This window comes from Triturus cristatus, chromosome 8 (assembly GCF_964204655.1).
Source record: "Triturus cristatus chromosome 8, aTriCri1.1, whole genome shotgun sequence".
Taxonomy (NCBI): domain Eukaryota; kingdom Metazoa; phylum Chordata; class Amphibia; order Caudata; family Salamandridae; genus Triturus; species Triturus cristatus.
Window position 1 is genome coordinate 147,282,262 of NC_140591.1, and position 144,179 is coordinate 147,426,440.

Sequence of the window (144,179 nt, forward strand, 5' to 3'; positions counted from 1 at the left end):
TTGATGCTCTCAAAGGAGAATTCTTTACCTGCCAAAAAAGTTTGCAATCTTAAAGCACTGTCTTGCCACAGAGGGTCTTAAAATTCTTAAACATATTCTGAAAGATTTGGTATTAACTTTGGAAGGCGAAGATGATGGAACAAATCACAAATATGCTTCAGACATCAAATCATTAGATACATGTTTCAAGTCATGTAAGAATGTCACATTCGAGTAACATAAGTAACATAAGTGCTTTCCACATTCAAAGGAGGCACTACATATTCTAGTGGTATCTTGTGAGTAAAATAGTTTAGAAGAACAAATGTGGGGAAAAACAACAATAAAAAAGTGCAGGAAGCTCTGTTAGCTAAACCTGAGTTAACATTACAAAAATCCCTGGACTTTGCAACTAGAATTAAAAGCACTACATTTTACGTGGAACAAGTGTTTTTATCGGATTCTAAGTCTTAACCACAACCTCAAGGGGTGTTATCTGTCAAAAGTAAATTTAAAAAAACAAGGAGAAGAACGATTTCTGAAAGACCAACAGAGCTGACATGAGATCTACATTTAAACGATTAGAGTGCTATCGATGTGTCAGCCCCTCACATCTTGGAAATGCTAAAGTTTGTCCAGCTGTGGATTAGACTTGTGCCAAATACAGGAAAAAAGGACACTTTGCAAGAGTGGACAGATTGTCTGGGAAGTCTTCTTCTGGCAAAGTGCACAGAATGGAATCTAACGAACTGGAGGATAGGGACACTACATGTAGCGAGGAAGATGACGTCTTCGCTATTACTAAAACTGATGTTCAGTCTCATAGAGAGGAAGTATATTGTGTAACCTTAAAAGGGACTAGAAGACCTTTTTGTGTTTTGAGCATAAATGGGGTAGATGTTAAGGTTATGGGGTCTCCTTTCACACTTGTGAGAGAATGTGGAAAGAACACTTTGAAGGTCTAGGAGTAGTGTTGAAGTGTTCCCCCTTCACCCTGTGGGTTATGGTGGTAAATCCATTGAGATCTTAGGTGAATTTGATGGGAATGTAACTTTCAGAGGCAATAAATCTTCTGCAATTGTGTATATGGCAAAAGACGAAGCATGTCTGCTAGGATGGAATATTTCGGAATCCTACTGGATCCCAATAATCCTGAGCAGGTTATATTAAAGAAGGATAATGTACAGGTGTCAGCTGTGCAAGAGATAGCATGGGAACAGTTATACCCTGAAGTGTTTAAAGACAAACTGGGTATATTTAGATGATTCAAGCATAAATAAAAATGAATGAAGGAGCTCAACCATGAGTTCATACAGTGTACATAGTTCTGTTGGCTTTACGTGCTGAGTTGAAAACAGAACTGGACAAACTGTGCAAAAATGATGTGAATTGTCCAAATGGGCTGCTGCTATTGTTCTGGCCAGGAAAACCAACGGTGCTCTACGCATGTGTGTAGATTTTTGTGTGACCTCAATGAACAGATTTGGGTTAATCAACATTCTTTGCCTAATATCACAGAAATGCTCTCCACGTTCAAGGGAGGAACAGAATTTAGTTTACTGGATATAACATCGGCATACCACCAAATCAATTTGCACCCAGAGTCTAGGCATTATACAGTGTTCATCACTCCGGAAAGACTGTTCCAGTTCAAACGCATAACCTTCAGACTTGCTTCGGCATTTTTCCAGACAAGGGTGGAAAGCATGTTAGGGGACATGGCCAGAGTGATGGCCTTCCAAGATGATGCTTTGGTTTATGGTGAGAACCAGGAACAGCACGATGAAAGAGTATGTCATGTTTTGTCCATTTCAAAGAGCAAGGATGTGACCCTCAGCCCAGAAAAATGCAGGACGAGCATTTTCTCTATAGAATATTTGGGGTATAAACTATCAGCAAAGGGAGTGGAACCAAAATCAGTTTGGTAAAGGCTATAGAGGATTTTTGAACACCAGAGAATAAAGATCAATTGAGGTCATTCATGGATTTAATTGAATTTTACTCATGATTCTTACCAAACTGTGTTGAGAAGACTTTTGAGATGAGGAATCTCCTGAAAAAGAAGTCTAGATTTGTCTGGTCTTTGAATGTACCAAGGAGTTCAACTGTATCAAATAGGAAATAGCGCATGCCATACCTCTAAAGTCTGCTGATACAAGGGTTCAAACCGTGATTATGACTGTTTCCAGTCAAAAAGGCCTGGGGCAGTACTCATGCAACGTAGAGAGGGGAAGGATGAGGTAGTGGCATTTGCCTCCAGAAGTCTGAGGGGGGCTGAAGCAACTTATTCAGTCATAGAGCGTGAAGCTCTAGCCTGTTGGTGGGGCATAGTTCATTCTAAGTCTTATTTGTGGGGTTCGAAATTCATTGTACGAGTTGATCATCAATCATTATTACATTTGATTACCACGAAGGGTGAAGAACGCCAAATGGTTCAACAGGCTTCAGGCACACAACTTCAAAATTGAATATGTTTGAGGGAAGAGAAATGTATTAGCTGATTGTCCCTCCAGGTTGCACGGTGATAGTAAGGATGAATTGGAAGAGAACACATTGGCGGAAGATACTGAGTTTGTGTGCAGTGTAGAGAGCCATTCTGAGGGTGCCATATCTGAACAAGAGTGGAGAAATGCGAGCGAATCAGATCAGAAAATCAAGGATGTTATGTACAGTGTAAGTCTCGGTTGGTCTAAGTGGGATAGTGAGTGTGACATAGGAACTAGATATAAGCATGTTTTCGAGGAACGCTCCATAATTAATGGTTTATTGTTTCGTGCCTCTTCTCTTGTAGTTCCAGAAGCCATGAGGTGCAAAGTGCTTTCCCTGGCTCACGAAGGTGACATTGGCATGAGTGCCCTGAAAAGGAGGATCAGAGAGAACTTTTGGTGGCCTGGGTTGGACAAAAGTGTAGAGCATTTTGTAGAGACGGCATGAATTGTGCCATAAGCGATAAGTCACAGGTGACAGTGCGTAGTCAGGTGGAAGCTATTGAAATGTCTAAAAGAGTATGAGCCAAGGTGGCTATCAACATCTTTGGTAAGATGGTGTTGTCAGGTGGTGTTCAAGAGTATGGCATAGTAGTCTTAGATTATTACAGACATTGGCCGGAGATTACGTTTTTGAGGGCTCCCAATTCCACCAGTGTAATAAAGTTCCTAGAGCCTGTATTTTCTCGGGAGGGAATTCCTGATTAAATTGTGTCTGACAATGGTTGCCAATTCGTGTTGGTGCAATTCAGAGTTTTTATTTTTTATATTTATTAAACAGTTGTGATAATACGGTGGTGGGCCACAATGCCACAAAGCAATAGCAAACAATTGTAAAGACTCCTGACCAATAGCACAAATACAACCATTTTCTCTGCATAGCATTAGGGAGTTATAAAATCAGTGTCCAATTCTGCTCTCCGCAAATCGATTGAAGGGGATATACATAATTCACCACGGGACTTGTTACATTTAGCCCATTTGTGATCCCATTTCGCGGGGCAACCTCTATGTTTAAACACATCTTTTTCTGCAAGCATCGCGTTGTCCATATCATTAGCCCATTTTTGGTACTTAGGCAAATCACCAACCCCCAGTCCCTGTGCTATGTTTCTCTTAGCAAGGACAAACCCCAACGATGCCCACGTGCGTTCAGTTTGGGTCAGGTCCGTGGCCTCCCACACAGTTAGTAAACACAGTCGCGGGGAATGGGCAACATGTTTCCCACTTACTCTCACAAGTGTAGAGATAATTTTCCCCCAATGTGCTTGGACCTTTGGACACTCCCAGATCGTGTGATAAAATGTACCTTCAGCTGTACACCCTCTAAGGCACTCAGGGTCCGGCTTCCCATCTTGACCAGCACACTTGCAGGCAGGTAAGTTCTATGTAGTACTACAAGCTGAATGAGTCGCAGTCTCATTGGTATAGCAACCTCCCTGGGGGAGGAAAGGGCTTCCTGCCAGTCATCATCCTTTGGATACCCAAGGTCCGACTCCCACAACTGCCGGAGACGCACCAAGGGGTCTGGTCTGTTGTTGATTAATTTACGGTATGTGAGCAATATAGCTTCGCATGTCAGGGATCTGTTGAAAGTCGATCTTCTAGTGGGGAGGCTTCGGGTAGAGCCTCACCCCCGGTCATGACAGTGGTTAGTGCATGGCGGATTTGCAGGTTGCGAAACGTCTCAGACTCAGCTAGCTGGTACTCTGCCTGTAAATCTGCAAATGGGACCATCTTGTTTCTCTTCCACAGGTCACCAACAGATGAAATACCAATCAAGTCCCACTTATCAAAGTCCGGACATCTACTCAACGTACCAAGTTGCTCGCATTCCCACAGGGGAGTGAGCAGTGTCAATTTCTTGTGCCACCCCAGTGCTTTTGTTGCACGGTGCCAAAGTGCCACTCTATGGGCCGTGGGTCCAGTGAGGCGCTGTCGTTTGGGATTGGAATAGAGTGCCCGTTGATACCCCCCCTGGGCCATTACCCATCTATCTGTGCGGTACGCCGCCTCAGACGGCGAGGCAAAGACCCACTGGTTGACCACCGCAAGCTGGGAGGCCCAATAGTATTGTTTTGAGTCAGGCAACGCTATTCCTCTGTCATACCACCCCCATGTCAATTTATGTATCGCGATGCGCGGGTTCTTCCCATCCCATAGAGGGGTTCTAATCTCGCTCTCCACGCTGACAAAATAGGAGTCTGGGACCCTATGGGGGGTGTTTTGTAGCACATATAAGAAGCAAGGTAGCACCAGCATTTTGAACAATGCTGCCCTGCCGAGCAGAGTAAGGGGCAGCGACCGCCAGTGGAGCACATCGTTGTATAGTCTAGCCAATGGAGCCTTAAGATTAATCTCATAAAACTGGGCTCGGTGTTGAGTAACGAAGATGCTAAGATAGCGGAATCCCTCGTTGCCACAGTAATGTTGGTGATCTTGGGTATCCTCGGCACTGGGCCCTGAAGCATGAACAGAACAGACGTTGTCCAGTTCATAGTGTATACAGAGTGGGCACTAAAAATTGCAAAGATGTGTAGGATCCGATGGATCGAGGTTAATGGAGCAGCTATGTACAACAAAACATCGTCTGCATAGAGGGAAATGCGGTCTTCATGTTGATCCGTCCATTTGAGCCCCCTGATCATGGGGTCACCCCAAGTCGCCAGAGGCTCCAGTAAGAGGTCGAATATGAGGGGTGACAGGGGGCAGCCCTGTCTAGTTCCCCTCTCCAGGCGGAAAAGTCGAGAGGTATGCTGATTAATAACTACTTGGGCTGTTGGGTCTGTATATGGTAGCTGAACCCATTTTCTAAAATGTGGGCCAAATCCCATACTCCCGAGGAGGGCAAATAGGTAAGGCCACTCGATGGTATCAAACGCCATTTTTGCGTCCAAGGACAGCAGCGCAGCATCTTCTAGGATAGTGTGGGTTCTCCCTAACACCCCATGCAATCTTCTAAGCCTTAGAGCTGTGTTATGGCCGGGCATAAATCCCGATTGGTCAGGGTGCACTAGTTTACATATGACAGGGATCAAGCGATTAGCCAGTACCTTGGCGAGGATCTTAACTTCGGCGGTCAGCAATGAAATTGGGCGATACGATTCACATCTCGTCACTGGTTTGCCAGGCTTATGGATGATGACCACTGACGCCAACATCAAGTCATGGGGCAGGGACCCTGTTTGGTAACTCTCTAGATACATGGCCCAAAGAGCTGGTGTTATCTTTGAGGTGACCAATTTGAACAGTTCTATAGGGAGTCCACTGGGGCCCATGGCTTTACCCGATTTAATACCTCGGATGGCGGTCACTAATTCCTCCTCCATAATGCACCCCTCCAAGGACTCGCTATCGTCGGGGGTGAGGGTGGCAACCGGGATAGTGGCCAGCAGGCCGCTGGAATTTTGCAGTGTGGTGCAGGTGGTGGAGGAGTATATGGAGGTGAAATGGGAGGCGAAGGCCTCAGCAATGTGTTGTGGGTCGGTCACCACGTCTCCCGCATCAGTCTCAATATGGGCACCCATCTCTGTGAGGTTTCTCACTTCTCTAGCCATGCAAGCTGTTAGAACCGGCAGTCTCTAGTTGGCAGAGGTATACACTTCTGACAAATAGGGACCAACCAACTCTAGTCAGGGAAAGGGGATTACACACTCAGATAACCCCTGCTACCCCCTTGGTAGCTTGGCAGAGCAGACAGGCTTATCTCAGAGGCAGTGTGTTAAGCATTTATGACCACATACAGTAATAAAGTGAATACACTACAGATGGACACGACTCCGAAGTTATTATAAAAATAGTATTTTTATATAAGGCTTAGCACAAGACCAAATAACGACAAAAATATACCACAGTCTTAATAAATACTCTTTGGAAGGAAAAATAATAGTTCAAGTAAGGTTTCTTCTTGGCAAATAGTTGTTTAGCAAAGTATTCTTCTGAGCACAGTTCTTTGGCAACAATGTAACCCCCACAGGAGTCACACGACGTCGAGTCTACAAGATTCCCAAGGTTCGGTGTCGACCGCAAGGAGCGCTACGTCGAGCCTGGAGTTGCAACAGACCCCACAAGTAGAGTACCTTGAGAAACGAAGAAAACGATGATCCACGGCGTCGAGATGTCGGCGTCGATCGTGCCTCGGAGTCGGGTCAATCCGCAGCGGCGTCGAGGGATGTCGGGCCGGAGCAGCGCTCACGGCGTCGAGAAGGGCGTCGAGTCGATGCGATCAGCAGCGGCGTTGGGACGGCGTCGCTTGGAGGTGGAGCCGATACTCACTCCTCACTGGCGTCGATACCGGCGTCGAGACGGGGTCACTTGGAGCCGGGGCCGATACCCACTGCTCACTGGCGTTGCCGCTGGCGTCGATCGGCCCGGCGGCCGGCGTCGAAGGCTCGGGACACTGGAGCCGTTACTCTGGATTCGGCGGCGTCGGCGGCGCCGAGACTGCAGATTTTCCCTTGTGTACTGGAAACAACACTTTCCAGCAATTCAGCAGATGGTGAAGTCGTTTGGCCCTGTGACTTCAACAGGAGACTGGCACTCTTCCAGCCCTTGGAGATTTCCTAGCAAGTGTTCAGAGAGTACACACCAAGTTCCTCTCTCCTTGTTCCTTGGCAAAAATAAAGAAGCAGCTTTCAGGTTCCTCCACAGCAAAACAGCACTCTGGCAGAAAGGGGAGGCAAGTCCTTAGATCAGCAGGCTTCTTGTCCTTGGTACAGGTTTCCTTGTCAGAAGTGATCTGAGTTCTTGGTTCAGGGGTCCTTCTCTTATACCCCATTTCTCCTTTGTTCCCTTTGTCCAAACAGGGAAATTCCCACCATCTCAGGTTTGTTGTGGGTGTTGCCAGGCAGAGGCACCTGGCCTATTCACTGAGCAGGGCAGAGTCCTCAGCCGCCCAGCAGGAGGCGGAGCCAGTATTGTCACTGGCAGGAGCAGGGCTATCAGTCGCCCAGCAGGAGGTGGAGCCAGTATTGTGTCAGGCAGGGCAGGCTACTCTTCCCTCACTCTATGTGTAAACGCCCCATTCACCCCACACTGACTCATTCAGACCTCTGGAGCCACCCAGCCCCTGACACACACACCAAACCAGCAGAGACCGGTAGATAGTTGGACAAGAAAATAGCCACTTTCTAAAAGTGCTATTTTCAAACATAGAATGTAAAAACCATCCATCCTAAAGGGTGTGTTATTAAATTCTGAGTTCAGGGATACTAAACTCGACTTGCTACCATGCTCCCTGAGTCAGATAGATTATAATGGAGTTAATAATCAGTCTGCCCAGTCTGGCCTATTGGAGGCAGGTAGCCCTTCAATAGTGAAAAATGAAAATGGCTGTAATTCACTATTAGGTCATGCCACACACATCAGGGCATGACCTACCTTTTACCAACAATGCACCCTGCCCTAGGGCCTACCATAGAGGTGTCTGAAATGTGGCAAAGTGAAGGTTTAGAGACTGGCAAGTAGGTTTCCTTACCAAGTCGACATGGCAGTCAGGGACTGCACGCAGGCGCTGCGGTGGCAGGCCTGAGACACATTTTACACGCTGCTTCTGTGGGTGGCACAACCAGTGCTGCAAGCCCACCAGCAGCAGTTAACTTACACGCCCTTGGCACACGCAGTGCACTAGACTAGGGTCTGAACAGTAAGTCAACCAAGCCAATCATGGTAACACCAATCAATGTAACAATTTAACATAGGGAGCACTTGCACTGTGGCACTGATCAGCAGTGGCACAGTGCCCAAAGCAATAATCCAGTAAAAACATCGTAAACAGAGGAGGCAAACAGAAAAAAATGGAGGAGAGACTCATGCCAATGATGCCAGGTCTAACACAAGCAATTTCCCAGTTGTGTCCCCTAACTCGTATATCTTGTGGAGACTAGCTTTCTGTTTAGAACTAGCAGCCTCCATTGCTAATTGTCGGTAGTCTTGTCGTTTGACACTGAGAGTATGTGTGAGCTGTTCATCGTCACTGATCGCCACCCCCTCCTCCAACCACCGAATCTCGAGTTCCAGGGCTTCCATTCGTGCCTTCAGTTCCTTCTTGTGTCCCGCCGTCAATGAGAGTGCCTGACGCTTGATCACCGCCCTGAAAGCCCCCACAAAATCTGACGGGATTGGACTGTGTGTGCGTTTTCAGTGAAGTAGTGATCCACCCCCTTCAGAAGGGCACTCCTAACATGTGGGATCTTCAGACTCCATGGATTAATGGAGAGGGTGAGACGGTGGTACTCCTAGGGCAGAGTCAGCTGGATCAGAACAGGAAAATGGTCAAAAATGCCGCGGGCCAGAGACTTGGCTTCAGTAAAATAAGGAAGGTCGTCAGTGTGCATGAGCAAGTGGTCAATTCTAGATTGACAGCCATGGGCACCAGAGTTAAAGGTAAAGTTCCGCGCCAAGGGGTGAAAATGGTGCCAGAGATCAACGAGGCCGAAAGCCAAGAGAAAGTCCATCAGGGTAGAGGTACGATATGGATCTTGTCGAGGGGGACGCCGGTCGACCCGGCCATCCACCGCTAGGTTAAAATCTACTCACACCACCAGAATGCCGACTGGGAGGTTGAGCAGGAGTTTACCCAAGTCAGCCAGCATGTTTTTTTTGAAGCGCCGTAGGAACATAGAGAGAAAGCAAATTGAGGGGTTTCCCCTCCCATGTCCCAGCAATTGCAGTAAATCTACCCTGGCTGTCGCTCCATGTATTGTTGATTAAGAATGGGCATATCTTGCGAATAAGAATGCCTGTCCCCCTAGAGCTAGATTTGAAACCTGCGTGTGCCACCAGCCTGTAGCCCCATCCATCAAGGGCCTTATAAGTGATACCGATTAGATGTGTCTCCCCAATAGTGCAATGTCTGGAGCCTGCTTCTTCAGATATTGGAGCAACACCCCCCTCTTCAATTTATCCCCCAACCCACTGACGTTCCATGTGATAATACGGAGTGACCTCGTCATGGCAGGATCAGACATGGTGTGTATACGTGGATATGGCCGTAGCCCTCCCGTGCCCAGTCAAGAAATAGTGGTATAGGGAATCGGCCGGCCCTGAATGTGTATGCATAAATATAATTTCTTGTGCCACTGTGTGCAACTAAGCAACAATAAAAGCTAAATAAACAAGTCCCTCCTCCCCCAAAATACCCCCCTCCATGCCTCCCTGCATGACAGGCTCTGAACCTTCCACCACCTCAAACTTGCAGAGTGCTTATCGCTCACCCCTGAGATTATCGGGAACGTGATCCAACCCCACTCCCTGGGGCACCAGTTCAATCTAAAGCATTAACCCCTATCATGTTCATTGAGCAATAAACTGGATCATAACAAAATGCAGATAACAAGGAAACAACGATATCCCGCAACAGGTGGCGGTTACGTCGCTGGAGCTGCTGGCAATGGCGTCAAATAACCACACAGTACTGATGTGGAGTAGTTCCGTAAGAGGTCGACCAGTTCCTCCAAGGACCCCGTGGTATTGGCCTTGTCGACTGGATACCACCGTTTCAGTCCTTCACTCTGCCTGCCGTTGTTCCGGTGTTGCCTTCGCCACGGCATTGCCCTCCGATGAGGACCCTGGCTGGCGCCCGATCCACCCTTATTCCCAGTGCCTCGGTTTGCTTTGTGGTTCTGCTTACCAACCGTGCGCCAGCCGTCAAGCCAATCCCATGCCTCTTCAGGATTGGTGAAGGACCAATTTTTCCCTTTGGACTCAACGAGCAGTTTTGCCAGAAACAGCATGGCGTATTTGATTTCCTGGTCACGCAGGACGCGTTTCACCTCCTGGAAGCTACAGCGTTGCTTCTGCTCTCTCAATGTGAAAACATTGGGAAAAGGGTGATTCTGTTGTTGTCAAGGGTGATCGGTGGGGCCACTCTCGCTGTTTGGAGTATTATGTCCCTGTCTTGGAAGTTGAACACCTTTGCTAGGATAGGACTAGGCGGTGCTACGGGCCTGGGCCTTCCGCCCGGCACCCTGTGCACCCTTTCAATGGAGAAGTACTTGGGCAGACCTTTAGGTTGAAGATGTTGCAGCACCAGGTCTTCTATAAACACGTCTGCCGCTTGCCCCTCCGCTCGTTCCGGCACTTCCAGTATGCGGACATTATTTCGGCACATTCGGCCTTCATAGTCGTCGAGGTGATGTTCTAACATGTCCTGGTTGACTTGGAGATCCGCAACTTGGTGTTTGAGGAGATCCGTATCCGTCGCCAGATCCTTGGTTGTGGATTCCACCTCTTGGATGCGCTCGGGCATCTTCAGGGAGACCTATGAGGCGACGGTGTCATTCCGGCCCTCCAAGGAAGTGCGTACTGTCGTTATGGCTGTTAAAATGTCCTGTAGTGTGGGGTCTGGCTGGTCTCCCTTCGACTTTGGATTGGTCTGTGCCTCCTCTTGGCCCCTCTGCCATGCATATTTATCTAACTTCGCTTGAAACGCACTACGACCACCGCGGCAGCTCGCCATGATGCAGTCCGTGCGCCGCGAAGTAGCAAAAACAGAGCTTGGGCCCCGCTGGATATTCGCCACCACCTGCGTAAGGGACAAGTCCCTATCCAGCCTGTTGGGTTGCACCAGTTTGACCTGCGCCACTCCAGTCTGCACTTAATCCAGAGAGTGGAGGGGGAGCACAGACCTGATGTGACTGTCACTTTTTCACCATTGGATGTCGCCTACTGGCAGACCGTGGCCATGTTGATGGTGTTGGCAAAGTTCAGTGTCTCTGGGAGGGCATTGCTGCGACTCGAACACGCAGTCTTTGTGCCTACTGCCCGCCACATTTGCTTCTGAGTCTTTAGCGGGTCGGGGGCCTGCAGAGCGCGTTATGTAGGCGGTAGTCAGGTCCCTGGAGTTGCGGGGCTGGAGATCCGCCAGAACAGGTGAGGGAAATGCTGGATGGTGCGCCTCCCCTTAGGCACTCGTCAATGCGTTGTGCCTGCGCATCCGGTTTATGTAGTCCAGCAATTGAGGGCCCGTAGGGCGCACCCTCCCTCTGTCCGGTTGTAGCTCTCCAGGGGTTGCAAGGGCAGAGAACTCACCGGGCTTGATTCGGCTGGGTGCTTGATGCTGTGCGACCCCCCCGGAAAAGCGCTGGTCAAGGGTCCGTACCGCCGCCGCGGTTTCAGTGTGTGCAAATGGCCAGAGGCCTACGAGGCATGCCTCACGTCGTCTGTGACTGCAGCCCAGGTCCGGCCAGGAAACCACCGCCAGCACTCATCGGATGCGGATGGCGTTCGGTGCAGCAATCTGCCACCCTGCGGGGATGAACTGGTCTTTGTTACGTCAATTTTTGTTTGGGGCAAATCTATTAATTGTGGATTTTGCGGGAGTGGTGCGACGGAGCAGAACTACCGTGCGGCCATTTCCCTCGGCAGTTGGCCACGCCCCCAATTCGAAGAGTTTATGAAGTTCATGGGTATAAGAAATACAAAAACATCTCTTTATCAGCCAAGAAGCAATGGCCTCGTTGAGAGGTTCAATAGAGTCATCAAGGAGAATCTACAACTTGCCAAGGCTTCTCGGCTATTTCTGACGCCGATGACACCCAGATTATTGTTTCGGTGACAGGCTCGCCAGCTGACACTGTTGCACAGTTTCATACCTGTCTTCGTCAGGTCGGTGATTGGATAGCCACCAATTGTTTGAAACTAAACTCCAGTAAGACCGAGATCTTACTCTTTGGTGCCCATACTAATTTCTGGTCCCCTGCTTTGTGGCCTCTGGAGCTGGGCCCGTTACCAATCCCTGCTAACAAGGTGAAAAATTTGGGAGTCACTTTTGACTCTAAGCTTTCCTTTGAAAGCCACGTTAACCAGGTCACGTCCCTTTCCTTCTATACATTAAAGCTTTTGAGAAGGATTCTCACATTCATTCCGGTTGAGCTGCGGAAATTAGTGGTCTCAGCTCTTGTTCTATCTAGAGTTGACTACTGTAATGGGCTATTCATCAACCTTCGAAAGAAGTGCCTATCCAAATTGCAGGTGGTGCAAAACGCTGCTGCACGTCTCTTGCTGAACATTCCAAGACATAAATCTGTCTCACCGGCGCTCAAATATTTACACTGGCTGCCAGTGAAGAGACGGATCGAGTTCAAGGCTCTTTGCATTGCTTTTAAGGCCACGCAGGACATAGGGCCTGGATTTTTTAAACAGAATCTACAGCTTTATATTCCTGCTCGCCAGCTTCGCTCATTTCATGCCATAATCTGATTGTTCCCAAGTTCAAAAAGTGTTCCTGGGGTGGAAGGAGCTTTCTGGTCGGCACAACCAAACTGTGGAACACTCTTCCACTGAGGCTGAAACAAGAAACTCAATTGTTGGCCTTCAGGAAGGCATTGAAGACTTGGCTGTTTAATCTTTGAGGTGTTTCCGAACCGTCCAGTGAGTCCTGTTTGATGAGCTAGCGCCTTGACACCTTCGGGTGAATGTTTCGCGCTCTATAAATTCCCATTTCATTTCATTCATTTCAAGGCAAGTGGTTTAAGCTGAAAATTAAAGTTGAGAGGAAATGTGGGCTGTGCGCACCACAGCCAATACTGATATAGGGGTGTCTCTGTTCATGTTATTGAGAGGACGGGTGCTGACTACCAGAATGTTGAGAAAGTGGACAGGTAACTTTAGGGTTCCCGAGGTGAAAATCAGAGATGTGAACAAGAAAAGGCTGCAAGCATAAGATAAATAATTCCAGGTTCAACATGAACGTAATGTCAGGAAGCTGAAACTGAGTGTTGGTGAACTTGTGAGAGTGAAGTGTTCAAGAATAGTAACTAAAGGGGTATCTAGATTCTCTGGTCCTAAAACGGTGGTGAAAGTGAGGAAGAGTGGATTATGGCAAATGGTGGAACAATTGTAAGATTGCAGTGTCTCGTTGGAATGGCAAGGATGTATGTCAGGGAAAGGAGAGTAATGTGTGTTTGGTGGAGAAAGGAAGTGTGGTAGGAAATGGAGCAAAGTGTTGGCATTCACTATCGTCCAGAGTAACAACATTACCCAGCAAATTCTAGGATTATATGCTGTAATGTCAATGTCCAATTATTTCTACTTCTGACTGTAGGTGTTCATTATAGATTTGTATGATAGTTTTCATGTAACTATATCTTTTTTTTCTTTTCCATTTTTCAGGATTGTTGTGTTTTATTGTTCCATATTATTTAAATTTTTACCGTAAAGGACAAAGATGTGTTGGGTCTCTGCTCTCATTTTCTTCTGCCATGAAATGTTGTAAGGGTTGTGTGCCATGAGACATGTATTGTGTGGGGAATCTATTCTAGAATGGGGCTTGGGGAAGCAGTTGAACCGGGACTTGGGCGAGTGGTGGTGATCATATTTCTCTCCTACTGATACTCAAAAAATCTTGGACTAACCTTTGGTGTTGCATCTTAATAGGCCACATGTATCAATATTAGGAATAGTGAGGACCTAATTGCAATTTTCTGTGAATCGCAATTAGGTAATCGCTATTTAGTAGTATTATTTGGTAACCAAGTACCATCAAAGTGCACAAATATAAAAACATTACAAAAGGTATATCATAAAAACCATTTCATCACATGCCATTGCACAATTCATTAAGAACAACAATAATCATCTACTTTGGCCATTACTAATGTGCAAACGGGAGCAACAATCAGACAAAACTGCGTGCACATCAAGCAATAAATAAATAGAAAAAACATAAAGACTATCTTTCAGCAGTATATGTAAAAACAATATAAATAAGATAAAAACAGTAATTATTTTTATTTTTATTTTATCTAGTCATGTGTGGGCACAGTCAATAGTCTCCCACGTTTATGCCATACCACCAGTAAACATTTGCTGGAGTGGTGTTGCTATTACTAATGTATGAAACTCCATGAGTTTCATTTACCGATTCCTAGGGGGTCGCAAACCGACCTACCTCATTAATAATAATAAGGTCGGTCGTAATTTGCGACCCATTATAAATTACTAAAATCACGGAGATGGAGGGTCCATGGGACTGCTGTCAGTTCTTAAAAAATGTTTGTACTACCATTCACAAAGGGACCCCTTCCCATTTGCGAATGGGTACCACCAACTTGAAGTTGGTGGTAAAGTGCAAATGTTTTGCAACCGCATTCGGTCGCAAAACTGTTTTACATGTCCCTTTCTAACCCCAAATCGCAAACCCTATTTGTGATTTGGTAATAGGTTACTTAATTGCAAATAAGGTTTGGAACACAGGAAAAGCCATGTTTCCAGTCGCAAACGGCCCGATACTGTGACCGTTAATCTTCCAGCCTCTAAAATGTTGTATTTGATCTTATGTAACTGGTACTCGTGTAAAGAGCTGCAATACCTTTGTATCAAGTTCGCACTATTTAAACCTGCAAAAAAAAACATCTCACTGGGCTGGTTTCACTCTAGTCTAGTCCTGTGAATTCTCAATCAACAAGGAATTTCCATTGAAATGGCTTCTGACAATGTTTACTCGATTAAAGCCAATATGGATGCTTTAGTTATTACAGGGTATTATTAATAAAACCATCACCGAGGTCAGCGACCTGCAGGGTGTCAAATTTAAAGTTAAAGCTACTGCAAAGTATACACTGCAGACACGTCTCAGGGCTGGTGAAATTACACTGCAGAGACACTCCAGCGGATTGCTAAATATCACATACTCGTTCTGGACCTCTCTGAGGCAGGGTAATTTAGCAGATACGGACTTCTCCATGGCAGAATACCGTAGCAGAGACTGATATAGACGCATCGCTTGGTCAAAGCATCAGAGCACATTCTAGATTCAATTCTGACAGAATACTATAATAGAGGCATGATAGAAAACAGTATCAGAAAATAGACAGACCAGATAGAAGAAACTGTGGGTCGCAGTGTTATAGAGAGATAGACTCTACATTTACCTGTCTGACCCAGAGAAATTTAGCAGAGACGGACACCAGAGAGACCTCTCTGGAACACAATAGTGTAGGAGAGATCAACAAAAGCCAAAACTCAGTGGTGTAGAGCTGCCTTGCAGAGAGTGACACTAGAGAGATGGAGTTGAAGCAATGTCCCCTGCCATGAGCACACACTAGAGCCAAGTCACTGGGACTAAAAAGTCAAGACACCACAACAAACCTCTCAATCAAAGTACCACACAGACTTTCCAGCTAACCCTCTTGCTCTCAGCGTGTTCAAAAGCCGGACCAGGGTGAGTTTTATGTTTTTAAAGTATCTCTCCAAGCAGGCTGGCCCTGCGTCATCTCTCCTTTTTACATGTTAACTGATGCATGTATTTTACGGATGAATGACGTTACAACGCGTGCTGTTACAACGCGTGCTGTTACAACGAAACTTTTACAACGCAAGTGGATTTACAACGCTATGCCATTACAACGCAAGTCTTTACATCGACTTGCGCTAGATGGCGTGCTAACATTAGAAAAGTGTAATTTACTATTCCAACTCCAGTCCACTTAACAGTAGGGAAGGTGTTGGGATAGTAAACTACACTATTTGAATTGTTAGCACGCCATCTAGCGCAAGTCGATGTAAATACTTGCGTTGTAATGGCATGCGTTGTAAATCCACTTGCGTTGTAAAAGTTTAGTTGTAATGGTAGTGCGTTGTAAAAGTTGCGTTGTAAAGGTTGTTTACCGTATTTTACTCTTCTAAAGCATGACTTGTGGTCCCAGTGGTTGGGAGGCACGGGTTCTTGGGCGGTAGGGTCTCCAGAGGTTGGCAGCCTCTTGTGTGCACTGCAGCAGACGCCTGCTGAACAGCATGGTTCACAAAAACATTCCTTCTTTTCCAAGTGTCATCGGAGGTTTTCTTTGAAGACAGCAGATGCTGAATCTCCTCTCCCTTTGCATCCTTCACTCCAGGCTGTCCAGTGAGCTAGACCAGAGTCCGGCACATTCCTGCACCCAGCCTAAGAAGTGAACAGAAGTCCTCCTCTTTATGAATAAGCACTTTCAAGAGTGTTGCACATGTTTGGTGATTATTTCTAGACTTTCCCCACAGCACAACATTTTGTGTCATGTTCCTCACTACTTTGAAATAGCTGCATTTTCTGCTCGCAGTATAGTGGCGCTCAAAGTGTCACACACAAGGCTTGAGATGTCACACATGAGGACACTGAAAACGTAGAAATGTTACACATAAGTGCACTGAAAACTTGTCAGCTGTATACTGTAAGGTGGGTGTAGGGAAAGAGAAGCATGTTCATCTAGTGGCTGAATTGCACAATATGAAAACAGAAAACCAGGGATCAATCCGGGCTTCCCCACTTGACCAAACTGTGTGATCCTAGGCAATTGTTTTGTTTCACTTTCTCTCCCTCTTATTTATTATGACATAAAAGAGAGCCTTGAAATACATGACTTTAGGATATGCATTGTACGAAACATTATTTTATGTTTGATTTAGTAAACTATAATGTCTATGTATAATAACCCAGGCCACCCAGAGGTTTTATATGACAACTGACTTGCCTCTTAGTTCACTATTGGCATTGTTGTCAGGGCGACTGGAAGCATGAATGTTTCTAAACTCATGGTTGAAAACTATCACATTAAAACAAATATTTCTCAATGCACTGACATAATCTGATGTACTAAACGGTTCTGCATGTTAATGAAATACACTTTTTCAATTCTGATGAGACTTTATCATATTTTTACACGTTTGTTGCAAAGTCTCTTTAACAAGCATTGGCAAAGCTAATATGCCTAGTCTATTCAATATCTATTGACATTGACAATGTTTTTTAGCCATGTTGTAAAGCAGCACAGCTACTGTGCAGAATGGCTAAAGTAAAAAAAAAAGTGATATGATTCGGCCAATGCTGGCTGCTTTATAGCCCTTTTTAGGTCTCGCCTGACCCAGCGCATGCGCTGGTCTGGCAAGACTTTTTGAGAGGGCTCCAAAAAGTGCTACCATGGCCAGCCTAGAGCTACAGTGCATGTGCGTGGGCGCGCGCGCCGCGCTTGATTGCGATTACTTTCACTTTCGCGGCCGCTTTGATGTTTGATCGCGATCACTTTCACTTTCGCGGTCACACGGCTGCTTGGCATAGCCAATAGGTCTCGCTTTTGGGACCTTATAAGTATTTAGTTATGCAACTGTTGCATGGCTAAACACTTATAAGCTCCCAAAGGCGAGACCTATTGGCTATGCCAATGCTTGTTGTTTATCACTTTGGTACACCAAGTAACAATCAGCTGATGGATACGATAGACTGTTTGGCATACGTGTTAAGCAGACTTCTCTGGACAAATCAATTCAATGACAATTAATTGGGAGAATGTCTACGTCCTGGGCAGCCTTCCAGGTTGTGCCACTAAAAGACATTTGTAATGCCGCAGCCTGGCCCTTGCCAACTACTCGAATGTAATTCTCTCTGACTACAGGTTGCATCTGGGGGTCCAAAGTCTGACACTTTTAGTTACAGGGTTTTTCTGCATTAAATGACTAATTAACTTCATATTTGTTACTTTCATAATAAAACACTGGGTGTACAATTATGTAAGACTTTTACGCTGTTTTCTTGGAATTACTGCTCTATATATCTGTATAAAATGAGGATACCTTGTGTAAATCCTCATTAGTTAAGTACAGGAATCAGAAAGACAGAGGAGGATGTAATGCTTGGATTACCTACCGGTCATCACCATTATTCAGTGTCGTAGACTTTCTCATAACAGTACTACATACACACTTTTCCTACCAGTTATTAATTTTATACAGCTATAATATTTATCAGTTTTACTTGTTACTTAAGTTATAAAGAGTTTGATTATAACATGCAATTAGGTCCCTACTTATGGCAATGATAAAGGAGGTTCCACTGGTAAAGCATTCTTCTAAGTTCTTTTTCTGTTTTTAGGGAATGAACATGGTCTATGTACTGAGGCAGAGGCCTCATTAGTTAAGGACTGTGATGAAGAAGACTAAGACTCAGAGTAATGCAGATTACCAGTGAGTAATGAGAACATATTCTCATCCAGTTAGGTTTGTACAACATGTCTGCATTCACCCTTCACGTATCTTTTCCTGCAAACACCAATTAATCCAGTCATACGCTTATTCAACTATTAATTTATGTACTCATCTATCCCACCATACACTGACAACCAAATACATTTTCTGTGTACTTAATCACCCAGTTATCCAGCAAGTCATTGACACCTTTTCACATTCACCCACCCACACAAAATTTCCAAACATTGGAAAAGCACTTTTACTTATACATAACATTGTGGGCAAGTGTGCAGATCGCTTATTTATGACATTTCTACAGTTTCAGTGTGCGTATGAGTTACATTCTACTGACAAATATGTGATACTTTGAGTGCCACTTCCTCGTGAGAAAATCAAACCAATAACTAGCATTTGGGTACCTATTTGTGAGATACTAAGGTCTGTGGTGTGGTAGTAAAACAGTACTCAGACTGGATCACTGACATAGATTTCTTTAAGGGTTTACGATTATTGTTGAGAACTTCATCTGGACCACTCTGTCTGAGTCTGTGCTGCAGTCATGGAGCGCTGGCTGGGCTTCCACTGTATCACTGCTCTCTCAGTGGAGAGAGGACTGAGCTATGCCCAGACCTGGTTTCCATGACAACCACAGTCAACTCTTTTCTGGGCCAGTTTTATACTCCCTGGGGCACATTAAAAGATTAATCAGACAAGCTCTGGCTTTACACATTCTGACCTGAGTTGAAAGTATCTCAAGCACTGAAGAGGAGCTAAATATGCATGACATTGCTTTTTAGTGCGGTGATGCAGGAACACCCGCTAAAATGCCTTAGACTAACCCTGGGTGCATGGCCCTTGGTAGGGCTGCTAATAGAAAGTGATGATGACAATACTTGCAATTAAATGGGTTAGACTAACCCCAAATGAATGGCACTTGGCAGAGCTGTTAGAAATTGATAATGAAAAGTAGCGGCAAAATAACTGGATACAAAGTTTTTATCTGGGTCTATGGGTTCTGAACATTCAGATGGCTCTGATGGCCAGTGGTGCACTAGAAGATAATACTATTAATGAAAGTTTGACTACAGTGATTACCTTCTGCTTTCATCTGTCGGGCCCTTAACCCATAGAACCAGGGAAATACCTTGGATCTGGTTAATTGTGATGACATTCCACTATTGCTCGCTTTTGCACATTTACACCCACATGTTAGATAGGAAAATGTCCTCATGAAAGTCATTAAGTTGCAGGACTTAATAAATGGCTAAAACATGTTGATGTTAGTGTGTGGGAAATATTGATGTTCCAGTAAATCTCAAGATTTTAGTTTTAAATCTTACCGGGGACCCCTTGAATAAAGGTCCTTTGAGGGCCTCTCTAGGCAATTTGGTAAAGAATATATATATAATGATATGTAAGAGCTCCCAGATCTTGGTGAGCCCAGCCAGACTTTGTATAACCCTGACATTTGGGGAGAAGCTGATGATGAACCCCACAATAAGTGCTCCTGAGCAGCTAACTTTGGAACTGGGGAACCAGGTTTGAGTCCCAAAGTCACCGCAATATCCTGTGATACTGGGCAAATCACTTAATCTTACTGTTGCTACAGAAAAATCTGACCTTGTATAATGTCATCTGGTGCTCATGTAAAATGCTCTTATTCTTAATGGTCTAGTTTGTGCTATATGAAAAAGCTGCAAAAATGTAAAATGATCTGGGTCCTTTCCAAAAAATAATTGGCTATGCTAGCTTTTTTTTAGGTTTAAACCTATAATTACTGATAAAGCACCACCGAAACAGAAACAGCCATTATCAGTGTAAACATATAAACCCTGGTAAGCACTTGCACAACCACAAATTTCAATGCCTTTTAAAGAAAGGAAAGTGGGAGAGATTTAGTAATTTTTACTTCTTTCTGAAGGAGCCAACACAATGTAACTTTGTTATACAATGCAGCAGCAAGAAAGACGGGTCTAGTTTAGTTTTGCTGTTTAGGGATGTCATAAAAATACTGTTTCTTCCTTTTGTTTCTTCAAGTTGTGTGTGCTTGGATTAAAGGCACACTGGTTACAAGCACATTTTAGTTCTCCTTTAGTTAATCTTGGCCAATATGACCTACCTGATTTAACCACATACACAAAATGGGTAAAACTCTTTGATTCACCAACCACATTTTCTAGCAAGACCGTATTCATAGCAGGTCACCGGCTAAACACACCAGGCTTTAAACATTCAATTCAGGGTGTAGTGACAGGTACCTCTGAAAAGACTGCTCATAGCATAGAAGAGAAAACATGATACAAGACTTTCAACATACCAACAAAATTCATAGTGGCAAGGTGGCACAATGCTGTGCGTGATACCTCCAGCTAATACCAACTTTTTATCCAACTGCATTTTACTGATGGGGATTGTGAGCCCATAGTTACAATGTTAACAGAAAAAGTTCAAGTCCCAGAATACAATTTGATGTCTGTTAGAAAGTCAGGACTGACTTCAAGTATGATACTTGCCATGAGGATACTTGGTAGCTATGAACAACAGCACCACCTTCATGTAGCCATTCAAAAGGTGCAGAAAAGCAGTTGTGTGAAGCATCACATTTCAGATGCCGTATAATGAAGGGGTACAAATTAATCTGCTGTAATTCAAAATGTAAAAGGTTTCACAGGGCTGAAAACCCCTACAATGTCACAATATTCAGTCAGGAGTAGATAAATTAACCTCGAACTGTGACCAGGAATTTATTTATTAAAACATTTGAATATACCAATCTTACTTTTCAAATCCATTACTATTCATTTAAAACCGGACAGAGTACTGACAGAGAGAGTTTGAGTGGTAATGGAATGTGAGAGAGATGTGAGTGAGGGTGAGAGTACAAAACACAGTCTAACATAAATCCATTGGACACACTACCAATGGGAAGACACAAGATTCCCTGCATTACTTCTTCTTTATAGAACAAAAAATCATAATAACAATCACTGCAAAAGCATGTTTTGCAAATACTGGAAAAAAAAGTGTTTTTGTTGTTTTTTAGGTCTCGGCTGGCGTAGGCTGCGCAGACATGCGCAGTCTCGCTGGCGAGATTTAGTGTTAGCAGGGTATTTTCAGTAAGGGTTTTAAGCCACGCCATTGGCTGTCGTCACCATTTATGCTAAACGGTGGACAGCCATTGGAACAGAGGTGTCTATGACGTTTTTGCTTTGCTTTTCGAGCCGTCCCATTTGGACAGACTCGTTTGCTTTACTTTTGCCGTAAAAGCATTTGTCTATCGTTTTGTTGCGATGTTGATGGCCACCATTTCGCGGAATGTATGTTGCCTCGGTTTTTAATGCTGTACAGGGTATTAAGACTGTTGGTCCTTAAAAAAGTGTGTTGACCTTGGTGAACAAGGTACATTTTCTTGTGCACACAGTTCTCGCGATTTAAAATAAAATTATCAAATGATTTTAACTGGTGGCTGCAACTAAACTGTACCTGCGAAAGATGCAAACAAAATCCTGTTGTTTGGACGGAATTGTCCGGATAAACTGTGGAACTCGTCACGCGCAGGAACTAAACGCAACCAAAGTTCGTATATTACTGCAACTGCTGACAAATCCTGGAATCGGATAATTAACTCGCATAAACATTTTACAATTGGCGCGCAACGAGACTTCGTTTCCCTAAACTATTAAATCAAGCTATTCCATTAAATTCGTCAGTTAAGCTACAGCCTCGAAATGAACGCAGCCCAGTTATTTTCGAAGCACCCGTTTATTTTACTAAATTGATATTTTAAATAAGTATTCATTTCTACAAGCTGAGGGCAGTTTACTTAAACATGTACGATAATTGGGTGGCTTCTTGCAATATTGAATTTTGTATTAGCTTAGGTCTCGGCTGGCGTAGGCTGCGCAGACATGCGCAGTCTCGCTTGCGAGATTTACTGTTAGCAGGGTATTTTCAGTAAGGGGCTTTAAGCCACGTCCCTCTGTTCCATTGGCTGTCGTCACCGTTTATGCTAAACGGTGGACAGCCATTGGAACAGAGGTGTCTATGACGTTTTTGCTTTGCTTTTCGAGCCGTCCCATTTGACAGACTCGTTTGCTTTACTTTTGCCATAAAAGCATTTGTCTATCATTTTGTTGCGATGTTGATGGCCACCATTTCGCGGAATGTATGTTGCCTCGGTTTTTAAAGCTGTACAGGGTATTAAGACTGTTGGTCCTTAAAAAAGTGTGTTGACCTTGGTGAACAAGGTACATTTTCTTGCGCACACAGCCTCTCGCGATTTAAAATAAAATTATCAAATGATTTTAACTGGCGGCTGCAACTGAACTGTACCTGCGAAAGATGCGAACAAAATCCTGTTGTTTGGACGGAATTGTCCGGATAAACTGTGGAACTCGTCACGCGCAGGGACTAAACGCAACCAAAGTTCGTATATTACTGCAACTGCTGACAAATCCTGGAATCGGACAATTAACTCGCATAAGCATTTTACAATTGGCGCGCAACGAGACTTTGTTTCCCTAAACTATTAAATCAAGTTATTCCATTAAATTCATCAGTTAAACTACAGCCTCGAAATGAACGCAGCCCAGTTATTTTCGAAGCAGCCGTTTATTTTACTAAATTGATATTTTAAATAAGTATTCATTTCTACAAGCTGAGGGCAGTTTACTTAAACATGTACGATAATTGTGTGGTTTCTTGCAATATTGAATTTTGTATTAGCAAATGTATCAATTGATGTTCTGTGGCGCTTCTAAATTAACAGTGGCTTGTACAATTCGACAGTTAAAGCCACGGTGGAAACGATTATACATGTTTTCATAAATATATATTTTTACAGTTATGTTAAACTTTGAGATCTTCTCCGGGCGAGTTCAGCGTCGCGACCAACTTCTTTTTATAAATGGTTTAAATGGTTTTGATTATATGTTGCCCTGCGCCTTGGTGTCTGTCCTGGCAGAAAGCTGCGTAGACTTCAGGACTTCACCTTATTCAAACTGTTTCTCGGTTCGAAGTCGAACCTTCGCTTTCGTGACCTTTGCGCCTCGCTACATTGATTGGGAAGCTGGAAACAGGTCACCGTGCAGGAGCAGCGGCTTCACGCGGTATTTTTAACAATACTTGTTTATTTTGAAAATGCGTTCCAGGACACAAGAAATCACCATCCCCTTTAGATAAAGCTTGGCGTTTCCTGGCGTTCGAGGACGGGCGGCAGAGAAGTAACAGGACTCTGTCTTTCCCTTCTTGCCCAGAGAAGAAACATACAGTGTCCACTTCTGCTCTGCCGCTTCAGCTGCCCCACCCCACTATTTCCTTCTTTCCTCTCTTTCTGTCTAGCAGTTCTTCTCTTACTGAAAACCGAGTCTTCAAGACGGGGTTTTCACTCTCTTTCCTCTCCCTTCTTTTATTTGCTGCCCCGTGAAATGGATCCAAAAAAGAAAATAATTTTTGCTGGAAATGTCGAATTTTAATTCCAAAGTGCAGCATCTGGAATAAAAGGTTAAACATATGAAAAATAAACTAAATAAAGTAAGACAGAGTGGTAGCAAACTGGCCAGATTGATTTTATTCACACCCAAACACATTAGCGCCACTTTGGGACATTCTGTGATTAGAAGCATATCCCACTTTGTGAATGTGTTTTAATGTCAATAACTCATTATAATCTTAAGTAATCATGTGTATCCATTGGTTGATTAAACTGGGCAGTGAAATGCCAAACAAATACTAGAAATTGGGATGTTTGCACATTCTGGCCACGCCCCTGGCTCCGCCCACTGATCCAATCCTTGGGTTATTCCCGCCCTCTGATTCTCCGCCCACAGTTCCCCTACTTTTTTTCCCCCACTTCGACCACTGCTTGTACAATCCCCCAAAAAATGTTAATGCCGGACCTCGCTGCCGCGTGAGCAGTCCACCTCACCCGTCTGGTGGCTGGTGCAAGTGCATGGAGGTGTCTGCTCCAGCCATCAGGCAGATTGTCCGGGGTAGAGGAAGTCCCAGTTCTGGCTTCAAGGCTTCCCCATTAGTGACGTCCTGCAGCGTCAGTGGTGCAGGTAGCTCTGGGCACTTTAGGCTCGAGCCATTCAGGGCACGAGGCTACCCGTCTATCAGGCTTTCCCCTCACCCTCTCCCATCTCGTGACAGGTAGATAGGGTCTAGAGCCTCACTGACCGCCACCCTACCTTGTAACTTGATGGGAGAGAGTGAGGGGAAAAATCACGAAACTGAAAGCTGGAGGCTACGGATCACTGCGCAGACTCCAGCACTCATTTCCTGCTTCAAGTGCTCCAGGAGGGAGGGAACAGCGTTCCAGCAGCAAAGCTCTACCCAACAGCTGAAACGGACTAGTGCAGATTGCTGAAGGCAAGGCAAACAAGCATTTGCAGTGCAATAGGTCTCGCAAGGCTAGCAGTAACTGCGCCTCTTTTACTGCCAGCCTTGCTTCTCGTAAGCAAAGACTATAAGTGCAAAGTGTGTGTTTACGCACCGCTTATAGGTTTTCAAAACACATAAATGAAAGGCACTGTCATTTACAATACCAATAGCTCAAACGTATGCAAAGGTGTAGGAGAGTAGGGTCTGCTATCCTATGGTCACCCCAAATTTTTGCTTTTTGCTTCACTGGTTTTTGACATATTGAGGCTGTGGGCCTGCCAATCAGACCCCCAGCCTGCTGTTCTCTCTACTAAATTTACACTATGCACCCTAGGTGCATAACCAATTGGAAGTGGATCACCCTGTGAGCCCCTGTACCAGTGTACACTAGGTGCCCAGGGCATTGGTGTATCTAAGGCCTGCCAGGGGCTGAAGCATGTATTATGCCACCCCAGGCTTGGCCTAACAAATTTGACACAACTGGCTGATCACTCAGCTGGGGTAAGTTGGTGTAACCACCTCTTACTTAGGTGTAGTATACCTATACCTAACCTTAAATGGGACACCTGGTAACCTATAAGTCACTCCTATGGCAGGCCTTAACAATCCTGAAGGCAGAGTGCTTGGTTCCATGTGAGATGGTGCTCTGGCATGAGCTGAGCCTGTCTGCAGTGGTCGGAACAACTTCCTTCTACTGTTTCCAGATATCGTCATACCATATACTCTTAAGTGCATTATGAACCTCGCGGTTAAATGCTATCTTTGGTTTGGCTTTATCAAAACATGTCGAGTAAGGTGTCATACGAATTGGAATACTAACCCCTCGCCAATTCTGGCGACGGGGTTAGCATTCCACCCTTCTAGAGGGACACGACATGTACAGTACCTGAAACCCAGGTAAAATCAGACATAGCCTCAGCTCCACAAAATGGATGCTGCCACCACAGACACAAGTCTGCCCTCCTGTTGCTGGGAGTCCTTCCAGCTTGGGAGGTGTGGACAAAGGGTTTCCTGCCAGGGGAGGTGCATGCACCACCCCAGACAGGATTTTGTGTATTGGTCAGGTAGGGCTTGAAAGAAACCAGACATGCCTGAGGCTCACAAGGAGCCTCGGTGCATATGCCAGTTCAATCCGGTCCTGGGGCACACCAGTCCCGGGCCTGGGGCGAGCTGGACAAAGGATTGGGGGTGTAACCACCCCCCTTCCTGGTCCCACCCTTAGGGAGGGACCTAGCAGGTAGTCCGGCCCCTAGAATCCGCTTAAAGGTAGGAGCTGTGTCCTAAGACTTCAGACATCCTGGAATCAACTTGAAACTAAGAAGAAGACGGGAACTTCGACGCTCTGCCGCACAGAGGACTGAAGCCAATCTCCCCTGTGGTCAGGGAGTGACCACCTTGCTAACGCAAGCACCATCCAGCGAATCAACGTCTGCTTTGCCGCCGCCTCCCGCCGGAGCCTGAGCCCAGAGACTGACAAGACCTGGACCTCCAGACCTCTCACCGCCCGATCCACAGTCCCTGAGAAGAGGAGACCCGTGGAGGCACCGAGACACGTGGAGCCAGCCATCTTGAAAAGACCACGACAAGCTGCAAGCGCAACAACCGAGGCTCCCTCCAATTTGTGCTTTGGGATCTGAGAAGCCCAACACCCGAGCAGCATCTGCACCAAAGGTGAGCCCTCCAGCATCTCCACGATCTGCGTGGGGCCCTTCTGCATTTTGCCACTCGACGCGCCTAACCGGTTGCTGGCCCGCTGGCTAGTGGCCATCTTGGCGTCGAACTTCAAGAAATACACCACTGGTCTGGTTGCTCCAGACTGGCCCTTGCTCCCCTCCAAAGGAGCAGTCCCTCTGACCTTGCTGGTCAGAACCATCAGCTTATTTCGTTTTCCACAACAATTGCTTTTGCCAAGGCTTGTTTGCTTCGACCAAGTCGCCGACACCGCCGACAGCGAGAACCTGCGTGGGACAGCTCGTGAACCGACTCCTGGATGTCGTCGACCTTCAGGGACCACGTGGCTGCAGAGACAAGCTACACCTTTCTTCCTGTTTGCACCCGACATCGCCTGGTACCCACCTGGTGCCACGCTGGTCACTGGCTAGTGACTGTGAACACTGTCCCCTCTGCTTACAGGTCTTCAACATCTCTGATCCACCCTTGGATCCACCGCATCTCTTCCGGACCGACCGCCTGCAGCATCTTTGTCTACAGGCTCCATTGAACAGATAGAAGAAACCCGACGCACTTCGACGCCTATGCACCCGCTTCCTGTGGGTGAGGTAAAGCTGGCACTCCGGTGCCCAAGTGTAGAGTATCATCTCTAGTGTCTGTGTTTCCAATCTTAAGTTCATAGTCCATCCGGAAGATTCCTTTTGCAGTAACTTTGTACTTTTTACGCACCCATTGAAAACCTATGGGAGCTCGCGTGTGACTATTTGCTCTGCACACGCAACCCGTGGACCTCCTGGTCACTAACTGAAGTTAGCTCCTTGTAGGCCCAGCGATTCTAGAGGCCCTAGGCCTTTTCCCTTTTCTGTTCGTGGTACTTATACCACTATTTTAGTATATGGTTTGAGCGGCCACCAGGGCCTATCCATATAAAGTGCAACTTCTGTGTATTCTACTGTAATCTTGTTTGACGATTTGTGCTCCTGTGCTCATAAAGAGACTAGGGGTTACTTTGAGAAATAAATACATATATATTTTGAATATATATCTGTGTGGTGTCCTTTCATTGGTATAAAAGGGGGTTACATTTGGTAAAACAGCCTGCTTAACACGCTTCACGAGTTTAGCCTCAAAGACTGCTTAGCCTACGCTACCACTAGGGCAGCTAGTCCGAAAAGGTTGACTTACAACCACACCATAAGGGTTGCTTGGCATGGTACAAGGTGGTCACTTTAACTAGTGAACATCATATACCAGGCCAACTTCTCACATTGGTGAGCAGCGGTTGGATTTGAGCTTGCTGTGTTTTACCATTGTAATCTCTTGGCTACCAATTGAAAGATCACATAGGTACCTGTAGGTACATATAAAACAAGATTAGATATACTTAAGTTCTACTGAACTTAGTTGTTGTAGAGCAAAGGGAGTAGCACACCCTGACTACAACTACTAGATAGGTTTAGTAGGTAAACCCAAGTGTAGGTAGATTGCAACACATCCACCCACACTTAAGAGCAATGGCTGGGGCAGAGGGGTCCAATGTACCCATCTCTGTTGAGAGTGACCCCAAGAGGGCACCATCCATCTTTGCTACCCTTAATCAGAATGAGCTCAGGCATTTGGCAACTCTTAGAGGCCTTAAACAGCCCAAGAACCCTACCTCTGCTGAGCTCAGAGAACTCTTACAAAATGATGAAAATCAGAAAGAGCTCGAGAAAGCTTCCCAGTTAGTACCCTTAGGGACAGGAACAGGAGGCCCCCCTTCTGAAGATGCCACTGAGGTACCCCTTTCCAATAGCCATCCCTTAGATGAGCACCATACTACAGAGGAGGAAAGTGATGGGGATACAGATGTGAGTGAGGATGAAGGGAGAACTAGCCCAGTGCCAAGTGTTATACTTGGCCCAGCTAAACTAAGGCTATTGGGGACTGACAATGGGATCCTCCCATTGAATCTCCCCAGTGGACTTAACCAGGGGTCGGGGAGGCAAAGGAATCCCACAGGTGAATCCAATGCTTCTCATGCCTCTAGAGGCTCTCAAGGTCACTCCAGGAGAAGGATGACCACCCCTCAGAGGAGGGAACATGAGGCCAGAATGCAAGAAGCCCAGCTGAGGATCAGGAAGCAGGAGCTAGAAGTAGCCCTGATGGAAGAGAAACTGAGCAAGGCTAGGCAGCATAAAGAGAGTGGGTCTATACCCACTGGTGGCAGCATTGTCCCTAAGGACAAAGATAGGGTCTTTGATAATAGGAACCTGTCTAAGGTTGTGCCCCCCTACAAAAGTGGGGATGACATCCACAAATGGATAACTGCTCTTGAGAGAGCCTGCAAAGTACAGCAGGTTCCTGAAGACCAGTGGGCAGCAATCCTCTGGCTCTCCTTTGAAGGAAGAGGCAGAGACAGACTCCTCACTGTTAGAGAAGAGGATGTCAGAAATTACAGAGTCCTGAAGAGTGTCCTAGTTGATGGGTTAGGCTTAACCACTGAACAGTACAGGTTAATGTTCAGAGACACCCAAAAGACACAGACTCAGGACTGGTCTGAATACATTGAATGTGCCACTAAGGCTTTGGAGGGTTGGTTGCTGGGAAGTAAGGTATCTGATTTTACAGGATTGTATAATTTGATGATGAGAGAACAGATTTTAAATAACTGTCAAAACCAGCAACTGCATCAACACTTGGTTGACTCTGATCTGACCTCTCCCCAAGAATTGGGAAAGAAGGCAGACAAATGGGTCAGAACCAGGGTTAAGCAAAAGAACCAGAACCAGGGCCAAGGGGGTGATCAGAAGAAAACAGACCAAAAGGGTGGAGATCAGAAACCTAAAGACCAGAAGTCTTCAACAGGGCCCCAAACTACTGCTAAGGAGGGTGGGTCCCAACAGTCCAAAAAGAAGAAAGAAGGTCAAAAGAAACCCTGGTGCAATCATTGCAAAAATACAACTCACTGGACTAGTGATTGCAAAAAGGGTGGAGCCCCCAACACTGTTGCCCCTAAGGCACCTGCTCCCAGTACTACTGTTAGCAGTGTTGGTCCCCAGACAAAGGGTGTAGTGGGAATCACTATGGGAACTGAAGGAGATTCTGACTTAGACAGAACCCTGACACAGGCAGTCCTGATCTGTGATGGGGACATTGATTTGTCCCTGACTGTGAGCCCCAGTAACCTGGGCAAGTACAGACAGACTCCTTTAATTAATGAAAAAGTGGCTCAAGCCTACAGGGACACATGTGCCAGTGTCACTATGGTGACACCAGGCTTTGTGGACCCTGGACAGTACATACCAGGTGAGAATTACCTGGTGACCAATGCCAGCAATGCCACTACTTCACATAGTGTGGCAATTGTTAACTTCTCATGGGGAGGGGTAACTGGCCTCAAAAGGGTTGTGGTTAGTGCAGACCTCCCAGTAGAATGTTTGTTGGGCAATGACCTAGAGAGTTCTCTATGGTCTGAAGTGGAGTACAGGACACATGCAGAGATGTTAGGTATATCACCACATGTCCTTGCTGTGACCAGGTCACAGGCCAAAAAGTGCCTTCCTGAACCTCAGGTCTTGGATCCTGGAACAATGGACCAAGCACCTACCAAGAAGAAGAACAGGAGGGTCAAGGCTGTGCCTTCCCCCCTGCCTCAGAGTGATGATCAACCTTCCCAGGAAGCTGATCTAGAGAACCCTGAAGGAACTGTCCCTGAAGAGCTTGAACCTGATCAGGTTGAGTTTCTGGGGACAGGGGGACCTTCAAGGGCTGACTTGAGGCAGGCTCAGTTATCCTGTCCCTCTCTTGAACCCCTCAGACAGCTGATGCTGCTGAGGCTGCTGGGAATGCTCAAGGTACCCATAAAGTGTATTGGGATGATGGGCTCCTTTATTCAGAGGCTAGAGACCCCAAGCCTGGTGCTACCAGGAGGTTGGTTATACCTCTGCAATTTAGGGGCTTCCTTCTTACCTTGGCCCATGATATTCCTTTAGCAGGACACTTAGGCCAGAACAAGACTTGGGACAGGCTTGTCCCTCACTTTCACTGGCCTCACATGAATGAAGATACAAAGGAGTTTTGTCGCTCCTGTGTGACCTGCCAAGCCAGTGGCAAATCAGGTGGCACAACAAAGGCCCCCCTAATACCACTACCTGTGGTGGGGGTCCCCTTTGAAAGAGTGGGAATAGACATAGTGGGTCCCATGGATCCTCCCACTGCATCTGGGCACAGATTTATACTGGTGGTAGTGGATCATGCCACCAGGTATCCAGAGGCAATTCCCCTTAGGACCACTACAGCACCTGTTGTGGTCAGGGCCCTGCTGGGAGTATTCTCCAGAGTGGGGTTTCCTAAGGAGATAGTATCTGACAGAGGTACCAACTTCATGTCAGGATACTTGACAGCTATGTGGAAGGAATGTGGTGTCAACTACAAGTTCACCACTCCTTATCACCCACAATGCAATGGGCTTGTTGAGAGATTCAACAAGACCCTAAAGGGTATGATCAAAGGATTACCTGAAAAGCTCAGGCGAAGATGGGACATCCTTCTACCCTGCCTTCTGTTTGCTTACAGAGAGGTCCCACAAAAGGGGGTTGGCTACAGCCCCTTTGAATTGTTGTTTGGGCACCCTGTAAGAGGCCCACTGTGTTTAGTGAAGGAAGGATGGGAGTTACCTCTCAAAAAGCCTAAGCAAGACATAGTGGACTATGTACTTGGTCTCCGCTCCAGGATGGCTGAGTATATGGAGAAGGCATCCAAAAACCTTGAGGCAAGCCAGGCCTTACAGAAAACTTGGCATGACCAAAAGGCTGTCTTGGTTGAGTTTCAGCCAGGACAGAAGGTATGGGTGTTGGAGCCAGTGGCCCCAGCAGCACTCCAAGACAAATGGTCTGGACCCCATACAATCCTGGAAAAGAAGGGAGAGGTCACCTACTTGGTGGACCTAGGAACTCCCAGGAGTCCCCACAGGGTACTCCATGTTAACAGGTTAAAAGCATATGTTGACAGGGCAGACATGGGCTTGCTCATGGCTACAGATGAGGGACAGGAGGAAGAGAGTGACCCTCTCTCAGACCTGTTGTCTCAAAACCCTGAAGATGGCTCAGTTGAAGGAGTGACCCTTGGAGGCAACCTCACTGCCCATCAGCAGACTTAATGTAGACAAGTTCTACAATCATTTCAACATCTGTTTTCCCTAATACCTAGCCAAACTGACTGGTGTACCCATGTTGTGGACACTGGTGACAGTCTGCCTGTAAAGAACAAGCTCTACAGACAACCTGACCACGTCAGGGACTGTATAAAGGCTGAGGTACATAAAATGCTGGAATTAGGTGTCATTGAACCCTCAGAGAGCCCCTGGGCTAGCCCAGTGGTTCTGGTCCCCAAACCTCACACCAAAGATGGCAAGAGAGAGATGAGGTTCTGTGTGGACTACAGGGGTCTCAATGCTGTCACCAGGACAGATGCACACCCTATTCCAAGGGCAGATGAGCTCATAGACAAACTAGCTTCTGCTAAGTTTTTGAGCACATTTGACTTGACAGCTGGCTATTGGCAAATCAGATTAGCTGAGGAGTCTAAGGCCAAAACAGCATTCTCAACCCCAGGTGGGCATTATCAGTTTGTGGTGATGCCCTTTGGTCTGAAGAATGCACCTGCCACCTTCCAAAGGCTGGTGAACCAAGTCCTTACTGGGTTGGATGACTTTTGTGCAGCATATCTTGATGACATTGCTGTCTTTAGCTCCACCTGGGAGGATCACCTGATCCACCTGAAGAAGGCTCTTGAGGCTCTGCAAAGGGCAGGCCTCACTATCAAGGCTACTAAGTGCCAGATAGGGCAGAGTAAGGTTGTGTATTTGGGCCACCTTGTAGGTGGAGGCCAAGTTCAACCACTGGAGAGTAAGATACAATCCATCAAGGACTGGTCCCCTCCAACCACCCAGACTCAAGTTCGAGCTTTCTTGGGCTTGACTGGGTACTACAGGAAGTTTGTTAAGAACTATGGGTCCATTGTGACTCCTCTTAATGATCTGACATCCAAGAAGATGCCCAAAAAGGTTCAGTGGACAGTAAGCTGTCAAAAGGCATTTGATGACCTGAAGGAGGCCATGTGCTCTGCACCTATCCTGAAAAGTCCTGACTACTCCAAAGAGTTTATTGTCCAAACAGATGCTTCTGAGTTGGGTGTGGGAGCTGTGCTGTCACAACTTAATGTAGATGGTCAAGACCAACCCATTGCTTTTATTAGCAGAAGGTTGACCCCCAGAGAGAAGAATTGGTCACCTATTGAGAGGGAGGCCTTTGCTGTGGTGTGGGCCCTGAAGAATCTGAGGCCAGACTTGTTTGGCACTCACTTCAAGATTCAGACCGACCATAAGCCCCTCTTGTGGCTAAATCAGATGAAGGGTGAAAACCCCAAACTGCTTAGGTGGTCCATTTCCCTACAGGGTATGGACTTTACAGTGGAGCACCGGCCAGGTACTGACCATGGGAATGCAGATGGTCTCTCCAGGTACTTCCACTTAGGACATGAAGACGAGACTGGTCAAGGCTAGTTTAATGTCCCTGCGTTTGGGGGGGGGGTTGTGTAGGAGAGTAGGGTCTGCTATCCTATGGTCACCCCAAATTTGTGCTTTTTGCTTCACTGGTTTTTGACATATTGAGGCTGTGGGCCTGCCAATCAGACCCCCAGCCTGCTGTTCTCTCTACTAAATTTACACTATGCACCCTAGGTGCATAACCAATTGGAAGTGGATCACCCTGTGAGCCCCTGTACCAGTGTACACTAGGTACCCGGGGCATTGGTGTATCTAAGGCCTGCCAGGGGCTGAAGCATGTATTATGCCACCCCAGGCTTGGCCTAACAAATTTGACACAACTGGCTGATCACTCAGCTGGGGTAAGTTGGTGTAACCACCTCTTACTTAGGTGTAGTATACCTATACTTAACCTTAAATGGGACACCTGGTAACCTATAAGTCACTCCTATGGCAGGCCTTAACAATCCTGAAGGCAGAGTGCTTGGTTCCATGTGAGATGGTGCTCTGGCATGAGCTGAGCCTGTCTGCAGTGGTCGGAACAACTTCCTTCTACTGTTTCCAGATATCGTCATACCATATACACTTAAGTGCATTATGAACCTCGCGGTTAAATGCTATCTTTGGTTTGGCTTTATCAAAACATGTCGAGTAAGGTGTCATACGAATTGGAATACTAACCCCTCGCCAATTCTGGCGACGGGGTTAGCATTCCACCCTTCTAGAGGGACACGACATGTACAGTACCTGAAACCCGGGTAAAATCAGACATAGCCTCAGCTCCACAAAATGGATGCTGCCACCACAGACACAAGTCTGCCCTCCTGCTGCTGGGAGTCCTTCCAGCTTGGGAGGTGTGGACAAAGGGTTTCCTGCCAGGGGAGGTGCATGCACCCCCCCAGACAGGATTTTGTGTATTGGTCAGGTAGGGCTTGAAAGAAACCAGACATGCCTGAGGCTCACAAGGAGCCTCGGTGCATATGCCAGTTCAATCCGGTCCTGGGGCACACCAGTCCCGGGCCTGGGGCGAGCTGGACAAAGGATTGGGGGTGTAACCACCCCCCTTCCTGGTCCCACCCTTAGGGAGGGACCTAGCAGGTAGTCCGGCCCCTAGAATCCGCTTAAAGGTAGGAGCTGTGTCCTAAGACTTCAGACATCCTGGAATCAACTTGAAACTAAGAAGAAGACGGGAACTTCGACGCTCTGCCGCACAGAGGACTGAAGCCAATCTCCCCTGTGGTCAGGGAGTGACCATCTTGCTAACGCAAGCACCATCCAGCGAATCAACGTCTGCTTTGCCGCCGCCTCCCGCCGGAGCCCGAGCCCAGAGACTGACAAGACCTGGACCTCCAGACCTCTTACCGCCCGATCCACAGTCCCTGAGAAGAGGAGACCCGTGGAGGCACCGAGACACGTGGAGCCAGCCATCTTGAAAAGACCACGACAAGCTGCAAGCGCAACAACCGAGGCTCCCTCCAAGTTGTGCTTTTGGATCTGAGAAGCCCAACACCCGAGCAGCATCTGCACCAAAGGTGAGCCCTCCAGCATCTCCACGATCTGCGTGGGGCCCTTCTGCATTTTGCCACTCGACACGCCTCACCGGTTGCTGGCCCGCTGGCTAGTGGCCATCTTGGCGACGAACTTCAAGAAATACACCGCTGGTCTGGTTGCTCCAGACTGGCCCTTGCTCCCCTCCATAGGAGCAGTCCCTCTGACCTTGCTGGTCAGAACCATCAGCTTATTTCGTTTTCCACAACAATTGCTTTTGCCAAGGCTTGTTTGCTTCGACCAAGTCGCCGACACCGCCGCCAGCGAGAGCCTGCGTGGGACAGCTCGTGAACCGACTCCTGGACGTCGTCGACCTTCAGGGACCACGTGGCTGCAGAGACAAGCTACACCTTTCTTCCTGTTTGCACCCGACATCGCCTGGTACCCACCTGGTGCCACGCTGGTCACTGGCTAGTGACTGTGAACACTGTCCCCTCTGCTTACAGGTCTTCAACATCTCTGATCCACCCTTGGATCCACCGCATCTCTTCCGGACCGACCGCCTGCAGCATCTTTGTCTACAGGCTCCATTGAACAGATAGAAGAAACCCGACGCACTTCGACGCCTATGCACCCGCTTCCTGTGGGTGAGGTAAAGCTGGCACTCCGGTGCCCAAGTGTAGAGTATCATCTCTAGTGTCCGTGTTTCCAATCTTAAGTTCACAGTCCATCCGGAAGATTCCTTTTGCAGTAACTTTGTACTTTTTACGCACCCATTGAAACCCTATGGGAGCTCGCGTGTGACTATTTGCTCTGCACACGCAACCCGTGGACCTCCTGGTCACTAACTGAAGTTAGCTCCTTGTAGGCCCAGCGATTCTAGAGGCCCTAGGCCTTTTCCCTTTTCTGTTCGTGGTACTTATACCACTATTTTAGTATATGGTTTGAGCGGCCACCAGGGCCTATCCATATAAAGTGCAACTTCTGTGTATTCTACTGTAATCTTGTTTGACGATTTGTGCTCCTGTGCTCATAAAGAGACTAGGGGTTACTTTGAGAAATAAATACATATATATTTTGAATATATATCTGTGTGGTGTCCTTTCATTGGTATAAAAGGGGGTTACATTTGGTAAAACAGCCTGCTTAACACGCTTCACGAGTTTAGCCTCAAAGACTGGTTAGCCTACGCTACCACTAGGGCAGCTAGTCCGAAAAGGTTGACTTACAACCACACCATAAGGGTTGCTTGGCATGGTACAAGGTGGTCACTTTAACTAGTGAACATCATATACCAGGCCAACTTCTCACAAAAGGCGAGACCTATTGCATTGCAAATGCTTGTTTTATTGAGAGTTCAGCTCAATTGCAATATGTAAATACAGAGTAAGGTGCAAAGTGCAAAGTGCATGAGTGCTCGAGATGACCTCCTATTAACGGCATGAAAAAAATAAAACAATTAAAAGAAAAATGATATAATTAAGCCAATCTAAAAAATTCAACCGTTACAATTCTTAACAGCACAGTTTATCCAAAGAAAATAATATATTGCATAATTACTCAAGTAACAAAAAAAACAAAATAAGATGGATAGGTGCTCAATATGGAATAGAGTTAACAGCATAATATAGAAATATACATAAAGCAATCTTTGAGAAATATAACTGTCGTACTTAGAGTGCCAGAACAAATATATATTGCACAGTTTTTCTACTAACAATCTTTTAATCCAGATCCCAGACTAATTTCCTATGGAGTTCAAACGTTTCTCAAATTTCCTAAATGATCCTGATCTTAATGCATATCTTCTCTCAAATTCTTTAACTTTAATTAGCTTTGCTCTCCATGCTTGAAAAGAAGGTACCTTATTACTATGCCAGTTTTGGAGGACTAAAGATCTTGCCACTAAGGCAGATATAGATAGGCATTCTTCTTGCATATTGTTCAATGTTATATTTGGGGAGCATTCCAGAACTGCAATATATTTATCATTGGAAATAGAGTGGTCTATGGTAATTCTGAGATATTTTTCAATTTCTTCCCATAGATTCCCAATTTGGGGACAGTCCCAGACAATATGTGACCAAGTTCCTCCTCCTTCCTTAGCACAACGAAAACACCTTTCCTCAATTTGAGGATATATATTATGCAGAAAAAGCTGAGTCCTATAAATTAACCATTTTGTATAAAATTGCATACGTTTAAAATTAGCGCCTCTAATTACTGTAGCATTAAGTTTGTTAATTCTGTTCCAAGTTATTCTTGGGAGCTGCAAACCTTTTTTTCCACCATCTATCTCGTATTTTTTTGTAAATGGGGACGGATTTATTATCATTAAAGATTTTCACCCATGCACTTACTGACCGTTTTACAGGGGCTTCAAGAGCTTCACTTATGCCTGAACTTGCTGTTAGAATTCCGGCATCAATATTTTCCAGAAACTGCTTTATGTTAATAAATGACCATTTAAGTGCATCTTTTGAGTGAAGAAGCCCAATTTCTATCTAGGCCACTTTTTTTCCAGGAGTCAGAGTTAAGGAAATCTCTCACTTGCGTATATCCGTTCTCCTCCCACTTTCTTAAGATACCGGTGTGTAGCAATTTTTCCTCTCCAGAATAGAGATAGGACAGCCTCGTCGAACCATTTATACTGGGAATACTATAAAATACTAACAATTGGGTTTTTTGTTTAAAAATCCATTGGAGCACCTTATATCGCACTTTCTTAGGATACTTAACTATTCTCGTTGGATCTGAGATTTTATACTCCATTAACATTTTATCCATAAAAAAATTGTCCATCTCTGGAAGGTCTGGCTGGGAATAAAATCTATGATTGTTGTCTGCAAAATTTGCATGATAATACTCTCTTATGTTTGGAAGGGTTAATCCTCCTTCCTCAGTAGGATAATTTAAAGTGCTTAGTGCTATTCTTGGTGCCTTATTGGCCCATTAAAAGGATGAAAACAAACTGTATATCTCCTTAAAGAAAGACAATTGTAATGCGCACGGGGCAGCCGCGAATAAAAAGTTGAATAGAGGCAGGATAGACATACGTATGAGTGCCACACAACCTATTATTAATAGTGGGAGTCGGTTCCATCGCGTTAAAAGACATTTAACCTTTTGTAACAGGGGGGGTATAATTCAAATGGAATAGGCCTTGTACTCTTTCCATCAAATAAATCCCTAAATATCTCTTCGGACGAGAATTATATACTAACCTAAGATTTGGCAATAGCATATCAGCGGAGCAGTTACATAGCAAAATTTCGGTTTTGGCCTTATTTATTTTATAGCCCCCTATCGCCTGGAATTCCGAGAAAAGCCCTAGGATTTACTCCTGAGTATGTTCGATGGAATTTTAAAAAAAGGAAGATATCGTAAGCATAAAGTTTTATATTAGTCATACCTTGTGGGGGGGGGGGGGGCAGTATGTGCCATTGTTTGTCTGATAGCTACTGTCAAGTGTTCTTTAAAAAGGGCAAATAAAATAGGGGATAGGGGGCAAACTTGTCTTGTGCCCATATTTATTCAACAGGTACCCACATTAGTACAATTTATCAATATTTGCACCTGTGAACCTTTACATAAGCTTCTTATTAGTAGTATGAACCCTTCTGGGAAACCAAACTTTTCCAGGATTAAAAAAAGACAATCCATGATACCAGGTCGAAAGGTTTCTCGGCATCTAAAAACCACACCTGAGCCTCTATCACATTCTTATTGAAAAAATCGAATGCGTCTATTAAAAATTTCATGTTGGTAGAGAGCTGCCTCCTCGCCACACATCCGCATTGATCTACATGTATAAGTGGGCCCACGAATCTATTAAGTCTATTTGTGAGAAGCTTTGTAAAATTTTTGTAGTCATGGTTAAGAAGACTTAAAGATCTATAACAGTTTACATTTTCCCTCTTTTTATCCTTCTTCAGAATGCTTACAACTACTGCTGTATGGTAGGAGGCCAGAGGTTCACCTCCTTTAAGTAAGTGGTTAGCCAATTTTAAAATGTATATGTTGAGGGTTGAGGTGAACCTTTTATATAATTCTACTGGCAGCCCATCCTTTCCGGACAATTTTCAATTTGCCATAGAGACGATCACTAATTCAAGTTCTTCTATTGTGAATTCATCTAGTAATTCTTCTCTGAGTTCACTATTTAAATAAGGGATAAGTAAATTATCGCGAAAGCCTATAATGTGCTCGGATGGCATTTGATGGTCTGACTGATAGATTTCAATATAGTGCTTCAGAAAGGCATCTCCGATATCCTCGGTTCTAGTTGGTTGTATTTTAGCTACCTCATCCCAGATGCTATTGATTCTATTTTGGACCTGTTTCTCGTTTGCCTGCCATGCTAAAAGCTTCCCTGTATATTCACTCTCTTCGTACACTGTCTGAAGATAAATCATTCTCGCTGCATCTTCTAATTGGTAGTAATACTCCTGCATTTGTATTTTTGCTTGGAGCAACTCTTGTTTTGTATTGAAATTTCTACCCTAATGCACTCTAGGTATGCCTGCGAAAGTCTTGCCTCAATCTTTAGTCTTTCCTCTTTTTTGCCCTTTGTTGTGGGATTTCTTTCGATGTAATTATGCCATGTAATGTAGCCTTAAATGCGTCCCAGACTATATTAATTGGAGCAGAGTCTGTGTTGATAGAAAAAAACAACATGGAAAACACAGTTTTTGTCTACTTTGGAGGTTAGGCAGCTGAATATAGACTAATAAGCACTGATTTATAATGGCTTAGAAAGCACTGAAAAAACACCACTAAACTCCACAAAAAATAAACACTGAAAACAGGGCAACCCATCTATATCAAAATTGTTTTTTCTCTATTTATCTCTAAGCCGGTCAATCAAAGTGATGTCCACGTACAGTTTTAGTGCGATTAGAATTATATGGGCAGCTACATGGGCATGTTCCATGGATGTCATTTAGGGGTCGCCTGCAACAGCTGAAATGCCTTTTGCGCCACCTGGCACAGCCTGGCGATCCCTAGCCTCAGATGGCCCAAAATGAGAAAGCATGCCTGGTACATTACTTTCAAACCTATGACCTCATTATGCAGTTGTCTCACACAGGCTCGCATATTACATTGTATTTGTCTTAATCATGGGAGAACTTTAAAGAATTTACAGAAAAGGGTTCAATACTAAAAAAGAGCTCAGAGGTGCTTGTACTAAAATGTATTCAAGGAATTATGGTTGTTCTATCTACACTCTAAAAACACTTAAAGATAATGTAACTGTAGTGTAGCAAAACACCAGAACAAATTCAAAGGGCTGCAGTAATTAACCACATTTAAAAGGCACCACACTGAAGAATAAAATATATTAAACTTGCCAAAATTGTATGAATTTATGCTTAAACAGTTTGCAGAACTGTGGGTACCAATCAGCACAAGTTGCCCAAAACAAGAGCCCGATAAGAGTTTTTTTATGTTCCATTTTATTAGGAAATGTGCCCATTGTATTTCATGGCTGCCTCTTTGGCAAATCATAGCCATCCTCCCATTAATAATGCTTATTTTTTACTTGCTTTAGTAATATTTACGTATTTGGATAACCTTACACTTTACCTGAGAGAGCACTTTCTATAATGTAATTGAGGCAGAAGGTCATGTGGCACAACTTCCTAGGATATCACCAGAGTCAACAGTTAAATAAAATAACATCTTGTGATGTTATCAGGGTCAAGGGGTATGGGATGTCACTTCTGCTACTCCAGGCATTTTGGTGAATCGACATCTGTGGCAGGATCCCTCCTGTCTCACTCTTATAATCGTGGAAATGACTCAATAGCCTGGCATCATTGATTTGTCAATGTTTGTTTTATATAAGACCCTAATAGAAGTCTTTTGATAAGCACCATATTGAACTGTTCACTTTACTCAGATTCCGCAGCGGCATAAAGGAGGGTCCACAGCCCGGAGATGCGGGGGAGGTGGGGAAGGGGGAGGTTTCAGGGTTCCTTGTTTTGGAGGGGTCCCCCTCAGCCCTTAAGCTGTGTCATTGCATGATGGCAGATTTAGGTGTGGAGTATGAAACTGTTAAATACTCTGAAAAAACACTCTTGCTTTCCTGAGTAAAAATAAAGAATTAAAAAAAAATTGTAAATATTGCTGGCAGACAGACATGGACGTCATGTGGGGGTTGCTAGGTAGCAGAGTGCTTCAGGCATGAGTAGTATGCTTTTCCAGGAAGCTCTTAATGTTGGTGTGCAACTCCACTTCAGACTGGTCTGCATATGACAAGGAGTTCAGATTTCAGGTGTTCATTGCTGTCCTTGTGCAAACATTGTGAAATTCCACAATTGTTGTGGTTATTGTGAACATAGTCAGCCCTTAATTTGAGCCGGTGCTTGCAGGTAGGGCTCACTAGCACTGATTTTTGAGGACCAGGACTTATTTTTCATCATCAGACTTTGGCCCAGAATTAAAAATAGAAGACATAAAAGGGGGAAAGAAGGAAGAAGAGAAAGGCGCAAAAACAGTGATGATGGGAGAAATTAGGGAATAAAAACAATCTCCCGGATTGTGATAAAGTGACAGAAAGTGTCTAACAGTGGATGAAAGAGACATGAGGTGGAATTAAGACCAGACAGCCTTGGTATTCCTCAAGCCTGACATTTTAAAGAATTGGATGCATGCTACTGAAGAACGTTTGGGCATCAGCACATATTGTTTTACAAATTAAGCACTGCCCGCTCTGTAGTGCTTTCATTTACTTTGTTACTATTTACATAAGCACCTGTTTACTGTAGCATCAAATTTTTTATGAGACTGTATTTCAGCAGAGGTGTAGCAATGGTATAAGGGCCCAAGAGCATGCAATGAAAATGGGCCCTTTAACTACTGCTGTGTGAGTTGTTAGGCACAGCAGTAATCAGTCTCATGAGGCCCCTCAGAACCCTAGACCCTTGTGGCATGGCACCTGCTGCACTGTTGACAGCTATACCCCTTGATTTCAAAAAAATTGTTCCTTTCTTCCTTCTCTCAGTGACTGTGATTCACTCCTTCATAGAGTCGTGGTGCTTCTTTCAATGCGGGATATGTCCAGCTCCCTAACAAGACCTCTGCTAGTCACCCATCTACAGAGTACCAGTCTGGTTCGAAAAAGTGAAAGTCTATCTTTAAGACTTACTTCTGTCATTCTGCTGGGGACTGGTTCAGAAGTGAGTGGCTGTCGACCTCTAAATGCAGTGAATAGTTTTATTTTTGGCAGAGATTAATGCCTTGTGCTTTAGTTGTGAGGGTCAATGACCAGTCTGGATAGGTGAGTAACTGAGACATTGAGAGGAAGGGAGGAGTCTGTCCACAAGTGTTGCAAAGGCTCACCAGAGCAGTTTAGTATTTATTTATTTATTCAGTGTTTTTTTATAGCGCGAACCAGACCCTGCGTTGGGTGTCAGAGTGCTTTACATTTCGAACCACTTTGACATCAGCAGATATCCAATTCTTTCAGGTAAAGAACATGTCTGTGTTCCGCTAACATTGTCAAATAATTATCCATACAAAAAGAATATAGTGAGGAATAATAAAAATCATTATATATCATTAGATTACATTCAAAATTGTCTTGTCGTCCTTCATTTTACGAGTAGAGGCTAGTCATTCACGTTCAGTTCATGCCAGTATCTTGCGTCGGGAGGTGAACCGATTCTTTGTTCAGTGCCTACCAGGGTAGTATACCGGCTCTCAATAGTTAAGTTGAACATCTGAGATAGGAGCGCCGTATTGACAGCCCCTTTCCATAATGACTTTGACGTCTCTGTTGGTCATTATGGGAGATATTTACCCATCAGAAATGACTTAGCCTCCTTTTTGAATCGAGGAGCATAGGTGATTCTTCTGATATTTGGTGGGAGTGAATTCCAAATCCTTGGTGCTGCTCCAGTGAATGCCCTATCGTAGGTTTTTTTTTAATGGAAGAATGCTGGTTTCAGTAGAAATTCCTCCGATCCTCTCGATGGTCTAGTGCCGCTGGATAGCGTAATTTTAAGAGCAAGGTAATGTGGAGTCTTGTGGTGTATTGCCTTGTGAGTGATACAAGCAATTTTTAGCTCTATTCTGCCTTCGTATGGTAGCCAGTTGAGCGTTTTCAGATGAGGAGTGATGTGGTCTTATTTCCTTGTTCCAGTTATGAGTCTAGTTGCTGCATTGAGACAAGCTTTTAGCGGTGCAGTTGAGATCTTAGGGAGTCCTGATAGGGTTGCGCATCCATATTCAATTCTTGATATGACCAGTGCTTACACTGCCATTTTCACTTGACTGGAATCGATGAGTGGCTTCAGTTTCCTGAGGTAATTCAGATGAAAACAAGCGTTTTTTGACATTGTGTTGATGTGTACTCACATGTTTAGTTCTTTGTCCAGTGTGATAGCCAGGGGGAGATTAGAAGGAGTTCAGTTCATCAGCGTACATGTGATACGAAATGTTGGCCTTAAGTAGTACTTCAGTTAATGGCTCGATGTAAAGGTTAAATAATGAAGGGGATAGAGTTGATCCTTGTGGGACTCCTATTTGAATCAGAGATGGTGGTGATAGCTTTTTGTCTACCAGGGATCTTTGCGATCTGTTCTCTAGGAAGGAGTGGAACCATTTTAGTACAGTTCCTGATAAGTCCATCCTATTTTCCAGGCGCTCTAATAATTTGGAATGGTTTACTGTGTCAAATGCAGAAGGATCAAGAGACAGGTTTTCATTACGTTCGGGGGCTCGCAGCGCGTCATCTTCTATGTGAAGGATTGCTGTTTCCGTACTGTGGTTTGGTCTGAACCCTGATTGGCTGTCATTAGGTAGCTTGAATTCAGTAGTGTGTTGGCTTACTTGATTGTGCGCACATTTTTCAAGTACTTTGGCTAGTAGGGGAATGGTTGTTACCGGACGAACGTTGTTAGGGTCCGATGGGTTCTCCGTACGTTTTTTTTGGAGAGGGACCGCCTGGCCTGTTTTTAGGCAGTCCGGAATTGATCCTTGGGCAAGCGATTCATTAATTATCTTAGTCCAGTAAGGGATGACCATGTGGTTGCAGGAGGGCCAGCATTTAGATGGTAGCAGGTCATTGTAATGATTATTTGGTTTCAGAGAAAGTAAAATTTTGGTAATTTCATGATGATCATATAGTTTGAAGGTTGACCAAAGGGCATTATTTTTGGGTATTACTTGAGTCGGTAGGGCAGGGTTCCTCCCTTGTTCACTCCTTAGGTTTGAGGCTTTTTCTGCTTTATTCTTGAGTTCTCTCTCCAATGAGCTGGCTTTGTCAGTAAAGAATGTTGAAAAATCTTCACAATTCAGGTCTGATTTAGATGTTATTAGGGCAGATTTGGGTTATTTGTTCGATTGATCTTTTAGTAGATCGAAGAGTTTCCTCGGTCTGTTCTTTGTGTTTTGAAGCTCATTTAAAAAAAAAAAAATTTGATTTAAGTACGCTTTTATTGTAGGTTTTTCTGATCATTCTTAGTTATTTTAAGTGGGGGTATTCTGAGTCTACATCTTTCCTCATTAAGTGATCTGTTGAACCAAGGATTTTTATCTTTGATCTGTATTCTTTTAAGTTTTAGCGGGCAATGTCGTCAATTATTTTGGATATCGTCTGATTGTAGTGCTCTGTAAACTCGTTGACGTCCGTTAGTTCAGAGGGGGGTTGGAGTTCTTTCTCGCCTTGTATTTTTAGGGTCTCTGAGTTCAGGTCTCTCGTGTCTCTAACCCAATGTTTGGGTTTGATTGGTTGCGATGTTGTTTTCTTTATTTTGGCTATTTGGAAGGTGATGTATTGGTGATCGGACCAGTCACAAGGAACGATTCAGATTGTTTGGATCACATTTTCTTTGGCGATGATCCAGTCTAATGTAGCTCCTTTAGAGTGTGTTGGTAGTGTACATGCTGTATTAGTGAATGGTCGGCTAGGAATTCTTTCAGAATGCTGACCTGATTATCTTGGATGTTGTTCCAGTGAAGATTGAAGTCTCCTAGAAAAGAAAAATATCATTGGTGAGAGGTTCTGAGTTAGTTGTAATGATTTCCATTAGATGTTCTATGAAAGTTAGGTTATTGCCTAGGGGGTGATAGAATGCGTGTAGTTTGTACACTTAGTTGTCTGTGAATTGTGCTGTGAGCCTCAGGTATTCACATGAATCTATAGGGTCTGCGAGAATTTTAGAGGTGGTGATGTTTGATCTGTGGATATCGTTGTGTTTAGTCTACCTAGACGTACAATGCTATAGTTCGGAGTCACCAGCAGGTCTAGGCATGGGAGGATGATTCAGATAGCCACGTTTCAGTTAGGATAGCCACGTCTGTGTCTTGATTCATGATTAGGTCGGCAATGTCCGAGGCATGTTTCATTGCTGAACGGCATTTAATTAGTAGGCCTGAGATCTTTTTTGATTGGCTAAAAAGCAGTTCTGGATAACAGTGTCATATGATAAGGTCATGTTAACAGCTATGATGGACAACAGCTTGTTCACCTTGTCACGACGTAAAGCTGCTGCACTATTCATAGAAGGTAGTTCCATATTTTGGGAGAATTATTTTTTTAATTTCATTTGATATAATTTCCTGGAAAAATGATTCTGTACTGTAGGTAATGTCTGAAATTGTTTCGAAAAATATATTTCATCATGTTAGACAGTTATCGTACTTATCTCATAATTTTTGTGTTAATAATGTTCTCTAGAGGTATGGGTCTAGAAATCCCGTTTTTTTCAGCAATATGGAAGCAGTGGGCAGATTACAGGGGACTAGACTTAGATCCTCCTCCTTTGGTCTCTGCTATCGAAGAATTGTTGGGTTAATGGTATTTTGCTACGCTATGGATGTTGACCTAAGATATGTATGTATTAAATTGCATCGACCTACACATCTTGGATCATTGGAGGCCTCCAGCAATATTGTTATTGCACTATTGTTTGTGGTTAAAATTTTATTTTCTCCTTTCTCTGTAATGTGCTTTTTACACCAACACGGATATTTTATTATGGAAAATGTTGAAATCAATGCTGCTTATCATTACCTTTTGCTGCGCTCAATATGACGTCGGATCTGTATCGGCTTTCAACAATAAAATTGAGTTGTGAAAAAAAAGTTCTCTAGTGAATGTCACAAAATAATTCTACACACTACTAAAATGCATGACAGCAACCATGCATCTGTGGGGGTGGGGTGAGATGTGGAAAAAGATATTGATTTGTGAAATCTTACAAGCAGTGACAGCTGCCACAGAGTAGTATGGGTGGGGCTGGGGCAAGACTGTGGGGGAGGAGGGAAAAATCTGTCTGGACTCTGAGGCACCACATCCATTCTGCTGAGGGGGAATCACTGAATATTCGGTGAAGGGAAGTTGCTCTGAATCTCATTTGCAGCAGTAGGCTGGGTCTGAGGGTGGGATTTTTCATCCGTTTTCCAACATCAAAAGCTGTAGTTTTCATACTCTTAAGAAGACTCTTAAGTAGTTAAGAGGAATACCCAGTGGTTAGGCAGTACTGCATGGCCCCAGCCCCTTTAGCCTTTTTTGAGGTTTCCCAGACATGGGGAATGCCCGCGCGCCAATTAGCAGCCCTGCCAAGTACCACTCATCAGGCCTTAGACTAACGCATTTCAGTGTGGTCTCCATCACCACACTGAAATGCAAAGCCACGTATAATAGGCATAGCGCCTGGCCGCCTGCCTCAGCTGTGTGAAGCCATCGCGCTGCTATGCTGAAACTAGCTGGACTCAGTGACAGCGCCCTTGCGAGAGCGCTGCTCCGGCAGGCTTTGAGACATGAGACAAATAAGAAGTAAATCCCTGTGACTGCGCTGCAGTACACAAGCAGTCACGTAAAGTTTGTGGGAGTCTGCGGCAATGCCATGGCACTGCTTGCACCGCCATGCGGTTTTTTAAATGTAATCATGAATAATCCCTGCGACCGCTGGGACCCAACTCCACGGACTTGTGGAATGCACCATGGCAGGATTCCTGAAAGCCCTTTAGCCACAAACTTGACCTCCAGTAAACCGCAGTGCTGCAGCTCGTCTTCCAATGTAAGTAAGTTACTAGTAGTGTCAGTCTGAGGCAGTGCACGTGCCTCTGGAGAGTTTTAATAATGTCACTCAAAATTATAATAGCGTTTAGCACGGGGTCAGTCAGGTTAGTCGAAGTTCTGCAGCGACACGTCACAGCAGAGGCACAACTAGAGCCTAGAACATTTCGGGGTGGGGGGGGGGGGGGTGCAGAGTGGAGATGCAGTGGCTCTCAGAAGGGGTGAACACACAACAAAGCCTCGTTAACAAGTTAATTGTCTTTTAAAAATCTGTGAAGTACTCAGGTGCGGCTGCAATAAGACAGTCGCCACCCCGGGAAGCTGTGTCAGCCCGGGCTGACACAGGTTTGAGGGTGGGGGTCTGAAGACCTTTGAGCGGAATGGGCGTTGTGCGCCTGCCCCGCAGTCTCTGGGCGCTAGTTTTCTCGAGCCGCCCAACATACTTTTAAGCGCTCCGGCTGCCGCCCGGCTATGAGTGTGCCCCTCCGGCCGCCTCCTTCGCGCCCCCCCCCCCCACCCCCTGAATTAATGCCCGATGCTGTTTGCCGCGGAGGCCGTTAATATGCGACTTTTAGTGTGTTGATTTTGCATGCGAGAAGCCGAGAAAGTGTCACTCATAGCCGTTGAAATGTCATAATTGCACCGAAATTATGTAAAATCTCAGACATAGCAATCTGAATCCTTGTTAGCTATTGAATTACCAGAAAGAAAGACAATGAGCGGAAGAATGGGAATTTCCAGCGGCCGCCGCCCCTTCCAATCCCGCTCGTAGTCACTAAAATAACAAAATAAATCCCATTGACTCATACATATTGAGTTTCGGTTCTGAAAAATATAAGGCAGTGCTCGCGGGCGGAAGCAAGCAGCGCTGGGAGTAGTGTTCATCTCCAGAGCTCTTGCTATGAAGGTGAGGGCGAGCAGCCTTTTCCTGGCACGCGCTATCTGCAGCCTCATTGCAAGTAAGTACGGGTGTATTACGTATAAACTTATTCACAATGTAAACGTCCACTGCACTTCCGCGCGGGGGCGCGCGCACGTTGGTGCACTATACTCTAGCTATTGAAACTACGGGTAACGCAGATATGCAGACACCCCCACGAAGTCTGTAGGGCTCAGTTAAGGGGTTCTGACTTTGCCGATCCTGCTCTCGAGCTTTTCAACTTCTTCAGGAGTGAGCACTAAATAGCAGCACAGCTTTTGACAACACAGGAAGTGATGGAAAAAATCAAACTGTGAGATGAGTACAGTAACCCAAAATCCCCACTAGAGTAGTTCTTGCCTTCCAAAAATAGTGGCGCAGCATTCTACTGTTAATCTGATCACCTGAAGGGGTTTTATGGAGGGAAGGGCTCGTGTGGTCCCCTCCCCCAATCACCGAAGCAGCTGGTACAGTATAGAGGTGCGGGAGAAGTTCAGAAGATGAATGAACAATACATGCCTTTAAAGTAAGTTTTTATCGTGCTGCATTTGTTCTGTGAACCATGACAGGTGTAATTTCAGGCTATGTCTTCTGACAAATAGCTGCATATTCTTTTAAAGTGGAGATGTTGTTTACTTTTCATTCTTTGACTGCAACGTGAGAGGAGGTTGTAAAGTGAACAATGTGGCAATCTCTCTGGGGCATAGACTGAGCCGCTGAAATTATGCTGCAGGGGAAGCCTAAATTAGAGGGCAATGTTGACTAAATTATGTGGCAAAAGATACAAATCATGGGGCTTAATGCAACACATTTTGTGGTAGTATCAATGTATGACATTGTTATGTTTACACATTAGCACTGTCTGGGCAAATGTTTTACTTCATTCAGTTCCTCATACTAATACAGCTGTAAGTAACTGAAAAGTGACCAGTCAACCTTTGCAAAGGGCCTTCCTCTCAATGGCAGAACCTGTTGTCTCAGTTTTAGTAACTTTTGATCTTTTTGAGCTAGAAACAAAATGGGTTTTTTCGTTAAAACTGTAAATTATGCAGCAGATGGAATATGTGGAAAATGTGGTAAAATTATAATTATGCGGAAAATACTGTTGTTGCAAAATTGCGCCATTTTGGTGGCCTTGCGTACAGGGGGTGCTGTACTGTAGAATGTCAATTTGTTTCTAATTCACAAAACCTTTAAATACCTGTAAACGAACTGTACAAATATTTCGACATCTACTAGCAGTTATAAAAGCACAAATGAAGCACATTTTGTGTTATCATTTTGAAGTGTGATGGAAACAAAGCAAATCTTGGTGATGCACAAATGATAAATATTGTATTATATTGTATTGCAGACTTGTATAACACTTACTACCCCTATGTGTGGCACTGAAACACTTACCTATATGGGAAGCAAGCTGCACCATATAGGGTGGTGTGTGGTTGGAAGGGCGTTGTCTTTTTTTGTGATCCTATGTGGGAAGTGTTTCAATGTCATGCGTAATGACCACTGAGGCATGGTTATCGTGTTATGAGACACAGCACGTAGCAGTCTGGTGGATGTTGAGGTGTGAGAGATACAGATGCACAATTTATGGATTTTCAAGGCGCTGGCAGCTTTGAACAGCTCTGCAGGTCCCTTCATGGTGTTTCTTATGATGAAGGTCAGCTTAGCTGATTAGTTGACTGGGTTGGCCAATGAGAAAAGTTGGCGCAGATTTACTTCTATTTCACGCAATGCAACACAGCAAGGCAACTATCTGTGCTGTGTTGCGTGAAAGGCAGACAGCAGAAATGTGCCAGGACTGCGTGGCTCAGTGGACTAATTCATCCACTGCAGGGGCCTGTGTTCGACCTCCCGGCGAGTCCACTCACCCTTTCATCCATCTGAGGTCGATAAAATGAGTACCGTTGGGTAACAATAAGCATCTGTTATTCAGTGCCAAGAAACCCCGATGGGGGAAACGTGTGCTTTACAAATACTTATGTTATAGTTACAGAGATGTGTTGCATTTCTGCTGTCTCCTAGCGATGGTGCACTGTGTGCTGCCGAGCTCCAATGCAGGCACCCTTGAGCCCTGGTGAAAGGGTACCTGTATTACGAGCAGGATTGTTTTTGTGCAGGAAGGGACACCTTCCTGCACAAGAACAATCCTTCGAGATTCAAAATGCGGCACACAAAGAATGAGGAAGCAACATGGAGGACTACAAATATTTCTCCTAGTTACACCTCAATGGGGAAGGTGTAGTATTCTGACACATTCCCAGGTTTGCTAGCTTTACTAAATCTGGGAAGGCACCAAAATCCATAGGTTGATGCTTGGGAACGTCCATGTTCCACCCATGGAACACCTTATTAACGCAAGGCAGTCATATGTGCTGCCTTGCATTACTTTGTATTTACTAAACCACGCAGAGCCACGCAAAGTGGCTTTAAATGGTTTAGTAAATACCCCAGATTATTTTGCTTCAGGGCTGCACCACAAACGCGATGCAAACACCTGTGCGACATAAATGTGCCCCTGATGTATAGTCCTGGACCAGAACTGGCATTGTTGGAGGGAGAGAGAAGTGGAAAGATTTGCTGGGATGTGCATTGTTCCTAATATCCCACATCTGAAAGTCATTGTCAGGATTAAAGAAGCATTTATAATGCATAGATATTTGGGTTTTGCAGTCATGGACTAGATTGAAGTCCCATAGTGCGTGACAGAGCTCCTCAGTTATTCTATGCCTGTTCATTTAGTGGTGGCTGAATTATTGGCTTCACAGTCCTGGTGATGAACAACCCTCGTTACATATATGCCTTCATTGAATGTAAGAGGTATAGGTTTCAGTTGGCTACTGACCTCTGAGTGTTATGGTATTATTAGTGTGGGCCAGAAATGTGACGTGTTAACTTACATAACTATGTAATGCCTAGGCTGAGCATAGGGCTGCCCTACTTAGCAAACCTGTTTTTCAAAAGTAGTTTGCTGGTTGAGTTGTTTCCAATCTGTTGATTGTAAGCTAAAGATTGAGCTTGTGGGTGCAACTCTCTTTCCAGGCTCTGTTGCCAGGATGTAGGGTGGTGCAGTTGTCTTGGAAATAGCCATGTTTTCAACTGTCTACTGAAGTGCATATGTTTCTGGGTGCACAGAATGCCGGCTGGTAGTATATTCCAGAGCTTGGCAGCTTTTTCTGATAAACAGGGCCTCCAATGGATTTCTTATGGTAAAGGTATGATCGTAAGTGGTGCAAGCCTGGAGCGCAGTACCCTGATTTGTTTTTATTGCTTGAAGTTAGTTTACAGGTATAACGGTCCACTTCCTTGGAGGCTCTGTGTACAATGCAAAGTGCTTCGAACTTTGCCCTTATTGCTGTCAGTTGCCTTTGGAGTGATTGGAAGACTGGAGTCATGTGTTTATCTTGTGTAAAGGACAAGAAGAAGTCTTGCAGTAGCATTTTGTATTTTTCGTATGATAAATGCGGGTGCGCCAAGGTATAGGCTGTTGGCATAGTGAAGCTTGGATATTACGCGTGTGAGGTTGGTTGCAGGTTCTGTTGATATCCAACATGTGGGAGGATGCAGCGTTGTGTTTTCATTGTGTCGAAAGCACTTTGTTTTATAACATGTGGTGTCAAATATGGATCTGAATCCATGGTTACACCTAGGTTTCTGATTTCTCTTGACGCTGTTGGGGGGGGGGGGGCTCGTGTTCCTTAGGCCATGTGGGAGTAAGCTGGTATTTTTGTCATTGCCTGCAGGTCATAAGCTCTGTATTTGCAGTATTTAGCTTTTGATGGTTATTCATCACTCGTGTGTTTATGGTCCGAAGGCAATCATCAAGTTTTAAATTGTAGAGATCTTTCAGTCTATACTTTATAAAAAATGATTTGGGTGTCATCTACATAGTTGTTACAGGTGAGGTTGATTGATTAAAACAGGCTTCGTAAGGGGGTTAGGTAGATGTTGAATAATAGGGGAGAGATGATGGAACCCCATGGTATGCCAAGGCATTGTGTGTGAGTAGCTAATTTGAGGGGCCAATAATTCAATGGGCATTAGCTGAACTCCCTTCTCCCCTTTCATATAGGGTCATATTGTTCTTAAGCCAGCAACTTTCATGGCAATTCCTATTCCTGACACATAAGTGGTTGTCACTATCTGAACCTACCAGCCATTCTCAAGCAGTGTTCAATCAGGAAACTCCAGATTCCAATATAGCATGGTGCTTTGATTAACCTAGTGTGTTATGGCAGAGTTATCACAAGATAGATATGACTTACGTTTGTCTGACATTGTTCCAGCCTACACTGGACTGTTGTAAAATATAGCCTGTTGAGATAACGTATCTGCTCTACAGATTGTTATTTTGTTTGCAGAAATCTGATAGTTTGTTAGGTTAATGTGCCTGGTGCAGACAACAGCAAATACCCTCACTAGGCCTGGGCAGAGTTCGCAGAGGTCCGCTATATGGAGTGCGTTATGTCACGCCCTTTGCACTGATTTTTAGCGCTGGGTGTTTGTCTCACAATGTGCAGTGCAAGAAAGCACTGCTTCTTTCAACCGCTCGAGTAGATGTTCTCCTCGAGTGGCAGCTTCCGCAATACGAGCATAAGGTTTCTCAACGCGAGTGGTAGCGACCATCCAAGACCGCCTGCGTTGCAAAATCTCGCTGGGAGGTGATCTGGAGTAAGATTTTCGTCATTCACGCTTGCCAACTAAACGTTGGCAAGCACGAACGAGGAAAAAGCGCCGCATAGCAAAGCAGAGTTTTTCAGAACTCTGCGCGCTAAGTGAAGAGGGAAAAACTCTGCAAACTCCGTGAGCGGAGCAGAATTTCACACACAGGCCTAACCCTAACAAGCAATAGTGTAAGTCTGAAATGACCCAATATAGCCTGTCACGTCACAAAGGGCTTCTATAGCACACAATCTTTCAAAGATGGTTTAATATCTAGATAACCCTGCCAGGCTAAACATGCTGAGGATTCATCTCCTTGAACAAAATATTGTAGAAACCATAATCGGGGCATCTGAGGCTGAAAGTATTTGTGTTATAATTGACCTCTGTAGGCATCTCCACAGAACATAGACTATCATTTTCTAATTTTTGCATATTTTAATTTAAGAGGTGTGTAGTATGAATATTCTTTTTGAAGTTGATTGATTCAATTAAAATTGTACTTTATTTGTCTCATTTCTGGTCATAGCAAATAAATTGCAGTTATGAGGTCATAGGTAATTAACGTACTAAGTGGATAATATCCGGTAAAGATTTGGGGTAGCATCATTATTGGGAGACGTGTGAGAACGCAGGGTGGAAAAATTTTTATGGCTTCTCACAGCTTCTGAAATTTTCCATCACAGAAATACCAAGAAAATATGTGATTTAGCTAAAGTTTGGTGTTCGCAGGATCGCTGGGTAAGAAAGAGTTTTCGGATCCACCCAGGTTACACCACTACAGACTACCCTAGGTAGCTTGTTGTCAGAAATTTCTCAGCCTGACAAGTTTCCCAGGGTGCTGACCGAGCCCTGACCTAAATCCCGCAGCTACCCGCATCACTAGAACTGGTCAATTTGCAATGCAAAATCGTAATCTTTGCTTGTGTCATAAGGACCTTTTGAAGCCTTTCCTTTCTCGGGCGACAGCGCAGTCACACAATCGGGCTACTATTTTTATAGGGAGAAGTGTAGGAAAGCTGTGCAGTAGGACATTTGTGGATCGCTGCAGATTCCATTAGTGCAGTCTGCTTCACTTTTGCTTTGCTGTGTGACATCGGTGCGCATGGCGTTTTGCGCAATACAGCAAAAAGAATTTATCAAATTTGGGACGCGTGAGAAGCTTTTTCATTGCCTGCCGATTTTGATTTTGGAAAATAATTTTTGGGGTGTATTTTTACCAGAATTTCTTTTTCCCAGTACTATGGAGGACACGTTGGAGTCCACCGTTCTGTGAAAGTAGTGTGGTGGGCATCAATGTGTTGTCGTCTCCCCTAAAGCAGATAAAAACCAACAAATCCATGCAGTCTGATGTCCTTCCAAATAAGAATTGACAACAAACTGCAGGAATATGATGCCCACATTGCACTAACTTCTTTGTTCCATGATCGTAGTGGACTTCTCCAGTTCCAGGAGGCCCCCAGGATGGTAGGCATCTGGGACTGAGGAACAGAGAAAAGCACAGTTGTCCGAGAAAGGTGGCAGGGGCTGCAAATAGCCATGCACAGCCAACAGAAAGTTTCAGTTGTCATGCATGGTCTAATGAAAAGAGGGTTAGAGAGAGAATAAACAATATTGAGAAGTACAAAGAAGATAGAAGAGACGATAAAGAGAAGAGGTTCTAGAAAAGGAGAGAAGATTGGGTGCCAGAAAGGACAGTAAATATAAAGAACAAGATAGATAGCAGAAGAGGCAGGTATGGGAAGATAGATGCAGCAGCAAACAGAAAGGGATAGTGGGGAAAAGATTTAGTAAGGCAACCGGGTCAAAGATTAGGAGATTGGGCGAGTATAGAGAAAGAATAGAGAGCCTAAAGGAGAAAAATGAGAGCTACGTACACGATTTTAAGTGAAATTTATAGCTTATTATTTTTGGGCGAATAGACCTGGCTCAATGTTATTTCAAAGCACAATTTTGCACTTTATTTTCTAAATGGGATCTTAGTGTAAGATCCAAAAATCACCTCGCATAGTGGTCTTTAAAATCATAATACGGTCAATTCATTGTTACTTCATCAACATTGCTTTTTACAATTTTCTTAACAATGGCACCCACTTGTTATTTGTTACTATAATTGCTCTTGGTGAGAAGCGCTGACACCTTCTCTTTTCATGCATATCAGCTATGTCTACATTTGCTGATATAGTCGCTGAAAAGTGAAACCTACTTGCTGAGAAGTCCAGGTTCCATTAAGGAGGTGATTTGGCTTTCTAATCTACATTTAAATACAGCAGTCTCATTAACTGTTTCATAACATGAAGCTTGACTTTTATCTGCACCTATAGTAATGCCGAACAACCCCTCTGCAATTTAATATTTTCTATTCCTAATACACATGGAAGGCTTCCATGCTTTCTACATTCACCACCCAGCAAAGTGCATGCTCTTCCAAACAATGCTAGCTCCATAGAAGGTGCCACTTTCAAGTTTCTATGCAAGGAGTCCACTGCATGTGAAAGAGTAGAGCATGTCCATAATTGTATAAGTGGAGGGCTCTGTAGCATCCTAATGGGAGCTCAAATGCAAGCAGCTTCAAACAGAGATGTTATCATAGGACAGGAACCTAGATGCAAACCACGAAACCACCACTAATAGCATTAGAGGCATTGCTGCTGCTTGCCCATCTGTGGCACCTTTAACTGGAGATGGAACTAGTGTCCTCAGCCAGGCCACAGGCCTGAAATGGACCCATTACAGGCTCACACAATCGCCTATCCTTTTTGATGCACACCTGTCTTGCTGATCGATGTCTAAGAAGGTCTCCCATTGTACAATTCCTTTCGCACAATCTACCAGTTACCATGATGGTTGTATGCCAATGTCAAAGCCTGCTTCAAGTCGGTAAAGTTTTGACTGGTGCTTTTGATGACATCCAATTGAACTATCTATCATTTTTTCATAGCGTTATAGTGAAATTCATTATGGGACCATCCCAGCTTCTCCTGTAAATTGACATTTAAATCCGTTTTTTGTTTTCACCCTTGTTGCAGCCCTAAAATATTTACAACACATGGTTACCACTTACTTCCCACAATGTTCTTGATAGATATGCTCCAAGCTCTCTGTAAAGTTATTTCAATTAACGGCAAGTTAATTTAAAACGTTACTTACAAAGTTGGTCGGAATAGGGAATCTCCACACTTTATGAAACAGATGAAGTTTCCTAAATTTACATGAGATAGGGTTTATCCTTTTGGGCCTTCCTGGTGTGATGCTTTCCTGATGCAGAATGTCCCAGGTTGGACATCCGCCAACTAATGTAAGAGGTGTGGGAGGGAGATCTCTGAGCTGAAGCCAGCTCACTGTTTTAAAAAAACAGGACTTGAGAAGGTTTGCATTGCACAAAGCTTGAACGGTTTGGAAAATGCAAAAAGTTGTGAGTCAGCCTACTTTGCACCCTTCCACTTTAAATCCCCTCTGATTGATAGGATTTAAAGGTGGACTGTGAAAAGTTGATTGTGCTTTAATATATACCATAAAGTAATCCACATATTCACATATTATTTCACGTAGAATCCAATAGTGTGCATCTGAATATCGCAACAAGACTATCAATAGCACAGAATATTAAGTAAGAATATTGAATCAAACAGATCGACAGGTAAGTATGTATAGTTTCTCAACACCTTACACCACATTTATGTACCTATGCAATATAGATATCTTCAAAGAATACAGATGTGGAGTTAGGAATAGTAAATCACTTACCGATATCAGGGGTGTGGAATTCCTATAGCCATTTGTCCTCGAGAGAACTAGGCCCAACCTCCTGCACCACAAACCCGTTGGCTGCAGATTACAGAGCCACATTATAGATCAGGAAAGAGCATTATCTGCAGTTAAAGTAATTTTTGTGTCCTTATGTAAATACTGTTCGTACTTGTATTTATGATTCATTAATAGAAAGCCTTTATTTTTAGGGTGAGCGCTCTAAGGAAATGTAAGTACAGACTGCACTACTGACAGTGGTTCCAGTTTACAAATGTGTACACATTTCCAAAGTTGAACAATATGAAGCTACGAAAATAATGCTTCCACGATGCTCTCTGATTAGATGCAAATATATCCGAAAGCTTTGAAGGAATGATTGAGGATTCTTTGCTTTCAAAATAAAATCTTCATAAAAAAATGCAAAAAAATAAAAGTAAAAAAAATGCTAAACTACGGTGAAATTTTAGGTACCATTTCTCGGAAGCATCATTTAGTAAAATGTGTTAATACATGCTAATATTTCCAAAAAATACTCATAATGGAAAATCAGTGTAGGCAGTTTCAACAAAATTATAGGAAACATGAAATAAAAAGCATTGGCAAAGCCAATAGGTATGACATTGGTTTTCAGCCTTTTGGTTTTGTTAATGCATGTTTTGTTTTGACATGGTTTTTGCACAAATGTATTGTTGTAGGAGCTGCCAGGCCCTCATCATTATAACAAACATTGGCAAAAGCAAAAATATGTTTATTCTAAAAACACACACATTATCACAGTAGCTCCTGGCACTGAACAAAACGACTTTGCATGATGAAATACTACTTGTGAAAGAGCAGAATGAGCAGAATGATGTCACTCACAATGAAGCCAGCCAGTAAATAGAGTGACATAGAATGTTATTAAAAGCAAAAGGTCTTGCTTAGTGCCAGACCTAAATAGGGGCCCAATTCTTAAAAAAAGTCACAAAATTGCACCCATGGTCTTTGCATTAGTGCAGATTTACGGCTATCCTGAATTCACAAGAATATACTGAAGTAGGTCAGGAAATCATACTCCTAGAAAATATTTGTGATCTGCATTTTACCACGAGCAAATATGCATCTGTTGAGCGGTAACAAGTCCATTTTCCCACCAACCACTTTTTCGCCCCAACACTAGAAGAAATTTTACTTTTCCCCTTTTCAGGAGTAAATTTCCAGCCTTTTTCTGAATTGGAAAAGATTAGAGATGAGCTGATGAATAACCCATAAAACATACAGGTTAGTAGGTCTGCACAGACTCAAAAGGGCATTCTAACCATGGGGAACTATTGCTTATAGCTACCTCCATCCCCAGTATGTAGATCTGCAGAAAGGTGGCAAAAAAGGGAAGTGCTAGTATTCAAACCATATGGTATGTGCGCTGGCATAATCAAAGAGGCTAATATCAGAGCTCTTACATAATGATGTTGCTGCCATAATTTGTGGCCGTACTACATGGCATCAAAAGGACAAGTGGATTTTATTACAGTACAAGTAGATTTATGAAGCAAACTTTCCCACGGACAAGAGGATATTTTATTAAATTCCACACACCTGCTATATGCACTTACCTTTCAATTTCTGTCTTCAATCATATTGTACCATGATATTCTGAGGGTCATTATTTAGTAGTGCAACCAGTGTTTGAGAAAGGATGCACTGATAGAGCACAGCTTTAATGTTTGGTCATTTTTTTAGGGCCATGCCCCCTAAAAAAATACTTATGGCTACAGCGGTGTCGGTGCCTCCATACGGGCGGAGGAGCCTCACCCCCCCCCCCCACACACACACACACACACTGCTGCTAGAAAGCTGGAAAAATAAAATGGTAATAAAAATGATTTTATTACCATTTTACTTTTCTAGCTTTCTGCCGAACGGTGTGTGGGAGTGGGCCAGTGCGTCATTGTTGGCAAGTGATTGGCAGCAATGAGGAATTTGCCCTTCAGTGTGAATTGTGCATGTAGGTTTGGCCGGCTACCATGCTACGGCCAAACTGACATGTGCGATTCTAACTTTCCAACCCAGCCATCTCAGACAACTGGGTTGGAGAGCAGGCACAGGGCTTAGTGCCCATTGGAGCGCTGAGGCAAGCTGCTCCAGCCAATCCAGATGCTGCTCTGAGCAACGCCTGCTTTGGATAAGGTGCAGTTTGCCTTCCTACGTCAGCTCATCCTCGGAGGAGTCAGAGCCCCGGACTGGAGAGCGTGAGGACGTGCTGCAAGGTAAGGGAAACCTTTTTGTATTTTGCCTTTCTAACTCGCTGTGTGATTGATTGTGTGTGTTTGTGTGGGTGTGTTTATGATTGTGACTGTATGTGTGTGTGTTTGTGAGCTTGTCTGTATGCCGCACCATTTTTTAATGTCACCAACCGCCACTGGGCTACGAGTCTGCAAATGTATGAGTGTCACTTGAAATGAGGGACACTTGAGGACTCATCAGACAACACTGTTATAACCTTCCCATTACAAGCATCGTCACTGAGCCTCCATGATTAGTGGTTCAAACACATTTGGAAAAAATACAGTGGTTGCTTGGGTCTCTTCCTTTTTGGAATGCAGTGCGACTGGTCGCTCTACAAACAATATTGCACGTTAACCTGAATGTACAACTTCTTCACTGACCGAAAATCTAAGTAATCTAAGTAAGTCTCCTTGGTCATTGAATCCCTGACACCAATAGAGCTTATGAGCTGTATGCTCGTCAGCTGGAGTGCAGAGATCCGTTGTGGTTGGCTCTATGGCTGGATTTTGTGGCCTGAATAAAGTGCAAAAAAAGACTCAAATATAAGTTTATTGTTGTTTTGAAAAAATGCTTTATTTAATTTGTGACAATAAGTATTATTAAATTTTGGAATGCGTGTATTTATAAAAGATAATATATGATTATAATTATTGCTGAGTGTTTGACAAAATCAATCTGCTAGATATATGGTGATGTGCTTGTAGACCTTCCTTAAATACATATCTATCTATCTATCTATCTATCTATCTATCTATCTATCTATCTATCTATCTATCTATCTATCTATCTATCTATCTATCTATCTATCTATCTATCTATGATTAGGGTGCTGAAGTAGGAGCATTCAACTATTCTCTAACTGTAGTGAAACTGAGTGTCAATGGTATAAATTGTCTTGTGTAAATAGTTTGCCCAACTGTAGCTAACACTCACTCAAGTTTAGAATTAATAGTGCCTGACCATCTGTTCCGGGGGTGTCCAACTTAGGCCCAGGGGGGCCAGCACTGTGATACCTTTCCAGCATATAAATGTTGGGTCAGTTTAGATACAGTGAATTTAAATGGAACTTATTTGCAGAGCCACCGGTTATCCACAAAACCTTTCTTTCTCAAAGGTAAGAGACTTGCAGCCAGGGCCAGCACAGTTGATTTTTTATTAGGTCTCTGTTAGCAAAGACCTTTGAATTTTACTAAAATGGTGTGTATAACATAGTTACTTAGAGGGGTTTCAGCCAGACTTCCCTTCATCCATTAGTCTGTGGTTGGTGTTGTTCACATTTTTGTCCCGCCCACTCCAGCATGCATTAATGGGCCGTGCATTAGCCCACTTCAGCCATTCGCTGACTTGACAATGAGGTATGGCATGCTGCTCTTTCACAAGGAACACAACCACACACAAAGTAGTTCCCTTCAGTGCCAGAGGGCACTATGGTAATGTGTGTTTTTTGCACTGAGCAAATTATTTGTTTTTAGATTGATAAGGACTCGGTATATTCCCACACAATAGTAAGGAATAACAAAACAAAACTTGCCAGAAGGCTGGCGGCCAACGCCAGGCCTATTGGCTTTCTCAGTGCTTGTTCACTTTGGCAAGGCTGGCTCAGCCATAGAAAAACAGTGAGATACACTATAACAACTTATGGTACTTAGTTTTTGTTTGGGAGCTGCTAGAAAAACAATTCAAGGACTCATATTAATAGTAATTTAAAAACCAACTAAATGGATAAGTCATCTTCTATATCACTATTTTTAGAAATGGCACTTTCAGAAAGTGTTCTTTTTTCTGACTAAGCCAAATGGGCCCTTCTGCCAGTGTCCAGTGTCACCTTACTCCTAAATGGCTCCCCTGTGGTGAGATGTGGATTTCTCTCAGACAGTGGACAAAGGTCTTGTGTGTGGAGAGGTGGGTTTCTTCCTTGAGCTTGATGGCCTGAAGGGACTGTACCAAGCCTCTTACTGAGCTCCAAATGATGCCTACCATGCCACTGGCCCATGTGGCGCACACCTAGGGCTGCCTCCCGTTTGTCTTGCTAGCCAGGTTGGTTCCAAATCCAATGGGAGGGTAGGCTTTCCAAAAAACAGGTTTGGAGTGATCACAGGGAGGGTGTGCCCATTTCCATAGCCGTACCTCTGGGAGGGCACAGATAACTCTGACCAGGGGAAGAAAGGTTCTGCCATATTGGTTTTAGGGAGAAGGGGGGTACAGTGGGATAGTTTACAGTCAAACACACAGGAAGCAAAAGGGGATCAGGTTTCCCCTGGGAACTTTTACCTCACTGGTTAGGGAGTGGCCAGGGGTTTCCAACACCCACAGGCTGGCACTGGGCATAAATGTAGTACCCCAGTTCTGTCCTAAGGTCACCCCTGGACTAGTGGAAAATCAGAAGATGCACTACCCTGCTGTCTGAAGAACCTGAAGGAAGACTGGACCTGCTTGCCTTGAAGCGCCAGGACCCTAGACGTGACTCCAAGGGTCAGTTAGCTGACCTCCTGTTTGAGCTACAGGGACACAACAAGACTCCAGAGGCTGCTCTACCTGTAACTGCCCAGTTCCAACCTTTCCTGCCCTGGACCCTTCTGCTGGCCTCTATTGGAGTAAGTCCTAAGCCTCAAGTGGTGTCCCCCTAGGTCCTGACATGTGGCTAGTGTTAGAGTGTGCTCCTCTTATCCAAACAGCAAGAGCTGGGACTTTGAAACTTTTTCCTAACTTTTGCCTTCAGAGAACCAACAGGCGACGAGACTCAATTAGAAGACGTCTAATTTCCCGTCACATTTCAGTTGCTGCTGTGCTCTGCTGAAGGAGAACTAACTTCCCAAAAAGTTTCTAAGTCTAAACGTAAAGGGCTTTATTGGGACCGATGCTGAACAGCAACCTGTCGACATCAAGGCCTTCTTGGTTGGGCGGGAATGAACAAATATATATGGTTTTAAATGCTATAACTCTAGACCCTGGAACCCAGGGGTCATCCATGCATAGCATACTCTTGTTCATTGTATAGTCATAATAGCCCAGATGTCTGCATACTTGGCGGGGAGGAGAGACATCATCATTGGGTGTTTCTGAACTAGCGGTAGTATCCTACCTGCGTGGGGAACCCCCCCTTCTTTTTTGACGTAATGTCGTTTTTTGGTATTGTTTGGATGACTGCATGTTGCATTTTCGCCCTTATGGCATTGTATGTTTTAGTTCACTGTTGGGTTTCCGCCAGCTACGACCTGGATCGATGCACATCCTATACCACATATTCACGTAGCCCGAGAGCCCTTCCTATCCCTCGTATATATCCCGCCTGTTTGAATGTCCACAGGCATGTGCGTGATGCACACAACTACCTCTATACAACGCCATGGCCCCTGTCAAGATATGTACATGGAACGTGAGAGGCATATATAGCCCCTCCCGCAGGCAACTTATTTATTCATATCTGAAACGTCACCACGTACAAATTGCTCTTCTTCAGGAGTCTCATGTGTCATGGGACTGATGTAAATCACTTACGCAGGAGATGGAGGGGGCAACTTTATGCCACTGGGTACTCTGCATATGCCAGGGGGACATTAATCTGGGTACGACGGGGCACCCCACTTCATATTGATGACTCTATAATTGACTCGGAGGGTCGATATGTCCTTGTTAAGGGTAGACTGGACACACAGCAAGTAATTATTGCTTCAATTTACGTGCCTAATGTCGACCAGGCCTCATTTTTCAATACTTTGTCGACTCAACTAGCTGCTTGGCATGGGATCCCGAAGATTCTGGGGGGAGATTATAACTGTGTCTTAGATGCATTCATGGACCGCTCCTTCCAACCTCTGCCTGCGGCTCCTACGACTGCAGCCATGAAGGCGCTGAGGACATGAGCGGCTCAGTGGTGGACGGTGGCACTTGGTGAACGCGTGGAGACACAGGAACCCACGGGACAGAGTGTACTCCTTCTATTCTGGTGCCCACGGGTTACATGTCCGCCTTGCCGGATACTGGTGACTTCTGACCTTCTACCAGTGATTGCGGAGCCCCAATATCTCAGGAGAACTCATTCTGATTACAACCCCCACACCTTACAATTTGATTGGAATAACGACACGCCCCCAATACCTAAATGGCGCCTACAGCCAGACATGCTACTGGACGGGACGTTCAGGGACACACTAGGCATGGCCATTACACAATACTTTGAAGACAATGAGGGAACCGCTTCATCCTTGTTGGTGGAGTGGGACGCTTTCAAGACAGTAACCAGGGGGAACTGCCTGGGAATGCAGGCTGGCATGCGTCGACAGCTTGAAAAAGACCTCACCGCACTGGAGGGCGGGCTGGCGTCCCAGGAGAAGGTGGCAGTGGAGGGCTCGAGCAGACACCTTGTGCGCAGTAGAGGAGACCACGCTACACTGTTGGAAAGGCTTAGGTGCCTGAATTACGTGGCACATCCCGCGCGCACGCATCACTCGGGGGATAAGGCTGGCAGGCTTCTCGCATGGCTGATCAGACAAGAAGACACTACCTCGCCCGTTACCTCGCTTAGTCCCATGCAGAACACTATGATATACTCCCAACAGAATATACACCGGGAATTCGTATCCCACTACAACATTCTATACAAGTCGCATATCACAGCCACATCCAAGGACATGGGCAGACAAGACACTTAGGAGACATTACTCTACCACAACTCACGCCCGAGCAAAGAGACTAATTTGATGAACCCCTTGTACTAGATGAAATCTGGGCGAGTATACGTTCATTGGCATCGGGAAAACCCCCTGGCCCCGACGGGCTACCGGCTGAATTTTATAAAGCTTATTCGGATACCCTGTTACCGTAATTATTAAAAGTGTGCAACACCGCGTTAACAGCCTTCACTCTCACTGGTTCACAAAATGAAGCACTGCTGGTCTCCCTCCCTAAACCTGGTAAGGACCCGAAGGCACTGGGCTCATACAGACCGCTGGCATTACTCAATACGGATTATAAGAACCTGGCATCCATTATAGCGCCCCGGCTGGCTCATATGGTTCGGGCCTTGGTACATGTCGACCAAAATGGCTTTGTCCCTACTCGAAGCATGGCATTCGGACACTCTTCAGAGTTCAGCGTTATGCAACTGACATATGGCCCAGATCCGGTTGTTTAGTAGTACACCTTTGACTCTCTCGAGTGGCCATGCCTATTTGAGGTGTTACAGAAGTATGGCCTGGGCGATTCCTTCCTACAAATGGTCCGACTGTTATATACGCAACCGTCTGTTAGAATACGGACTGGCCGACTGATCTCGGAGAGTGTTCGGGTGCACAGAGGTACCAGACAGGGCTGCCCTTTGTCGCCTCTCCTCTTCTCAGTAGCTATGGAGCCACAGGTGGCATGAATGCTGGGGGAGGGAATGGGCTGGGGCATCCAACTAGGGGACAACCTACACGCAGTTTCTTTGTATGCAGACGATCTGCTACTGTATCTGAGGGACATACATGATATTCCGGTCACTATTGTGGAGACTCTCTGCTCCTTTGCAGATGTCTCGGGTCTCCGGGTGAATTGGGCCAAGTCGGGATGGTACCCCTTTTGGGACGGAATCCCTGACCCCAATGTTCACATGACCGGCTCCCCTCTCCGTTGGCACCCGTCCACATTTCGTTACCTAGGCATATTCATCTATAGGGACCCTGATTACATCCTGGAGGGTAACCTGACCAGAGCGATATCCGCCATCAAGGCACAGATCCAATTCTGGAAGACTCTCCCATTGAACGTAATGAGTAGAGTAGCACTCACTAAGATGATGGTGTTGCCGAAACTATTATATTATTTTGCCAACCTCCCGGTTTATGTCCCGGTAGCGACCTTCTGAGAGCTCGAGCGACTACTCCACGATCTTATTTGGAACAGGGGCCAACCCCGGATGGCGCTCTGGAAACTATATGCCCCTACTGAAAAAGGTGGACTGGCGGTTCCCAACCTGGAGTTGTACTACCTGGCGGCGCAGCTGCAATGGGTGACAAAGTGGTTGGTGGGTGTTAGTCTAGAGGATACAGCTACTATGCAGCCCCCCATGGTCCCAATTACAGATAAACCACTTGTTTCATCCCATTGCTAGGCCACCACGCCCAACACAAGCATGCCTTGATCTGGCATATCTTTGTTATAAAAGGAGCCTATATCTTACCAGGATCACGACCCCTTATGCTCCGTCCATACCACTCTTAGGGATGCCGAGAGGCAGGACGAGTGTCACCGCCCAGATGCTGGCTTCCTGGCATGAGGCGGAATTGCACACCCTGGGCGACCTTTACGTTGAGGGTGTTTTAATATCATTTGAAAGTCTAGCAGACGACGTTGGTCTACGCACAGGCCAATTTTTACTCTACACTTCTATTCTGAGATCGCTTACTGCAGCGTGTGGCGACGTCAATGCCGAACCAGAAACACACCTTCTTTTACAGTACCTCTACGTTATGGGTAACGGATCCCATATCATTCACTGGCTGGCGGAAGCAATGCTGATGCATACCACACAACCACTGACGAAGCTTCGGGTGATGTGGGAAGCAGACAGAGGCACCCCTTGGACAGACAGCGAATGGGCCCAGATATTGGCCACCCCCACAAACATACCATGTAATGCCAGATTCCGGCGTATACAAACATACATTGTACATAGGGCATACCTTTCCCCTGATAAAATAAATACGTACTTTCACATGACTACATTAGCATGCCCCCGCTGCTTGCAGGAGAATGCAGACTTGCTATATATGCTGTGGCTCTGCGCTTCTCTACAAACATATTGGAGAGAGGTCATAATGGCGCTTGCGACAAGCACTGAAAGAACACTACCACAGACATGGGAGATAGGCATACTAGGCCTGTATCCTAGACCCAAGAAACTCAGAGTCACATCTAGATTTTTTGAACTGGGCCTTATTGTAGCTAAGAGATTAATCACTAAGCATTGGAAACACGCCGATCCACCGGTAACGGCCGGGTGGAGGAACTCTCTTTAAGTATGGGCTCAGGCGGGAAGTACGGCGCTGCACAGGGAGGATATAGCAGGGCTACGTAAATACCCTATAGCCCAGCTCTGGGATGCCATTCTGACAAGTCTGACGGGTATAAGTAGGGACGGAGGGTGTGATTCCTCACAGGATAGACGAATTGACAGAGGCTGTATTTGAGTAATACACGAGCACCAGCAGCAAGAACACGAACACTGATCCTCTCGATGATCGTACCAATGGGAGGTCCCGCTAACATGGTGACGGTTGCATGGAAGGCGTACCTACTTTTTACACTTTGGTCGGGGCGTGGCGATGTGACAATTACTTTTTCTGTTTGTTTAGTTTTCTCTTTCAAGGTTAAAGTTACGAAAATAACATATTATATCTGATTTTGCTGTAATTTTGCGCTTGTCTGCAAAAGCTGAGTGCAGAAAAGGATATGTGTGGTTAAGATGGGAAGAACTATTTCCTCTGTGATATGCGGACACTGCTACGCGTTCCCTTGGACAATTGGTGAGTCGAATTCGGACTCTGTTGTCAGGCCTTGGCCACATGAACATTAGGCGTGCTAGGGATAACGAATGTATTAGAAAACACAGTTGGCATATTCCCAAGTTGGCAATACGTGTCTGTCCCATGTATCACATGCGCAAAAGTAGCCAGTTACCTTATATCCCCCCCCCTTCCCTTTTTTTCTTTCTGTCTTAATGTTATTTGTAAACTGTCTACTTTACGAAATGCAAATACAGATATTAAAAAAAAAAATCAAGGCCTTTTTGGGGAGACTTACCCCGCTCTGAGCTTTCCCACGTTCATCGATGAGCGTACCAGGGCCCTGCTCTTCAGCAACTTTCTATCATCTAGCCCAGCTTCAGATCTGGCTAGCAGCTTGCCTTGTCGATGACTCATTGATGACCACATTTTCTCCTGAAAAATTTCGAAGTCTGAAGGAAAACATTTCTCTGGGATAAAGTTCATTGCTGTATCTGACCCACGCTGCATTGCCGTCGGCGTTAACCTTTGTCTTTGACCTGGTCTGGCACGACCACATAACTGCAGTTGGGGCTTTTGTAGTTTAATTAAAACTTTAAAAACTCATATCTCTGGTTCTACTTACTGCATTCTTGTTGTTTTGGGTCATTTTATTTATTGAAATATTCCCTATTTTTCTAAGTTAGTTTGGGATTTTTTTTTGTTTTGTTTCCAGTTTATTACTGTTTAAGTTTTGCATAAATACTTTACACATTGCCTCTAAGTTAAGCCTGGCTGCTTTGTGCCAAGCTACCAGAAGGATTAAAACAGGTTTATTTAGTGACTTTAGTGGTTTCAAGCTGAAAATGATTGTTAGTATTATTTGGGTTCTCACTTCCTCAACTAATGCTCCAATTTTTTACAGGCAGTAACTAGTGGCATAACCAGTGTGCAGTGGGCCTTTATGCAAGTGAAGGAAATGGCCCTAAACCCCTGACAGCCATAATATAAATCCATTGGGCACCTGCTGCACAGATGATAGCTGTACTCCTGGTACTAAGCTAAGTTACAGGAACTGTTTGTTAAAGATGCAGTGTCTTGGAAGCAGTGGTGGCCTTTATGGGCCAACAGTAGAAACTGGAGGCTGCTAGAAGCCTTTCTTAAGGCTGCTTCACTTGGCCAAAAATATGAAATCTGAGGCCATCTCACATAAGAGGGATTACAGATCCAGAGACAGTGAACATTTCTGCACCCACAGGGCCAGACCTAGTGTCTTTAGGAACAATCTTCGCTCCCACGGCCACAGGCTGAGAGCAACGCCACCTACAGGAAGCCCTCAGTTATGAATTTAGACCCACAAAACAAGAAAGAATCACAGTGCGTGAAAGACGCCAATGCCCAAGGTTGAGATGTGTCTTAAATATGAGAGATTTCTACATGAAGACCCAGAGTGGTACCATAGTCCACTGTCCACTCAGTGCGGGATGTCAGGAAACTTTGATGGGAGATCCTGCTACGCAGCTCACAGCTTACTGTCGTCAGCGTACAGTCCTCCCCTGAAGCTGCCACAACAACTTCTAATGTGGTGCATGATGCCAAGAAAACCACTACTAGGGCACCTCGATTTGGACCTGCAGCACCTACAAATGCGGTCTTTCCAAACAGATCTTCTATAGGACCTCGATTCTTGACTGTTGCACTGCAGCACTTCCCAAAGCTTTTATATTGCGCCTCAATTCCCAGCTGCAGCACCTTCCACAATAGTACCCTTCAAACAGCTGTCGGGGCATCTCAGCCCTCACCTGCAGCATCTCCAGAACCTGATACTACAGTGCAGTTATTCCTAACCTTTGGTCCTTCATGCTTACCAAGGGGGGTCCACAACTCTTTCCTCTTTATAAGACCAAATAGTATTAGAAGATTAATTCAATATATGTAAATAAAGAAGCAAAATTTAAAATTACAAGTTTTAAAATGTTCTGGAAATGCAAATGAATTTTGAAATTGGAGGCTAAAAATTAAGTTGGTATCCTTAGCTCTTGATTCATGGGAGCAGCACAAGTACAGCAAAGGGAATCTAGTAAGGATGATTGGTGGGCCTCAATTGAAGCCCTGATATGCACTGACAAAACGAGAATATGCATTTAATATGTTAATGGCTAGCACATTGGTTGGAATAAAAAACAAATTTGGTTAAAGTTCGAACCTTGCCATAAAAATAGATTTTTGTGAATTTTATGTGACTTAAAAAAAAAAATCATCATGCGTGTAGTTTGATGTATACTTGAGTCTGTATTTTGTTGTAATATTTTGGGGTTCAAATCATAGAAATTGCTAATGACTCAGTGGGAGTCTCCAGATTCCAGTAATGATTCAGTGGGAGTCTCCAGATTCCAGTAATGATTCAGTGGGGGTCCACAGAAGTAAATGGGAAAGAATTGCTGCTGTATGCTGTAGTGAATGACTCTTCTCATAGCTGGAGTATGATACCTCAGTCCCTGGTTCCACTGCCTGCAGCACCTGCCATTTTGTGCCTGTTCACACAGCTCTGCTGTAGCACATCAATTGTAACATGTAGAATCCCTTATGAGGACGCAATACAACAGAACCATCACAGAAGCACGTGCACCAATTATTTTGCTTCACTTAAAGTTCGAGAACAAAGATGTACCGCTCTCGCATTCGACCTTTACGCATTTATGTCACACCACACAATACTATGTTGTTTGCTAGGTTGTGTATGATTATATAGATTGCACGGATGCAAGTGCAAGTTAGTACCAATGTTTGCGCCACATGATCAGTAAAAAAAATGCATTAAGAATGAAAGGCAGGACAATAAAGAGAATGTTTCACCAGTTGCCACTCCTTTTGGTGCTTTTGAGAGTTTGCTGGCTCTCAGAGCTCAAGTGCTACTTCATCTTCCGAGGGCTCCATGATAAAGTGAATAAAATGAGGCAAACGCTCAAAGAATAAATATGAGACCAATTTAGAAAAATAACACTTCTTTTTATATATACTTTCGAACCAAAAACTTCGTTCAAAGGAAAGTACTGTTTTTCTTAGGGATTATCAAAGATAAGCAAATAGTTCAAAGTTGTGCGTTTTTATGCTCAATGCAATCCGATGGGAGGAAAAAGCATGTATGCATAGGAATCAATACAGATGATTTCAGGGGGTCACCTTCTGGATTTGGTATTAGTAACCTAAGGTCCCATGTTCTACCAACAGTTCATCTGGTGTGTCCTGAATTCGACCAGGAGCAGGGTGTTGGTGGAGTTGGTAGCTGGCACGCTACGGAGAGAGGGGCCATCTAAAAACAGGCTGCACGTGGGGACTTGTTGACAAGTCAGAGAGCTGGGGTCGTAAGGGCCTCAGGGACAAGGGCTCACAGCCGGATCATTGGTACCCAGACCAGATGGGCTGGGTGCAGAGCAAGTAGGTTGGCTGAGCTCTATGTGCAAAGGCGCTCCTCATGGTCAAGGGTTAACTGCTGACAGGGGCAACCTCAGGAAGGCTGGGCCCCTCTTAAAGTGGGTCTCTGGGGTTCTGATGTCCCTCGACGGCTGCTGGGCTCTGGTACAGTTGGAGTCCTGACTGGACTCGTCTCTGTTGGTTTTTGATTCAGGGTGTCTGGTGCCCAGGGTATTGGATCTGCACGGCTCCAGTTGGTCCTGGTGTCTTCCCACTCGGTGGTGAGATAGATCTGACCTCCCAGAGCATGAGTACCTCCTGCTGGGCGGTTGTGGCATCGGTTGGGCCAGGGAGCTGCAATTCAGTGGACCGGTCTCTGCGGGGTCGGGCCTGCGGTTTGCAGGGGAGTAGCTACTAAGCATCAGTGTACATTCCCAATTCTCAGGAACAGGCTCGGTTGGTGGGCATGTCTTCACTTGACCAACCCTGGGCTGGGATGCAGTGCAATACAATCTCAAATCCCATTAGGACTTGAGGGATGGCACTCTCCATATCAGTGACCGCAGAGACCAACTTGAGGCACATCGGGCACACAGAAGGGGCATAAGAGCTTCCCAGCAAATCATCTTCACTTTGCTGGCCACACACTGAATTCAAAATGTTATTTGGGTAATGTGACCAGACATCGTGGGTCTGCCAGAACATTTTTAGTTGTTAAACACATGTTTTTTGCATGGGTCAGGTGAACATGCATGTTCATGTTTCAACCAGCTTTCTCTCATTTGCCTTACACTGGGGACAACATTTACATAAAGGACTTCTCCGCTGTACTTCCTTGCCTCATTCATACAGCACAGGCTTCAAAGAGAGCTAAATCAAGTTGGAGGATTTGTATCAGCCAATGTCCAGCCTCTGAACTTCATCACGGCATGGGGAAGTGAGAGGGTTTATTAAATTAAAAGGCATTTGTAAGTAAGGGTTTTACGTTGCTTTATAAATACCTCCTTTTTCCTCTTCCGCCCTAAATATAAAAGTAAAATAAAAGTAATTTTAAATAATGATCGACATTGGTATTCAACATAATCTGACAACTCTTCTTTCTGAGCCTCCCTGATCTGAGTTCTTAAATATTGTAAAAAGTGCCCGAATACCACGGTATTTCTTGTTTCACCAATATTTGCACAGAAAGTACATTGCATGCTCTTGCTATATGTGTTTGCTATAATGTTCTAATTGTATCTTAATGTCAAATTGACTTTTTTTATCCTTGTCCTCTTCCCTTTGTTTACACCTGTTTCTCCATCTTTATTGGAATAGTCCTTACAGCACAATCTGACTTAGAATGTCGTAGTTATTCCATCGATAATATTCTGTAATTAACGATTGTACTCTGACTGTAGAGAGGCTGCTACATAGTGTTTGTTGCATCTCCAATAAATCATGCTTCAGATCTTTCTCGAGGCCTTTACTACCTTATTATAACAGTTTTATTTAGTATTTATTCAGATATTTGTCTGTAAATGGTAATGAGCAGTGGGATTTTGGAAACCCAGCCTTGAGCTGCATTACGCCTTTTTAGATCAAAGCCTACCAGTCCGTGCAGCTGTCTGGTTACAAAGACATACTGGGAACATGCTGAAACTTTCCCTAGGAATGCATTCCACCCATTGCCATCTCAGATATTGCTAGATTAAGACCCATTTTATACTGGCGGCGCATATGGGTCACCCCCGAACTCGCTCACTACGCAAGGGGCTTCCTGGATTTAATAAATAGCGATAAGTTCCACAAGATAGGATGGCTGGGGGATTTTTGTAAAATGCTGGGGACTTTAGGTATGAATGAGCTTTGGGTGAACCCAGAGGAGGCCCTGTTCCCGTCCAAAGTAACTATAAAAACAAAGTATTGGGAAATGGTCGAACATCGGGACTGGAATGAAGCCAATCCGTCTACCATGGAGGGTCTATTCCTTGAAGTAAAAGCTTCTCCTTTTTTAGAGCCTTATTGGGATATCATAACCAAACCCCTGGATAGGAAGTTATATTCCCAGCTTAGAGTGGGGTCTCTCCCAATTAGATCACTAACTGGAAGATGGGCAGAGGGTAGCTCTCAAGTCTGCCCAGTTTGTAAAGCAAGGTCTGAGACCATTGCCCACTTTCTCTTTGTGTGTGGGGCTTATTCAGCCCCCCGACGTGTTTGGCTGAAGGCTATGTGTATACAGCTGGGCACAAGAGCGAGCAACATCGCTTTAAGGATTATCTGTACCAGCCCTTCAACATTCATTGCTGTGGCAGTTGCCAAATATCTGGGATGGGCTTGGGCCATCAGAAAAAAATCTCTTGTCTAATGGTAGTATAGGAGAAAAGAATTTAGACCATTGCCCGCTCTCCCAGTTAACAAAAAAAAAAATGTTGCCTTTCTGTTTTTATATTGGCTAAATAATTTTATGATCTTCAGTATTATGGATGTATCTTAATGTTTTTTATTCTTTTTTAAAAAATAGTTTTTATAAGAGACTGTTTAAATGCTATGTATGCTTCATGCTTTTATGAGTTTTTATCTCGAATAAAGCTACAAATTGGTTTGATCATTGGTTTGGCTTCCCATTTCTGTTTTGCAGCTCACGTTTGCTTGCTTTTTATTTGCTGGCTTTATTTGTTTGAGACTACCCAACAGGTCTTTGCCCCTCCCTTGAAGCATAGCCTGTTTGCCACCCTTCTGACTGACTCCTTATATCTTCAACGAGTGCTCGCATTCTGAGAACCTTTTTTAAAAACTTTTTTGTGAGGCACTCCTGAAGTGTACTTGTTTTCAGTTGTCTCCCTTGTATTCCAGTTCACAACAGTAAACTTACTGTATATCTGTGAAAAGGTTTCCTTCTATATTTCTGCTTTTCTGAACCGTCTTAACCCTGTCGCTACTACTTCATCAGTTTTGCATGCATGTGAGGAATAACAATCTGTCAGCGAGCTTGTCTATTTTGGTCAGTGCTCTATAATAATAGCATAACTTATACAAGAAGTGAAGGATCAAGAAACAGGCCTTTAAATGTTGTTTCTATCTTGTCACAATTGCTGTGCATTCAAAGACAAAGGTCGAATGTTAGGCTCTGACTTCTGAGGGAGGTCGATGTTTACTTTTCTTTCGCTGACTGCAAAGTGAGAGCATTTATTTGACCATCTTGCTAGGTATAGGGGGTGTGGAAGGTTGTATGATGTAATTTGTCTAGCACACAACAACACTTAAACGCCAGTGCATTAAATGTGCAAATATTTAAGAATATAAAAGTATTAGGAAAGGACAAATGAAGCACATTTTTTGTAATTCTGAAGAATCGTATAAACAAATATTTTAATACAGTCAAAACAAATCAACACACAAGGTGATGCCGATTTCCACACATTATCATTTGTGTGCTGTATAGTTTTATCAGTAAAACTGTGTGTCTGTGTGGATGTAATGGTAATTTCAATTGAAAATGTGTTGTCTGTAATGGTAATGGCAGTGCGCTACCACACCCTACATACTCCACTCTACTCCTCTCTACGACATTTGACTCCACTCTATGCCGTCAGACTCTACTCCACTCTACACACTTCACTCTGACACTCTACTCCACCCTACCCACTCCACAATATAGCATTCCAATCCATGCCATTCTCTTCTATGCCACTAACTTTTAGCCATGCTGAACAGCAGCGGTGCTGGTGTACAACATGGCTAAAACACATTGGCAAAGCCAATAGCTCTTGCATAGATGAGACCTGTTAGTCTTGCCAATGCGTGTTGATTGGTTGAGTTTTGTTTGCTTTAGGATCTGTGAGACCTTGTCATAGGTGGGTTGTTTCACATGTCAGCATTGTGATGGGCCGAAGATAATGTTCACAGTAATGTCAAGAATCTTTTAGATCAGTGGCTTTTCTTCTTGAATACAAATCTTCCTGTGATTTCTTGGTAAGACCATAGTAGTATCTCTGCATTAATGTATAATCACGCTGTATATCAACAGCTGAAGGAAAAACACAGGTGGCACAAATTACAAAGCTATTTAAATATGTAAGTTGCACTTAGGTACGTAAATAGCTTTGTTTATGAGAACAGGACTAATTTCTTTTTAAACTACTAATTTGAATGTCATACTCATTAAGTGATTCTTATGCAAAGTTGTTTGTGTAAGCAAATTTACCTCCGGGGGGGGGGGGGGCAAATAAGCTTTACAAGGCTAGAGTCTCCTTTGAGTTTGTGCACACAGTCTTACATATCTGTGGGTACTTAGGAAGCTCTTTTTGACACCTTCAAATTTGCAAAAGGCCAGACATTTGCTCTTGAAAATGGTCGGAGTAATCCCTTTCTAGGGTAGGAAGGAGACTCTTACATCAACAGAATTAGGGAGGTAGGGTTAGGTGAGGGGTCGCATTACGGAGAGAAAAAAAAAGACTGTGAAGAAAGTGAAAAATTTGAGATTTTTGCATGTGTATATATTTGCTCATGCGAAAACAAAAATTCTCAGAAAGTTTCCAGGAGTACCCATGGATCTATCCAGCTGTGGCAGGCTTCCATGCGAGCTTCTGGAAACTTTTGTGATTTCCGGAAAGCAAGAATCTATCCCTATGTGAGGTCATAGACCCCCAGGTGCAAATTGATGACTTTCTTCAAGAATGATGATAATGATGTACATAAAGCTGAGAGTTGACCATCTCCATGGAGAGGATAGAACTCTTCTGATTTGTGGAAACAAAGGTTTAGGTGAGGTGCTAGAGTAAATGTATGAAGCAAGTGACCTAGTCTCTTATTCTGATGCAGGTTACGCCATGGTGATTCATGAGAAGACTCTGACTGCAACAGAAGGGAACCAAGTGACTCTCCAGTGCCAGCTCAGACATGCCCATGATGTACTTCAAGTCACGTGGCAGAAGGACCCTGGAGATTTCAGTGGCACCATGGCCACCTACAGCAAAGCTTATGGGCAAATACTTATGGGTCACTACAAGAGTCGTGTAGTCGACTTCTCCAGGACGGAACTGAACTCCACAGCCATAACTCTCCATTCTGTTAGCTTGAGAGACGAAGGCTGCTACAAGTGCATCTTCAATGTGTTCCCAACTGGAGCCATCGTAGGAAGAACGTGCCTCCATGTCTATGGTGAGATATAACCCGCTCATACTCCCTAGAGTTTTAATCTGTAGATCGCTGTCCTTTCGAGGTATTGCGGCCATCCAAAGTGACATCATTATAGGAGGACCGGCCAGACCAAGGGAGCTCATACTGTTTTTTCACATGTATGCATGTATTTGGTATCGCTAAACGTGCTAAATTCTTCAGCTCTCGTTCATGCACAGATTACACAAGTATGGTAGTTGCAACAAACATTTATAATGTCACCTCTCTTATATCCTGGAGAGCCAGGTTCCTATTCGGCCTCTGTGTTTGGCCAGAAATTGAATAATTCGGGACAAATGTTCCTTGGTCCATGTGCCTTTAAGTGAAAAAATGTGTGATGTAAACATTTCTGTTTTCATGTTACGTAAAATGTACTATATAAAAAATATCATGTCCTCGTATCACATCCTGGTGCCTAGTATCTGGTGCTACTGGGCCTCTAGAGACAATACGGTTTATTGTATAGTTTTCATGTTTATCATACAGTATCTCACATTTAAGATGCTCCGGTTGCAATAAAAAATATTCTATGCCAAATCCTCCCTGGCTCCTATTAGCTACTTTTGAGCTGCATTGCAAAACCTAAAATAAAAATAAGACCTAAATTACCTTTACCCAAAAGGACTTCATTCTGCAAAGCTGCTCAGTGACTCACAGCAGATGGAGGTGGCGTTTGTCTTAGATTGCCAACATACAATACCATTGATATCCATGCGGATTAGGCATTATTATTCAGTAGGTTTTTATTCTCCTGGTGAAATTGTGGTTGACCAGTTACCAATGGTTTCTATTAGTCCCGGATGCTGGCTTATATGTTCTTGGGAATTGTAGTATATATCTCATGTGGGGAAAACCAGGTAAATTCTACCAGTTACATGAAATACCCACTGAGACCAGTAGTAGCCATTACCTACCCTATAACACGTTCTATGACGTAATTGCAAAGAATTCCCTCCTTCAAATTTCAGTAGATGTGTCAAAGCCACAGGGCACGCAATTGTATCGAGTAGAAATGTTTTCCCAGGCCATCTGAAGAACCCCTGGGCAGGCCCTCTTTAGAGAACAAGGAACAGTAGAGAGAAGGTGTGACTCGTTTCCTCATTCTCAGAAAGCGGAAATGCCGATCCCATAAACAGACCATGCTTAGTAACCAGGAACACCAGATGCAGAAATTCTGGGGTGAGTAGCCACCACGTGTGCATTCCATTGTGATGCACCTATATTTAGAAGAGCTATTATTAGTCTCTCAATGAAAGAGGAACTGTTGCAGGAGCAAAAAAAAACTGGACAATGGGGGTAGTGTTCAAAGAGGTGAGGTAACACCACGCGAACTGTGATAACATTCTACAGTGAAACTGACTGACTCGTAGCCCATAGTGTCACTGACACGGAGGGGACTTTCCAGGATGATCGGTCACCTCCAATAAATTGTATTTGATGCCTTTGGAAGTGATCATATATTGAGAGGTGTGTGTATGTATGTATATATACATATGCTATGGTCCTTGCCCGTTCATCTGCACCAGGGAATGGTGGGCAAGTAGCGGAGTACTCAGATATATCTATCTATCTATCTATCTATCTATCATCTATCTATCTATCATCTATCTATCTATCTATATATTTATATATATACATACATATATACAAAATTGTCAGCACACACTGTACAACTCTTACTACCCGCCTCATTCTCACCAACTTACTTTTCTTGGCGCTTTTGCTACCTTTCCTCCTGCGCCCTGCTGCCACTCCTTTTATCCACTTCAGAAGGAACTTAGAAGTGCTGGGTACCTGCACTTGGTAACTTTGAAAAGGAGAGTCACAGCACTTTTCTTGGCGACATGGAGATATTCTAGGACGGGGAGCACATGTATTTCTACGTATCCATGTTAATGTCTCCCATATTATAGCGTCGGCCATGTTTCTACTTTCTGCCACAGGTTCTATGGGTGCATTGTGTGAAAACGATTGCGAGAGTGAGAGGAAAATGAAACTAAAGTCTTGAAATGAGCACAGACGGCTATACTTAACCATTAGAAATGGAATCTGCCGTCAGCTTTTCAAAGTGAGCAGTATGGTAAGGTACTGGCGATGTGCGACGGTCATCGCTCCAAAGACTATTTAAAACATGTTTATGAGCCGGTACTGCATAGCTCTCTGTGATCTCTTTCATTTTGCAAAGATGAATCATTTGAACTTTGCAAATCAAATCACATTCCTTATTTTAGGCAAACTGAACCCGAAGGTATTGGAGCGCTGTGCATGAGCACCAGTTGCATTCATTCATTTTTAGGAACGGAGAAGGTGATTAGCCCAGAATCACAGGAGGTAGAGGACACGCGGTGGCTCGCACCCGTTCCCCAGCTTCAAAGTTTGCTACTCAAGTAGCTACTCCACATCCTCTCCCTGTGTTTATAAAAGGAAGCATAGAGGAACAGTTAAGAGGAAAGCTTTTAACAACCTAGGAGGCAAGCTTTTCCACTGCACATACATAAAAAATCGCAACAACAAAATGTGTCGTTTTGAGATACTTGGCGGACGTTGAAATTGTTGATGCGATGGTACCTTGGTCATAGATCAGACTTAAACAGCGCGCATTGAAATCGTACTCATGTTGCAGAGACGCAGCGCCGTCATGGTACCTTCATTGAGTTGTTATCAGGGAAGATGAGTAAGTCAAGGGAGCAGTAAAGCGTTCCGTACAGATGGAACAGTAAAGCGAACAATCTGATATCACGTAAGCAACATTCTAGCGGTGTTCTAGATTGTAAATAAAACAAACAAGTCAAGGGAGCAGTAAAGCGCGCCGTACAGTAGGAACAGTATTTGGGGGTGTGAGGAGTAAAAGCACAAGGATTGTGTAGAGTGCTGAAAAACAAAGAAAAATGTAGGTCCTATAATGCTGCTAAACATGAGAGCAGTGAATCTTTACAAGTACTCGTTCCATGCTCTGGATGGAGGTCTAAACACAAGAAGAGGCCGGACCATGCATGCCATGGACAAATGGTGACAAAGAATATGAGACAGACGATGGAGTGAGCAAATGCGAAGCCTGTGGGCAGGCTGGAGCCCACAGATTAAACGCATGTCTCTTTGAGACAGCGCATGCGACGTCTAGACGAAACCTAAAGTACCACAATTGCAACGCAAATATATAGATGAATTTAAATAAACAAGTCTTGTAGAACTGAAGTAGGTAATTAAACTTTTGCTCTTCTTGCTCTCGTTTAGTCAACCAAACCTCTGTGCTACAGGAGAATTAACAAAGTATGCTCAGTGTTTTTAAGACCAAGTTGTAAAGAAATGTTACCACAGCAAAGAACCGCAGTACGGGTAACTCATTACCTGATTATATTCAAACACACAAAACATGTTTAAAGATTTTATCATAATACAAAATTAAATATAGATAACAGCAAAACTGATAACAAACACCATAGAAAGGCCTCTGAGTTATAGCACCCTTCTCCCCCGTACAAATGCCCTGCTTCATTGGACAGTCAGTCCAAAACACTAGGAAGAATTAGGCCCTGATAAAGAGTTGCTTGTTATATTCTGATCCACGAGTAACCCTTCTGCATGGGTGGGAATTACGAGTTGGTAGGTATTTTTCACTTCCGATAATTATTGGATGTGTTAAACACCTCAATTGTTATTAAATTTCGGTTGGTCGAGCCTGCCATAATTTAACGGGGAAAAATCATACAGTATTTACTGTGCCAATGTGGATTTTGGTCCATTAAACACCAAAATCTGAATCTCGCCTGATACATAATGTACCCCATGGTGTTGTTGTTTATCAGGTGTGATAAATAACACCAAAACTCGTAATCAGGACCTTGGACGCCATGATTTATGGTAGTGAATATTATAGTTAAAAGATAAAATCTTTGAAGTCCAAAATGAGCGGTGATCATAAATACGAAGCCCAAGATTTTTCCAATGATGTAGACTTCACCAGTCACCTTCAAATAAGGGCTGTGCTGCTGTCCTCACCGTCAAGGGAAGGGTCTTATTTCCCTGCCTGTTCAAGCTACTTCCTGGGAATGCACACAGTAATGAGGGAAAACGCCATCACTCACATTAACTGTTAGTGCAGGCAGTGTATGCCTTTCTCGTGGCTGACCTAAACATGTGAATGTCAGTGGCAGGAAACCAACAGCAGCAAGAGGCTATCACGTTGCCCACTGTTTGTATGGAGAAACACTGAGGCTGTTTCTAGCCCAGACATAGTAAATACAAGCAGCCTGTTGCTTTTCTAATATCTTGCCAACCCAGAAAAACTGATTGACAAGCAATTACAAATGTTCCTTGTCCCTGTTTTTACTGTAATGAAATGTACCAGTAAGTAATCAGTTCATTAAAGAGTACTGTTAAGATAAAAGCGAAGAAACCTAGGCAGGTCACACCCCTACTAGCACCTGGCATGAATGACCTGATCTTTTGCTCATCAGAGCTGTGCAGAACAGATTTTTGGTCTAGCTAAACAGCTTTATCTTTTGTTTAGCTTTAGCTGTATGATTCCCAAAGACCCATTGTGTACAAAAGAAATACCTATAGTGGGCTTTGCCTACTATTGGTTGACATCCTTGGTAATCTAATTTCCTTGCTTTATATTTAATGGTTTTCTTTCCTTTTCCTGTTTTAGTCCCTCCCCTGGAGCACAGCTGTTGTACTATGTATCTGATCAGATGAATTGTGCTCTTCCAATGCTTACAATCAGGTGTTCATTTTTTCCAGCACTCCAAGGGTGTGCATGTGTTCATCCTCTCCCTTGTGTGCTTGTTTTGTTTCACATTTTCATTGCTGTCCCATTGTTTTTCATTTCCCCCTGAGCTCCTCGCCATTACTACCGCTGTATATTTCACCCTAAATTCCCCCACCCCTCTCAGGTCTTCTATTGCTTTTCACACCCACATGTTCCTCCATTGCTCTACTCCGTTGCTCTCAAGAGACTCAACTTGATGTTACCCAAAGCAACGAATAATCTTCAAATGATTTCAGAGGCAAATAAATTACTCAATTTCCAAGCACTTTGCGCACTTGGCAAAAGAGCAAAGAATGAAAGCACTGGAAATTCTTTCCTAATGGTATGTTTGATCCCTCGCCAAGTGCACAGCAATATTTAACCCTGCTGACAAAACATACAAAAAAAAGGTTTTCTGCACTGTCAAGAGGTGGCTACCTGCTATTAAACAAAACTCTGAATAACAGAAATACGGAAATACCTGCAAATTGCTTCTGTGGTGCCACAGGACATCTGAAACATTTATTATTTGACTGCCCCCTGTACTGTTCAAAGAGATTGAGTACTATTAGCAAGCTGCTTAAACAAGAACATCCTGGGGAGCTGGATGAGCAAATGTTCTTTCTTCTAAGTGACGTGTCCGAGAAGGCAACAAAATGGGCAAGAAGATTTTTAAGAAGTAGCTGGGAGCGGAGTACAAAATTGTTGTGGAGGATGGTTTACACCGGCCCTGCCCCATGCCTCTAAAGCCGTATAGTGGGGCGAGGGCTTGATTATTTTTAGGAACAGATAAGGTTTGCCGCCTTTCTCAAAACTAAAGTTTGATTGTTTGTGCCTTATTTGCAAGTTTAATCGAAGATTTTAATGCAGATTTTAACTTTTATATTGTGCAGAGTGCTGTACAATTCACGTCATAATGTATTTGTCTTGTCAGAAAGGTGACTTGCTTTGTAAGTGGGTTTAAAAACACTGTAAATAAGTTCAAATCCGTTTTTCTGTCACTCTCCCTGCTCTTCTATTTCTTTCCACCGCACCAGTTCCTCTGTTGCTCTGTCACCCCTCCCTGCTCTTCCAGTGCTTTTCATCCCTTCAACAGTTCATCTGTTGCTCTGCCACCCCTCCCTGCTCTTCCAGTGCTTTTCATCCCTTCAACAGTTCCTCTGTTGCTCTGTCACCCCTCCCTGCTCTTCCAGTGCTTTTCATCCCTTCACCAGTTCCTCTGTTGCTCTGTCACCCCTCCCTGCTCTTCCAGTGCTTTTCATCCCTTCAACAGTTCATCTGTTGCTCTGCCACCCCTCCCTGCTCTTCCAGTGCTTTTCATCCCTTCACCAGTTCCTCTGTTGCTCTGCCACCCCTCCCTGCTCTTCCAGTGCTTTTCATCCGTTCACCAGTTACTCTGTTGCTCTGTCACCCCTCCCTGCTCTTCCAGTGCTTTTCATCCCTTCAACAGTTCATCTGTTGCTCTGCCACCCCTCCCTGCTCTTCCAGTGCTTTTCATCCCTTCATCAGTTCCTCTGTTGCTCTGCCACCCCTCCCTGCTCTTCCAGTGCTTTTCATCCCTTCACCAGTTCCTCTGTTGCTCTGTTACCCCTCCCTTCTCTTCCAGTGCTTTACATCCCTTCACCAGTTCCTCTGTTGCTCTGCCACTCCTCCCTGCTCTTCCAGTGCTTTTCATCCCTTCACCAGTTCCTCTGTTGCTCTGTCACCCCTCCCTTCTCTTCCAGTGCTTTTCATCCCTTCACCAGTTCCTCTGTTGCTCTTCCAGTGCTTTTCATCCCTTCACCAGTTCCTCTGTTGCTCTGTCACCCCTCCCTTCTCTTCCAGTGCTTTTCATCCCTTCACCAGTTCCTCTGTTGCTCTGCCACCCCTCCCTGCTCTTCCAGTGCTTTTCATCCCTTCGCCAGTTCCTCTGTTGATCTGTCACCCCTCCCTGCTCTTCCAGTGCTTTTCATCCCTTCACCAGTTCCTCTGTTGCTCTGTCACCCCTCCCTTCTCTTCCAGTGCTTTTCATCCCTTCACCAGTTCCTCTGTTGCTCTGTCACCCCTCCCTTCTCTTCCAGTGCTTTTCATCCCTTCACCAGTTCCTCTGTTGCTCTGTCACCCCTCCCTGCTCTTCCAGTGCTTTTCATCCCTTCACCAGTTCCTCTGTTGCTCTGCCACCCCTCCCTGTTCTTCCAGTGCTTTTCATCCCTTCACCAGTTCCTCTGTTGCTCTGCCACCCCTCCCTGCTCTTCCAGTGCTTTTCATCCCTTCGCCAGTTCCTCTGTTGCTCTGTCACCCCTCCCTGCTCTTCCAGTGCTTTTCATCCCTTCACCAGTTCCTCTGTTGCTCTGTCACCCCTCCATTCTCTTCCAGTGCTTTTCATCCCTTCACCAGTTCCTCTGTTGCTCTGTCACCCCTCCATTCTCTTCCAGTGCTTTTCATCCCTTCACCAGTTCCTCTGTTGCTCTGTCACCCCTCCCTGCTCTTCCAGTGCTTTTCATCCCTTCACCAGTTCCTCTGTTGCTCTGCCACTCCTCCCTGCTCTTCCAGTGCTTTTCATCCCTTCACCAGTTCCTCTGTTGCTCTGTCACCCCTCCCTGCTATTCCAGTGCTTTTCATCCCTTCACCAGTTTCTCAATTGCTCTGCCACCGATCCCCGCTCTTCCATTCCTTGTGCCTCCCTACCAGTTCATCTGTTGCTCTGCTTGCCCTCCCCACTCCTTCATTACTTTTTGTCTCTTCAGCACCAGAACGTACGTGTTATCAGGGGGCATAGCTTAAGGGTGCATGTTTGGGGTGTTACACTCCCCTCCTAAATGTATTTTCTGATAAAATAGTTGGGTACAGGTGCTTTCAGTCGGGTATTGTGAGATGTCTGTCGTGTTTCCCCAGGGATTTTTACATACACACAGACAAAAATGCCCTCTCTGTTGCACCACCTCACTACCAGTTCTGTTTATAGTCGTCGTCCTCTCCCCACATAACAACAAAACCCATTACAAACGAGCATTAGAACAGGCAGGAAGAATTTGCCAGCATTGCAATAACAAACAAGCATTTACAATGCAATGGTCTCGGCACTGTTAAAGTTAGAGCTATTGGCATTGCTCATGACATTATTTTTGTTTATGTTTTTTTTTTTAAAACACGTTTTAAACAAAGAAGTAAGGGTACGGAATCGATTGAATTTAAGAAGTAGGGGCACGCCGTACCCTGCCGATCCCAACCACTTCGATCACTGAGTACATACTAGATATGCAAGGAATATTACATCAATTTAAACAAACGGTATTGTCAAAGTTGAAAAAATAATAACTCCGAAGCATCAGATGTGCATTCTCAATGTGAAGGGCTGAACACTGGGGCGGTGTGTTGAGAGAGACCCTTCTTGAATCTAGTCTACATGTGCCTGGAGAGCATGGGGCGAGTGTACATTACCCTGGACAGGTCATGGGTCCGGGCCTGCCTGGACAGGCGCTTGAAAGACCAAGTGGTGTAGAGATTCCTATCCAGCAATAAGCTTGTAAATAAGCCCATAGTCTTTCAGCAGCAAACCTCCCCGCTTGCTGTTACCAAACCGCCCTTGTCCTGCACGTATACTTCAGGGATACATTTTTTTTATACAAATGCATGGCCTTTCGTGGATAATGTATGGAGAGGTTCACACCATGAGCAACAACATATAATTCAAATTGAACTAATCTCCCTTCAGCCACAATTAGATGCTGAAAAAACAGAGAACAATGCGCGCTGCGGTAACTTTGCCCCTAGTGTACAACTCGCTGGAGGTTGCGTTTACACTAAGGGTCCTTCAGCTCTCCTCCCAGCAGTGTGGACCCATCCCCCACCCTGCAGGGCGCAGAGGTGCCGATAAGGGAACAACGGGAGCCGGGCCAGGCAGACTGACAGACTGAGTGCTGGCCAGACAACAATGTGGGCCCGTCGTAAAAAGAGCCCAAACAAGCACTCGATGTCAGATAAAAGGCCGGCCGTGTGGTTTTGTTGACTTCAGCATGGGACACGGGTTTGTGGCGCATTGTGTGCAGCTGTTACCAGCGCAGGTACAATACCGCGCGCTTTGCCCTGAAACAGTAGCCTCCCAAACAAACACACCACTGCCTGTCTGGAATATGGCGTTAGTCGGACACATTACCAACCAATCAGCAGAAATCGAGCAAAAAGCGTTACAGCACTACAGTGAGAAAACAGAAATTTATGTCATAGACTGTGACACGCGTGCAAACTTACTTTTTCTCTCTACACCTCTCTCCTTTTTTTCTCATTTTCTCCTTTATTATACTGTGTAGTTTATGGAGATTCCGTGATAATTAACAATGCGTCCTAACTAAATGCACCACTATCTAGAACAGGAGGCCGAGGCAGAGTCAGACGGTTCTCCTTTGTAAGTGTCTGCATTCCTGGAAAGAGAAGGCAGTTTGTTTTCCCACTGCGTCACTCACTATTCCCCGCCTCCGTTCTGTGTGGATTTGTACCTCATGAGCATTGCTAATCAAGCCCTTTTGTTTACAGATCACCGAGTTCGTATGTAAGGGTGCAATACCTGCAGGCTTAGGCCTTGGGAATTTAGCTCACCACAGGCAGCGCGCCGTCCGCAGTAATTCCCCTCAGACAATCATCCTCGCTCTGAATTAATGCCCGGAGTTCCCGCCAACATCTCTCTTGCACTAAAGCCCCTAATTTCCCGCGACTGACAAATGACGTGTCCCTGCTGAACCCTCCAAACCAGTAAATATCCTTTCCTTGTTTGTTGTGCGGGCAAAATATCTATTTAAGCAGCTCTCGCCTGACCTGAAACAGTAGCCTCCCAAACAAGCACACCGCTGCCTTTCTCCGAGGCAGAGCAGAAATGCCTCGGAGAAACGCAGCGTCCTTTTCGGATTCGGGGCGTGTTTGTCTTTTCTCTCCTCCAGCCATTGGCTGGAGGAGAGAATGAGACTTCTTGCAAAAAACACGCCCCCGATCCGAAAAGGACGGGGCCTGATCGGAGTGACGGGACCTCTTCTCCAATGGCTGGCCAGCATTGAAGAGGCCAGCCAATGGAGAACACGAGAGAAGAGGGGCTGGTTCAAGCCCCTCTTCTCCAAGTCATTAAATCTCTCGACTTCCGGTTCTGCCTTCGGCTCTGGTTCTGAGACCTAAAAAACTAGAAGACGTGTTTTGTATTATTTATTTTTTTAATACGGTTTTTCAGTTCTACATTATATCTTCTTAGTTATATATAAAATAATAAAAATGCTTTTTATTATATCTTTTCAACTGCACAGCAGCCAAAATGCTCTTACACCATAGCTTAAAGACATTGGCAAAGCCAGTAGTTCTGGCTAAACATTTATAAGGTCCCAAAGGGGAGACCTGTTGGCTATGCCAATGCTTGTTATTACATGTGGTGCATCGGCACAGAGCCCTGGTTTTGTAACAAAAGAAAGAAAAGAAAAGAAAGAAAGAATAGCAACGTTTGGGAAAATAAGAAGGCGCGCAGAAAGAAAGGAGTGAAGGAAATGAGCAGGAGAGGAGACTGCGAAAAGAATATGGAAAGAGAATAATAGTAAGGGCTACAGACCGAGCGCCACAAGCAAAGGGGAGACAATGGGATACGGAAAGAGAGGAGGAATTAATGTGAGGACGGCAGAATTGGGGGAAAAAGTAGTATTACCTCAAAGCAAAGGAGCAGAGAGGGTGCACTGAAGAAGTGAATGTTTCCAGACATCACAGAGGTCGCTGCTGGCGTTTACGTGAGTGCAGACCGATAACCATCGAGACAGCCGCCGAGGCCCGCGATTAAGGGAAATATAAACTGAAGGTCGTCCAACCAAGGAGGAAGAAAACGAAAGCGCTCGGCTAAAAAAAAAACACCGGAGAGTTTTAAAGTCTTTGGCGGTCTGACAGCTGTCGGTTTCGTGTTTATATTAAATACAGACGCTACCACGTGCTGAGACCTGTAGGCGCTGCCTGGCTGCCAGGGAGTTTCTGTGTGCGTTTCCCGTGGGCGGTGAGCCGTGCTCGCGTGCTCTGCACGTGGGAGGTTGAGCGCGCTCTATAAACAAGACCGACAGCCGCTTCCTGCTTCTTGGCCATGCCGCGGTGTAAATTCTGTCGACACTCACACGGCTGCAACATTTTTTTTTTAGGTTTTAACATGCAAGCATAGTACAACTTCCAGACATCCTCACTCACACCGGAACGTGCACATTCTATGGAAGTTACACCATTTTTCGGTCGTGAGCTTAATTTTCAACATAATGCATTATGGGATTTGTAGTGCTGGTTCATTCTGACACAAATGATTAATGACCTTAATACAATGATTTGGACTAGGAGAGCCTAGGACTGTAACATTTTGTACTGATGAAATGGAGTCACCTGGTAACCTTAGGGCTGTACGACTCAGTTCCAAAAGAGTGAGATGAATGCCATATTTTCTGGAAAGCGTATTCTATTCTATTAAATGTATTTGTATGCAAATTTACCTCGTGTAGAGATTGTGAACATCTGGCATTCACCTGCCTTCCTTGATCTGGTGCTCAGAGGGAGCTCTCGTGTTTCCCAGTTTCATCCTGGAGTGCCTCAGCCAGGCCAGGTTTTATTTGAATTCTGGGAGTCGTCGTCCTCTTGATCTCATTTAAAGATCAGAACGACAATGTAAAGAAAAACCCTGGACTGGATGAACTGTATATGAAGGGACCTGGGGAACTTCAGAGCGCGGCTCATAGCGCTGACATGGTGCACTCTGGGATATTCGTGTAAGGCGCTGCACACCTGTAGAGTGCGGCTGCGGGAGTGTATGTTCATAGTGTGATCTTTATAGGGCGCAGTGGGCATTGTTCTAGGGTCAGAGATGTGATCCATTATCTTTGGTGCTAACTTGTAACTGTGCTCGCACGGCGCCGAAAGAGGGCATGACACGGAGCAGTGCTTGACATGACATTCAAACTCTTGTTTGTCCCACAGATGAGTTTTCAGTGGCAGCCCAATATTCACAGCATGTGCTTGTATTTGTGTAATTACTTATTCCTCCTGGGTTTCTGTGCACTCCTGTGTTAGTTACTTTCTCAAACCCCTAGTACAAACACTGCAGGAGCACTTGTTTTAAGAGTGTATGGGTACATCTTTTGAGCACTAGCTTGCATGTTATGAAGAAGGTCCTATTATCAATGTCCACAGTTTCCATGTTTTTTATAGACCATATTGTATTTGTTTAATTTGAAAACAACGGTGTGGCCCAGTGCCCCAAGCAAAGAACATGCACATGACAAACCATACCTACAGCTATTTAATTACGGAGAACTCTTCATTTAGGCATTCTGTTTGCTGAAGTATCCATTCCATCCCCACTGCTCTTCTGGTACTTATGGGCGCCACCCCAGGGCTATCTGTAAATAAGTAACTAGAACTTTGGCAATGTGTCCATGGCTTTTCCCCATTCATCATCCATCGGATGTTCAGTCATTGACTTCGAGTGTTTAGCAGTGTCCCTTTCTGTCACTATGCTCCCTATGCCCACAAAGGCACGCTCACCCTGTGTATACTCATGGTTTTTGAATATTCCCAAAAGGCTATGCCTGAGTTCCATCTTAAAACATGTGATAGTTGCTATTTTTTCACGCAGAACCCGCCCCTAATCTGGAACTCCCTTCCATTGGACATCTGTGTCTCTCCCTGATCTATTTTTTCACGCAGAACCCGCCCCTAATCTGGAACTCGCTTCCACTGGACATCTGTGTCTCTCCCTGACTATCTTCAGGAAAACCTGGCATCCATTTGAGGCCCTAACCATCGTGCCACATTTTAAATTCTGAGTTTATGCTTCTCCAGACCAAACACTCTTAAACAATACTGTCTACCGGTATGGTGACATGTGGCTCCTACACCTTGTAGTCCTCTGTCTTATGTAACTTTTCATATACACTGATTTACACACCTATGATTGATTGTCTCTGTGTAATGTGTGTGTGATGTTAAGTGCTCTCACAACCTACACTGGTATGAGTGGTGCTATAACACAAAAGAAAGGCATGATAGAGTGGTTATGGAGACTTAAGAGGTACTGTTAAAGGGTGGTGGTGAGGGAATCCGTGGAGAAGGAGGTCATTGGGGGTGCCAACAAGCATTGTCGCATGGGGCGTCGCCAGCACTAAAGCCGGCCCTGCTCATTGTCTTCTCTTCCCAGCTCTGTTGTACCAACTGCACTACCGCATTGTGGGCCAAAAAGTAGCCTCCTGTCGCCCATATTCTTCTGTGAGATCTTCAAAGGAAAGACGTTAGCCCCCGGCATACTGTTCTCCCACTACCCTTACATTCGCATCATAAGACAGTTTCTTCCCATAGATAGCCTAACGGCTATAGCGGGCGACCTCGAAGCTGGGGAACCGGGTTCGAGTCTCGGCATCAACGCTCAACATTCTATGATTCTGGGCAAATCACTTAATCTCCCCGTGCCTAACAAAAATGAATGTGTCCATCTGTAACGAAACTGGTGCTCATGTAAAGAGCTCTGGTACCTGATATCTTCGGGTCTAGTTCTCGCTATATAAAACTCTGGGGGGGGGGGGGAGATAAGATAAGATTACATTTCTGAAACCGTGGAAGGCTCCAAAGAGAGATCTCTAGGGAGCATGCTGTTTTATTCCTGCCCTGGAGGGGCGGGGTGGTAAGAAATCAGCGTGACTGACCGCATTCGGCTTCACCTGACCCACTCCACCTCCCTGAGCAATATTTGCGTAGGAAGGCAGACTGACTGATGTCCCTCTTGTAGCCCACGCCATTCTCTTGTGCGCTCGTTCCTCTATTCTTGGGTGTCTCCATTTCACCCCCCCTCAGTCTCGCGGCCTATCGTTGCTTAGCCATTCTCTCATTCATTTCTCCTCCTCTTTTCTCCCTGCTATTTCAATATATCTCACATAGCTATCACTCTTTCTTGTCTCTCTCTCAAGCCTCTCTATCCTGCCTGCTGGGGAGGAGGCTCAGGGGACCTTACAAATGGATGGGGGGGGTCTCAAGAATCGGAGTGACACCTGTGAATCAGGAGCAGCCTGTGCAGAAAAGAGCAGTGGGGCGGGGGGGTTGGGGGGGGGGGGGGGGGACTCGACAGGCGAAAGCAAGGGGAAATTAAATAATTAATTAATTTCCCCTCGTCGTCTGTCGTGTCCCCCATCCACCCCGACCCACGGCTCTTACGTGCACGGACACTAGGCCAGGGGAAGTAGGGGCAGCTGAGAAATACCCCCGGGGCTTTTGGGCAGGTGGTGCAGTCCAAAACTGCATTAATTCCAACTGGGAGGATTCACAAGGGGGCGCTGTTTTGAGGGTCTTAGAAGCAGATGCACATGAAATGGCTCTTTATTTGACCTCAACCACAAGGTGATTTTTTGGTGTTAAGAGAAGAGCAGAAGTTAGGGGGATTTCCTTGATAGGGTGGTTTATGGTGGGATAGTGCTGAGGGGGGCTGTGTTCATGAGCGGATAGGTCAACTGGCTGTGGAAGGGGGGGTTTCTTGAAGACTAATAGGTCTAAATAGATAGAAGTAGAAGAGGGCACTAGAAGCACAGGCAGGGCCCAGTAGCAAAGATGAATGAGGAAGAGGCGGGACTTACAGCCATTTTACACTAGGAACACCAGGCAGTCTGAAAGGGGCGGGGCCAAGCAAATGTTTGCACAAGGTGTTGGAGAAACTATTGTGTGGACAAAATATTATTTCTATGGGTAAGCAAACTTTAACTATGCTTAACTCCACATATATGTACCATGACAATGGTGTATATATATATATATATCTCCAAGTAACATTAATGTGGAGTTAAGAATGGTAAATACCTGATTGCACTTACCTTCTCTATATTTTGGTCCTCAATATTTTTGAGACGATATTCTCTACACAATATTTGTTTCCTCGATGTTCTGTCAGACAACCCGCCAAGTGGATGGGTTTTGAGGAAGGCGGTGTTAGGAAAATTGTGCATCCAATAGCTTTTTTGTTATTAATCTGTCAGATGCCATAGTTGGTCAAGCATGTCTTATAAACATAGAGCTGCCACAATAAAGGGGTCTCTAGTACTCTGAGGCCTAGACTTACTAATCCTTTGCGTTGCGGAAGGCGACGCAGGGCAATGCAGAAGCTTTTTTGGAATTCACAAAGCCACGCACGGCCTTATTTGCATGACCTTGCGCGGCTTTGTAAAGCAATGTAACACAACGCAGCTTTTTTTATGCATTACGTAACATTTCAACTTGGGAGGCGGTCCATGGGTGTAGCATGGGCTTTCCCACTCATTCACCCATGAATTTTGGTGATTTCCCAGAATTACTAAAGCTAGTAAACCTGTGAATGCGTCAAAATGCTATGCCTTCCCCAGTGAGGTATAATGAGGAGAAATATGTTTATTTCTCCTGGTTATTTCCCTTTTCCACATGTGCTGCATTCTGCAGCACACGTAAAAAGAGAAAAATGCCTCAGAGGATTGTTTTTGTGCAGGAAGGTATTGCTTCCTGCACAGAACAGTCTTGCCTGTAATGCAGGCACCCTTGCACAGGTGCTAGGCAGCACAAGGAGAGAGTAGAGACGCTCCATATCTTTGTAAATATGGAGTATTTCTGCCTTCTCCCTTTCATGCAGCGCAGCAACTTTCCTTGCTGCCCTGCGTTGTCTGAAAGATTAGTAAATATGCCCCTGAGTGTCTGCGTGACTGCGCAGTCCCTCCAAAAGCTGTGGTCTGCCTTTGTCTGCGGGCATCACCATCTTATACTTGGTGACTTAGCCAGTTTTTCTGGCCCTCTGAAAGGACTTTGATAATCAAACTTCACTGTGCACCCAAGTCACAATATTTTTCACCAATTAAAATTATTTAGTCAAGTTCAAGTTATCTTTATTCGATTTGCAACGGCAGTCCTAAAAGTACAATAAAAAGAATTTGTAACAGCAATAAAAACATTATCAGTCATGTCAGTGCAATTTCATAAATGAGCATGATACACCTCCGTTAAAATACACGGAGATAAAACCAAACATTCAAATTATGCGAAAATTACGGTTACAATGAAGCGGTCTTGCTTAAAATTCAAGGGCACAGGAAGAGGACGAACATACTTATGACGCAAAGCAGCCCATTTAGGGCACATAAAAATAACATGTAAAGTATCTAGTGCAGAGGTCATATCACATGTGCAAAGAGGGCGATCTGAATGCTTATGCCAGCCCACTATCAACTGTGGGAAGACATTTAAACAAAAATATGTTAATAATCGTGTATTCAGAGCCAGCATATCCAATGTTAAGAACATTTCCAATTTGTTTATAGACTTCACTATCATGTAGCTATTTTTTTGCTGGGACACCAGGGCCCTTGCTTCTTGTGTCTGCGTTAAAAAGACCCTTTAGTCCATGCAATATCTGATTTACAAGTCATATCTGGTGCACTGAATAATTGAGGTTTACCCATCGCCCCCCAGGGTAGTTTTAATGTAACTCAACCATGGTATAGCTTGACTATATTCAATTTTCAAACAATCACGAATAGTCTCACTTTTAAACTCTAAACCACTTTTAAGCCAGATGGAAAGCCACAGGAGTATTGGGCAGAGTTGTATAAAATCAGAAATAAATTCTGCTCCCAACTCTTCATGCCCTATTTCTTCTGGTACACTCTGGGTGATCTGCATTATTCTTCCCAAAAATGTATTTTCCGCTACAAAAGATTTAGTCCCAAGGCGTGTAGTACAATAAAACATGAATGGGTTTACATATGAAATGTCTGGGATGATAATAACGCACAATGGATAATTATCCATTTAATTACATTTACAGCAATATCTGAACCCAGACTCGAAGTAAGTCTTCTGTCGAACCCCGCGAGCCTGGAGAGAGAACTAATACTGAGCTGTTCAGCGACAGGGAAGCCGGCCCCAGAAATCACGTGGAACCTCACCGCCAGCCTCTTGGGTAAACCCCAGCACTACTTCATCGACAACCCTAACCGCACAATCACCGTCATCAGCAACTTCACCTATGTCTCCTCACGATTCAGCCCTGAGAACCTTGTGACGTGCGTGCTGCGACACCCAGCGCTCAATGTGGAGATTACACTCCCTGTTGAAACCGAGATACAAAGTAAGTACTCAGAAGTGAGATGTCTGATTGAAAGTTATGATGAGTCTTAAGAGAAAGTGAGATGAAAACTAGGACAAACTTTGGTACACCCTTCTCTTAAAGTTGGACTTACCCAGGTACATGCCGCAGTTTCCTCTTTATCCCAGAGCATAGTATTTGTTAGTCACTGGACGCGAATGCTGAGCTGTTCAGCTAGAAGTATGTTACTGTCTCGCTTTGTGTGGGTAAAAAATAAATGTTGTTCATTTATCTGTATAGCACAAACCACCTAACTTAAGTGTTTCTTGGCCCACAGCAGTGAGTCATCTTGGCTACATTGTTGCACAGGGCAGATCGAGAGAAAGCACTTAATTTTTTTTTTTTTTTAAATGTACGTGCCCGGGCCCTTTTCAAGAGGCCACTTCAGCTTGCACCACACATTGTCGCTAATAGCGCTGCCAATGGAAGTAACAACAAAAGTGTAGCATTTCAGACTTTTTATTATGGCAAGACACGGGCTTAAACATTGTACTCATGATGGGACCGGGTTCTTGTCTATCTAATTACCCACAAGAACCCTCTCAGGTCGCCAGGATCTTTTTACTTGCCAGATAGCGTAGAGGGAGTAAACACAATTATCAAAATATATCTACCACAATTTGACATCATTCGGAAGGATAAAAGACTCTGAATTTAAGATTTTCAAGATTTTATTATGAGCAAAAACATCTGGATATAAAGGCACCTTAATACAAGGCACAAAGGATAAATGGGCGCTAAGACAAACGCCAACCTACGCAGGATTCTCATGCGACTGAAAATGAAAAGAATTACAGATTCTAAAAGCATCAAATAAAATATCGTTATGCTGAAATCATTTGTGGAATCATTAGTCAGAACATTTCTGTCCCTGCACTATTCTAAAGTGGCATCCCTACTTAGCATTCCCTTCCAGGCAAGAGAATCATGAAAAAGGTGTCCGAAGTGAAACTTCCTAAGAAGTCTTCACTTAGTGAGAGCTCGATCTAAGATGCTCCTTCTAGCTTCCCGCCTAATCCTCATCTGCTCAACCCACGGGGCACTGTCCCTAATACAAAATCCCAAAACCGTAGAACACGCCTTCGGCACACCTCTTCAGCCAGGTCTTCCTCCGGTAAGTTTCCATCCCGAGCTGTCCATCTTCCATCATCCGTTAGCTTGACCTTGGGTCCCAGGCACCTTCCATACTAGATGTTACAATTGCACATTCCAATGCACTCCCCGGTTGGCTTCTCACAGCATCTCAACTCTTAAAACAAAGACTTATTCTCACTAACGAGCTAAATGTCCTTGCACCTGCAACAGAAACATGGGAACGAAACGAAAAACTCTTCGCATCGTGGAGTTTTACATTTCTCTACACCCTGAGCCTTTACCAAGGGAATCTTTTTCGGCCCACATCGTTAGCTAATATAAGGAATGAACAGGCCTTCTCTTCTAGTGCATATGCGGTTAGGCCTTACAAAATTAAAAACACTACAAAATAACATTCTAAACATTAGTTAAACATTGTCATCTTGTAAACAAGCAACCTACATTTTTTTTAATTCTAACGTGGCACACGTTTAATCTGTTACATTGCATTATACGAAAACTAATCACCTGCATTATTCTAAATACATTCACACTAACTTGCAATGTTAATCTTCACTAAAACGTTATTACAGTCGCCATCACTTCTATGTTAAACGATTATAGCAAATACTTTTCCACGACACTTCTAAACCTACGTTGATTATATGCGGGTGCCAACTATCGGTGAATATGATGCACCCCTACAAATTTCAAGATCACATGGCGTTTTATCACTCATTTACATGGCCAGGACCCCGCCTTTCTCCCAAAGTGCTAACTTAATGGAAGCAGGTTCTTCAAAGAAGGTAGAATTGGTTGGAGAGTTAGTGGGGGCAGGACCAGGATTTATGTGTCCGACGTACTTAGTTTAAGGCTGTTTTGCCTCACTCAGCACTCATGTCCTCCTGGCACTTGTATATGGTTGAGAACCAGTCCTGCTGGCCTGTGACCCCCAAGGTGCACTTGAGTGTCATCAGCGTAGTTTTGGGAATGAAGGTCCTGAGACCAGTGGTTTAAGAGGAGTGTAAATCATTCTTTAAATAGTGACGGTGAGCAACGTGCCCTGCCCTGCGTGCCTTGCCCTGCACAGTAAGGACTCTGGGATTTGATAAGTCTGCGGTGAGACATGATGACTGAGCCCCATACGCTGAGTGTGGTCTACGTCTACGAGGAGGAATGAAATGAAGCATTGGACAGTCCAGTCCTTTGGGTGCCATCGATTATCCATGCACTGAGGAGGACAAATGGCCCCTTGGCCACCAGTTTAGTACTGCATTCAGCCATGCCCCTTCCAAAGGCTGGACCTCAGTGGTACTGCACTAACATAGCTGCATGCGTTCAGATTCTGCCCACCTTCTTCAGGAGGGTGCTGTGGTCCACCGTGTCGAATGATACAGGGAAGTGTAGATGTACAGGCTGGACGAGGGCTCGACTGTCCCTACCTGGTCTGATACAAGTCCAGCTTCTGTTCATGCCATGAGAGGACACTGTATTGGCATCTGTCTAGTGTGCGTTGAGGCAGCCGTTGGGATGTGTCCACCCTTTCTAGCATCTCGGAGTCCCATGCAAGCCTTCCATAGCCCAGCTAGTGGTCAGCTTGGCTCCATCAAAAGAGGTATTTTGTAGGATAAATGGGACACATCCTGGCTCGAAGGAGGCATTGGGAGATTCTATGGAACGCATAGGTGTAATCTGTGAATTGGCCCCAGTGTTGACGGATGGGCCAGAGTCTCCAGGTTTCAGGGTAAGCTTTTAGGGGTCTGTAGTGTGGAATGTGGCAATACCATCTCTTGTCTGTCTTCAGGTGTTTATTGATCTAGAGATTCTTTGCAGGTGACGTGACCCACTAGCCTGCTGAAGGACAGCATCAGTAAAGTGCCCACTAACCGAATAGATATCTAGGTTTAGACCTGGAACACAATTCATAAATGAGTGCTATTAATTTAGGATTTTGTTATAGATGACAAATTCTATTAGCTGTGCTCGGTGTCTGTTCCTTTCTAAGGTTTTCAAAAAAAGAGAACTTTTGATTATCGCAGGGGTGTCACCATCAAGCTGCCGAGTAGCATCTGTCTTCATCTCTTCCATGGTGTGCGTGCGAGTGTGGTGTATGTTCAGAATAAAATATGCTTCGTACCTTTAACTCCTGAATGGTTTTGTCTTTCCGCAGATATTGGTTCATCATCACCGCTGGTGCCGGTTGTGTCCCCACTTGTAATCATGCTTGCAGTGTCTGTGCTCTGGTTTTCTTCTGGATGAAATGTCATGAAAGACTAAAAGCTCGCCCAGCCTGTGTAAGTATAATGAAGCATTTACACCACATTCTGCTTTAGCCCAAGGAGATAGGCTTCCCCAGTTACTGCTGTAAAAGGTATCTCGTCTTCAATGGTGTAAGTGAATGTTGGAAGCTTAACACTACAATTCTTATTTTGAGGCATCTTTGGGATTTGCATGACATACGGAATAAAAAACTGCCAGTTGTGAATTATTCAAGTATTTGCGTGAGGTGGTGTGTGACTGAGCACAGTTGCCTGGTGGGTAGATGGAAGTTGGTACGGTGGTTGAGGTAGGCAGGTATGACGTTGTGGAGGGCTTTGTATGGGTGGGTGAGCTGTTTGAATTGGCATCACTTCTGGACTCGTAGCCAGCATGGCTTTCGGAGGTGGGGCATGATGTGTGCGCTGCAGGTGATGTTGAAAATTGGTCTGGCAGTGGCGTTCTGGGTGGTCTGGAGTCTTTGTATGAGTTAATTCATAATGCCGGGGTAAAGTGTGTTGCCGTAGTCTAGTCTGCTGTGATGAGGGCCTGGGTGACAGTACATCTGGGTCAGTAGGGGTCCATCGGAATATTTTGTGGAGCATACATAGAATGACGAAGCAGGAGCAGGTGACAACGTTCACATCTTTGGCCATCGTGAGTCTGACATTGAGAATGATAGCAAGGTTTTTGGCTGTGGTCAGTGGGGTGTGGTCATCTGTCCCATGTCTGTTGGTCATCAGGAGGAGTCCCATGGAGAGCTTTTGGTTCTGAAGAGCAGGACATCTGTTTTATAATTGACAAGTCTTTGGCAATTCTGTTTCATCTAGTTAGATACGTTTTACATGCGGGTGGTGAAGTTGGCCCTAGTGGTGTGTTTGCTGTCCATGAGGGAGAGAATGAGCTGGGTGTCGTCTGCGTAGGAGAAAATGTTGATTCCTTGGGATCCTTTGACATGGGCGAAGGGCTCATGGAAGACGTTGAAGAGGGTAGGGCTCAGCTATGATCTTTGAGGGACTCTGCAGATGAGGTTCTTCGGTTCAAAAGTGTAGGACAGGAGCCTGACTCGTTTGGTCCTGTTGGAGAGAAAAGAGGCCAGCCATCTCAGGCCTAGTCCATGTAGTCTAGAGGTTTTGGAGTCTTGTGATGAGGGTGCTGTGGGAGATGGTGTTGAAGGCTGCGGAGAGGTCGAGTAGTATGAGTGCTGCAGTTTCCCCTTTGTCTGTGTTGGTCCAGATGTTGTCAGTTGTTGCGATGAGAACAGTTTCTGTGCTGTGGTTGCTACGGAATGCAGACTGCAAGATATCTAGCAGATGGTGTTGTTCAAGATAGTTGGAGAGATGTTTGTTGATAGGTTTCTCCACAACATCGGATGGGAACGGCAGGAGTGAGATCTGTAGTTGTTGAGCTCTTTTGGGTCTGTCGTAAGTTTTTTTAGTAGAGCTGTCATTTCTGCGTGTTGCCAGTTGTCCGGAAAGGTTCTACTTTGGATGGATGTGTTGATGGTTGTGGTGAGGTGGGAGCTCATTAGAGTTCCTCCTAGTTCGTAGATATGGTGGGGCAAGGGTCAATGGGGGCCCGGGGTGGATTATTCTCATGATTTCAGTTGTGTTTACTGGGGTAAGGGGTTTCCAGTTTGTGATCTGCTGGTCTGATTTGGTGGTGGTGGGCAGCTGGTTGATGAGTTCTTGTGTCTTGCATTGAGGGTTGAAGTTGCTGTAGAGCTTGAGGATTTTGTTGTGAAAGAAATTGGAGAGGTTGTCACACAGGTCTTGCGAAGGGGTGATGGATTTGGTAGTGATGGATTCGGTGGCGGCTGGGGGGTTGGAGAATTCTTTGACGATGTTGAAGAGCTCTTTGCAGTTGTTGGAGCTGTTTTGTAGTCTGAGAGATAAGGCTGTTTTAATTTCCTCATTGAGTTGGGTGTGGTATTTCCTGAGCGCGGACTTGTACGTGTTGTGGTAGTGTCCCGGCTGGGTCCCCATTTTCTCTCAAGCTGTTTACAGTGGCGTTTGGCGTTTCTAAGGTCTTCAGTGTCCCAGCTGGCTTTTGTGTTGGTTCTTGACTGTCTGACGTTCTTCAGAGTGGCCTAGGGTGTCTGCGCCGGTTGTGCTCCAGTTGGTGAAGGCTTTGATGTTGGCACGCAGGTCGCCAATAAGGTTTGGTTGGTGCGCATTGAGTGTGTTGGTCTGGTCTCTGGCCGTTTTCTTGTTCCAGTTATGCCTGAGTTTACTAGGAGTCTTGGCTGTGGGCATTGGGGTGCGTTGATGAAGAAGTGGATGATGGTGCGGTCTGCCCAAGTGATCGGAGTGAGGTGGCTGAACTCAACCATGTTACTGGCTGTGGAGATGGGGTTGAGGGTGTCCCCTTTATTGTAGGTAGGGACTTGTATGATCTGGGTGAGTCCCAGAATTTAGAGGCTCTTGAGTAGGGCAGTCAAGTTGAGATCTTTTCAGCATTGAGATGGAATTTGAAGTCACAGTGTAAGATGAAGTTGTTTGACGACGGGAGAGTTAGTCTGTGAGGAGATAGCTGATGGTGGTGCTTTGTTCGGGGGATGAGTAAGCTAGGGTGCCTTTGATGGCAGTGTGGATGCCGTTCTGTAGTACGAAGTGAATATGTTCCATTAAGGTTGTGTTTTCGTCGGTGGGGGTGGTGCCGGTGATGGAGTCCGTGTGGATGACTGCAAGTCCTCCTCCTGGCTTGTTCAATCCGCCCTTGTTGGAGATCTTGTAGCCCGATGGAATGGCTGTGGTGATAGTGGGTTCCAATATGGGCTTTAGCAAGGTCTCTGTCAGGAAGAGGATGTCCGGGGAGTGTGTTTTGATGGTGTCCCAGATCTCGGTGGTATGCTTGCTGAGAGATCTGGTGTTGAGGAGAATGCATGCCAGGCAGGGTGAGGCATGTGTGGCGCATGGGGTGGGCGTGTTGATGCAGGTGAAATGGCAGTGAGTGCATGAAAAAGGACCTACTGTGGATCAAGGTGAGGTGCCCGAAGCAGCTTTTTTCGTGGTGCACAGTGTTGAGTGCATGCAGGAGAAAGTCTGTTCAGCTGTGGCGTTGAGTCGGACCAGGGTCTGTGACGCTGGGCGTGGTCCCCGGTGCAGACGGGCTTGCCTTTGGTGTTCCCTCATGCTCTATTAAGTAGGCCCTGGGAGGGAAGGAGGGCGGAGTTAGGGAAGTGCGGGTCACAGGGAGCAGGAGACGGCAAATAAGGTCAGATGCAGGTAAGGAGCGGGGAGGAGGGAGGTGGGAAAGTGCAGAGGAACCACAGGAGAAAGGACAGGAAGGGAAAGTGAGCTCAAGGAAAATGGGAAAAAGTATGAAGGAGAATGGGCACAAGAGGAGAATGGGAGCAAAGGAAAATCGGTCACAAGGAAAACGGACAAAGAGAGGCACAAAGAGAGAGAGAGAGTGGAGAATGGACCAACGGCCAAAAGCGGCACATAGAGAGAGAGTGGAGAGTTGAAAACTGGCACAAAGAGAGAGAGTGGAGAGTGGAAAACGGGTGCAAAGTGAAAGAGTGGAGAACGGGCAAAAAGAGGCACCGATAGAGAGAGAGAGAGAGAGAGAGAGAGAGAGAGAGAGGAGAATGGATAGTGGACACAAGAACAAAGGCAAAAGAGCGAGCAAGAGAGTGAAAAGGACTAAGAGAAGGGCAAAGGGTGTGAAGGGTGGGAAGGAGCGGAGAGCGAGAGATAAAAAGGATCGCAAGTACGGGCAGGGCCACGAGGCAGCGAGTCCAGGTCCGAAAGGGCCTTAGACTGGATGGAGGACCAATCCAGGTAAGTGGGAACTGCGGCTTAGGCACCTGCTCAACGGGCTCGCGCAGTGGCCACCATTAAGTAGGTCCTGGGGGGCAAGGAGGAGGGCAAGGGATGGGCAGGGCGCAGGAGGCGGGTGAAAACACGTGAAGGGATGCAGGTACGGAGCAGCGGAAGCCGGAAAAGCACAGGCGGAACCAGAGGAAAACAGGAGCAAAGGAAAAGCGGGTACAAGCAAAATGGGCAAAAAGAGGAACAAGGAGAGAGAGTAGAGAGTGGAGAACGGCCACAAGGACGATGGCAAAATAGTGAGAGAGAGAGAGTGAAAAGGACAGAGAGAAAGGCACTGAAATGAAGGACGAGAGAAAGTAGCAGAGAGCGAGAGAGGAGAAGGAGTGCAAGAGCGAGGTCGGGCCTCGAGTCAGCAAGGCCAGGGCCGAAAGGGCCTTGGACTGGTCCAGGTTAGTGGGAGCTGAGGCCTAGGCACCTGCAGCCAAATGAACTATGTGAGCGGGTGCTTGGATTTGTTAGGATGTAGTTTTGGAAACTGGCGTTTCTGTCATATTAGGAACCAGTAAAATGGCAAATTCAAGAAAATAGGCCGCTACCACACGTTTTGTACCTAATAATGCCATATTTGGAATGTAACAGTTTATATTCCAAAATAAAATGGGCAGTTGGGTTGATGCCAACTGCCTGTCAGCATCCAGTGCATGTCAAGGTTTCAAACTGTCAGCCAATCAGAGTTTCTAGTGTCACAGATGATTAGCTGATAGCAGCCTTCCCAGAATTCTACACACAACAGCAGAGGGCATGATAATAAAGGGATTTATTTATTTATTTGAAAAGTTTTATAGAGCGCGAACAAGACCCAAAAGGGTATCAGAGTGCTGTACAAAGTAACGAATGTTGGCATGAGTGCATTTCAATAAGGAAACATAAGAAGTACCTGAAACATAAAAAGTACATGGATAAAAAAATGGCGGACTGAAAACACAATTAAAGGTGAAGTGTTACTTTTCAAAATCCTCAGGGCTACTAAATATCTGGTTGCCCCCAAGTTCAGACAAATTGGTCGTATCCACTTCCGACGAGGATCTAGATGATCTGGGCAGAAGATCATAATATGCGACTCTATCTCAGGAGCCAGGCCATAAGCTGGGCAGATGGGTTTGCCCTCTGTGGGCAGCATTCGCTCTCCATCTTGCAAACGTAAGTTTTACTTTATAGTAAATCTTCACAAATAGTTATGGAATGACACTAACAATAGGTGCACAAGTAATATTTGTGCCACTCTATATCAATGGTTCCTAACCTTATGACTTCTGTCAACACCCTCTTAATCATTACTGGAACACCGGGGCCCCTAATAAATCATTATTGGAGTCTGGGGACACCCACTAAGTGAAGACTGGAAGTCTGAGCTTCGGCCTAAGCATTTTCAATGATTTGAATCACAAAACATTAAACAAAAAGCAAATACATTAATGCTTAAATATGTTATTTAACTCACAAACAAAAATCAAAATTTTAATTTTAATGGGAAGGGTGGAGCTTTTCTAAATTCAATTGAGGCCACTTATTGTCCATACTATCTTTCGTTTGATTCACTTGCACTGCTCCCAGAAATCTCAAGTTGTATTCTCCCATTTCAAATTCTTCAACATTTACAGAATGTTGACACATTTCCAATTGCACATTATTCTTCTTTATTTATGTGCACTTTATTAATCTGTTAATATTATTTAGTCGTATTGTTTTTTTCTAAGCAGTTGCGGACCCCTTGAGTAGGCTTCACAGGACCCAAGGGGTCTTTGGACCACAGGTTAAGAACCGCCACATACCTCACTCATGCTGTTATGAAAATGATATGGTAATAATGGGTGTTCATAATGTTAGCAAGCATTATATATATATTTTTAAGAATTAAAAATAAAAAGGCCCCTTATTACCACAAGCCTGTGGACTTAAACCACATGGCAAGGCCGGTAGAGAGCTTCCCTGATTGCCACCCCAAAAACTATGCATAATACTAACACCAGCTGTGGCTCAAACTGATGGAGTGAGGGAGGGAATACCCCACTGAGTTTCATGGTATGGAGAGGAATTGTGGGTCTCAGATCTGGGATTCCACCAGAAGTGGTTTCTAGGGAAAATGGACCTTTCAAACTGTTGCTTACAATAAAGATGGGAGGACATCAAAGACAAAGGAAAACTGCTGGTTTACACAGAAGAATAAGTCTTCAAGTAATGCTGAGGGAAAGGTATAGCATAAGAGAAAGGTTTGTGTAGTAGGAAACAGAACAGGCATTGGTAAATGCATTAGGTTTCACCTATGGGATTAATAATAAGAGGTGTAGGGGCAGTGTATGAGTGCCAGGAGAATGGTGTGAGTGCTGTCTGTGCAGGGTGAGTGGTACATAGATGATTGGTGATTAATGTGTGTTAGCAGGCCTTGGCAGAGTTCACGGAGTTCTGCAAGTGGCGGAGTGAGGTAAGTCGCGCTGCTCCCACTGATTTTTAGTGGCTGGAGTTTGTCCCGTGCTGTAAAATCAGCATGAACTGCACCACTCGCAGCACAGGAGGGTGCTGCTTCTTTCTGCAGCTCAATTAGATGCTCTACTCGAGCAGCAGCTTCCTCAACGTGAACGGAAGGTTTCTCAACTCGAGCGGTAGCGACCTGCTGAGACTGCCCGCATTGAGAAATCACGCTGGGTGGTGGTCTAGCGAATTTTCCTTGCTTGCACTCGCCTACCTAACGTTGGCGAGCCGCGTAAGGGAAAAAACTCCACTCTGCACCCCTACTTGGAGTTTTTGGGCACTCCACGCTCTACACGGAGCAGGAAAAAGTCCGCAAACGGAGCGCAATTTTACTCCCCGAACAGGGTGAGCGATTTTACCCTGTACAAGGTAAGAGGTGTGTGAGTACAGGATGAGCAGTTTGAGTTCAAGGTGAGAAGTGTGGGTGGAGGGTGAGAGGAATGTGAGTGCTGGATGAGAGGTATGTCATTGGTGTGTGAGTGCAGAGTCTGCACTGTGTAAGTGCTGGGTGAGAAGCATCTGACTACCAGTGCAATGTCAGGATGACTGTGCGGAGTAATTGGTGGATGAGTGTGCAGGGCGAGCAGTGTCTTAGAGAAGGTAAATGGTATGTAAGTGTTTTGCAGCAGAATACATTTTATAATACAGAAAGATTACCTCTTTCATGAACATCGAGTTAAAACAATGCACAATTGTTTCCTCCAATTCACTCTATCCAAATGTCCAAGTTTATGAAATTGTGAAACAGGAGTACTTTATTAAACGCAAAATACAGGGATGAATCTTTGCTTCTGTTCGGTGAAGTATTCAACCAGCTGCAAGACTTTCTCCCTTGTTGGTGTAGATCATAATGGCTGCTCTGAGCTACTCCTTAGAAACTAGTAGAACTATACCATATTGTTGCATAACTATTCTTAGCCAGCAGCATGGCACATTGAGTTAAGGGCTTGCTGCTCAGATATCACAGTACACACTGTAACCAAACACAGAACATGCACCCAACTCATCCCGATTATGAAACTACCTTGCTGTTAACCCTTCCAAAAACACTTTCTACCATCTGCTGCTTATCAGACGTATACATTTGCCAGGCAGTAATCAGCTAATGAAATATCCAAGCAAGTTTTTACAGACTTAGTCCTCACCCACAAATAAACCACACAAATCACCAACATTGCCATACCTTTCCCTGTAAAAGCGACTCAGACTGCATTCTGTTTTGGATCCTGCCAACTACACATCACATTAACCATATGCAATGACCTTCTGTTCACGCATTCTGGTAAGTCTGGCTCAGCCATTCATGATGCCAATGGAGGACAACTGAGTGACATTAAACTGGGTGATAGTAACACATGATATCTACAGTGATTAGAATGCTCATTAAGAAACATATTACATAAAACATATATAATATAGGGGTGAACAAGTTACGTATATGCAACTCACATTTATGCACATAATTATTTATATTTTCCTTTGTGAAACAGTAACATTTTATTCATGCTTAGATATCAGTCATGTAAGTTGAGTAAATCATTTTGGGAGTAAATTCCCCAGGCAGCTAATAATATGTGTAAGGCCTCACATGAGAGTGCTGGTGCTCACGTGGCCTCTAAACACATTTGTAATCAAAGGTAACCGGAATTGACAGACTCTCAAGGTGCAGTTTTCCTAAGAGAAACATGCATGTGCTGTCAATTCATGTGTTTCTGCACATGCCAGGACACAACTAAAGAAAGCGCTACAACAAGGAGGGCCACTTCTGTTTTCAAAACATCCATAAAGTGGCCCAGGCAATAGGCTGCAAGTGGAGATGGCCTGTGCCTCTGCCTCGTGCTAACCAGAGACAAAGGTCTCCTCTTCCCGCAACTGTTCACCTGCACAATGCAGGTTCTCAGTTGTTTTCTAAGAGCAAGTTCTAATACCAAGGTTCAATTCCTGCCTGGTCTCAACTGTTACACCTGCCTCCAGTTTAATTGTGCTTCTTCACAATGACGTGCACGTCATTGGCCAGTATCAGGAAACTCCCTAGGAAATTACATAATTACCGCAAGATCTAAGAGTCAACACGCGTACTTTCATGCAAGACAACGTCCAGAGAGGCGGCCATATTAAAGTCATTCTGTGTGAGTGCAACAAAGATAATAATAATAATAAGAGAAGAGCCGGCATGAGACTGATGAGGCACATGCAGTTCCGTATGAGGGGGGAGGCGCGTTGAGAGCTGTCGGCTATGCACGCAAGCGCTGTGTAGGCAAAACATTTTAAAAAACAGTTTTGCTTCAAAAGCAGATGGAAACAGTACTTGGATCTCAGGACACTGATAAGAGCAAACGCAAGAGGAAGAACAGGAATAGTATGTTACAGCCAATAGAAACTGCGGAAAAGTAAGTTGCAAGCACAGGAACCAATGAAAATCAAGGTGGCGGGATCTAAGCCCCTTTTAGGATGTATATTAACAATAGATTTCACAAGCACAGCACAAGCGTTGTGCAGGGAAAACCTAAGAAGAATCAGTTAAGGAAAGAGTTGAATAGGGTCTTGTCCATAAAAAAGAGAAGGGTACCGAGCTATCCATGCAAGAGGGGGAAAAACAGAAACCGTTTATGTTAAGGGAAAGAAGGGAACTTAAAGGGGAGCTCCCTCTCTTAACGTTTAAAAAAAATGTTTTTGGGAGATTTATAGTGGAACTCTCAAATAAAAAAGAGATTAAGTAAATAGTAAAAATCGAAACCTGAGATTAATCAGTCCAAGAAAAACACAGAAAGAGCTGGCCAATGAGTGGTCCCTATGCCTAGTATGCTTGCTCCAGCGGTAGCAGTGCTGCTGCCAGCATCTGTGACAAGGCTCCCTTCTCATGTTTTAGTTTGCCAAACATATATCACTCGGGTACATTGGAGGGCTAGCACCCACTGGCCATATTGGATTGCTTTACGGCAATGCAACTTTTGTAAATGTAGTCCACTGTTGGTGACTCACTGCTGGTTGGTGAGACATTGCTGACTGCTTGTTAGTTTAATCCGACCATGTCCGATCATGTCTGTTATCATCATCTCAGGATGTGAAAAAATAGATGACGCAAAACCATATGTAATTTTCTGAACTGATTTTTTTGTCTCCATAGGTTACTCTTTTGTCAGCTGTATAATGATTGAAAGAACACACGCTCCAACAGCACCTGCTTCCGGTGTGTTCTGTTAATGCTGAAGAAGAAACCGGATGACTGTTACAACGCACTAGGAACTTCCTATTCAACAGTGCTAACAATAGTGCGAATTGTCCTATATACATATATATATAGAGTGATTATTGTTACAACTACCTCAAAATGAATGGGAATGTTTTTTGCACACCTTAGTATGGATCAACGGACCATGTTATTCAATATGGTAAATGTGAAAAGGAGGACGTGCCTGCGTATATTGTTTGCATGTATATGCAATTTTCTGTCTTTATGCGTGCGTGCATGTTTTATTTTGCTACTAAAGTAGCTTTTATGTAAAGTCTGATGGTGTTCTAACCATTGGAACTCCGCCCTCCAAGCAAGTTTGTCTGTGCTTGTGCATGAGGCGTTTGCATACTGATCAGAGGTGGCAGGGCATGTGAAGATGGCAAGATTCAACACGAAATACCAGATAATTAGATTCACTTTTTTGGCAGATTGGAAGATAAACCCATAACATCAGTTGACAATTTGTCCAGGGTTTGATCAAGTTTTTCTTGATGTGATGCACTGTGTGAGGCTGCATTCAGACTTCTGATAAAAGGCTGCACGCATAGCCAGCCTAGTTATTTATTATGTTAAATCTCATATGTTGTATATTGAATTGTGGTGATGCTCACGGGCGTGCCTTGTTCAACCTGCCAGACCTTCAGGTAAGCAGAGACCCTCACCTTCAGCCCCCGGCAACAGACTGCCCGCTCATTTAGTCAAGAGCTTCCAACCACAAAGGCAGGTGAGTCTGGGCTATTCCAAACCTAGACCTTCGTCCACCTCCAAGCGGGGCTTGTGAACAGTGAGTTTGGCAGGGCCGGAAGCCAACCAATGTGCAGCACTATTTCCAGATCACTAAGTCCTGACTGAGGCCATTAATCTCCTCCCCAAACGTCAGTACCGATAAAAGACACAAGATCATTTTAGAAAATTGGGATAATGAGCAGATACCATTTCCAGCCTCGTTGACACATTTTTGTTGGCTTGTATCGAAAGGGATACATCACTAATAATGATCATATATATTGTGTCCTGACATTCGAGGCATCATCGTCAGCCTGGTCTGTCAGTCCTAAGGAACAGTGGCAGCTTCTGGCGTTCGACAGTGGTAGTAGAGGTGAGAGGGAATACAAACAAAATGGAACATAACTAAAATAAATAAAATCACACTTACCCGCCTCTCCGACGGACACCGCCTCGCTCCTCACTGACGATCGTTGACTCCAGCTGCACAGATGCCAATCCCAGCACTTCTCTCATGCTGCAAATACTATTCCTACCATGAAAGAAGCGCTGGGATTGGTCTGAGCAGCCTGGTTTGCCGCTCGGACAGTAACTGGGAGTCTGTGGTGTTTTTCCAACCTTGCTGTGCAAGAGAAACCTAAGTGCGTATGGCGGTTTGGCGGGCCTAAGAGAGCCGGCCAAACTGTCATGCGCACATAAAAGTGCCCACCACCACTCCCCTCGACTTGACTGTTACAGGGTATTGCCTCGCCCCGCCCCACTGAAGGCTCGCGTCCCATCAGGCAGGCAAAAATAAAATGATAATAAAAGCATTTTATTTTTCATTTTTAGTAGGGACTAGGAGGAGCCGCCCCTGCCCAAGAACTAAGAGTAACTTTCCTGCCCCAGAATTCAATCAAGCTGCCTTGTCCTCACAGGATCCTTGGTAGATAGTTCTCTGAGGATAAAGATTTTCAGAAACCCATACTACGGATTTTTTTCAGCACAGCTGGTTTCAAGGCCGTTGTTTTAAAGACTTTCCAAGATGTGGGAAATTATACTGTCAATATTGTTAAGGGGCACATAAGGGACTGAGACGTTTAAGAAATCAGGACTGCAGGCAGAGGTTGGTGTATCACAAATTTCGATAACCGCAAGGAGGGTTGGAAAAAAAAGAACTTTGTAAGCACTTTAATTGGAGATAACGAAATGTTTGATCAGTATTATGTATGTTACTGTGTATGAACAGCAGAGTTGAAATGCAGGCCATTTTTATTTTGCTGTATGCTATAAGTAATTAACATTCCTAATAAACTGAATTCATATTGAGTTGAACATAGATTTTTGTATATTTACACAGTGTATGAGATACAGTATAATTCACTTCGTTACGCTGGCCTGATCTGCACTGCTATGAATTTTCGTAAGGGGACACATTTTTTAAATGGACTTTATAAGCCATTCTTTAGCTCTTAAATATTCTTAGCATGTAAACGGTAAAAAAGTGGTTGCGAGAGTAAAAAAGTGGTTGCTAGAGTACATGAAAACAAATGACTGGTAAGATGAAGAGGCATGGGAACAGGTTTAGAGTGACTTCTGTAAGCTGGATGCTGTCAAAGAAACTGTCTCCCATTTGGGTTATTTTTTACAAAAATGGATAGTCCGAATCACAGAGTAAACCAACAAGGGATCCTCCATAACAGCAAATAGAAGCAAGATCCCAGAGCAATGGAAAGACACATTTATTTTATTTATTTATTTTTATTTGTTTTATTCTGAAGGTTTTGTATAGCGCGAACAAGACCCTTACGGGTATCAGGGCGCTTTACAGTGCAAATGTAAGTAATTGAAAACAAGCATAGAGAGATATAAGTGAGTCTTCATACAGAAAGTTCACAAACACTATATAACATAGATATATTACAGGTGTAAATGGAAAGTTTAAATAAATGTAACCATGAGAATAGCTTTCACTTCTTTTTTGAAGAATGCAGTAGACGGGTTCTGTCTCATTTCTGGGGGCAATGCGTTCCAAATCCTGGGCGCCATTCCTGAGAAGGTGCGGTTGTATGTTTTCTTCTTTACGAATCATTGTGGTTTCAATAGGAAATTATTGGAGCTCCTATTGGATCTGTTACCACATAAGAGCACCAGTTTCTGAGCTAGATAATTAGGAGTTTTGTGATGTAATGCCTTGTGTGTCATACAAGCGATTTTCAGATGAATTCTCGCCTCGAAAGGTAGTCAGTTGAGGGCTCGCAAGTCAGGGGAGATGTGATTGTTTCTTTTGGAGCCTGTGATGAGTCTAGCAGCTGCGTTGAGTGAAGCTCCAAGAGGGGCCGTCGACTATCTGGGGAGGCCACATAGAGTGACACTCCCATATTCCAATCTAGGGATAACTAGCGCTTGAACTGCCTGTTTGAAGTCATTTGCTGGCAGGAAGGGTTTCAGTCTTCTCAATGTTTTCATTTGAAAGTTTGCTCCTTTTGTAGAGGTGCTAATGTGTTTCTGCATATTTAGATTTCTGTCCAGGGTCACTCCCAAAAATTTGGTTGAGTCTATAATGAGGGGTTGGCCTTTGAGTGCTGTTAGGTCGTTCATCCACTTGAGGATGGTGGACGATTGGTTGGGGGGGAGCGATTAAGAGGAATTCTGTTTTGAGTGTGTTTAGTTTCAGATGGTTTTCGGCCAGCCAGCTCTGCATTTTTTGAAGCGTTGAATTGAGGGATTTGATGTCTTCAAGTGATTGGATCTTTATGTAGAGGTGTGTTGTCTGCGTACATGTGGTAATGAAGCTTCAGGGAGCTGAGCAGATCGGTGAGAGTTTTCATGAACAGATTGAAAAGTGTGGGTGAAAGGGAAGATCCCTGCGTTACTCCTAAAGTGACTGGGATGGGCTTGGATATGGATTGATTAACCTTGAACCTTTGTGATCTATTCTGTAAGAAGTAGGTGAACTAATTCAGCACGGATACAGATAATCCCATTCTGTATTTCAAGAGATCAATCAAGTTGTCATGTTTAACAGTGTCAAAGGCTGAGGATAGGTCAAGCAAGATTAGTAGATAGGCTTCGTTTTTGTCAAGGACATTTAATGCGTCATCTATTATGTGGGTCATGGCTGATTTAGTGTTGTGCCCTGCACGGAAGCTGTAACAGATGATTTCTTTGTTAAACACTGTAAGTGTAATGCTTACACAGCAGTGTACAGCTTTATGCAACATAGTCATGCTCAAGGTAAACAGTATAATTCCAGCATTCTACTGAGCATGTAGAATGCTCCCTATGTAGTATTCAATCCTTGATGATAGTCCCACCACATTCCCCACACTTTATGGTACTTCTGGATGTACACACATGTTCCTCAGCTTTCACGCAGTAGTCCATGCCCCGGTCCATTCCCCCAGGGAGAGGGCTGTGTCTAGTCTCCAGTGGCAGATGATGTCTCTTTTCACCATCAGTAATCTGGCTGCTACAAAAAGTCTTGGACCTCTATGGCCTCCCCATTCTTCCAATAATCCTAGAGTGCCATCAGCAGCATAGGTTCGACCCACGATTCTGGACAGTGTATGGTGTACTTGGATCCGGTAGGGTTGTATAATCGTGCAACCCCAGACTGTATGATAAACGGTTCTAGTTCGTCCTTACATCGTAGACAATGTGGATGGACCTCCTCCTTTTTTTTTCTTTGCAGATTTATATAGTGCAAACTCGACTCAAAGGTATTGGAGCACTTTACATAAGCACCGGTTATGTTACTCAAGGACACATTCATTTATTTGGTAGACACGGGGAGATTAACTCCTAGCAGGGTGCTACGGTCCTCAGAGGCCGGCTTGTTGGCCTGCCCACGCTTTAGTTTGGCCTCTAAAGGAGGAAGAGCCTTTTCAAGCTCCATTCCTCAACTTTGGAACAAGCTGCCGGAAAATGTGCGCAAGGAACACGCCCTTCTCCCCTTCAGGAAGAAGTTAAAAACAGTTCTTTTTGCGGAAGCCTGGGGCTCAACTTAATTAATAAACATCTCCTCACGTGCTAGGGCAGGGCTCTCTCTCTCACAGCGCTGAGAGACCTGACGGTGATAATGCGCTCTACAAGTGCAAATTACAATTACAATTAAGTGATTTGCCCAGAATCACAGGATGTGGATGCGACCCCCAGGCTCGAACCTTGGTTTCCCAGCTCCAAAGTCTGCAATCTAGCCGTCAGACCACATCCTCTCCCTCATCCTCTTTCATCCTGCTTAGGCTGGTGGGTTATAGTAAACCTGATGTAAGAATTTCATTTCAATGAGCCTAACATGTATAGATATAGTGAGGACTTGAGGAGCCTTCTTCACCTCCACCCGGTCAGCATTATCTTGAGGAGCCACATCCTGTACCCACCCTTCATTCAATAGCACTGTAACAGAGGGTTTCTAGTACTGGTGAAATGACTACATTCTCCAAGAATACAAGTAAGTGCTTAACTAGTGCATGACCTTCACAAACAACAGGTATATGAATAAATTTGCATGAGCAAAATCTACATATCAGGTGCTAAGGCACAGCTTACCTCAAAGATGAGCCCATCTGGTATGCAAAGATAGCATGAGCAGAAAAACATGGCAGCTGCAGGTTCTTTTGTCAAGCATCAGTTATTACATTTCACAAGTCTTCCCTCGTTCACTGTTTTAATGCACAACTCTGTTAATGAAGCAACTCTATGTTCATTACGCCAATCACTTCCTTTCCTCCATCTTCTCTACTTTCTAAGGTGTCCTCATGATGCTCATCATCAGCATTGCCATCATAAGCCATTGGGTGGTAAGATAGGAAGCTTCTCTTGCTTCTTGGTGATATAAGCTTAGATGAGAACTTGAATTAACATCGCTGTGGTAATGATCGAGACAACCTTCAATAGCTTCATCGCCTAAACACCAAATACACTTTGCAATCTCCACCAATGACCCTCCACTCAAATCCCTTATCCACTGTATGTAAGTCTTTGAGTCGTTTGCAAATACTATTAATCTTTTGTTAACACCTACACGGGTGTAAGGAAAATAACCACAGCATCTAACACCAAAACTGATGCAAACACTCCTCTTACACAACAGAAGGAAATTGAGAGCCATCCTATTCTCTAAAAAGCAGTCATTATTACGGGGTGTTCAACATTTGCTTAGTTTCCTTTTGGGTAATTATGTGAACTTTTGGCAAAATTCAAGAGAAACACAGCACTGGCATTAGGTTCTGTATCTTAGTGTGAAATGCATCCTCATGTCCACTTTACATGCGAGGATGTTTTTTAAACTGGAAAAATAATGCAAAGAACACTAAAGAGCTGCAAACAAAAGCCACACGCACTCGTGTTGTTCCTGTGCGTTTGCGAATAATTTTTACAGCGAACAGCTCATTCGTTGTAAATTTGAACCAGAACATTAAGTAATTAAACAAGTTGGTGTAATAGTCTAATTTCAGAAATTTTGCATTACAAAAGTAATGCAAAATTACCGAAACTATGATAATTACGCCTACATAACGCACATTTTGCCTGGGCCTAGTTGTTATGAGATTAAGATTATTCCCAGTTAAATTAGCCTCTTCTTGAATCTCCGAAGATTAGGCCCATTCCAAGGAAGGGTATCAAGATGGCGTAGAATCCTGCAGGCTCTGAAATGCCTCTTTTCTACCTTCTGTACAAGGCAGAAGGCGGTGCCATTGAATGTGTGATTGTAAGCGCTGCACACCCAGGACAGCATGAAGAGGACCAGTCTTTGGATAGCCACAAACAGATTGGAGAGAGCACTGTGGGTGTACAGGACTCCAAAAGAAAAAGCGTTCTTTAGGAATATCAACTTGGGTGGATATTGATAACGGAATGGGTACACATGATGTGGTCGCATTACATTCACTGCATCACACAAGGATGCTGCTGTTTCCTTCCCCACAAACCGGTCCATGGGCAGTTGAGGCTAGATGAATGGCAGGGGCAGAACCTCTAGATCACACATGGACACAGGCAGGTCATCAATAATCACTTTTGTGTGCAGGTATCATATTCATGAGCAAAGTGGGAGTGTACATGAGTGCATTAATCTTCCAATTCAAAGGGGTTGGGATCATGAGAATACATCCATTTCAGTCAGTGGGCACCTTAGAATACACCCAGCAAGAAAAAGATTGAGATCCTGCTTTGTAGATCAATCACTTGTTTCTGTACAGGGCATTGTTCTCCATGCAGTTAACCACTTCATGCCTACCGACGGCCCCCTTCTGACAGGGCCTCGTGATGAAGCAGCCAAACAAGCTTGCTGCAAAGCGAGCTGGCCACTCCCATTGAGGGATCAGGTAGGTGGGCGGCTTCCTGCTACAGTCGCAGGAAGTAGCCATGAGGAGAAGGGAGTGCATCTTTGTTGCATCTTTATGATTTGCCTGCAGGAGCTCCTCTGTTGGCAGGTCCGACATCTCTGGTCTCTGTGGTCTGCTAGTAGAGTGACACGTGAATTTAACACAGCTATCCTCAGCACTGCAGGGCAGCTTTGTTGATGAGCAGGGGGAATGGACCTTGCCACCAGAGTTGAATCACTGATTGTCGCTGATGAATCTTCAAAGGAATCCAGTCACCTGGCTGCAGGTCATGGCAGGCTGTGGTCAGGATGATGGGAAACATTGCTTCTACTTGAGAATGGAAGCCGTGGAGACAGCAAATATATTGCTTGTAAAAGTATCAGATAGGTTCGAATCAGGCAAAGCTGAAGACACTGTTTGGATGGACTAAAGAATTATTGGTCTGTCAATGATGATCACTCACACAAAAGGTGATGGAAGGAATGTTTGCAATTTGTCTAACCACTGGCACTTGTTAGGGTAACATTTCAACCCACCATCCTTTTGCCGTCCATGCCACCTCAGATTCGACCCAGCCATATAAAAATTAACCTCTGTCTTACTCCAATAGGAACAGTCCAGTCCTAACTACCAAGCCAGGTCCTCTCTGAAATGGAGCACAAGCAACCCAAGACTGGTTGTGCCCTAATTGGGGCTCTTCGGTTGGGTGTAGCTTGGTTTCTGTGGCACAGTAAGTAAGGGTCCCATCTCCATGCATACCCTTGGCCACTTGGGGCGTTACATCAAACATACAAAAGATGATGGGAGGAATGCGTACAACTTGTCTAACCATTGTCAATTGAGAGCTCACCCTCAAGAGTCTATCTCCCAACTAAGGGAGACTAGAGTATGTTCTGCCACCTGCCCCTAGGGACTACTAAGTCCACATTGCCTCTCCTGTAGAATTCCCACCATTGGGTGGTTTCTTGGGACAGAGAAGAGGCCCCCTGCTTATGTTCTAAGTGGAAACACTAAAAGCAGCGGGGTTAGAAATGGAGCGCCGTCAGTCTCGGCCCACCAGAGCCTTCCAGTGTTTCTCAGAAATAGCTTGAGAACTCTTTCCGCCACCTAAGTCTGGGACCTGTCTGGGTCTCCCTGGACCTCTCCCTCACACTGCTTGGGGGAATTCGAACCACCCTTCTTTGGATCACTTCCAGGTACCTTCTAGGACACTTCGGTGCTGACCCAGAAGCCCGACTCCTGGGCAAGCTCCTTAGGTGAACTGAGCTTGTTGTCAGTGAGCTGTTGGTGCAGCTCTGTAAAGCAAGTACTGTTGCAGGGATTCTGCTCATGCACAGAACTGTGGGCAGGAAAACAGGACCTCGGTGTACTGTTGTGTACCAAAAAAGCCACTCAGTGCCCAGAACCCCAATCCAACTAGCATTAGTGTCTCATTCGTTCTCCGTACTACAGCGAAGCTACCAATAATTAGACAACCTAGAACATGCGACTTAGTAAACTCTCAGGAATAGTGGGAAACAAGAACACTCTTTCGTTCACACTCATACTTGTAAACAGCGTGAGTAATCAGAGACACTGTATAGTTTAAAATGTTTATTTTTAACTAACGTGCTCTAAGGTGCAGTACTCTTGCCAATACAAGCAGCATTATGCATAAAAACAATATAATTAGCATTGTTACAATTCCATAAAGCACAAAAGAGGAAATCATATTATAATGACAGTGGAAGCAGGAGTATAGCTCCTTTTACCCCCCTCCCCGTGCTCATGAGCTAGTTTAGAATAATTATAGAAGACCTCTGGGCTTTGTCAGCGAGACTCCATACCTACGAGATCAGATGCAGTGAATTACATCTCAGTATCAGTACAGCTCTTCTATGTTGGAAAGGTTTTCTCCAAGTGCCTTCTCATGCAGGTAATGCCATATTAAAAGCACCCGAGTTTCAGTTGGGTTGCTGTGCTTCATGTTATGTCTCTGTGCGTGGGACTGACCAAAGTGAATCAACAGCATACATTGTTATTCGACCTTGAACAGGCTGTGCAGGCAGAGAGTGCGGTGCCCGCTGGATATGTGAAAGGTAGACAGTTCTCATGTGAAGCAGCGCCAGAAAAGTATTTCACGAAAACAAAGCCGTGTAGTGTCGTGCGCAAAAGCGGCAGAATGGCAGTGTTAGACCTGGCACCTTGGCGTGAGTTTCCCTTCCACTTTTTGATGGTGTGCCTCGACTGTTTTGCTGGTGTTGTCCGCTCAGGGCACTGCGCCACGGCTAATCCGTGCCGCAGTGCAAGTGCTCCCTAAGTAAAGTGTACCTGTAATTGATGTCCATGATTGGTTTATTGGATTCACTGTCAGTCCCCAGTAAAGTGCACCAGGGGTGCCAGGGCTTGTGAATGCCAATGCTGCTGGTGGGCTTGCAGCGCTGGTTGCGCCACCCACGGAAGCGGCCTTGTAAAGTGTGTCTAGGGTCTGCCACCGCAGACCCTGTGCGCGGTCCGGGACCGTCGCGCTGACTGCGCAAGTGCCCCCACTTGCCAGTCCCTAAACCTTCCCTTACCTACATATTAGCCACCCCTCTGGTAGGCCCGAGGGCAGGGTGCATTGTAGGCATAAGGTAGGACATACCCTGATGTGTGTGGCATGTCTTAGTAGTGAATTACAGCCCTTGTCGTTTTTCACTATTGAAGGCTACCTGCTCTCCATAGGCCAGAATGGGCTGCTGGGATCCCGCCAACGCTGTGACCCCAGTGGACTCAGAGAGCATGGTAGAGTGTCAAGTTTGGTATGCCTGAACTCAGAATAATAAAATACTTCTTGTAGTCAAGTTTATTTTAATATCCTGGGTTTGTAAATACTACTTTTAGAAAGTTAGTATTTACTGACCTGACCATCTCAGTCCGCCTCTGCTGTGTGTATGTGTTCTGCCTGGCAACAGTAAGGAGCAGGGTGGGGGAATCCCCAGAGACAGGTTGGCTGCCAGGTGGTGGGTAGAGAGATTACACCTGGATGGGTGGGAGGAGTACACCTTGACTCTTGAATAGACCTGTGCTCTGCCACCACAAAGCCGGCGCCACCCCCTGTGGGGCGGCTGATGTCTCTGCCCTGCTGCTGAAAGGAAAGAGCAGAGTCACAATAACAAAGTGCTCCAGAACTGGACTGAGCCAGGCCTAGGCCCCCTGGCGCTAAAGAACAAAAGAATCATGGTATAAAAATAGGAGCCTGGCTCCTAAGAAATCAGAATCCTGTTTACCACAAAGAACCTCTGCCCGACTAGAAGGAGAAGAAGACGCCGGAGGAGCTGGCCTGCTGCTTGCCTTGCTGAGAGAGGAGAGGAAGAGACTTACTGAAAAGACTTTGCTACTTTGTGCTTGAACATTCTCCAAGGGCTTGATCTGAGCTTGCCCCCTGAACTGAACCCCAGGAACAGTGGGTTCTTTGTGCTTCTTGCTCGTCCTCCAATTCGAGCCGTGTGTGCATCCCGCTGGAAAAGAGACTGCGCCCCTCATCGCCCCTCCTAGGGCCGTGACACTCAGAAGCTCGCCTGCCTCAAACCCGTGAGAGCCCCGCTCCGTCCCGAGCCGCTCTCTGTCCCCGGGCCAGGCCGCCTGCATCCCTGTCACCGCCTGCTACTGGAGCGCGCTGACCGCGCTATCACCCCTCCCGCCGGAAGCCGTCCGACGACTGTGATCTACGCCGGGTCATCCAGCTGCACTGACCGTGCCCTGCGACCCCGCTTCGCTATCCCCGGACATCTCAGGCCGCGCCGCCCCCGCTGTGGAGACCCTCCTGCACCGCCGTGCTAAAGGGTCGCTGGCCGCGCCTGCCTACGTGCCCACACCTGCTGATTGAGGACCCAAGAACACTTCCCAAGCTGAGAGTCGCACCGACCTGTGCCGACTCTCCACATCACGAAAGAAGTTCCAGTATCGGGCTCGGGGCCCGCAACGCCTTATTTCCCCGTTCGCAGGAACCGATCTCTGTGAGTACTGGAACTACAAGTAAAGAGACTACGAACTATCCATTTGGAAACCTACAAACCCAGAACATTTGCCTACTGCATAACCTGGTGGCCTAGCGAAAACGTTATTGGTCTTGTGATAAGTCTGTTGAGATATATATACCTTATTTTTACATAAAGAATCGTATTTTTTTATATATCCAAGTCTGGTGTCCGTTTCTGGGGGGATTAATGTATTTACTGTGTGTACAATTGTGAGTGCTTAACCAACAACGCCTGAGGAATCGCCTTGGCTGCTCACGCCACGCACCTAGAGGGTGAGCAAGGGTCATTCGCGAGGGGTTATCCTGCGCCCTGACGTGGAGGAGAGGGTTCCTGCTTGACACAAGGGCAACCTTGCGCCAACCAGAGATCCCCGACTCTAACATTGGTGGCAGCGGTGGGGATTTCGGATTTGCACTTGTAATTTGCATACAGTGAATTATTAATCGCCAGATAGTGAGAGCAGACCAAATAACGCAGCCACCGGTTTGTAATTGTTGAACTTTGTTGAGACATCTGCCATTACTGCAACCATGCCTGGCTCGCACTCCGCTGGAAGAGCACTCTCTGTGATTTCTGGAATAGATGAGGTGGATTGGGAGAGACTGGAAGGCTACACGATGGAGCAATTGAAAGGCTACAGTGTACAATTCAGAGTCCCCCATGCTGGATGCAAGAGGAAGACCCAGTACACCAAGGCGTTGAGAGCCTGGAAGGAGTCACGAGACCTACGGAATGCGGGGGACATCGTTCCACCCGACAACCTTGAGGAACCCAGCAGAGTCCGGTCGCCAGAGGAGCTGGCAGACAGGGCAGCAGACAGGGCGCATGCAATGGAGATGGCAAAGTTGGCAGGACAAATGGAAATGGAAAAGCAGAAGTTGGCCCTGGAGGCACAACAACGCCAAATGGATCATGATATCAGATTGAAGGAGTTGGAGCTGAAGGCGAAAAGTTTGGACACCGCTCCTTCTGGTGGCAGCACTCCACCGGCGCAGGTAGAGTCCAAGGTGTACATCCCCAAAGATGTAGTTAAGGAGTATTTCAGAAAGGATGACATAGGGCAGTGGTTTAGGGCCTACGAGGTGGCCATGTCCTCACACCGGGTCCCTGAGAAAGACTGGGGAGCGGGGTTGTGGGGAAGGTTCCTTGCTGAAGGGCGTGACACACTGTTAGATTTACCCCTAGAAGTCCAGACCTCATACCCCCATATGAAGGAAGCTTTAATGAGCAGGTATGGGTTAACTCCTGAGCTATATCGACAGAAGTTCAGGGAGACCAAGAAAATCCCTGAGAGTACGTATGTGGAATATGTGACCTTTTTCTGCAGAGCGCTGGATGGTTGGGTGAAGGGTAGCAAAGTGAATGATTATCAAGGGCTGCTTGATTTAATTGCATGGGAGCACTTGTCCAGTCAATGTTTTCCTGAGCTACGCCAGCACCTGATAGATAGCAAGCTGTCCAACCCGAGGAAGCTTGCTGAGGAGGCGGACCGCTGGCTCAGCACCAGGGTCCACAAGGGTCAAGTGGGAGACTCCGCCAAAGGTGGGCAGGGTCCCCAGCAGAAGAGTGGGGGGGACAAGGGTAAACAGAAGGGGTTCCAAAAAGGCCCCCAAAGTAATTCCCAAGGGAACCAGCAGAAGGGTTCTCAGCCTCCCCCAACCCCGCAGCAGAACGGGGCCCCGACAGGTAGACCTGTTCCAAAGGGGCCCTTCAATTGTTATAAGTGTGGCGATCCGGGTCACATTGCCTCTGATCCTAAGTGTCGCCTGTTTGGTAAGACCGCGCCCACTGGTGCTCCACCCCGGCAAGTAGCTAGTGTTAACTTTGGGGAGGAAGTAGCAGTCCAGGAGGGTGGGGGTCCCGGGCAGATGACCCTAGTCTCGCTAGGAGACAGTGAGATGGTCCCTGTAACCTACCTGCCCTCTAACACTAAGAAATATGGGCAGGTGGTGACCATCAATGGAAAGAAGGTTGAGGCTCTTAGAGATACAGGAGCCAGCGTGACCTCGGTGAGGCAACACCTGGTGTCTCAAGAGCAGATTGTACCCAATGCCTACTGTAGGGTTGTCAATGCTGACAACGTAGAGAGTCGTTGTCCAATGGCTCAAGTTCCCTTTGAGTGGGGGGAGGTCTCTGGTACTCTACAAGTCGCTGTGAGAACTGACATGCCTGTAGATTGTCTGCTAGGGAACGACCTGGAGAGTTCCCCTTGGGAAAAGGTGGAGAAGACCACGCATCTGAGGATGGTGGGTCTACCCGACTGGGCGTGCGTGACCACCCGGTCCATGGCAGCCAGTAGGGGTGTTGAGAGGGTCCTGGAGCCTGAGGGAGAGGTCCAGGAACCAGCCTTAGGGAGAAGGCGCAGGAGGCGCGGGAAACCGGCCCCCGAAGTTCCCACGGCCCAGGAGGAAGTAGACCCTGAGGGGGATGCTCTGGAGCCTACCGGGGAACAGATTGCCGAACTGGGAGATCTGCCTGAGCTGACCCATTGGCAGCAAGAAGGAGGTCCCTCCAGGGAGGAATTCTGCAAGGAGCAGAAAGAATGCCCTTCTCTCGTAGGTATGCGGCAACAGGCTGCAGACCAGGCCAATGGTGTTCAGGCCAAAACACACTACGTGTACTGGGAGAGTGACCTCCTGTATTCCGAGCCTAAGGCTGCTGAACCTGGGTCAGCCCGTGTGCTGGTGGTACCCCAGAAGTTCAGAACCTTCCTACTGGGGCTGGCTCACGATGTGCCGTTAGCAGGACATTTGGGGATGGACAAGACCTATGACAGGCTTGTCACCCACTTCTACTGGCCCCAAATGCATAGGAATTCCGATTCCTACTGCAGAACCTGTCAGACTTGCCAGGCAAGTGGTAAGAGCGGAGGGAAGCACAAGGCTCCTCTGCAACCTTTCCCTGTGGTCGGTACGCCATTCCAACGAGTGGGTATTGACATTGTGGGGCCTCTGGACCCCAAGACAGCCCTGGGCAACAGGTTCATCCTGGTCTTGGTGGACCATGCCACCCGGTACCCTGAAGCCATCCCTCTGAGGACAGTGACGGCCCCCGTGGTGGGACGGGCACTGATGGGAATTTTCTCCCGAGTGGGATTCCCTCTAGAGGTGGTGAGCGACCGGGGGACCAATTTCATATCCACATATATGAAATCCCTGTGGAAGGAGTGTGGGGTAACGTACAAGTTCACCACTCCTTACCATCCCCAAGGAAATGGGTTGGTTGAGAGATTCAACCGAACCCTCAAAGGCATGATCATGGGCCTGGACGGTCCGATGAGGCGTAAGTGGGACGTCCTCTTGCCATGCCTGCTCTTCGCTTACCGAGAGGTGCCACAGAAGTCTCTAGGATTCAGCCCCTTTGAGCTTCTGTATGGTCACCCGGTAAGAGGACCTCTGAGTTTGGTAAAGGAAGGCTGGGAGCAATCTCCCAGGAAACCTCCCCAGAATGTATATAGTTACATGCTGGCCTTCCGAAACCAGACTCGGCGTTTCAGGCAACTTGCTGAGGCAAATCTGGAAGCCAGCCAGGAGGAGATGAAGCGGTGGTACGACCGGAATGCCACTCTGGTAGAGCTTCAACCTGGACAAAAGGTGTGGGTCTTGGCCCCAGTGGAGCCGTGTGCACTTCAGGATAAGTGGACAGGTCCATTTGAGGTTGTGGAGCGCAAAAGTCCTATCACCTACTTGGTGGACATGCAGACTCCCAGGAACCCTTTAAGGGTCCTACATGTTAACCGCCTTAAGCCCCACTTAGAGAGGACCGAAGTGGGCATGCTGCTGGCCACTGATGATGGAATGGAAGAGGAGACCGAGCCTCTTCCTGACCTCTTAGTGGCCTCGGAGAAAGATGGGTCAGTGGATGGAGTTAACCTCTCACCCACCCTGACGCCCGAACAACAGGAAGATTGCCGCCACTTGCTGGGACAATTTTCCGACCGATTCTCCCTGGTTCCTGGTGTCACAGATTGGTGCGTCCATGATGTGGACACAGGAGACAGCTTACCTGTGAAGCACAAGGCTTACAGGGTAACTGACAGGGTCAGAGCTTGCATTAAGGAGGAGGTCTCCAAAATGCTTGCGCTAGGGGTGGTTGAGTCCTCCAGCAGTCCTTGGTCCAGCCCCGTGGTCTTGGTCCCCAAAGCTGCTGCGCCGGGAGCCACACCTGAACTCCGGTTCTGTGTGGACTACAGAGGACTCAATTCAGTCACGAAGACTGACGCGCACCCCATCCCCAGAGCTGATGAGCTCATTGATCGGCTGGGGGCTGCCCGGTTCCTCAGTACGTTTGATTTAACGTCTGGGTACTGGCAGATCGCCTTGACCGATGGGGCCAAAGAGAGGTCAGCATTCTCTACACCAGATGGGCACTTCCAGTTCCGAGTCATGCCATTTGGGATGAAGAATGCCCCTGCCACCTTTCAGAGGTTGGTCAACCAGGTACTGGTTGGGCTGAATGCGTTCAGTGCCGCCTACCTGGATGACATCGCAGTGTTCAGTGCCACCTGGCCGGAACACCTGCGCCACCTCTGGGAAGTGTTGATGGCGCTGCGCCGAGCAGGCCTCACGATCAAGGCAAGCAAGTGCCAGATCGGGCAGGGTTCCGTGGTGTACTTGGGACACCAAGTGGGGAGTGGCAAGGTGGCACCCTTGCAACCCAAAATTGAGACCATCCTGGCTTGGGAACCCCCCAAGACGCAGACCGCAGTGAGGGCCTTCCTGGGGCTCACTGGGTACTACAGGAGGTTTGTCAAGGGCTATGGAACGATCGTTGCCCCCTTGACAGAGCTGACTTCGAAGAAGCAGCCCAGGAACGTGGTTTGGACTGACACCTGTCAAAAAGCTTTCGACACCCTGAAGACTGCCATGTGCACGGCGCCCGTGCTCTTGGCCCCTGACTTCTCCAAGGAATTCCTAGTCCAGACAGACGCTTCAGAGCATGGTGTGGGGGCTGTTCTCTCACAGATGACTGAGGAGGGCTGGGACCAACCCGTAGCCTTCATCAGTAGGAGGTTACTTCCACGGGAAAGTAGGTGGAGTGCAATTGAGCGAGAAGCATTTGCTGTGGTCTGGGCGCTGAAGAAGCTAAGACCCTACTTGTTCGGGTCTCACTTCCGGGTTCAGACGGACCACAGGCCCCTCAGATGGTTGATGCAAATGAGGGGTGAAAACCCGAAGCTGTTGAGGTGGTCCATCTCCCTACAGGGTATGGACTTTACGGTGGAACACCGTCCTGGTACAGATCACGCCAACGCTGACGGTCTGTCCAGGTATTTCCGCCTTAGTGACGAGGAACCCCCTGGGCAAGGGTAGTTCTCCCCACATTTCAGCTGGAGGGGACACGTGTTAGACCTGGCACCTTGGCGTGAGTTTCCCTTCCACTTTTTGATGGTGTGCCTCGACTGTTTTGCTGGTGTTGTCCGCTCAGGGCACTGCGCCACGGCTAATCCGTGCCGCAGTGCAAGTGCTCCCTAAGTAAAGTGTACCTGTAATTGATGTCCATGATTGGTTTATTGGATTCACTGTCAGTCCCCAGTAAAGTGCACCAGGGGTGCCAGGGCTTGTGAATGCCAATGCTGCTGGTGGGCTTGCAGCGCTGGTTGCGCCACCCACGGAAGCGGCCTTGTAAAGTGTGTCTAGGGTCTGCCACCGCAGACCCTGTGCGCGGTCCGGGACCGTCGCGCTGACTGCGCAAGTGCCCCCACTTGCCAGTCCCTAAACCTTCCCTTACCTACATATTAGCCACCCCTCTGGTAGGCCCGAGGGCAGGGTGCATTGTAGGCATAAGGTAGGACATACCCTGATGTGTGTGGCATGTCTTAGTAGTGAATTACAGCCCTTGTCGTTTTTCACTATTGAAGGCTACCTGCTCTCCATAGGCCAGAATGGGCTGCTGGGATCCCGCCAACGCTGTGACCCCAGTGGACTCAGAGAGCATGGTAGAGTGTCAAGTTTGGTATGCCTGAACTCAGAATAATAAAATACTTCTTGTAGTCAAGTTTATTTTAATATCCTGGGTTTGTAAATACTACTTTTAGAAAGTTAGTATTTACTGACCTGACCATCTCAGTCCGCCTCTGCTGTGTGTATGTGTTCTGCCTGGCAACAGTAAGGAGCAGGGTGGGGGAATCCCCAGAGACAGGTTGGCTGCCAGGTGGTGGGTAGAGAGATTACACCTGGATGGGTGGGAGGAGTACACCTTGACTCTTGAATAGACCTGTGCTCTGCCACCACAAAGCCGGCGCCACCCCCTGTGGGGCGGCTGATGTCTCTGCCCTGCTGCTGAAAGGAAAGAGCAGAGTCACAATAACAAAGTGCTCCAGAACTGGACTGAGCCAGGCCTAGGCCCCCTGGCGCTAAAGAACAAAAGAATCATGGTATAAAAATAGGAGCCTGGCTCCTAAGAAATCAGAATCCTGTTTACCACAAAGAACCTCTGCCCGACTAGAAGGAGAAGAAGACGCCGGAGGAGCTGGCCTGCTGCTTGCCTTGCTGAGAGAGGAGAGGAAGAGACTTACTGAAAAGACTTTGCTACTTTGTGCTTGAACATTCTCCAAGGGCTTGATCTGAGCTTGCCCCCTGAACTGAACCCCAGGAACAGTGGGTTCTTTGTGCTTCTTGCTCGTCCTCCAATTCGAGCCGTGTGTGCATCCCGCTGGAAAAGAGACTGCGCCCCTCATCGCCCCTCCTAGGGCCGTGACACTCAGAAGCTCGCCTGCCTCAAACCCGTGAGAGCCCCGCTCCGTCCCGAGCCGCTCTCTGTCCCCGGGCCAGGCCGCCTGCATCCCTGTCACCGCCTGCTACTGGAGCGCGCTGACCGCGCTATCACCCCTCCCGCCGGAAGCCGTCCGACGACTGTGATCTACGCCGGGTCATCCAGCTGCACTGACCGTGCCCTGCGACCCCGCTTCGCTATCCCCGGACATCTCAGGCCGCGCCGCCCCCGCTGTGGAGACCCTCCTGCACCGCCGTGCTAAAGGGTCGCTGGCCGCGCCTGCCTACGTGCCCACACCTGCTGATTGAGGACCCAAGAACACTTCCCAAGCTGAGAGTCGCACCGACCTGTGCCGACTCTCCACATCACGAAAGAAGTTCCAGTATCGGGCTCGGGGCCCGCAACGCCTTATTTCCCCGTTCGCAGGAACCGATCTCTGTGAGTACTGGAACTACAAGTAAAGAGACTACGAACTATCCATTTGGAAACCTACAAACCCAGAACATTTGCCTACTGCATAACCTGGTGGCCTAGCGAAAACGTTATTGGTCTTGTGATAAGTCTGTTGAGATATATATACCTTATTTTTACATAAAGAATCGTATTTTTTTATATATCCAAGTCTGGTGTCCGTTTCTGGGGGGATTAATGTATTTACTGTGTGTACAATTGTGAGTGCTTAACCAACAACGCCTGAGGAATCGCCTTGGCTGCTCACGCCACGCACCTAGAGGGTGAGCAAGGGTCATTCGCGAGGGGTTATCCTGCGCCCTGACGTGGAGGAGAGGGTTCCTGCTTGACACAAGGGCAACCTTGCGCCAACCAGAGATCCCCGACTCTAACAGGCAGCCAAGCATATACTACTTATGCTAACTTAGCAATGTCTGCCGTTAACCCCAGTTCCTCACTACACCCTCCCCTTGGTCGGGCCAACAGATAGTGGACTCAATAGAACACAGAGTTCAATAAAGAGTGAGCAAGAATTAAGAGTAGGAGTCATATTTGTACCAAGAGTCAAATGGTGCACTCATTTGTGTGTAAAAACTCAATTTGAGAGAGAAAAAGAGTGAAAAAGAAAAACCATTACAAAAAATATCCGGCAGATGATGGAAGTCATTCACGTTAATCCATTATGGTGTATGAGCAGTAAGTTGCAACAGCCTCCAAGAGGAAGTCATTGATATCGTCAGAAAAGAGAGTAGCCATCCATTCCAGCAAAGAGAATGAACATACATGTTCATCAACAATGGGAGCTTCTATCTCCATCAGTGGACAACTTGCGTGTTCCTCAAGAAAAAACTTTGTTGTAGGAAATCATGTGCAGCTGCACAGACATCCCATTCTGCTAAAATTCCAAGTGCAGCTGCGCAGGCCACAATCCCAACACCAGAACATTCCAGCTCATGCGCCACTAGAGGACTCATTAGCAGGTCATAATCCGGGGCAGGAGACACCGTATTGGAGAGGCAAAGATCCAATGCCCATTCAAACGAACATTCCAGGCAGTGGAAGACTGGTTGCACGCAAGTGAAATAACCAAAATGAAAGGATAATCCATAAACCAGAATGGCCAGTGGTAAAGTACTGTAGCATTCAAGCATACGACTACGAAGCAGCAACAGCCGGTCCCGGCTGTTTGGTGCCACAGGAAGAGCATCCATTTCGGAGCAAGCAAATTAAGAGCAGGACTCCAGCGGCTAGTGCAAGCAATAGTGATAAACCACCGAAGACGCTGGAAAAAATATAATGGATAAAAGCTGGTATCACAGCAAATATATTTTGAAAAGAGATCACAAGGCCAGAGCCCACAGCCTTAAAAAAATGGGCAATACCTGTAGTGTTAGAAGCATTGAAGATCGTGTGAATCAACGCACCGAAATGTAGTGGGAGATCGGTATTAAGAAGCGCATGTACCTCTGTATGGGTGTTAGCCATGTGAAGGACAAAAGTCTCACGGGCACATGTGAGAGCAACTTCTTTTTGGGATAATAATGCTCTTATTCTGCTCAATTTGTTGAACTCTGCCTTCAAGGTCAGAATGGAAGCCCAGATTGAGATGTTGAGCCTCCCACGCGAGGTGGAAAAAGCAAATTTTAACAGCAAACCACACACTGTAAGACTGTTACAATGTAAGGGATGCCAGCCAGTATGCCGCAGCAATCTTCATTATTTAAAAGCAAATAGCTACCATATGCTAGCAGGGTAAACGTAGGTGTGATAGCTGGTACTGGATGCCCCTTCAAAATACACGCCAAATTTGTCGCCGTTAAATTACACGCGCCGTAAATTTTATATTCTTACACACAAGAGAATGATCAGGTGAGGAATCACACGACTCCCCAGTGAGGTACACCTCTTTGTCATCCCGTAACATCTGTTTGTGAATGGTAAAGACCACACTTCGTGAAGAAATGCCCTACCTAAAGGTTCACAGTAGCCCAAGGGATAATGTTTCATACATGAACTAAATTTAAACAAGGAAAATGGCAGAGTTATTACCCCATGGATGAGCCACACTGCAGAATTAGTTTCAGCAACAGAAAAAGGCAAAGGTTCTAATTTTTCAATATGTAACAGAGTGTATGTGGAATCCTTCATGGACATAAACTGTTGTTTATCTGTCAAGTTAAATGGCGTAAATAGCGATGACGTGTTCATGTAATCCCATGGAACTTTCCCTATCTTCAAAGTTTGCAATGTCCTTGCAAACTGCATCATTGAACGCCATTGATTTTGACCATGATACAAAACAGATACTTCATCATGAACAATATCCACAACAGATGAAACAATATTGTCTAATGTGTAAATACGGGAAGAAAGAGTGTTAATACTATAATCAACAACAGCAAGCACTTTTTCTAAATTAGCTTGGTCTATTGCCCTTAGACGCGGAGCAGCTTCAATTTGTGATAGCTTAAAGATTTAATTATAAGTAGCATAAATAAATCTTCCTGATCTAGGCCCAGCAGGTTTTTTTATTAAATCTGTCATGTCAACGTCACCTGACAATAACGACAAATGGCGTTTAACTGACGTATGGGTCGAGTGTTACAACCACTTTTGACATAATTTTCCTACTGAATAGGTAGTAACCGAATGAGAGTCAGAAAAACGTGGATCAGGTCTATCCTGAATGTATCTCGGGGCCTTGCCTAGAAAACGGCTTTGGCAAGAATCTGAACTAGTTTGCCAAACCAACCAATCCTGGGGGTCCAGGCTTGAGATATTAAAAGTATTATTGGTAAGCAACAATTGCAAATCCTCAATGGCCAAGTCAGGTGTCATAAGGAGCCAGTGTAGGTATTTTAGGTGCATTCATTTGTTTTGCAGTGGCCAAACCAAAACAGGTTGTTTGATAAATCCAACTGTTCAAAAATAGGATCTGTATTGGGATAAGGCACGCACAATGCAAAGCTTCAGAGCCTTGTACCTGCCAAATCTTTGAACCCCAAACAGACTTTAGATCTACTGTATCCTTCCACAGTTCATAGCCACCCACTGCCAGTTGATCAATAAAGAATTTGGAATACACTAATTTTGTGTGGGTTAGCATGACTTTAGAATTGGACGTATTATTCAATTTAAAATAAAATGAATCCGGGTTCGAAATATTGAAATCAGTGAAATATACACATTTTTTCAAAAGAGTTTTCGAACTGCCTTCAATGGGAGCCGGGCAATGATCCCATTGTGCGAAATTAAAACATTTCTAAATGTATTAGCTTTATGCAGGTAATGATGGCCAAAATGCTGGTAACAAAATAAACCAGCATAATTTGCAGTATTTAAATACAAATCCTCAGCATCAAATGCAGCATAATACTTTAAATCAGAAAACAAAGATTCAACGGCTTGTAGGTCCCAATCATCAGAGCGTATATTCTGTTTCACTACATCCCCCATAGAAGCACGAAGTACATTGGGAACATTAACCACTTCTGTGGGGCCATGATTTTGGAAGTTCACCGCATCCCACACTACTCCATCCGCAACCGGCCAGGCAGAGATGTGAACAAAAGTCTGGTGCCTTTTCATGATGTGTGATGAGGAGTGCGGTGCCAAAGTTCCATCAATTATTTTAACTGCAGAGCGTCAGTGAGGTAGTGACCATTCATTAAAAGGAAGAAAAACGTCACAAATCCAATCAACATGAATAAAAAAATGGCGATGAACACCAACCAAATGTATGTCCAAGGAGGAATCAAATAATTTCTTTTAAACCAGATGACAAAAATTGAAAAATTGGACGGGGGACTCGATGATGTAGAGTTAGACTCAAAGGAAAAACGCGACTGGTTCAGTGTGTTGTCTGCAAACAAGGCAATGACTCTGTAGCGGGATACGTATATTCAGTTTCTTCATGAAGACTGCAAGCCGGAGGCCGTAGCAAAGGATCAGTAACAGCGGTCATCTCTATGGCAGTGTCAGGCCTGATGTTGTTGGAACTGGCCAAAACTGTATTCCTGGATATTGTTGAACAGGAAGCAGCAATGTCATGCTATGTAGAATCGGCCATGCGTTGTAGTTTGACATTGTCCACTGAGATGTATCTGTTATCTTTGCGACCAGGAAGTGGTGGTAAAATGACTGTACGAGTACCCTTCACGCCAAGCACTGGGACAGGTGCACGATAAGAGGGGCCAAACTCTTTCTTGTTCTCCACCTTCTCACGGGCCAGGTCTCAGATCTTGGGTAGCCAGCCGACTACCGGAATCTGCAGCACCGCTTCAGTGGCAGAAGCTAAATGTTCCTTTGCAAGACTGTCTCGGGTCTCATGTAGTTTCTGTTATACATCAGAACGATTATCTACATCAAAGGATACGGCTGTAGCCACCATGTCTAGACCATCAAGATCCAGAGCAAACATCCTAATGCCAAAGAGCATTTCGTATGGGGTTCGCCCACCCAGAGATCTTCTAGGGAGATTAGTTAGTGCACATTGTACGCTATACAAATGGGCGAACCAGCTCCTGCCAGTACCTATAACTCTAGCTGTCAAGGATTGCTTTAAGTCACGGTTCATTTGCTCCACAACTGAGTTGCCCTCAGGCCTGTATGGAGACGAAAATTTGACTTGCATCCCCAAAGACCTCATGGCATCTTTGTACGCCTTAGAGGTGAACGCGGGACCCTGGTAATAAGTTGTCATTAAAAGACTGAACACAGTAGTAAGAGTCACTTGCAATCAAGGTAGTCTCATTAGGATCAGCAAACTCCAGTGTTAGCACCAGAGCACGCAGCTCCGCTAACTGGGTGATACAGTCCCCTAGTGCCTGCGTGTGCACCGTTCACTATGGTACCTGCCATTATAGCGCATGCTGCCGAGTAAGAATGTTTTGATCCAGTCGTAGGTTGCGCTGAACAGTCGGTATAAATGATACAATGGTAGTCCTCGAGCGGGCGCATTGAAAGAGGAGCAGGATGAACAAATTCATACTGTAAGAACTCCTGAGTTTGCAATGAGGAGTCGAAGATATAGGTGACATCTGATGTCAACGAAGTATCCTATTGTATCCAACGCGGATGTAAAGCTTTTGATTTTGGTACACTGTCTTTTGTCACAGCTTCAAGAGCAGGATATGGTGTTACAACCATCATGCATTTTCCTTGCACCAGTTTGAGTTCCTTCAGGATCGCCATCTGGACTGCGGTCAAGGCTTTCTCAACAGTTGAAAAACGCAGTTCAGCCGAAGTGTACAAATGTGACTTGTAAACAATAGGTACTGTGTCATCTTCATTAAATGTCCAGTAGGTGAAACCCACTGCCCACAATTCTTATCACCAGGTTTGTGCGGTTATCACGCGTTAACAAGTACTTAGATTGAAGAAGACCAGACTGCAAGGATTGCAGAATAGCTCAATGTTCCGGAAGCCAGCAGGCTTTTGTAAATGTAGGTTGTATCAAGGCATACAATGGCTTGATACGCTGGGCATAATTGGAATGTAAGTTCGTCCGAAATTTAAAAATCCCAGCAAAGATTGAAATTTTTCAGGGTTGTAGGAGAGCGTAAACGTGCACATTTCTCCAAGAAGTGAGGCACCAGACCTCTACCCTCATTATTGAGCTCATAGCCCAAGAACAACACTATGTACTCTGCAGTGTGTGATTTTGCAAAGTTAAATTTATAACCGTATGATGCGGTTCATGCGACAAAGATGCGGCCATAATTCGTCATCCGTGAGATAAATATCATCAACGTACGAGTACGCATCAGGATCTCTGTCATCTAACAGAGAGACAACACATCAGCAAAAACGCCTGTGCTGTTTTTGTAGCCCATGACCAATCTTGTAAATTGTTTTTGTTGACCGCCTAGGGTGAATGCTGTCCATTGACTACTTATAGAGGACAGATTGTGGCTAAAAAAGCCATTGGAAATGTCAAGTGTAGTTTTATATTTTTTACGCACAAGACTGTCTACAAGTCCTGAGCTATGGGTATTCTGAACTGCCCAGTTACGACAATGAGAGTTCAAATGTCAGTAATCCAAAACTAAGCGGTACGACCCATCTGGTTTGGTTACCCTAAAGAGAGGTGACACACATGTCTCAATCACTCCTTGATACTCTAATTGTTCAAAAATTTCAGAATCTGGAGCTTTTGCGTCCCGCCGGAGGGGAAATTAGTGTTGTGGCTGTGGCATAGACCGCAATGGTGTTTTATGAGGCGGAGAGGTTTTATCCCAGCCCACCTGAGTACGGTACAGAGCTGGTGCAAGCACCAAAGCCCACTCTTTCGAAAAAACCATTGCTTGCTCCTTGGCTACGTTATGTGAAAAACTAGGGAGGATCACCTCCTCCCCCTGTGGAGTGGCTAAAACAAAAGGCGGGGCCAGTCTGCCTCAGCTAACAAGATGTCATACGAAGAATTCTTATTTTCCCAAAAAATCCCTTTAACAACACGTTGCATATCACCTTCTATTTAAAATACTATTTCATATAATCTATCAGGGGGGCCACTTGGGTGTCAGCAGTTTCTACTGTGATGAAAGTGTCAGTTGCTGTCGCCTCCAGAAATGGACTCAGTGCTTGCCGCACTATGGTAACCTCCGCTGCCCTGTCTAGCAACGTTACTCCCCAAGTTAGATTCCGAAGGCGGGTTCTCACCATCTGTGGCATATCTCGCTGTTGAAGCAGCAACTTTCTTTTTCTGAAACGGAGGGCGTTGATGAGGAAAATCGTCCTGCTTTCCTTTACCATCAATCTCACGAGGTTGCTCGCGTCCTTGTGGGGCGCCTCGACCTCTGCCGCGATCCTGGCGATCCCCTCCACCGGCTTGTGAGTCTGATGTTTTCTGTGAAGAATGAGGAGAACGCTGGTCAGGGACCTGAAACCTGTCAGGGGACCTAATTCTAGCACGGTCGCGCAAATCATAAGTGCGCTCAGAGGGTTCTGGTGCCGGTGACGCTGCACGTGACCCTTGTTTCTGTTATTGCTTCCCCTGTTTTTTATTCTTCCAATTCATTTTAGGAAAAATCGGACGGTCGTCTTTATTAGACTGCACCGTCTGAGTTTGCTGTTGTGCCGGTATTTTAGCAAAAGGCTTAAAACACAAACTATTGCATCCAATGGTCTTATAGGCCTCTACAATCATTTTTGGTAACACTCGGGGTTTCTCTTCCTCTGGGACAAGACGCAAAGCACTAGACACCTGAAAGTTAACCGCACCCCCCTTGACGTTCGCAAGTATGAGATCTGCAACTACGTCAAACACTCCAACTAGCCTCATCCCCAACTCCACTGCTGCCTCCGGGCCGTGCTCATCCTGAACACGCTTAATCACGGAGGGCAGCTCAGTCATAGAAGCTGTGCCAAAACAATTCGCATATCGGTTACCTCTAGTATTAAGTCTTTCTGCAAACTTATTGTTAAGATCCTGTGTTTCTCCACAGGAGAGGTATTAGGAAATACCGCTTCCAGCTGGTCAAATTTCTCAGCAAGCCAGTAAGGTAAATCATCCTTATTCTGTGGTCACTTGCCCATAACCAAATTAACCATGACAGGACTAATAGACATCCTGGCTGGGCCAGCTGCTTGCGCCGCAACCCCAGGTGCTCCCATCTGGAGGTTGTGGAAAACGTATTGTACTAGAGCCCTATGCAACTCAATCAAGGAGGTGTTCAAGACACGCAATTTGTCTACCGGGGCTGCTAGATAACGTGGATGTGGTGTTTACCCGGCTAAAACTGGCCAAGTGGCCCCTGGAATCGACAAAGGGCCTAACCGGACCAGAGTCACGGTGTGGGGGAGGGCACCATTAAACCAAATATGGTGTTGCTATGCTGGAATCGGAACCTCGAGAGTCGTATATGGCCGATACGCTACAAGTATTGCAGTGGGAGTGTATGTATGCAGCAAATTATCATCACCGTCTACTGGCGCAAACGTTACCCAAGAGTAAAATACCTCAAATTGGAAAGCCGGATTGGCTCCAACCACAAACATTAGTGCGATACCAGCGTCTGGCACTCCATATGCTGCCAAATGTTGACGGACTGGCGCGTGGCTATGGGCCGCAATATCGACTTCAGCCATAAGGACTAAGAAAAGGAAAACAACTTAAAAGCGTGGCAGCACAACAGGTTCGTAATTCATATGAAAGAGAAAACCATTTTATATTATCAAGCTTGAAATGACCTATAAAGTATCAATACAGGTAGGTTATGCCGTGACCACTGTTTACCGGAAAACAGGAGCAAGGGTATTGTGGACAAGTAGAAGCACTACAAAAGCATCTCGTAAATAAGTACCAGACCAAACGTTATGGGCGCCATGTTGCAGGGATTCAGCTCATGCACAGAACTATGCACAGGAAACCAGGACCTCGGTGTTTTGTTGTGTACCGAAAAAGCCACCTCAGTGCCCAGAACCCCAATCTGACTAGCATTAGTGTCTCATTCGTTCTCCGTACTACAGCGAAGCTACCAATGATTAGACAACCTAGAACATGCGACTTAGTAAACTCTCAGGAATATTGGGAAACAAGAACACTCTTTCGTTCACAATCATACTTGTCCACAATGTAAGTAATCAGGCACTGTATAGTTTAAAATGTTTATTTTTAACTAACGTGCTCTAAGGCGCAGTACTCTAGCCAATACGAGCAGCATTATGCATAAAAACAATATAATTAGCATTGTTACAATTCCATAAAGTACAACAGAGGAAATCATATTATAATGACAGTGGAAACAGGACTATAGCTCATTTTTCCACCCTCCTCGTGCTCATGAGCTAGTTTAGAATACTTATAGAAGACCTCTGGGCTTTGTCAACAAGACCCCATACCTACGAGATCAGATGCAGTGAATTACATCTCAGGATCAGCACAGCTCTTCTATGTTGGAAAGGTTTTCTCCAAGTGCCTCCTCATGCATGTAATGCCATATTAAAAAGCACCCGAGTTTCAGTTGGGCTGCTGTGCTTCATGTTATGTCTATGTGCGTGGGACTGACCAAAGTGAATCGACAAAATACATTGTTATTCAACCTTGAACACGCTGTGCAGACAGAGAGCGTGGTGCCCAGCTGGATATGTGAAAGGTAGACAGTTCTCATGTGAAGCAGCGCCAGAAAAGTATTTCACAAGAACAGAGTCATGTAGTGTTGTGTGCAAAAGCGGCAGAATGGCAGCCAAGCATATACTACTAACTTAGCAATGTCTGCCGTTAACCCCATTTCCTCACTACAGTACTGATTATGTGCTCCCTCAAAATCAGGTCATACAGCCCATTGAAATCACTTACCATGTTGTCTCTCACCCAACCACTCAGTGCCTTACTGGAGTGATCAAGGAAATCCACTCAAGACTCGTTTTGGCAACTTCTGGCTGTCCCTAAATCTAATGCGATACTTTTCTGGCATGAGTCCAAACTTAGTAAGAAGAATGGCCTACATGGAAGCTTACCTCATAAGGTCCTCTACATCTAGTATGAGCAGATTATCCCTCTCCATTGTAGGGATGTTTCCATAGATAAGCCCTGATATACTCCTCTGGGACCCTGTGCATCCTCAGGGTTGCCTCATAGGCTGAAAACCCATTTATATGATGTTATCCTCCATCCATAGCCTTCCTGTCCTCCAGTTCCTCAGGGGACAGGTTGTGGGAGGATATACTACTCCCTGCCCTGGCAGGGAGCTCAAATCCTGTGGGCAAGCTGTCCTCCTCCTCTGGTGCTGTAGCTCAGGGCCCATGGCCAGGCTCACATCTTTCTCCTCCTCCTCCTCCTCTAAGTCCACCTCCTCATCGCCATCCTCTTACTGCTCCTCTGGGTGGTCTGCATCCTTCTACCTTCCTCAAAGGATCGGAGGGCTACGTGGAGGTCCACCTTTGTGGTTTTCCTCCCCACATTCAGCCACCTCTCCTTGAAAAGCCTCTGAAGCTCTGCCTTGCTTAGGTCATTAACGTTGATCAGCTCCATTTATATTGTAGCAAAAGGAATGTGAGGCAAAAACAGAATTTGGAAAAAGGATAAAAAATTGCCAACTCAAAAACGAAGGAGAATTAAAAAAAAGAAACAAATTTGATGTCAGGGTATATTAGGGATTTTAGTGTTACACCAAAATACAGAGTGGCGCTGCACAAATACATGTAAAGGATCCCACCGCTGAACATCAGTGTAGGAATCAAGTTGTTGATTAAGGGGGTTGCAAACCTTACTCAAGCAACAACCACAATCCTTGTAAGGGTGAACCATGAAAGTCACTAAATTAATCTGTGCTTAACCCTGGGTAGCTTGGCATAGAAATCAATCAGGCTTAATTTAGAGACAATGTGTAATGCATTTATGCAGCACACAAATAGTAATAAAGTGAAAACAGACCTCTGTTATCGCCTTCAGTAAAGCATCTCTAGCAGCTGTTTAATGCGGCATTGCCCATTGTTGACTAACTGGTCCTGGACTTACTCAAGCTCAATTATGTGCCAAAATTGATTTACATCAGCCCAACTAGAATTATAACATTCAAACACACATTGTAATTCCTCCAAGAATTACTGTGGATTGTGTTTGATTTTTAAAAATTCTCTGGTGATATCTAAAAGGTTGGGCAGGGAGCAAGGAGCATGTTTGGCAATCGGTCTTCCCTCTCCTGGACATGAATACTGTTTCGAGGTCAGGAGAGCATATGGATGGATATTAGAAGGGGCACAGTAGCCATTTCTATCTTCATTATTGGGGGACGGCTTTCATCTACTGGGTCATTCTACACATTCATGGTTTCTGGCCCTTTGTTGAGCAGTCAGTCGATCACACACTACTCCAGTTAATATTCAGACTATGCGTCCAATCGCATCAAACATGTACCACAGAAGGTTGACCTGTTGGTCATCATGTCTGCCTCTTGGCTAGTCCTCTCACAGGCCACCCTACCATCCGCTGCACTGCAGCGTATCGCTCTTCTCCAGGCGGTGTTCACTGTGCTCAGGGCTCTCACTGTATCCAGTTCTGCCCTCACTATCTGCACTCTGCCTGCTTGGACCCCATCGCCCAGCTCCTCGGCTGGCCCTACAACAGGCACATCCACTGGTGCGCCCTCAACCCTAACAGCCAGAATGGGAAACCCAAGATGTGTAAGAGATCCTCTTCTGTCTTTCTGGACCTCCTCAGTAATCTGGCCCAAGATATGTGGGGGAGGCGCTGCAGTGGAGGAACAAGCTCACATCATGCCCCTCCTGGGTCCATTCGCTGTTCGTGCGGGGGTTATTTTTTTGTTTATTTATATGCTCACTATACCTTCTTTGGGGAAACACCTACTTCTGTCATCCTCAGTGCACTTGACCCTGGTCATTTTGAACATTCATGTCCTTTTACCATGAAGGTTGTGCAGATGTGGCAGAGTCCCATTGGGTGGCCCTTGGTTTGCTGTGATTGTCTGGTTCCAATGTTCCTAACGTACCATCACCCTTACAAAGGTCAGATGTCTTAGTGGCCTGCCACTTATCGCCACAGTTAATCACTTGGGAAGTGAGGAAGTTTGGCAAAACGTTTTTCGGGTAAGAGGGAAAGGATGAGTCTGGCAGGTTTTCCCATCATTTGAACCTAGAGGTGTGGGGGAGTGTGAATGCACTCTTGCTTGTTCACTGTCCTCTGTGCAAGGAGAACATCTATGTAGGCCCAAGGCAGCTGAACCACCCTACCTCTTTCAACAGCACTCATTCAATAGGGTCTGTACTGGGGGATCCAAGCTATATACCCTTGCTGTCCTTCCCACCCTCCTGCTCTGTCTGTGGATTATCCTGCCTACCTTTATCTCCTAGCTCCAAGACTCCCCTCTTCGTTTCACAAACATTTCTTCCCATCTCCTGCTCAGCTATATTTTCCAAAGTTATTGTAAAGAAAAGGCAATACGTGTTTATCAATAAATACAAACAGACTCGCGTTTCAAAATTCAGGTTTTGTAAGACTGATCTGATGGCCAGACGACTTCTGAAGCATCCTCCACACATGTCCTCATGGAGACTGTCTTACCTTTGGCATCTGGGTTCATCAAGTGGACGTCCAATTGTGGAAATATGGATTTTTCTGGTCAGTTATGTCCCCTATCTTGGACCCCAACGGTTCTATGTGCATGTCACAAGTACATGTATGCTCCCTCCAGTTCCAGTTATGAAGACGCAAATACATGTGCGTCCACCGTTAACATGTCCTCTTTCAGATCCGCCATGAATGGGCCGGATATTCTATTCCTAAGTACGAAAGGCCACCGCCTTTATATGGTTCACTTATGCCATTTTACAGTCCAGGCAAGTAGGCCCTGATTCTGTCATCAAGCTTTTCTTGCCTTCTGCCTCTGAAAGCTCCAGTCTGAGCCTGCATCTGTGACCATGAACTTTGTCTCATTCTCTGCGCGGCTCACGAAGCCTGACATCAGCCTGCTGCCTGCCAAAAACTGTATTTCACCTTCGAAAATTATCTGCTCCGCTCCCTGCCCAATGCATTCCTGTCTAGTAGTTTAAGTAAACATTCTGCCAGCTACCGAGCAAAGGCCCGGCTTCTCTGTCTTCATGCAAATAATTCATAGCCCTGTTACTATGGAAGATTCCGCCCTCGCATCTAGTATAGACACTTAGACGCTTGTACACGCACTAACAGTCAGTATAGTCAGTATAGAATAAGATTCCACTCGAAGAGACCTCTCTTTTGGATAACTTAGTTCTTTAAACATAGGATGTTAGATATGATTTGGGATTAGGTTGACTTGACCCTCCAGACTTCTGTCGCCATATGTAGAGCTAAATGTCAAGTCCCCTTCACCCCCTAGTTGCACGTCAATCACACGTCATGCTGCTGCGCGCGCATTTCTGCCAAGTATTTCTGCTGACATTGCGAAATTCTTTCATGTGACCACCCTCTTATGACATCACATCTGATGACGTTCTGTAAACACACCCAGTTACGCCTATCTTTGCCACGTATGAATATATTATCTCCACTATCAATTGTTACGCCTCTTGTATTTGCTTCACTGTAATGCTTATTGTATAAAAGTAATTGATTGTCAATAACGTATGTACTTCACTTCCTGAACCTTCGTGGTGATGGAACCTGGAGCAACCGATTATAATCGACCTCTGGAATAAAGCCCATTCCGAACCTCTAAATACCACGGATTCTGCCTCTTATTTACTGAGCTATTTTATTATGTTTCTGTATCAAATTAAGTCCCGGTAATTAAATTATTTACCACATGAATGGCGCCCGAACAGGGACACTTTCTCATTTCACGCGCCGGCGGTGCGTTGCAGGCCCGGTCTCCTGCCACAGCTGGACGGACAACAACGCGTACCAGCAGGATTTCCTGTATCTCCCTCCGGTCAAGCGGGGGCGACTGAGGCTGCGATCAACACCCAGACGAGGCGGTGAGAAGTGCGAAGTATCCCGACCAGAGCCTAGCTGAGAGAGCAAGATCCGAGGTATACAGAGGCCCACCAGTTTCCGAAGTCCCAAGTCGAGTCCAGTGTCCGAAGTGTTCAAGTCGAGTCCAGTCCGGTTCAAGTTCAGTTCAGTTTCCGAGGCCTTCCGTTTCGAGCTACCCGGTGAGTACCATTACTGGGGAGGCGTTCTGGCGTGCACATAAGTTGTGCCGGTCCAGACGGGTTTGGGTACACAAATCCGGTCTGCACTGTTTCAGCAGTGTATCTGTACTGTTTAGCAGTATATCTAGTAGATCAAGTATATAAATTCAGAATAAGTCAGTTAATGTCGAGTATTATGTTTTAGTGATTAAGTTTTTCCTAGATCATCGTCATCATCACCGCTGCTCATTTTAAATGATAAATGTTAAATGTATTGATACGTCCTGCATATTGTGGTATGAATGACTGTTCATTATTGTGTTTTATTGTATTAAGTTTGTTCAAGATCAAGTAGCAGACCAGTTCTCAATATGCCGCTCTTTTCGAAACTAAGACAGATCACAACTAGAAAAGGGGTACTCGAAGAAGCTGTTCCCATTCCTCCTAGGGACACTCCAGGGTACTTCATGTATCATAAACATGGCCTAGACGCCATATTGTTTCTCGATTTATGGGTAGACTACACTAAGGAATTACCAGAAAGTCAGAGGTGGCCCGCAGCTGGGACCTGGGATGCAGAGTGCATCGTGAAAGTAGAGGAAGAATTATGGAAAAAGAAAGCTAGACAATCACAGAAAGACGCCATTGAATTATGGCGTAAAGAATCACATAGACGAACAGAAAAAGCACGTAGACAGGAAGAGAAGAGTAAAGAAAATTCAAATGAAGTCCGAGAAAATCTATTAATTAAAGAAGGTGCACGAGTGAAATCAGAACAAGTAGACAGACAAAGAAATGCCCTTATGAATGGTATGTATCCCCTTCTGGCTGAAGGATTACCTAAGGCTACTCCAGGGATACCAAAAGACTTGCCAACCCCATTATTCCCAATAAAGGTACATCCTAAGGGGCATCCTAGAACCGCAGAAGATGTTTTTCTTTCCTCATATTTAGATGACGCAGCTCCCGAGTATGCTAATCCCGCCCCACGTAGACCGCCTGCCAGGGAGGTTCAACGCCAAGATCCAGTACCCGTATCCCTACAGCAACAAGTTCTGACACAAGTTCCGGCAAGCACATCTGTTTCTGCATCTGTCCCTACAGCTACCTCTATAGCTGTATCCACACCTATAGTTGCTGTATCACGTTCAACGAATCCTTTCACACCCGATACCCCAGACGGGGCTACCGGAGGTGCTACCAATATCTTTTCTACGCCACCTAGAATAAATAAACTTACTTTTCAAGAGTCAGCACATCCACGTACCCCCAAACTCATAAATGCCCGCACGCTTAAGGAACTTCTAGTAGATTGTAGATATGACCCTGTGCCCGGCAAGGAGGACGAAATGATCCTGGCATCATTACGTATCAGACGAGCCACGGTGTATTTAGGGAAGTTACCAGGAATGACTATGCATCTAGACAATATATATCATTATGTCCAAACAGGGCGAGATTCTGAATGTATTAACAGAGCTATGGAATACCAGAAAGTGGAAATACAGGGGGAACTGTTACGTTTCCTCATAAATTGCGTAATCAGAAATCAAGACCGACCGGGGGTAGATCCGGAAATAATGCAAACTCTTACCAGATGGAGCCAGAATATATCAGAAGGGAGACATGATAGGCAAAAATGTATAATAGCCATGTGCAGAAAGATCCGTAAAGAAATAGAACGCCTACACGAAGAAAGATTAACGGTAGACCAGTTTGAACAAAACGAGGAGGAAGAAGGATCAGGACTGCCCACAGGACAGTCAGGAACCATAGCCTATATAGGTAGAGGAAAATCTTGTAATAGTACTAGATGTCTTACTGATCCGATACGTCCGATATGTCTAGAAAATAACAGGAATTTTCAAACACCAATAATAAACATAAGGTCTAACGAGCATTCATTCCAAGCCGCTGACAAATTACTGCGAGAACGAAGGGGTTATCATTTTCTTGATTCTATGGATGAACAAGAATTAGCTAGGTCAGCCGTTCATTGGATTGACAGTCCCGGAATGTATGGTGATAATACAATAGCCCACACATTTTTGAATCTCACCCCAGATGAACAGCGTTTAGCTGGGATTTATATGATTCAACAACTTCTTATACTATATAAAAGCCAACATTCAGATCCTGGTCCCTTACCTGATATATTGACTGAATTACTCACGAATAAATGGAGAGGTTCAGGTACTAAGCTAATTAAAGAAATACTAGAATCAAGAAAGCAGTACATTCTTTTTATATGCCCAGAACATGTCTCACTGCCCACTAAGGAAAGAACCACGTATTACATGGACAGACAGACTCCATTACGAGAAGTGCACCCAATAAAGGGCGAGGACAATCAGTTTAAACGTGTATATGTATATACGCCCATATCAAAAATAGAATTGTTAGAAATGAAGAAAGTGGTACCCAGTCATGACAAAGACCCAGCGGGTTTCCACCGAGAAATTAAAGACATGTTACTCATGGGAGAGTATACCTATCCCGACATTATGACAATATTAAAGGTATTAATGCCTGCTGGCATTTATGAAAAACTCAAGGAAAAAGAGTGGGAGGTGGGAGACCAAAAGATAGAGTGGACAGCATTAGAAAATGAAGAAAAGGCCCGAGGTCCAGGTTCGGGGCTTGGGGACAAAACTAAAGCACTGCCAGGTTTACTAGTACAGGTACTGCCACGTTTATTAACTACGAAAAAGGAAGACTGGGGTGCAATCTCAGCCTGTAAACAAAAGCAAGATGAAGACACTAGTGATTTCTATGCCCGATTCGAAAAATGTTTTGGTATAAATAGTGGTATAAAAGCAAGTAGCGAGTCATACCCACATCTGTTTGTGACAAAATTAGTTGAAAATTCTCTGCCCCAAGTGAAGAATAGAGTATTAAAATTCGAGAGTACATGGCAAGGTAACACTCCATCACAAATGTTACAAATGTTACAGTATCATCACAATAGAATTAGAGAGGAACAAGATCATGAACAAAGACGCATGAAAGACACGAAAATGAAAATGCTAGTCTCCCAGACAGTTCCAGCTGAAGGACATAAAAAGGGTACGACACATTCTGGCGATTTAGCAGGACCTGTAAAAGGGACATGCAACTATTGTAAACAACTAGGTCATCATGTACACGATTGTCCAGTCCTGAAGCGTAATATCGCCACGGGTATTACAAAAGAAAGACCACGGCCACTTAGACAGGATCAGAATGAACAAGGAGCACCGCAGCATGCACAGGCCATGCCAGCTCCACAACAGTCTATACAGTTTGTGCCAGCTGCACCAGCGCTGCCTGTTGCTGCCACACAAACCACGACACGACAACTGTACCAGACCGCACAGTATGACTATCCTGATTATCAACGATATGCATGAACCAGCCTAGAGAGGGAAGTTGACTTACCCCTTATCGAGATCCCTGTAGATCAAGAAGGACCTTATGTGCACAGTGAATTATTAGGCCAAGACAGAAAATTTTTACTCGATACAGGGGCAAGTCGAACAACTATAAAACGTAGTGAAGTTCCAGGGGCACCCCTCTCAGGCTCACAGAATATTTCCCTTGGTTTTTCAGGAAAACCTATTGTTAATGAAGTGTCACAACCTCTTCCACTTACGATAGGACCTTTGACCCGAACTACAGATTTGTTGCTTACTAAATCATGTCCAGAAAACCTGTTAGGAATAAAGACATTGAAAGCTCTAGGAGCTATAATATGTTGTTCTCCGGAAGGAGTAAGATTGTTTTTACGTGATTTTAAAGGTCATTATGTGTCTAGAGACATGGATCCCCGATTGCAGACTTTACCTACACATCTATGGGCACAAGGCCCTACTGATGTTGGTTGCATGAATATTACACCATATCGAGTTACACTAAAGGCAGGAGTGGTACTACCACGAATGCGACAATACAAGTTACCACCAGATGCTGTAGTGGCTTTACTACAAATCATTGACAAGCTCTTTGCCCAAGGAGTGGTTGTAGAAACAGACTCCAATGTATGTAATTCACCGATAATTCCGATTCTCAAACGAACAGATCCGAAGGCCCCGCCAGTGTATCGATTAATTATTGATCTGCGCGAATTAAACAAGTGTATTGTGCCACAATTCCCTGTGGTCCCCGATATCTCATCATTACTGACAGCTATTGATTCCGAAGCAACATTCTTTACTGTAATTGATCTCAAAAATGCCTTTTTCAGCGTCCCAATAGATCCGGAAAGCCAATATTTGTTCGGATTTAGTTTAAATGGACGTAGCTTCAAATTCTCACGCGCACCTCAAGGATTTACAGAAAGCCCCAGCATCTATAGCCAAGCACTGAAACGAGAACTCGACAGTATCCACATGCCAGTTAACACTGCTTTGCTTCAATATGTCGATGATCTGCTGATCACCGCCCGAAGCGAACCTGAATGTGAAAAAGCATCACTGACGGTTTTACAATTTCTAGCCGAAAAGGGGCACAAGGTGTCCCCTTCTAAGCTGCAATTCTGTGTCCAGCGAGTTATTTACCTTGGTCACTCGCTGTCCAAGGAGGGAAGGCAGCTTACACCCGACCGCATTCAGTTAATAGCTAACATGCCAATACCCAAGACACAAAAGGAGGTGCGGGCTTTCATAGGCCTCACTTCATATTGTAGGCAGTGGATCCCTCAGTATGCATTTCTAGCAAAACCACTCATTCAGTTGACAACACAGGAGGCAGCCACATCGACTGTTCTCCCTTGGACTCAGGAACACACACTAGCTTTTGAAAGCTTAAAGAAAGCTCTATGTCAAGCACCTGTTTTAGCAACACCATGTTACAGAAAACATTTTACACTCTTTATTACAGAACGAGAAGGTACTGCCTTGTCAGTACTCACACAGGAACAAGCAGGAGCACACAAACCATGTGCTTATTTTTCTAGTACATTAGATCCCGTAGCTCAGGCTCTGCCTGCGTGCCTGAAATCAGTGGCAGCGACAGCTTTAGCAATCAGACAAAGCGATGCCATAGTGTTAGGACATCCATTGACAGTACAAGTACCACACGCCGTAGAGGTTCTTGTGAATCGAACGCAAACACAACACTTGACTATAGCGCGACTTACAGGGTATGAACTAACATTGTTTCAGCCACATATAGAAATCAGACGTTGTAACACATTGAATCCTGCCACACTTTTACCTGTAAATGGAACAGACCCATTAGCCCACGATTGTATTGATGTTATTACAATCACGACGAAACCCAGACAAGACTTGACAGATGTTCCATTGTCAGATCCAGACCTGACGTTGTATGTAGATGGTTCATGTATGAGAACAAGTACAGGAGAGTTAGTGGCCGCTTACGCAGTCACCACAGACACTGAAATTATTGAAACCAAGTGTATAAATACCTTGTCCGCTCAAGCAGCAGAGCTTGTCGCTCTGACACAAGCCTGTATTCAAGCCACAAATAAAAAAGTCAACATATACACTGATTCACGTTATGCATTCGGAGTCGTACATGACTTCGGCGTGCTGTGGAGAGAGAGAGGTTATTTAACTTCTCACGGTGCCCACATTCAGCACGGACCCCTCATTCATGCTTTATTAGATGCAATACATTTGCCCATTGCAATATCGATTATGAAATGCAAAGCTCATACGAAAATTACTGATATCATTTCTCAAGGCAATGATCTAGCTGACAGAACAGCTAAACAGACTGCTCAAACTCAAACATCCGACATGACAAAGACAATAGGCCAGACACCACCACATTGTATGATGGTTAAGGATCCCGCTCTTGATGTAATAGACATACAGACATATGCTACACCAGACGAAATAAAGAAATGGACTGAATTAGGAGGGATCCAAACCGATCAAGGATGGATGATGAAGGAAAAATCTGTGTGGTTCCTTCCTGATTCAATGGTCCAAGTTATAATTAACACTGTACATAGTCCTGCACATCTAGGAGAAAAAGCTATGCTAGATAGCATTCAACACATTTGGTTTAATAAACATTTACGAGCTGCAGCCAAACAAAAAGTTCGTACCTGTCTGATCTGTTGCCAGTTCAACCCAGGAAAAAGCGTTCCCGTAGAACAGGGTGGATTTCATCCTCCTGATCATCCTTTTGAAGTCCTCCAGATGGATTATATCCAGATGGAACGATGTAGAGGATTCAAATATGTTCTCGTAGTTGTGTGTGCTCTTTCCCGTTGGACGGAGGCATACCCGGTTTCAGATTACACTGCCCCGACTACTGCCAAACAGTTGGTTCGAGAATTCTTCCCACGATACGGTTTACCACGTGTTGTTCACTCAGATAACGGCCAGCCGTTCTCATCCGAATTAATGAAACACGTTTCACTTTTGTTAGGCTATCAGTGGAAATTCCACTGTGTCCGACACCCCGAAGCAGCAGGTCTCGTAGAAAGACATAATCAGACTCTGAAAATAAGATTATCCAAAATATGCAGAGAGAAAGGTGTCGACTGGGTAGTAGCATTACCAGTTGCACTCTTTTACACAAGAATGGTAGCACACTCTCGAACAGGGCTATCCCCGTATGAAGTGATCTTCGGCAGACCACCAAATATGTGGGGGACGCCTGTACCACGCAAAATAACTGATATTGACTGTAACATGCTGACAGATTACTTGGCTTCCTTGATGTCTGCACTACAATCTTGTCGTTCACAGGTAGCTGCAGCTTTTCCTGACAACACTGAGGTGAAACCCCATGACGTGGTTCCGGGAGACTTGGTCCTCGTGAGGAACTTTGATCGAAAGACTCAGCTGGAACCTAGGTGGAGGTCACCTCAGCTGGTGTTGCTCACCACAAGAACAGCCGTGAAGATCGAAGGCAGAAAGGGATGGATTCATTCAAGTCATATCAAGAAATTTCATGGACTAAAATCAGATGTGAATACCTCACCTTGTGTGTCTTCACCCATTGACTCAAAACTTCCTTTTGTGGAAAAAAGTGATTCTGAACATTATAAATTAAAGCTCAGGCCCAATCAGTCGAGCAATTTGATTGTTTAAGTCCTCTCCAAGGTGAAGCGGTTGAATTGTCTCTGACATGTATCCCTTGGACCTGAATAGAGAATACACCCGAAAAATGTTGAAACGACAGGCGTACTGTAAATCACTGCGTAGTCATTGCATAGTGACGTTATTAATTTTATTTTTCTCAAGTCTTTTAATAATTACTGCAAGTATATTGTTGCACATATATTATCCTATTTCTAGACATGTTTACAATGTTACTGCTGAACATTCTTTTAGTAAATTACCTCCGCTTGAGTTGTCTTATAGATTTGCACTGCGCAATAACACGTTTATTAGTATGTTGCATCATTCCCATCAGGTTAGCAATGCTACAAATTGTTGGATATGTGGCCGACTCCCTCCCTATCAGAATGATAAAGGAATTCTACCTCTTTTTCCATACCCGTTCACACACAACGGCTCCTGTGGAGCATGGTTTAGTTTAATTAATTCCCAAGATTCGAACTCTGCAGTTTATCAAGACAATGGGGTATGGGGAAATCTGAACTTAGTTTTACTTAAGGTCTGCCACCCCAACAAGGAGGGACTTCCCAAAGGAACAGGAACTGATCTAGAAAATGAAGTATATGGATTAGGTAACTTTACGCTTAATCTCCTGATCTTGAATGTCGAATCCGAAGCTACTTCAATTTTGCCCGCTATGTCAATACTTCCAGTAAAAGGTGAATTATGTATAAGAAAGAATGGTTCCATACACATGGGCCATAGTAAATGCACCACTGTAGTAGAATTTAGTGATCAAGGCAAGTCACTGAAACAGCATGGGAAAAATACACCGATTTCAATAAAGGTCTCTTTCCCTATATAGGTACCGTTACTAATAGCAAGCTGATACGTAGATTAACTAGAACCCTTGAAGCAGTAGTGAACGAAACTATTTCCGCCTTAGGCAATTTAACAGAAGAGCAGTCTGCTATGCGGATTGTTGTGCTTCAAAATCGTCTTGTCCTTGACGTCATCCTGGCTGATAGGGGCGGAGCTTGTAGGGTCATCGGATCAAGCTGTTGCATTTTCATACCAGAAAATTCGCCATCTGTATATAAAGCCATAACTCGTCTTCATAAGATTGTAAGCCAGATACACCAGAATCCAGGCACCTGGACTTGGTCCGGTTGGTTTTGGAGTGTATTATCTACCTTTGGATGGAGAGTTCTATCCTTCCTAGGTATTGGCCTTCTCATACTATTCAGTTGCTGTCTATGTCTACAATGTGGACCAGCGATTTGTGGTCTGTGTGCCACATCGTGCATTCCACATCAAGATTTTCATTCAAGACCCCGGAAGAAGAAAGAAGAACAAATGATGCTATATGAACAGATCAATGGATTAATGAAGATTGATATCTCTTGACGGGCAAGTAGGGGACAAGGAGGGAATGTGGAAATATGGATTTTTCTGGTCAGTTATGTCCCCTATCTTGGACCCCAACGGTTCTATGTGCATGTCACAAGTACATGTATGCTCCC

General features: G+C 45.1%; 1 protein-coding gene across 2 annotated transcripts; it reads left to right on the forward strand.

Moving 5' to 3' along the window:
* Positions 1-47,321: 47,321 nt before the first annotated feature.
* LOC146801706 (nectin-3-like) lies at positions 47,322-105,913 on the forward strand. Of its 2 annotated transcripts, none has more exons than XM_085621167.1 (5): positions 47,322-47,451; positions 73,772-74,110; positions 90,679-90,981; positions 94,244-94,367; positions 103,762-105,913. In XM_085621167.1, exons 1-4 carry the CDS (start codon positions 47,394-47,396, stop codon positions 94,330-94,332), a joined length of 789 nt encoding a protein of 262 aa, XP_085477293.1. In that variant the 5' UTR covers positions 47,322-47,393; the 3' UTR covers positions 94,333-94,367; positions 103,762-105,913. The 2 variants fall into 2 exon arrangements, with proteins under 2 accessions (XP_085477293.1, XP_085477294.1); XM_085621168.1 differs by lacking the exon at positions 47,322-47,451 and adding an exon at positions 47,503-47,937.
* The last annotated feature ends 38,266 nt before the right edge of the window (positions 105,914-144,179 follow it).

Coding starts and splice junctions, on each gene's coding strand:
- LOC146801706 (XM_085621167.1), top strand. CDS start 47,394: ATGAAGGTGAGGGCGAGCAGCCTTTTCCTGGCACGCGCTATCTGCAGC. Junction 47,452..73,771: donor TATCTGCAGCCTCATTGCAA/GTAAGTACGGGT, acceptor ATTCTGATGCAG/GTTACGCCATGGTGATTCAT. Junction 90,982..94,243: donor TGTTGAAACCGAGATACAAA/GTAAGTACTCAG, acceptor GTCTTTCCGCAG/ATATTGGTTCATCATCACCG.